Raw genomic sequence first — 114,937 nt, forward strand, 5'->3', positions numbered from 1 at the left:
AGGAACTTAAAGGGCTCAGTTTAATTTTGAAGGCTTGTTTGTAGGATTTCCTCCTTGTAAGAGACATGAGAGGCAACCCTTATGCTGAGAGATGCCCAGGGATGCCCTGCTTGGGAAATATGACATGCTCTGGGCATCTTGGCTCAAGGCCACAGAGTATCTTAGTGCTGCATGAAAGGAACTGCACTTGCAGGGCTCAGGGTGTCCCAACCAAAAGGCAGCTGCCCTTACACTTAGGACAGGCGTGCAACAGCTGTCTCCACAGGTGCAGGGCAGCACGCATGACAACCAGGTGGTACCCTGGAAAATCAGAGGAGGAGGAGGATGAAGGAAACATTTGGCCAGGTTTGATCTGTCTTCCGGGTGCCATGGGGAGGGGGTGATTTGAAGACAAATGGGGTCCCGATGGCTGGTGTCACCTCCCCTGTGAGAAATGCAGTCCACAGACAGCAAAGAGGCAAGACTCTAGTTGTGTTTATCTCGGTGGTGGGACCTCCCAGTGGTCAAAGCCAGGATGTGGGATCGGTAGACGTGTTAGCAAGTACCCTGGTTGACAAAGAGGGTGACAATGACAGATGAGAAACCAAAGCCAGAAAGACAAGTTTACCCAAGTCCATGGATGCTTGGGCTCCTGTGAGGTGGGTCAGGATGCTGTTCAGAGACTTCAGACCATTGCTCTTTACTCATATGAAGTCCACAACTGCACATGTATATATATACACTCACATGTGCAACTCACACATATACACTCAACATATGTGCACATTCACACATGTGCATGCTCACACACCTGTGCACACATATACACACATGGCCAATGAATGGGATATGCCTGAAACAACACATGCATTGTCACATTTATCACCCAAGTCACCAACATCAAATTAAGAAAATATTTTATTTAAACTTTAAAAAACAATTTTGTGTGTGTTCCAAGCAGGTTTCAGTATGAAGCCAAAGCTGTCCTTGGACTTGGATTTTTCTTGCCCCAGCCTTCTGACTGCCCCAACTGAACCATGTGCTACCATACCTGGCTCTACATCTATTTTGATAGTTACTAATACAGCTTAAGTGAGCCATTCACACAGGACAGGACAAACGTGTGGTGCTCAAGCACACGTGTGCACACACACACACATACACTCACGCACGCATGGCCTGTGGTCTAGAACTGGAATTGTCCATGGCACTGCCTTCTTTCTCACTTAACCTGCAGCACACATAGCTACAGGTCATCTGGGCGCGCTCTGACCATAGGCTCCCACTCTGTACCGAACAAAACAACCCATTTCTACTTCTGCTGTTTGTTCCTCTGGCCCCATGCATGGGTCCAGAGAAATGGAGGCGAGATGCAACCACCGGCGCATTGAAACACCTGAGTAACTGCTTTTCCTGTTTTAACTGGCAAGGTGATTTTGCTATTGCTTATTATTTGGAGTCAGGGTATCATTTTGTGCCGCCCAGGCTGAGCTCAAACACAAACTCCTGCTGCCTCAGCCTCCCCAGTGTTGGGATTACAGCCCCCATGCTATCACACAGGCCCCCTTGCTGGACTTGTTTCTTTATATTAAAGGCCTTTGTCTCTTAGCTCTGAACTCTCCCAGGCAATGACCTGGGCTGTACCTGTTCAGACTGCTGCTGAGGTTCAGCGGGGGGGGGGGGGGGGGGTGCAGGGGGGGGGGGGGGGGGGGGGGGGCGGGGCAGCGGGGAGTTGAAGAGTTGGTGGCACAGATGTAGCCACCCTGCTCACAGCATGGCGGCAAACCAAACCACCGCCCACCACTTCACATCTTTGAGAATGGACTGGAGAGGGGGTGCTGCAGACACATGACTGAGAGAAAACGGCAATGTTGGTACCCAGAGCTGCAGTCACACCAGGACAAACGACGACAGACACACCTCGCCTGGAAGGTGACACACTGGCAAGTGAGGCCTGCTGACAAAACAGGGAAGAAAACTGTCCCAGTAGCTAGTCTCTCTTTTGGCTTGTTTTCATTCTTCTTTTGCTCTCAGGACGCCTTCTTAAACGGAATGACTCCCCGAGGAGTCTACAGGGACAACCCCGCCCCTACACCTACGCCCCGACTCCACCAATTGGTCACAGACTTGCAGCTCACTCTGCAGACAAGTGTGGCCGCTGGGTGGCTGGTGAGCTCACTAAGCGCGCTGTGCACGGTGCCTTGAGGCAGGAATGTGCTGTTATGCCAGCCGTGTCCTGTGGGGCTCACGGCAGCATAATTTAATCAGCACTTCGGCATGGTATTTCTCCAGGGTGGGGAGATAATGAAGTCAGCGCTTAGTGCTGGGCGCTCTCCGCTGTTCAGCCTTGGGCATAGCCGTGACCTAGAGCTGGGCTCCGTTACCTCAGCGCTGCCAGCCTACGTGGTGGTCCTGTGGGCCGGGGAACAGCACTTTGGATTCCCACCCCATTAGGGACCAGTGGTACCTTTGCCATTACATCTGTGAGAATGTTACCTCCAGAGGCTTGCTGAATGTCCCCTTGAGGGCCAGGGTCTGGGGGAGGGGCTGCCCCGTGTTCCAAACCACTGCCCCGACTCTATTAGAAAGATAGGTTTGTAGAACGTGAGCTAATTGCTGGAGTGTTAATGAGAGAAAGTGAACCGAGAAGAGGCTCAGCTGAGGTTTAAACCCCCGGGGGGTTAAAGAGTGGGAGATGGAGAGTTTGAGGATCATCTGGGATATACAGAGAACCTCGAATCAAAGGCAAAAGAGAGAGGGCAAGCGAGAAAAGGAGAGCAGAGGAGATACAGAATTATTTCCAGCTTCATTCATTTCAGAATGTTCTGTAGTAATCAAGGGGAAGAGAAGAATAAACGGCCAATCAAGACCTGGAGTGGAGTTCAGCTCACCGTGAGTTATTACACACAAACTAACAGCAGTGTGTATAGCATCATTTAAGTCACAGGCACTGTCTTAGGACCAGCAACATGACTCTGCCTCCAAGACCAACCTGAGTTCCACGACAGACTCCACAAGGTGAAGAGAGAGCCAACTCCTGACAGTTGATACCTCATGCCCCCCCCTTGAATATTTACATTAAAAAATCCTCTTTGTAATCCAGACTGATTGTTCAGTATAAGCTGATACACGTTGGATTACGACTTTAAAAATAAGTACAGATTCGAACGGTGAACTCTTAAGAAGCTGCTTAAGACATGATTGGCACGCGGCAGAGGAATGGACCGACACCCCCTCCACTGGTGGAGAAGCAGCTGCAGGGCTGGAGACGGACAAGCCTGGGTAAGGAAGGGCACTTGCTCTGCAATAGCACACCATACCCGTGGAAGGGACCAGATCAGCGGGTCACTAACAGTGTCACACTGAGACCATTAAGGACATCACACAGGCCTGCAGATAACAAACCCACAGGTGGTGTTTCCAAGGGAGAAAGAAGCACGTCTTAGGTCGCCGGTTACTTGCTTTGACTGGAAAGTCACAGAGGCAGAGGAAAATAGCTGGTGCTTATCTCGAGGCTGTGTGATTTTTAGGTCATTATTTTATCACTATCAGGTCAAAAACAAAACAAAAACTCCACCACAAACCACTCAGGACAAACGGCTAATTACGGAGCCTAGTAGCACACTGAAGCACACATTGGCCCCCAGGCTTCCTCAACATGGCTGCTCTCTGTGGCTCTTCTCCCCACCCCCCACCCTGGTCACCAGCATCCCATTCCTATATAACCCTGCCATTTTGGCCTTGTACCTCTTGGCCCCTTCACTCTTGTCTTCCTCTCTTTTCTCTCATGGCTCATGTTCAGGCCACTGTTTTCTCTCCCTGCTCTGGACTGTTCCAGGTGCTTCTGGCTACACTCTCCCTCGCATCTACAATAAAAGCCTTCCCCTCAACCATACCTTGGAGTGGCTATGTCCTCACCATACAGTTAGACAGTCAGGAATTACATAATAAAAAAATACCTCATACCCTCATCTGTGCCTACAGCTCCCCAGGGGCTGCTGACCTTGGCCCATTAGGAGGCAGCAGTCTCTCACTCAAGAGGGTACCTCAGGGCAAACTCAAGACAGGTAAACACGTACGTGACCCCATTTTCCAAATGAAAGGCCCCAGACTCAAAGATCACACAGCTGAGAAGCAGTGGCCTCAGGGTGCAGGCTCACTCCCGGCCAGCTCATGATTTACCTGGGAAGAGCTTGGCCCAGAACCCCCCTGTGCCCACTCCAGTCAGCCTTCAGGGTAGGCAAAGGGTTCTGCCATTCCCTTAAAGGGCCTGGCTGAGAGCCACTCTCTCTTCCTGCACCTATGGTGTTTCTTTTCTCCACGTTTACATGCGTGGCATCCCAGCATCCCTAGCAAGAAGCCCAGTAAATGTGCATTCAGAAGGGAGGGCAGTGCTTGAGCCCCACCTGCCAGCAGCCGCTCACATTTAATGACATTCATATGTTTTCCTAGGCTGAGCATGTCCTCACTTCCTCTCTTCCCCCAAGGCCCCGGTATATATTCTGCGATTCGCTTGAGTCTTGTACACAAAACTGCAGCCTCTGATTCTAGGAACCCCATCAAGGGAGCTCAGAATCAGCTCTGCAAGCGAGGTGAGGTGAGGCCCTTCACTGGCCAGGGAGGGCCATACTTGTCTGAAGTACTGGGAATTTCTGAAGCGGTATGGTGTGTGAATCCCAGCACTCGGCAGGGGTTCAGGGGTTCAATGCTGGTGTCAAACACATATTGGGCTATGGAGACCCTGTCTGTCTTAAAAAAAATAAAAAAAATAAAAAGCTTTTCGCCAGGAGACAGATGGGACTATGGGCCTGGAAGGAAGATAAAGCAGAAGAGGATACCACTGGACAGACAGTGAGCGAAGGTGAAAAGACATCAAAGAACAAAGGCACGGCTGGACCTTGGACACACAGATCCACAGCTTTGGAAGACGAAGAAGCAACCGCAGCAGAGAAAAGACGCAGGCGCGAAACAGACTGCAGGAGCCTCAGGAACGCCACCCTGTGCCTTCTGAAGGACCAAGAAGCAGCTCTAGAGACGGAAGATGACCAGGATGAAGACAGTGACATTGATGATGAAGAAGGTGACAATGAATAGGGTGAAGAAAATCTCCCAGCAGACCTAAAAAGATCCAACCCTAGCTCAGTGGATTTCACCCTAACAAACAGAGATGACGACCGTGCACTCAGGGTGACTTCTTTATGGAGCCTTTCACTGGAGAATGATCTGCTGGGCTAGGTCAACCAGTTACTGAGCAGTGACCTCCCAGAACAGGAGAAAGGGGCCTCAGGGAGGATCTGGGTGAGGAATCAATACATCAGTACAGTACGGAGCAATCATCACCCGTTTTGAAAAGAAGCCATGATTGTTTGCTTAGAAAATCCCAAGAAACTGAAGAAAAACAAACAAAAAGCTTCTCTGACTGATGTCTGGCTTGTTTCAGATACTGTGAGGAAGCCCCTAACCAGACAACTTGTCATGGTGTGCTTTGTTCTTGAAGCAACAGGTTGGCACTGGTTCTGCATACTGGAACATTTTAGATGGTTGATTTCAAGTAAGAGATGTTCAACTTACACTATGCTAAGGTAATAGTGGAAAAATGATATTTTGAAATAATATTAAAATTTCTTATGATCAGCTTTATAATGTAGAACTACTTGGTATTAAGAGCTTTATGCTTAAATATTAAATACAGTATTTAGTCCAAATTTATACTCTTGGGGCTTTGGGTTTTTTGTAAATTTTAATGCTACTTACATAACAAAAGGTCTTAATCAGTGAAAAAACAAAACAAAAATAAATAAATACCCCAGTTACCAGAAAGAATGAGCATGACAGAAAGTGCCAGGACATTCCAATGTGTGTCAATTATTTCATGAAATTTGAGTCAACACACTGAGACGTCCAGAGTGGACAGAACAGAGTCAAGGGATTCAACCTTAAAAGCTGATGCCCCAGCCAGGGCCCGGGCTCAGTACCGAGAGTTTGCCAATCACACACCAAGTCCTGGGTTTGAGCCCAGCATGGCAAGACAAAACAAGAAAACAACTCCCCATCAGTCTGTCCTCTCTTCCGTTGAGGTGACAGAATACAATTGAAAGTTGAACAGGAGGAGGAGGCAAGAGGGAGCTGAAGGAAATTCTATCCAGAAGGCAAACACAGTTAGGAGACAAGGATCCATGAGGCGGCCGGCCCCAAGGAAGTCATGAGCCTCACACTGGTCCCAGGTCAACTGGAACCAAAACCGGTGAAGAGTCTGGGTAGGAAGTGTGTGTTAATGGGTGGCCTGAAAACAAGACGGGGGAGTTGAGGTGTCTTGAATTTAGGCTTAAAACCCCGTTTCAGTTGCTGGTGGCGACTGCCCACCCCTGCCTTCAGGATGGTCTCTACGCCATGGCTACCACATACAGCTCCACTGAGGGTGGATGTAAACTCTCTATAGGCTGGAATACAAGCTTAGTGTTTTCCTTATGAGGGACTGGGAAGACAAGTGTTTGCCTCTGGCACAAAGCAGTAAGGAATGAGTGAGTGAATGCTGCCAATGCACACATTCACCAGTCCCCACTGGCTTTTGTGACAAACAAGGGACAGGCTCCCCTGCCCAGAGGCTGAGGACTTTCAACTGGCACATTGTGACAGCAAACTCCACGGGACAGTCAGGCAGGGGTTCAGGTTTCTCACCACCATTTCAGGTATATGAACACATCACGGCAGCTCTACAACGGTTCAGTGGGGACCAGCACCGCCCTGAGGTGCTACACACTCCTGAACGGCTACAAAGGCCTGTTTGTCGGACGTCTAAAAGGAACAAAAAAGTAAGTTCTTATACGTGCATTCCTGCAGGCAAATTATCATCTGGTGCAAGAGTGATATCACTTGTGGCATCTCAAAAACCAAGAGCAACAGTCACCTCGTCAAGTGCACTCAGCTGGACAGGCAAAGGTGTCCTGCACAAAACACCTCACTGCCCGCAGCTCTGAACGCTCAATAAATAACTACAAAGTAGGATCAAAACAGAAGCAAGTGCCTGGCCCTTGACCAGTGGTCCCAGGGTACCGCAAGGTGCCAGTGCCTTGTCCAGCCTGCTCTCCAGAACAGCTCTGTCCCTCTGCTCCAGCTGGTGGTGAGGGGGCCAGAGGCACCAGCTGTCACTCGCCATGGTCAAGGCCAAGGATCCGGTGAGGCTTTCTCCTTCATTCTCTCGCAGGTCCAGCCTGGTCCTGGATATGTATCTCCGTCAGGCCTCACGCAGGGAACAGTTCAGGCGGGCTCTCTCCATAGCAGTACTTGGCTACGGGGTCACGGTACGTGTTCTCGTGCTGCACGCTCTGTTGGCGAGGGGAGACAGGAGCATGTTAGAGAGGGCCAGCTGCAGAGACAGCCACGCACTCCCCACCCACTCCTCCACCTCCTGGGTGCCTAGGGATTTAGAGGAGCTTTCTAGAATCGAGTAGGATTCTTAGTGCTGAATGTCACGAAGACAGACAGACATCACTGCACCATTTCTTCTTTTGTCTACCAGGGAGCTTTTGAGCAACCTGGCTCAGACTGGGCATTGTCAGATTACTTTTCAATCCATCCGAACTGGGGCCTGGGGATGTGGCACAGCTGGCTGAGTGCTTAATATGCATGAAGCCCAGCACCTCAGACAACTGGGCGGAGTGGTCACACGTGTGATCCCAGCATACCCACAGCAGCATAGTGAACTTGAGACAAGGGCAGGTGAGATGGCTCGGGGCTAACACGGCGCTTGCTTCCAAGCCTGAGGACCTCAGTTCTAGTCCCAGGACCCACATGTGGTGGCACACCCACACGCATACACAATAATAATACAAAAAGGACACAAACAAAGCTGAAACAGATGGAGATAAAGTTGGATCCGCACCTGAGGGAGCCAGTCCCTGGCGGGGTGACGCCACTTCAGACAGCAGCCATGCACAAAGGCTTGTGCCAAGCACCCTCCCTGAGAGCTCCTCTGGCTAGGCGCAACAAGTGAAGTTCAGCCCAACCCCCAATGGTGGACTTTCAGCAACTTCTTGTTATCTGATTATATTGAGTTTTTGGCTGGTTTACAGTTCATTAGTTAGCTATGCACCATATCAATACCACTTAACAGACCCATGCAGCCCTGTCTCTGGGCACACGAACCAAGAGGTCATTGAGAACTGTCTCTCCATGCAAGACAGGAAATAACTTCCAGCTGTCAGCTACAGGAAGCTGCCATGTCAGTTCCCCCTTCCCAGCGCTAGCAGCCAGGAAGAGCAAGTGAATCCTCAGACTTCCCTTTCCACCCACCCGTTCACCTGGGGCGCCCCCCAATCAGCACCAGCTGATCCAGGGTGTTCTTACAGTAAAGCAGAGATAGAAAGGGGGATCAAGAGACACAAATCCAAAGCCTACAGAGTGCCAGAGACGGACATGGGTCGGTTACCTGAGAGGAGTGTGCTTGTGTGAAGGACACATGTGGTCCGCAGCAGTGTCGAGTGCCCAGCCACAGAGGCAGCAGGGAACTTGGGCAGGTAAGATGGCTTAGCATGGAAAGGTGCTTGCTGCCAAGGCAGAGGATGACCTCAGGACCCACAAGGGGTAGGGACAGAACTGACATTCCCTGTTCTGACCTGTATCCGTGTACCTCCCTGAGCTCAGAATAAATGTAAGAGGGTCAATAAATAAAGGTGGGGGACAGAGGGCCCCCCACCAGGGCACTCCCTGCCTGGCAGGCGCATGCCAGGAGAGCAGAGCCCTCAAGGGTATAGTGTGTGTTCACCCTACAAGCCTCAGATGGGCTTAATACCCACCTGCTCTGCCCTCAGATCCTAAAGCAAACCATAACTATGCCCCAGGATGATCACTGGTATGGATCTGCATATCTCACCCCCAATACAGCAGAACACAGTGTCAATGAAGCCCCTTTCCACCCTGGCTCTGCCCAGAGCGATGGGCTAGTGCTCTCCAGTTCTGCCTCCCTCCTGCCTCCCCAGCATCACTTCTGACCTGAGACGAGGTCCTGCATTTAGCCAAACATAGTTCGAAGTGGTCTTCGACTGCCATGAAGAGGTTCTGGAAGGCCACAGCTGCCCGGTTGAGGAAGTGCTCCAGTAGAAGTTGCTATGGAAACAAGGAATTCAGCACTGGTAGTAACTGCTGGCCAAGCCAGCCCATGGGGAGGGCAAGAGGGAGGGAGTCCAGTCTCTCATTCACCAGATACTGGTTAGCAATAACATGATCCTCTCTGAAAAGGAACTGTGAATTGGAGACCAGCTCCTCTCTCAGGAGAGGCAGATGCACCCACGGTGCACCGCAAGAGGTGCCTAGCTTTCCCCCTAAAAGGCGAGAAGACAGGGATGGGGAGCTGGAGCCCGTACCTTGCTGGGCTGCAGACAGCAGGAAACACAGTGCTCATAGGCTTCGCAGCAGCCATTGGCCAGACACCCATCGCAACAGAACTGCTTTGTGCTGAGGGCACTGACGTCACAGCAGCCATTTGCCAGCAGGTCCTTCCTCTCACAGACATAGCCTGAAAACCAGAGATGAAGCTTAGCAGGAAACTAGCAGCCTGTGTGAAAAACCAACTGCATGGGAAGAAGCGGGGCAGGAGCCAGTGCATCCTGAGCACCAGGACTGGAAGTAGACGCAACATGCCCAGGGCTCCACCTGGGCAGAGGATGATGGGAAGCCGGACTCTTGACTCATCGATAGATCCACATTATCACTATGCTCAGCCACTTTCCAGTCTGCTGGGAAGTGTGAGCTTATCACCATGCCAACACCCATGTGGTTGGGGTGCTAACATAGGCAAGCAATCTTTCACCTGGGCCTCTTCAAAGTCCTGTCTAAGGCAGGAAACAGCAAGGCAATACCTAATTTGGTCCATAACTGAGAAACACCCATCACAAAGATGCACATCCAGTGTCAGCCAGTTCCCTGCACCCTTTCTTGGCAAGACAGAAAAATCTAAGTGTAAGCCCATGAGGGCCACTGCCCCACCCCAGATGCTGCCAGTGGCCATTTAGGCTCGAATGTATGTGTGTGGGCCCTCAAATGTGTGCAGGGACCCATGGGTGTGTGTGGCAGCACTCGGATGTATACAGGGGGCCTCAGGTATTTGTGTAGGCCCTCAGGTTGTGTGCAGAGGCTCTCTGGTGTGTGTGTGTATGTGTGTGCGCACGCCTGTGCCCTCAGGTGTGCATAAGGCCTTCAGTGTGTGCAGAGGCCCTCGTGTGTGTGTGTGTGTGTGTGTGTGTGTGTGTGTGTGTGTGTGTGTGTACCCTTAGGCATGCATGTGGGCCCTCAGGTGTGTGCAAGGGCCCACTGGTGTGTTTGTGTGTGGACCTTCAGGTATGTGTGTAGGCCCTCAGGTGTATGCAGGGGACCCTCAGGTGTGCAGCAGCTGGTCGCAATCAGCCCATCTGAGTACCCAAGCTCTGTCCTCAGAGAATGAGGCTGATGGAGGATAACTTGTTTTTAGAACTGCTCTGGAAAACAAGGTCTGTGTAGAAGCAGGCGGCGCTGGCAGAACACTGGCGACGATCAGGGACACTAGAGAGCCCTCACTCAATACTTGGGAGACCAGGAGAGAACCATGTCCACCACCTGGGAGCTGGCGGCTTCTGTTGTTTCTGCTTCTGCAGCTCCCGAGTGAAGAGAGAAGCATTCTGATGTCCTAGTGAATGCTTCCTTCCCAGCTGCCCGCACTCATGCTGTTGACAAGTATTCTAAATGGAATTCCCAGAGAGCCAGCACGTTCCCCAGGATTCTACTCACAGCACGGCAACTCTCTACCAAAGAGATGGGCAATCTCTAGCATCCCATATGCCCCTGCTGGTACCACCTCTCCTTTCCTTTGGGCAGCTCTAAGTTAGCCTCTCAGGCCTTTCCCTCGTCACTGCCAACTCGCAGCTCTCAGCTTTGAACTCTGGTGCTCACCTCTCCATGCCTAGGCCCAACTTCTGGGGAGAAGAGCTCACCCAGGCCTCTCACCGTGGATCATAAATCATGCACAAGTTACCGTTTCAATTATGTGTGCGTACCTGTGAGTGCAGATTCCTGCAGAGGCCGGAACAGGGCCTTGGATCCCAGGGGCTGAAGTTACAAGCCTTCCCTGGATGCTAGGAACAAACCCAGGACTCCTGCAAGAGCAGTCAGTGCTCTTGGCCACTCACCCATTTCTCCAGTCCCTCTATTTTTAGTTGATAAATAAAAACAAACAAACAAACAAAACAAGAAGCGGATGTAGGAATGGGGCATTATGATGTTTCAAGGTACATATACACCAGGCGGTGGTAGTGCACGCCTTAAATGCCAGTTCCTGGGATTCTGTAAGTTCCAGGCCAGCCTGGTCTACAGAGCAAGTTCCAGGCCAGCCAGGGCTGCGCAGGGAGACCCCGTGGTGCTTATCACCTCTGCGGATGTTATTTTCACCAAGTCCTGGGAGACCAGGGCTGGCAAATGTGTTGTTCTTGCCTGGGAAATTAACTTCCAGCCTTTGAAAGGTTTGTGACTCTAATTGGCTATCTTGTTTAACAGTGCTGTTACCCTAGCGACACAGTGGCACCTTGTTGCTGAATATCATCAACAGTTGCAAGTTTTCTTTATTAACCTGACCTAAATTAACCATTTGTCGCTTTCATAGAAGAATATGAAAAACTGCCACCTAATACTAAAACTCCCTGCTTTCTGAGTCTGTAGACATGTGCCTTGGACTCCAAGCCAGGCTCTGGTCAGTCTGTCAGCTAACTACTCTTGAGAAGCAACAGTCGTGTGCTCAGTTTCTTTTGTAATAAAAGGATTTTATAGGCCAGCAAGATGGTTTGGCCAGCGAAGGTGCTTCCCAACAAGCCTGACAACCTGAGTTCAATCCTGGGATCCACATGTGAAAGGAGAAAAACAACTATAAGTTGTCTTCTGACCCCCCCCCCCCACATACCCCAGACAGATAAACACACACTAAAAACAAAAACCAGAGAAACAAGATGAGGAAGCCCCATGTCTATGCCTGGTAGGAAGCGGCCTGGGACTGAGGCCAAGGCTGGATCTGTGGGCAGAGGGAACTGCTAGGAGTGTGGTCCTCAGCCAAGCTCCCCAGATGCTGCACAGTGCCTGGGATAGAGAGGAAGGTATGGAAGACAGACGTGGGCACCCCTGGAGACTAGCAAGAAGGGCAGAAGCATTGGGAGGCATGGCTATCAAACCTGGGCCCCGGGGCCCTGAGCGCAGGGAAGGGGGTCGTACCCAGCTCGTCCGTGATGAGGTGCTTCCCTTGGACAGAGTTCCGGCACTGGTTGCTGGGTCGGCTGCTGTTGCCTAGGTTAAACTGCACCTTCCACGGAATGGGCTGCTCACGGTCTTGAACCTGGAGGAGGCTCCGATCTCTCACTGCCCTCTCTTCCTGCAATGAGACCACAGCGGGGCAGAGAAAGGTTCAAGGTATTTTTCCTGCAATCTCACTGGCCCTAAAGGAACTTACACCCCTATCTCCTCACCCTCAGGCACAGGTGTGGCCTGAGCAAAGCCATGAGGAAATTGTGGCAATTTAAAGCTATCCTCCCCAAGTGCTGATGTGGAGGGCCCCAGAATCGGACAAAAGTCTACGGAATTCTGGGAAGAAAGACAAAAACAAACAAACAAACAAAAAAAACCTTAAATTTTTTTTTTTTTTTATCATTTACTCTCATGGTTGGTGTTTTAATTTTTTTTTTTTTTAGGTAATTTATTCAGATTATATCTCATTTGTTATCCCCTCACTTGTATCTTCCGTTCCCTCTCCCTCCCTCTTTCATCCTATTCCCCTCCCCTAGGTCTGAGACAGAAGGGGACCTCGTCACCCACTATAAGATCACAACGTATCAGGTCTCTTCCTGGTAGCCTGCTTACTCTTCTACTGAGTGTCACCAGGTCTCCCGACCAAGGGCAAGTGGTCTAATAGGGGCCAGCTAAGTTTTTAAACACTAAAACACACACACTATGGAACAGAACAAAGCCCCCAATACCTTCACAACCTGGAGGAAACTGTTATTCTGGTCACCTCAGACTGTTGCCTGACACTCTAGACCACAAGGCCTCAGCTGCATAAGTGACAAGTAGTACTCAGGTAGAAAAGTTGAGTGTGTATGGGCCGGTGGGCGGGGGAACGACAGGGAGTGACGAAGGTCCTTTGTGTGGGGGAAAAAAAAAAAGACGGGACAGTCATCCTTACAACTGCTTCAAGATGCCATTCACAACCCTCTGCCTAGCCAAGCCAGGAGAGGAGTGGCCCCAGGGGAGAGTCTGAATCCCTTCTTTCTCTCTTTCTCTTTCCCTCTCTCCCTTTCTCTCTCTCTCTATGGTTTTTCAAGACAGGGTTTCTCTGTGTAGCCTTGACTGTCCTGGACTCACTTTGTAGACCAGGCTGGCCTCGAACTCACAGTGATCCTCCTGCCTCTGCCTCCTGAGTGCTAGGATTAAAGGTGTGCGCCACCATGCCCTGCTGAATCCCTTCTCTTAGACAGGACCCACACCATTAACCCAGGAGGAAGGAGCCTAGCCGTGCTTCCAACTGCGAATGAATAACAAAAGAGCTGTAAGTGACCCTCTCCCAAGAGCTTGTTTTCCGCTTTTCATCCTGTAGTTAAGGCTTTGCCTGGAACTCACAGCACCCCTCCTGCCTCAGCCTCCTAAATGCTGGGATTATAGGTGTGAGGCACCATGACCTGTTGGCTTTGAAGGCTTTCAGGCAGCACCTCCCTCCTGCAGGGGCAGCCTGCCGGGTGCTGCCATTACAGGATTGTGGTGTGTGCCACCACGCCTACTGTGTCTTGATGGCTTACATTTAAGCATCACCAGAGTGGCTCTGTAACTAAGGAGACTCCTGTGTGTCTGACGGCAACACAGCTCAGAAAACCAGATCAGATCTTTGTAACTACTGCAGAAAAGCAATCCTAGAACTTAGCAAAACCTTGCTCTAGGAAACTTAGTGAGTGCCATCCTACAGAAACCACATGCTGAGCTTCCCCATAGCTCTGCTTCAGTGGCAGAAAACACACAGACACACACACACACACACACACACACACACACACACACACACACATGAACACACAGTACCATCAAACCTAGGTTCCATTGACACTGGTTCCATCAGAGCCGCCCTTCTGACGCTTCCTCCACGGGGACTCCTCTGTGCCCTACAAATGTTTACATGACCGTGGGCAGTCAGGAGTATAAGGCAGGTATATACAGCGCTGGAGAGAAGGCTCATCAGTTAAAAGCACTGGCTGTTCTTCTGGAGGACCTGAGTTTGGCTCCCAGACCCAGCGCTAGGTGGCTCACAGCTGCCTTCAACTCCAGCTCCAGGATCCTCTGCCCTCTGTGGGCATCTGCACTCATGTGCATATACCCCACACAGACACGAAAGCACACACAATTTACGATGTAAAAAGTTGTTTTAAAATAGTCCGTAATCATCCCTGGAATAATCTTCTTTTTCATTTTATATGAGAACACGGTGATTGTTAACAGTAGGAGGAACTAACTGATGTGGAGAAACTACACCATCCTTGCCGGCTTCCTGTTAAGATGTCCTTACTGGCCCCACAAAGAAAAGGTTTACTTAGGAAACAATGCATATCAACATGAAACTCAGAAACCCCAGCACTTACATACAAGTACATTTGTTTTCTGCATGCTCAACCCTGACCTCTGACCTAGTTTGCACTGGCGCCACCGTCAGTTGCTCCTGACACTAATTGGATAGTAAAACATTTCCAAGGACCCACATTATCTAGATAATCACATCTTCACGGATGCATAGTAATCCATCACGCTGATGGGCCATCACTGAGGAGGCACAGCCTCCACAGGCCAGCAACGGCCTCGGGAGGACACTGCAGTTCAGTGTGGAGCTCAAAGGCCTGTCAATCGCTTGCAGCAGTAAGTGCTGGACAGTGCCATACTCTTCCCCAAGGTCTGAAGAGCCATTTCAAGTGTCACCAGCACTTAGACAGACGACCTCTCCCCCACCACAAGCCCATCAGGACCGGACTCCTGCTTCTTTAGTGTGCTCAATGTAAAACAGTCTCTTCAAGAGGGCTTTCCCGTGCCCTGCCTCTCCTTTTTGTTTCTTTGAAAAGATACGGCTAGCAGGCACAGGGCAAGGCAGGTGACACAACTCAGTAGCCATAGTGCTCAGTTACAGAAAGGGGGAAGGGTGTGAGTGCAGGAACCCTGGGAAGCAGGGACTCCCTTGGGTGCACCCTGTGGCTCAGGAGCAGACTCTGAGCTGATGCCCAGTGCAGTGCATCCCAGAAGGATCTCCACCATAGGACTCCACTCCGGTAAACAGGAGGGCAGCTTCTCAGCCCCTGAACTTGCCACACAGGAATAGCCCAAACCTCCGCCAGGAGGACTATGTGGGTAAAGTATTGCTGTGGCTGTGCCCTGCAGAGCTTGCAGAAAGGGCAGGAGATGGGCGTCCATCCAGTGGGGTGTGGCTCTTCCCTGGAGAGTTCCCTCAGCTCTCCTGGGCTGTCTCACCTTCAACCTTTTCACCAAGTATGTGTGTTTTCTTCATTTAAGATCCACTCAAAGCTGAGTGTGGTGGCACACACTTGTAACCCAGTACTCAGGAGGCAGAGGCAGGTGAGTGACCATGGGTTCAAAGCCGGTATGGTCTGTCTACACAGAGAAACCTTGTTTCAAACAATAATTTTAAAAAAAAAATCCATTCAAAGGGGATTTTTACAAAGCGCCACACTTTAGTCTGTGCTCCAAGGGACTGCTGACAAGACAAAGGGTATGCATGTGACTCGGAGCCACCGAGCCCTAGAGATGTTCCGTGTCCACACAGACTCTGCAGGGCAAAGATGGCACCAGGAGTGAGCAGCAGCACAAGAGAATCTTCTTCATAAGTGTAAGCAGCTGCGGAGCCTGCACAGCTACTGCACACGGCCCCTCCGCACATGCTTCTAAAGGGCTAATTAGGAAGCGTGCTGTGTAGGGTTTTTTTTTTTTGGTAATTACAAGTCAAACGAGAGAAGTGTCCGGTGGAAGTGGTACAGCACTAGACTACATGGCACTGTTGACCTTAATCTACATAGAAGTCTCACCAAAGGAGGAGATACAGACAGAGGGCACCCCAGACAGCTGAAGCCTGACAACGGGGAATCACAGTGGCAAAGAATCATAAAGAACTTTTTTAAATGAGATTTATTTTTACTGCGTGTGTGTGTGTGTATGTGTGTGTGTGTGTGTGTGTATGTGTGTGTGTGTGTTGCACGCAGTAGCCAGAAGAAGGTGTTGAATCCCACAGAACTAGTGCTAGCAGGTGCTGGCTGAGAACAGAACCCAAGTCCTCTGCAAAAGAAGCAAGCATTGTTCACCACAGAACCATCTCTCTCCAGCCCCCAGAGAGTTTTTAAAGGCGGGGAAAAGCTTGTATGTTAAGTGAGGAGACAGTACACCTCAAGTGAGAGAAGCAAAAATATTCGGATAAAAGAGGAGGAAGAAACCACATAGGTATGTCGCAGTGCCCTTCTGCTGATGCGCTCTCTTGTGCCGTGTCCGTGCCAAGGCATAAGTCTTTGCTGGTAATCAGCCTGACCAGGGGCGAGGGCAGCTCTCTGCACTCACTACACAGCATATAATGCCTATGTGGTGGTTTGAATAAGAATAGTCCCCACAGGCTCAAGTATTTGGATGCATGTACTTAGTCCTAAATTGGTGGAACTGTTTGAGAAGGATTAGGAGGTGTGGCTTTGTTGGAGGAGGAGTATCACTGGGGGTGGTGCTTTGAGGGTTTAAAAGCCCAAGTTAGTGCTCTCTGCCTTGTGGTTGTGGATCAAGATGTGAGCTCTCAGCTAGTGCTCCTGCACTATGCCTGATTGCCTGTTGCCACGCTTCCAGCCATGACGGTCACGTACTCTAACTCTCTGAAACTGTAAGCTACAAACAAACAAACAAACAAACAAACTCTAAGTCGCCTTGGTCATGGTGTATAATCACAAAAATAAAAAAGTAATGCAGACAACCTACAACAATCTCCACAGGTAACCACTTTCCAGCAGAACCCACAAGCCTACCCTCCCTCCCACTCCCACAGCAGATGGCAGGAACCTTGGGAGTAGACTTCAGTGCCCGCTCTCCCTCCACCCCTGTGCAGTGCTGTGCCCAGGTCACCTGGCGCCACTCACCATCCCCAACCCTCTCCCCTGATGGCATCCTCTCCTCCACTCCCATCTCTAACAATTTAAATTATCCCCTAAAGCATTAATTAGGATGAAAACCAAAGAAAAGAGACATTCAAGGATCCAAGGCAACCAGGTCAGCACCTGTCTGGGCAGAGGTTGCTACACAAACTTGAAGGGATGCAGAGCCAAGGAACCCAGGGGACTTCTGTGTGCCACAGCCTCCTCTCCGTCTTCGTAAACACCTCCTCTTATCACCTCCACTTCAGATGAGAGCTGGATGCCAGGCCAGGTGAGACAAGCTAGGCACCAAGGAGCAAGGGTGCAGTCAGCCAAGCCAGAAACCAGTGGGACAAGACTGACTCACAAAGGCAGAACATGGAGGAAGGCCTGCGTGAGAATAGTCCAAGCCACCGAGGACCACAGTCAGAGCTCATGTCTACAAATGGAAGACTAAAACACGCTTCTGAAAATATCCACTTCAAGTATTTAGTCATTAATAAAAGGTAATGATGAACGTATGACATACTAGCAATTGGTTTTTTGTCTGTCTGGTTGGTTTTGGTTAAAGATGCTTTTAAAAAAGAATTACAAGCTGGATGATGGTCTATGTCTTTGATCTCAGCACTTGGGAGACAGAGGTAGGTGGATCTTGTGAATTTGAGGCCAGTTTGGTCTACTTAGTGAATTCCAGACCAGCCAGGGCTACATAGTGAGATCTCAACACACACACACACACACACACACACACACACACAGTGATGAGTCAGAGAGTTGCTCAGTACCATCTCAGGACAGCTTTATGCTCGCTCAGCTGCTGGTCACTATGGACTGGATTGGGTGGGAATCCCACCCTCTGAGGAGGCCGAGACAGCTCTACATATAACCATGGGTGACACTGCACCATACTTGGCACTAATTTCTATACCAAAACTTGACAAGTTTATCCCAGTGTGACCATTGGGGAAGCAGCCACGAGGAGCCTCAAAAAATTGGGCAGAGTACTCAACTTCTGGCCCAGCAGTTCATTCCCTAGGTGGCATCCATGAGTTATGAAAACACGTCCGCACAAAAACTCCTAAGTGGGTGTTCTTTGCCAAAAGATGAAACCCCAGTGCCCTCCAGAGACGAACACACTGCTGTTACATCTGCTTACAGGGGAACACTGGGGTCATGAAGATAACGCAGGTGGATCTAAAAGTGGCACAGCAGTTATAAAAGATCCCATGTTATAAGAGTCCATATAATATGGACTACTCAGGATGGGGACAGAAAAGATGGCTCAGGGGTTAAAGCGCTTGCCACGGAAGCTGGATGGCCGGTGTTTGACTCTTGGCGGGCCACTGAGATGGCTTAAGGAATGGAGGTGCTTGCCACCAAGCCTGACACCCTGAGTTCAACTCTTGGGGACCCACATGATGGGAAGGAAGAACTCACTCCCAAAAGCTGTCCTCTCTCCTGCCTTCCCCACAACACTACACAAACACACACAGTGAAAACAAATGCAATACTTTTGTTTGTTTGTTTGTTTTTAAACAGCAAGTAGATTGGAGATTGTTTAGGGCTGAGAGGGAGGGAAAGTCTATGAAAGTGCCCTAAATTGTGATTGCGGTTAACAGTTACCTCACTGTGACCTTACTAAAGCCACTGGCTGCACACTCAGGTGAGCCACGTCTCAATGGGCACACATGGACTCTGAGCACAGCCTAACCATCCCACAAGCACTGTCAGAGCAATGTCCTGCTGTGAACAGATCTGCCCAATGGCGACACACTTCTGTCACATTATTCCCCAGAACCCCGTTCACATCACAGCTGGTGGAAGTTAACAAGCTCAGGGCAGGAAACACGGTCTCCAAGGGTCTGATTTCCACTTGGAAGCTTGCGTTTTATCTGTCAGTGGAGAACATCAGCTGTCTTTTGAGGGAGCAGGCTATCTCCGTTCAAGCAAAAGTCTGATGATGAAACCATTTACTACACACTCCTCTAGGTGAAAAGAGGTGGCTAGTTTAGCTTGTAACTCAACTGGCCGGAGTTCAGCATGCAGGAGGCAGCACGGCCTGCCTAGCTCCCACCACAGCGCAGAGCAGACAGGAGTTTAAATTTAGTCCACTTTCCCTGCTTCCTTCTCAGTGAGCCGGCTTCCGTACTTGCAGACCACACTCCAGGAACTGGTCAGCTAGGTTACTCTGAGAAACTACGCTCCAGGAGCTTAGCATAAGATCAATTGTTTGTTTGTGCCATGAATGCCCCACAGTGAGCACCAGTGAGGGGGAGGGAGTTAAACTCATTTTCACGTGGGCTAGGCTCACCCTGGCCCTCTGAGGCCAGTGAGGCCGGAATGAGTGAGAACCCTGAAGGGAAGTGCAGGAGGCACAAAGTGAAGGACGGAAGTCATCAGACACCTTCTAGATGCCACCAGCCTGGCATGCAGACCTGTTTTCTCTAGCGAAGCCAAAAGAAAGGTATATGCTTGAAATCTTATGTGTTTTTACGACCATCCTCCACCCCTAGACACGCCTTTTTGGAACTCATAATGTAGTTTATGTCACTATATAGACTCACATAGATCTGCCTGCCTTGCCCTCCCAAGTGCACTACCGCTCCTGGGATGATCCCATTTTTAAAAACACTGCACACAGGATGTCACCCTGTCACAAATGAAGAACCTCAGTCTGAAAGTCTGGGTGGGTCTGTATCACATTCACCACCCAGGCCTCCTCAAAGAAGTCTTATTCCTAACCACGCCTAGGTCTTATAAAAAAGGTCACTCAGCAGAGAAGAAATATGGCCACAGGACCTGCGGATGAGGCAGATGGGCAACACCCAGCCTGCGGTGTTGAGGCCAAGCAACACAGGAAGAAAATAGTCTTAAACCAAAGAATGGAAGAGGTAGAAGATACTGATCAGTTTCAGGCAAAGTAATCCTGACAGCCTGCAAGAGAATGCTCCAAGAGCCTCGCAGAGAGTGCTCCAAGAGTCTCACAGAGAGTGCTCCAAGAGCCTCATAGAGAGTGCTCCAAGAGCCTCACAGGAGAGTGCTCCAAGGGCCTCACAGGAGAGTGTTCCAAGGGCCTCACAGGAGAGCGTTCCAAGAGCCAACAGGAGTGCTCCAAGAGCCAACAGGAGAATACTCCAAGAGCCAACAGGAGAATGCTCCAAGAGCCAACAGGAGAGTGCTCCAAGAGCCAACAGGAGTGCTCCAAGAGCCAACAAGAGAATACTCCAAGAGCCAACAGGAGAGTGCTCCAAGAGCCAACAGGAGAGTGCTCCAAGAGCCAACAGGAGAGTGCTCCAAGAGCCAACAGGAGAGTGCTCCAAGAGCCAACAGGAGAGTGCTCTAAGAATCAGAATTGAGACACAGGTAGAAGCTGTACTCCGTACCATAGGGCAAGAGCAGAGGCTGACAGCACAGGCTGGCTGGGGTATGCAGAAGCATGCCTCCATTCTTTTTGGGTACCATTTCACAACCTGACAGTACATCCTACCAGCCACTTCTAAGACCTGTATTTCAGATGAAACCCAGATGGGCAGCAAGCACATGACAGTCCCAGGGCCAACCGAGTTGTGTGTAGCTACCCACTTGGACCTGACTGTCCACCCCAAACCCAGATTCAATACTAACCCTTCACTCCCCAAGATGACATTAGCGGATAGTGACATCACAGATTGAGAAGTGGAATGTTTCCTAGGCAACCAGAATTCTGTGAGGTCATGGGGTGTAGTCCCCAGGAACGGACTGGTACACTGGAGAGGGGTTGCAGGGACCTTTGTGCATTCTCTACTCTCTGTGAGAATAAAGCCAGCCAGGAGTGCCCATCACACGCAGAATCTGTTGGCACCCTGATCTGGGACCTCCCAGGTATCAAGATGCATGTGTGCTGTTTAGGGCAGCAGAGCCCAAGGTGGTGTTTCAGTAGCCCACACTAAAAATACAAGTTCATCTCACCCTCATGGGACTTGATTCTCTCACAGGTTCTGCACATCTCCAGAGAGTTCAGTCATCTGTGGGCCAGAGACACCATCATGACAATTGGACAGCACAGGTTAGCAATGATTATCAGTGCCTCTGGCCTCAGAGGAAACAAAACAACAACAACAACAACAAAACCAGATCTAGGGGTTTCATAATGCACCCCGTATAGTCTTAAATCTCAAGTTAAAAAAGAAAAGAAAAAAGATGGGCAGTGGTGGCGCACACCTTTAATCCCAGCCCTCAGGAGGCAGAGGCAGGTGGACGTCTGAGTTTGAGGCCAGCCTGGTCTACAGAGCAAATTCTAGGACACGCAGGGCTACACAGAGAACCTCTGTTTTGAAGAAGAAATAGAAAAGATACCTACAATCCACCCTCACCCCCTGCCCACATACACACAAAGTAGTTAAAATGTGGCTCTAAGGAAGGTGGCCAGGTAGACAGCATCTTAACCAAGATTTTTTTCAAGAGGGAATAAACTGCCTGAGAAGAGACGTTGTCACCTCAACCAGGAAGACTCACTTGAATCAGTACCTGGTCCCCAGGAGTGCCTAGCCGTCCTAGGAGTGGGGGCGGAGATGAAGGCCAGAGTGTGTGAACAAGACACAGGGGTCTCTGTTCTCAGGAAAAGTGTGTTGAAAAAGAGGGCGAGGTGACACAGAAGCAAACACACAAACAAGAAATGCCAGTGTAGTATTTACCCTGAAGGTGAGTGGCCAGACGGTGGGCAAGGAGACTGCATGACATTGGGTCACCCGGCATGGCCTGAGTCACTAACTATGGTCACTTAGGGCTCAAAGTGACCGAAAGCAATTCAGTCATACAGAGAACTCGAACAAGCTCTCTTTGCTTGAACAAAGAGCTACACGTCTGGGAAGGCCTGTGGCGGAAACCTCGTCTAGACTATCTCCCCTGTCGCTGCACGGAGAATAGACTAAGAGACCAAAGGAAGAGGACCTGGTAGGCTACTCCATCAGTGCAGGCAATAGATGGGCATGTCCTGGCCCTGAGGGGAGAGCAGAGATCATTCAGGCAAGTGAATAAGTCCAGGGCATTGCAGAGTCAGAGCCAAGATATTGGGGACAGGAGTGACAGAAAGAAAAGAATAGCATAACTGTGTGAACAGTAATGTCACTTAGTGAGACGGTACAAAACCGGCAAGAGGAGCAGAAAGATTTCTGTTATGGGCGGGGGCAATGGAGACTAAGACCAGAGTCTGGGAAACAGAGACAGGAGGATTACAGGGTCAAATCTGGACAAGACAGTAAGACCCTCTGAGGGGGGTGGGGTGGGAGATGACGTAGACAAAGGGGAAGAATTTGAGGCCCTCTGGACTGGTACAGACTTGAGTAACATACTGAGATGTTATGAAATACAGAGGAACAACAGGGCTTGGTCCACCGGAGCAGATATAGAGAGGTAGCCTGGGGTCAGTCCCAGCACGTGCAGAGGTCTACTAGACAGAGGAAACAGCATGGGGTAGAGAAATGGGTCTGAAGACCAACTGCTCACGTGAATACACACATCCCTGCAACACTTGGCTTGTGCCTAAGCAGGTGGGATGCACTTTCTTTCCTCCTTTCATAGCTCTCCTGCCTCCCAAAAGCTTAGGCGACATTTACTTTTATTCACATATTATCCATCTATATTTAATGCATGAACTTGACCTCTGAGAACTCCATCAGGACAGTGGCCCCACTCAGTCCTTCCGGAGAAGTTGGGGAGAGAGCTGAGCAAACATTTCCTCAATGAGAGTTTAAGTAGCCCTTAAGCTCTGGGCCTCTAGCCATTAAGAAGTGGAAACAAGCCCAGCATGCCTTTAATCCCAGCACTTGGGAGGCAGAGGCGGGCGGATCGGCTGTGAGTTCGAGGCCAGTGTGGTCTACAAAGCGAGTCCAGGACAGCCAAGGCTACACAGAGAGACCCTGTCTTGAAAAAAGAAAAGAAAAGAAAAATAAAAGGAAACAAAATTGCAATGAGAAGGTACATTCCCCACCTGTGTTACAAGGCAGAAAAGAGAGACTACAGCAGGATACAAAGACTATAACATGTGATACATAACTGTGATACATAAAAATTGAGGATGAAATGCAAAAGTAAAGTAAAAAAGGATCAAAGGCTAGATGGTAGCCCTGAAAGGAAGAGGAGGCAGTTGACCCGCAGAATGTAACTCTGTCAAAGTTGGTTTCTAGGCAAATTTTGGGTACTGTTTCCTATTAAAGCCAGACTCACCAGGCAAGGTGGGGCAAGCCTGTAATCTCAGCATTTGGGAGGCAGAGGCAGGTGTATTGCTGTGAGTTCGAGGCCAGCATGGTCTACACAGAATGACTATGTCCTTATCTTAAAAAAAAAAAAAAAAAAAAAAAAAAAGCCGGAATTCTCACTCAGTACAAAAAAAGAAAAGAAAAGAGGTTGAGAAATGAGGGTAAAAATCCACCCAAGCAAGTTCTGCACAACACGGGGCACCTCCAGAAGCCTGTTGGGCCACCCAGGTGGACTTAGCACAAAGCCCTTGGCCACTTCCTGACCTAGACATCCTGCACACTTGTCCACCGAGAGGCTCGGGGCTGTGCGGAGACGGAAAGGTGCCAGGGAAGGGTGCACAGGTCTGAGTCCCCGCTGGGCCTGGCCCTACCAGCGGGGTCTAACATAGGCGGAAGGTACAGCGACATGGAGTGGATGGATGTTCGCCCTCTCTGACCTTCCATGAGGCAGGCCTTCGATGCACAGGAGGCTAGGAGGGAAAAGTCAAGAGGACAGGGGGGCCAGACAGTCAGACGGGGAGGAGGACTACAGGGGGAGGAGTCCTGGATGACCCAAGGACTGAAAGGAAGAGGATCGGAGGCTCAGAGGGAGGGAACTGAAAGGTTGCGTATCAGGAGGACTCCAGGAGGAGGAGCATCAGCGGAACAGAGGAGGATAGGGGATGATCGAGGGTCGGAGGAAGTGTGAGGACTTCAGATCAAGAAAGGAGGGTGGGAGGGAAGAGGGTTGGAGGGCAGAGGAGGACGAAGGACGGGAGGGAGGAAGGCTGGAGGAGGAAGAAGGGTCAGAGGGACAGAGGTCCCGAGCGCAGTCGCTTACCTGCTTGAAGGTACTGCTGAGGAAGTAAACCAGCGAGAGCCCGAAAACCAGGGCGAGCACCCAGCGCTTGCGCAGGAGCCGGCGCCACAGCAGCGCCGCAAGGTTCAGCATCCCGGCAGGGCGCAGGCGCAGAGACGACCCCGCGGCATGACCCCCTAGGTCGCTCTCAACACTGCCTAGAGTCCCCGCGGCAGGCCCGCCAGCCACGTGATCCACTTCACGCCCCCCCCGGCCCCGCCCAGTGACGCTGCAACCGGGCCCCTCCATGACTCTTCGCCATTGGTCCCTCCGAAGACACGGATTTCTATTGGCTCAATCAGGAGGCAGGGGCGGGCCATCGCAGAGGCAGGCCTTGCTGTGTCGGGGTCCTAGCGCCGACACTGCTCCCTCTGCCAAGCCGGCGGAAGTCACGTGTCGCCCGGGCCGGGCCAGGGATTGGCAGGGTTGTATTAACAGAGGCCGTGATTGCTGAAGTATCTGGCAGGTAAACTAAGGCGAGGCTCGCAGGACGCTACCCTATGGCCGTGAGAGCCAGGCCAGAGAAGCGCTTCCCTGCGGGCGCGGTGCAACTCGGGACCGGCCTGGGGATGTCGCTTTGGTCCGTCCTGTAGGGTCGGTGTGACCTCATAGGGAGGGCCAGGCTGTGGGGAACCAGGCGCTTCATTCATTCATTCCATTGCATCCTGAGTGCAAGATACGGTCCAAGATTTGATACGAGGATAGTTGTACCGCCTGCTTGCAGCAGAGTCTCGGGCATTTCATTTAGGACGTTGTGTCAAGCTTTATTTTCCCCGAGGAGGAGTTGTGGGGCCAGGGGGGAATATTAGGCCAGATTGCAAATTCTTGGGGCATGTTACATGATGACCTTTCTTTATGAAAATGGCGGGGTTGAGGGTGTAGCTCTCTGATGGAGTGCTTGCCTGTGTATGAAGATGATGCTAAGGAGTCATTCCCAGCTCATTTAACCTTCCAGAAAAAATAGACCCCTTAGCTGTACAGTGGCTTCCTAGGTGGATGGTCCTGAGAAAACTGTGCAGAATTCAGAAGCTCTGGCCTTGTCTAAGAGATAAGAGATGGGTCTCTGTAGGGAAAGTAATCTAGGAAGCTGAGCCTGTTCATGGGAGCGTATCCTTTATTTGTTTAAAAATTTTTATTTTAAAATTAAGTGTGAAGTGTGGATTTGTGCATGTGAGTGCAGGTGCCCTCGGAGACCAATAGAGGGAGCTAGAGCTGGCGGTGTGGGGAGTTGTGAGCTGTCCCTGTGGGCGCCGGGACCTGAACTGAGGTTCTCTGCGGGAGCAGTATGCGCACTGAGATGTTTTTGCGGGCCCCATGCTTTCTTTCTTGGTCTTATATTGGTGTGGGAGGTGGGACAGGGTGCACAGGTCAATAGCTGGGGAAACGCGAAGTGATTTCATCTTTGTACAAATTCCCGGTCACCTTCCACCTCAGCAACGCTGAGATGGAGGAACGAACCGGATGCAGGAGCTCTCAAGGGGAGTAGTAGTCAAACCTGCCTGATTAGTGCTGTAAAGAAAGCGGCCCAGGCCGGGCATGGTGGCGCACGCCTTTAATCCCAGCACTCGGGAAGCAGAGGCAGGCGGATCGCTGTGAGTTCGAGGCCAGCCTGGTCTACAAAGTGAGTCCAGGATGGCCAAGGCTACACAGAGAAACCCTGTCTCGAAAAAACCAAAAAAAAAAAAAAAAAAAAAAAAAAGAAAAAAGAAAAAAGAAAAAAAAAGAAAGCGGCCCAGACCCAACAGGAAACAGGAAGGCTTCTGGAAGGAGGAGGTACCGTTTACCTCAAAGGAAGTAGCTGAGCAACCCTCAGCTGGAAAACCGCTCCAGGGAAGGAACAGCCAGTACAAAGGCCTAAAGGCAGAGCCTCTAACTGTGCAGTGTCTGGAGCTAACTCACAGAACTGAGGTTAGTGGCCACGCTTCAGGCACAACCTGGAGGCAGGCTCCCATCAACCCTACTTTTTATTCTGGTTTTACTGAGAAGCCAGCGGAAGTTCTTCTAAAATTTTTTTTGTTTTGTTTAGTTGAGTTTTTTTGTTTTGGGTGTTCCTCAGTCAGGATTCATGATTTTCTTTCTGCCGTTGTGAGTGTGTGTGTGTGTGTGTGTGTGTGTATACATGTAGAGCTATATGGATGATCGTGTGTGGGATTACAGATGTGTGTAGAGGTCAGAGGTCAGCCTCAGGTATTGTTCCTCAGGAACTACTTTTTTTTTTTTTTTTTTTTTTGTCTTTTTTGTCATATGTCTGCCTTTATTGGAAACAGCAGGCAGACAAGTGTAGCAATGGTAAAAAAAAAAAAAAATTAATTTTACAAAAGCAGGGACTTGGTGAGCTTCCTGGTGGATACCCTTGGGGACTCATCCATAGATGCTGACTCAGAGCAGGAGGAACAGGACTGCAGAGCCCATGAAGAGTGAGGCCACCTAGGAGATGAGGAGCTCTTTGTAGATGCCACATGCGTCCATGGTGGAGGTGACCTCGGAAACAAAGAACCAGGCGGTAAAGAATATGCCGATGGCCAGAAGCACCACAGTCAGGGGTGGGAAGACAGCTGGGGTCACTGGGCTGGAACACCTACTCATGGCCTCGAGCTCCAGTTTGCCCCACACAGGCTCTCCCACTAGGACCTAGGGCTTGTCAGCTAGAAGGTCTGGGCCATGGAGTGCCAGGAACCCTCTAGTCTTTGCCTCCCCAATGCTGGCTGGTATCACAAGGGGCAACACCATGCCTGGCTACTTACAAGAGGTTCTGGGCAGGAAGCACAGGTTCTCATGCCCGCATGGCAAGCACTTCGTCAACAGAGCTGTCTCTTCAATCCCCAGGATTCATAGTTTGCCAATAGGACAAATCTCTTCAGGCTATAACCTGCCATAAGCACCTCAGAGGAGGAGATGGCTACAGGGCCACCAGAACTGTCGGGCAAATGGGACGCCCCCGCCCCACTGTAGTTTCCAGTCGCATCCTCCAACTTGTTATGTGTCACAAGTCACCCACGTGCTTTGTGCCACCCAAGGTCTAAATGTCTCTGATGAGCCTCCTGCCCTGTGCTCCACTCTGAGGAGGAAGACGAGGAGAAGGCCTGATCTCTCTCGGACCAGGGACCGCATCCGTCAGGAGCCCTGAATGTCCGCGGCACATTTCGTCAACATGGAGTTCTGAAGTCCATGTGGGTCCTCGCAGTGCACCAGGTGACGCGTCCCCACGGGAACTTACACCTTTGTTTAGGGAATGTGTGAGGTGGAAGGAACCTTTGGGTGTGGGCGTTGCATTCCCTCCTTCCTGGGGGACAGATGAGGAGTGGAAGGCCACCAAGAGGTTACTGACTTGTCTGAGGTCACACAACAAGTTAAGCACAGGGTCTGCTGCTGCTCACGGCACCCCATCTTGAACCTGTCTGCGGCCCCATTTGTTGCCTTCTCCTTTTGCACAGGAACCACCTCCAGCTGTGGCCCTCCCTGCCCCCCCCCCCCGGTATCCTCACTGTGAGATGGGGGTGATCACTCTCTCCCCTCTGAGATATAATACTCAACCGAGAATTGTGTGGCAGAAATTATAGAAATGTAGTTTGGAACTTGTCAGGGAGCCTTAGCCGTGTAATGTAGGAATGGTACTTACGTACAGTTACCATGGCAACAGGCAGAGGGGTGTGTCAGGGTCTGTGGCTCACACACGTGTTGGCTTTCAGGTCCTAAGGAAAATGCAGAGACGCCACAGCAGCAACACGGACAATATTCCACCTGAGAGGTAAGAGTCCCCTGTCCCAATTTCCTCCCACATGGCGACCCTAGGCGACCGCCTCTCAATGTCGGTTGTTGGAGGTAGAAAACAGACCCAACAGAGAATTGCCCCGCGGTGTATTTGCCAGCTTGGCGTTCCTATAAGGCCACACCCGTGGCAGCCGGCTTTATAAAGGGAAGAGGTTCATGTAGCTCACATTCTTGGAGGCCAAGAGAGCAAGGCTGGCTCAGTGGCCACAGTTTGACCTCATCACTTAGTGGCATGCATGGCGGCGGTGGCTGCATGTGTGGTGGGATGGATCTACTTCTCAAACATAGCAGAGAGGACCAGGTAGAAGCCTCAGGGGATAAGGTGCTTGCCAGGCAAGCCTGAGGACCAAACTTTAGATTCCTAGAACCCCATAAACACTGGGCAGGTTTAGCGGTCACCTGTCATACCAATACCTGGGAGGCAGAGACAGGGAGGCTTCTCTGGGCTCAGTGAGAGACCCTGCCTCAAGAGATACAGTGGAGAGCTATGCTCTACTCAGACTTTGCTCCTTCACATGCAATGCACACCCTCAAGGACCTAAGGACCGCCCACTAAGCTCCACCTCTTAAAGGCCCACAGCCCCTCCTAATAGCACATCTCACCATCCCTGCCTTTACTAAACTTGAGGGACATGCACCTTGCACCTAAACCACAGCCCCAAAGTGGATACTGACCCAGGGCAGCTGCTACGACAGTTCTCAAACCCTGTGAGATGCCTCCCCATGGATCCATGTGACTCAGAGCAGTGGTCCTTCCTTCCAGGTTGTCATTTATAGAGACGCCTGGTATCGTCCGCTGACTGACTCAGCACGCCCCACAGGGTCCAGCCCACCTCTCAAGCATCTGCCATTCACCAGAACGGGGTCTGGGAAGTCCAAGGCCAGGGAGCTGGCAGCTGTGTGCCTGCTGAGAGCTGCTTCCTGGTTCCTGGGTGGCTGTCTGCTTGCTATGTGAGCCAGTGAGCTTACTGGGGTCATTTTCAGAAGCATGAGGAATTCATAGACAGCTGTGCCACCAAGAAGCCAGCCCAGCAGGGGTAAGGCTCACCCTGAAGTCCACTCTTCAGGGAACCTTCCAACGCCGGCATACTCTAGCTCCTCCACATGCAGCTGTGGGGGCACAGGAGTCAGGGAAGGGGTTGAGGGTGTCTGATGGCCTCCCCCTTTCTCCCTCTGTGAGTCTCAACCTTGTGAGGAGTGTGTACAGCTGTTCTGATTTCAGGAAGGTAGCAGCCACGTCATTCCCAAAGGATGGTGTTGTATACCAGTATCCAGTCTCAGGCTTTTTGTCATAGTCACATATAGCAGGCAGATGTGCCCACTGCGGTGCCTTTGGCAGGAAGCAACACCTCCAGGTTTGTCTCTACAGCTGCAGAAAGGTGATACAGGTGATGTCAGAGATACTGATGGGTGAAGGGCTGTGTCTTTGTGAGCATGAAGCATCTTCTGAGCTGAAGACAGCTCTTCTCTGAAGTGAACCCGGACATCCTTGTGGCCAGAAACCATAGCAGAAAAAAAAAATACTATCCGCCATGCATGGAGGGCATACTCCATGCCTCCCTTAGAGCCACCTGCAGATGAGGGAATGAAATTCAGAGAGGGCAAGACCACTAACAAAGTCACACAGCTAGGAAGTGGCAGTGCCGAGATTTGACCTTTGGTCCATTTGTTTCAACCAAAATTTGCATTCTAATATTTTTAATTAATTTATTTATTCACTTTACATCCTGATCTTAGCCCCCTCCCTCCTCTCCTCTTGATCCCACCCTCCCTCTCTCTTCCCCCTATCTCACCTCCCCCATTCCTCAGAAAAGAGGAACCCCCCCAACCCACCCCAGTACAAGTCACATCAGAACTTAGCACATCCTCTTCCCCTGTGGCCAGGCAAGACAGCCCTGCCAGGAAGAAATGATCAAAAAGCAAGCAACAGAGTCCATGTCAGAGACAGCCCCTCTCCCCTTACTAGGAGACCCACAGGAAGCCCGAGCTGCCCATGCACTATAATTACTAGTTACATTATTTATTTGGGCAGGGTGCCTGTGTCTTGGCATGTGTGTAGGTCAGCTTGTGGGAGTCAGTTCTTTCTTTCCGCTGTGTGAGTCCCGAGTATCAAACTCAGCTTGTCAGTGTTGTCTGCAGACACCAATACCTGTGAATCCATCTCATTTGCCTTTCAGACGCCATATTTTGCCTTCTCAGATTTAAGTGGATCCGTTCCCCTGGGATGTGTGAGCTATTGCCCTGAAGTAGCTACGTTTGAGGTGTAGCCTCTGACTCCCCAAAGAATACTCTTCCTCATTTAGGCTACAGTCTCGGCTGGATACAGGAGAGGGCCTGAGAAGAGGGAGGCCAACTGGGGGAAAAAAAAAAGGTCCTTGGTGGGTTGAGCTTTCCCTGGTTGTGCTAAGTTCCCCGGAGCCTCAGGAACTCAAGTGAGCTCAGGCATCAGGGGAGGCTTTCCAGAGTCCCCGAGGATAGTAGGGTCATCCACACAGGCCTGGGCTCTGAGGGAGGCTTTCCAGAGTCCCCGAGGATGGCAGGGTCATCCATACAGGCCTGGGCTCCGAGGGAGGCTTTCCAGAGTCCCCGAGGATGGCAGGGTCATCCACACAGGCCTGGGCACCTGGCAGGATGTGTGCTTTCTGAGCCAAGATCTTGAAATGCAGAGAAAGCTCAATTCCTCTGAGACACATAGCCATGGTGTTTGTTGCTGTTGCCACTAATATCATCAGTATTTTTATCCAGAGCCCAAGGGAGGAGGCTACACAATTCCTGGGCTTTGGAGCCTCCAGGGATGGGGCCTAGTGGGGAGAGTGATGAGGCAGCCATCTTAGAGCTGTGCCAGGCTGAGGACAGTGTACCATGAAGTCCGGTTTGTGAAGGAAACAACTCTGACATTACCCAGACCAACCGGCCCCTTGCCCTGTGTCTCAGTGTCCTGTACAGCGTTAATAGGTCTTTCCACAGGAAAAACAATTCCACGATCAAATGAGCTTTGTAAATACCAGGATCGAACAAATGCTCTAAATAATTCCATTTATCTGTGTGTACTGGGCAACTTGCAGGAGTCAGTTCTTTCCTTTCACCGTGTAGGTCCCGGGATTTGAACCTAGGCTTTGCAGCAAGCTCTCCTACCCACTCATCCATCCAGCTGGCCCCTAAGATGTACTCAGTTAATTGCTGGTCATTTTGGAACCAGACTAATCCCTCATTCCTTCAAACAGCATTGATTGAGCATGCTCTTTGCGAGAGGCATTGTGCTTTCTGGAGAGGTACAGAAGGGAGCAAGCAGTCGTTTGTCCCTCTCACTGCATGCTAGAATCTCCGGGGAGGGTTGAGAAGTCGAGGTACAGGCCCCCTCAAGATTTTGGTGCACTTGGTCTTTGATGGGTCTAGACCACTTGCAGCTTTCCTGGGCTCCCCACAGTGATGACAGCACACACTAGGATTGAGGGTCTTGGGGCTCTAGAGAAAGGTGGGCTGTACACTGACCACTGAGATCAGTCCCCTGCAGGCAGGAGCTGGGATTAGTGAGAGGTGGCCACCCGTCTTTCCATCCAGGAGAGATGTGATAGCTGGCATCTGATGGAGAAATGCAGGTGACAGAAATGGGGTGAGGCAGAGCTAGGGACAGCCTTGTGCCCATGGTAGTCTGAGAGGAGAGGTGAGAAGTCTACTGTGAGATTGGAGTTTAGGGTGCAATCTGGAACCCCAGTTTCTATCTGAAAGATGAGAATGTCCTTGGAACCTGTTCCTAGAACTCAAGAGTCTCCTAGAAATATAGACTGGGAGCCCGTGTGTGTGTGTGTGTGTGTGTGTGTGTGTTAGGGCAGAAGGCAGTAAAGGCTGGATGGCACAAGGTCAAGTCCAAGAGCAGCTTTTATGGGGAGTGGAGTGCGTATGAAAGCCAGAGCCCAATGCTGGGGTGTGGTTCAGTGGGTATAGTGTTCGCCTTGCACTTAGAAAGCCCTGCGTTCAATCCCCAGTGCTGTATAAACCTTGTGGCACACACCCGTGATCTCACAACTTGGGAGTTGGAGGCAGGAGAATTGGGAGTTCAAGGCTAGTCTCAGCTACATAGTAAGTTTGAGGCCAGTCTAGGATAGACGCGCCTCCAAAATAAATAGTGTAGACTGTAGAGCTGGTCCACCTGGGGCCAAGTCCTTGCTTCGTATCCCTCACCAGCCACTCACCTGTGACCAACTGCTTGCATCTGTGTGTGCCTCTGTTGGTTTATCTGTGAAATGGGGATATTTTGTACACATAACAGGCTGGTAGGATTTCATGTGTCGATCAAAGTAACAGACAGGACCCCAAGCCTTCCTACTGAGCAACAACTCCCAGCTTCCTTCCCATTCTCTTATGACAGAGTCTCACTAAGTTTCCCAGCCTGACCTTGAAGTTAGGTCCCGCCTGTCTCAGCCTCCCAAGTGCTAGGGTGACAAGCCTGCTGGAGCTGGTGCCACTGTTGGCTTCACCCACAGACACTTGCCGTCTTGTGGTGCTGGATGCTGTAAGGTGCATTGTCCGCTGTCTGGAGTCTCTCTTCTTGACCTGCTCTCCCACAGGGACATCTGCCATGCTGGGTTGGGACCCACTATTTAAAGACCCTGCCCTTAAACAGGGTCATATTCTGAGGTTTGCGGACTTAAGACTACACCCAGCATTTTGAGGGGAGACGTAGTTAGGTCATCAACGTTGGTATTTTGTACCCACCATCCCACAAGGGTGCTAGTTTTCTGTCTCATATCTGTTAATCTGGTTTTTTTTCTGTTGCAAATACAGACCGCTACAGGCTGGGTGCAGTTATAAAGAAATGAGGTTTGTTTCACTTATAGTATCAGATGTTCATGATGCATCTGGTTGTGGGTTTTTCCTGGTTCACTCCCTCCTCCCACAAAGCTCCCAGGATTCAATCTTGGGGTCTATACTTGATGGCCTCAACCAGTTCTAATTGTACAGACCACCCACGCCACCCCCTAGCCACTGACCCCACTCCCACCCCCACCCCCGCCCTTCCCTCTAGATACCATGGAGTTAAATCTGCACGCTCCCAGCACAGGGATTGGTCTGTGGTGTGAGCTAGGTCTGATGTGAGCTTTGTCTGCCATCTTGTCCTACAGAAGCCGCAGCCAGGCGCTCAGCCCTGAGGCCAGCGTCGATGAGGGCGGTGTATTTGAGAGCCTGAAGGCAGAGACAGCCTCCCCTCCGGCACTCTTCTCAGGCCTGGCAGGTGGCCTGCCTGCCAACCCCTTCCCAGCAGGCCTGGTGCTGGGTTCCACAGCAAGTGGTGGGGACGTATTCATACCAATGCCAGCCACCAGGGATGAGGCCGGAAGCCGCAGCACTGAAGGAAGCACCTACCACCACCGCCAGGCCCACCACCACTTCCACCATGGTGCCCACCGCGGGGGCTCCCTACTGCAGCACGTGGGTGGTGACCACCGCGGCCACTCAGAGGAAGGAGTAGACGAGCAGCCAGGAACTCCAGCGCCCGCCCTGTCCGAGCTGAAAGCTGTGATCTGTTGGCTTCAGAAAGGACTGCCCTTTATCCTCATCCTGCTGGCCAAACTGTGCTTCCAGCACAAGCTGGGTGAGTCCCAGGGGGCCGTGCAGTGCCAGGGAAGGGTTGGGCGTTCACAGAGTGCACGGTGCCGAGTGCACTGTGCTCGAGTACACGGTGTTCTGAGTCAGACCTGGGTTCAAATACCAGCCTAATCAAATGATCTTGAACAAGTGACCTGGTATCTCTGACCCTCGGTTTTCTCCTCCATCCAGTGCAATTGAGATAGAGACTTCTTTCAGCAGGAAGGAGAGAGCAGAGCGTCAGGCTTCTGGAATCTGAAGCATAGTTCCTGCCTTCCATAGCTGTGTGACACTGGGCTGTTATTAGCTCTCTGCCTCAGTTCCTCTGTCTTCAGATAGGGGTTAAATATAGACAGCTGTTCCTCAGTCCACAATTCTGCATCTACAGATCCAGCCAGCTACACGTGGGACATTCAAGGGAGGGCTGGGGCAGCTCACGGGGGTAAAGTGCCTGCCCATAAGCACGGGGACTCGTGTTCAGTCTCTAGTACCAGTGTAAATCACTGTGTGAACGGCTGGGCGCACACCTGCCATCCCAGCACGGAAAGGCAGAGACAGAGGGTCTCTGTAGCTCCCTGGCCACGGTCAGTGAGAGACCCTGTCTCCCAAAATAAGGTGGAGTGTGATGGAGGAAGACACCTGATGCCCATGTGTGGCTTCCGGGTGCGTGTCCACACATGCGTGTACAGGTGATCACACAACAGTCGGGTGGAAGTGGGTGTCAGTATTGAGCTTGGCTGACCATCGCCCCATCCACGGCGCAGTATAAGGTGTTTCTGTCACGCTGTGCATTCAGAGGTGATTCACCCTAGAAAGGGTGCTTGTGGGCTCTCTGCAAATACTGTGCCATTCATTCCCTGTTCAAACTGAAGCAGCCACAGATTTGGATGTTCTAAGGGTTGTCAGGACACTCCCCACAGATGCCGAGGGGTGACGGTCCTTTACTGAATCATGGTGAGGTTCTATTTGAAGTCATGTCTATCATATAGAGAAGTGCTCTGCACGTGTGTGGCTGTATTTATGTCCTCTGCCTCCACACGTTCACATAACCAGAGCTGGCAAGATGGCTCAGCAGGGAAAGGCACTTGGGACCAACCCTGATGACCTGAGTTCAGTCCCCACGTAGTAGGAAAGAACCCACTCAAGTACCATCACACACGCACACACGCACACGCACATACACATGCACACGCGCCCACCAGACAGAGCCTGGCACAAAGCAGGTACTCAGTATGACAGAGTATCTGCCATGTAGTACTTAGCCAAGTACCTAGCACACACCCACCATTTCATGTTGGTCTCTGTAGTGTGGATGATGCCGCTCTGGCCAGCAGCACTTACAGACCATGCCTCAGTTACTTCTTCCATTACAAGACAATCTCAAGAGCCAGCAAGGTGGCTCAGTGCATAAAGGTGCTTGCCTTGCAAGCCTGATTTGCTGAGTTCCATCCCAGCACCCGTGGTTCTGGGGAAGAACTGCTGAAGGTTCTCCTGACCTACACACACACACACAGAGAGAGACACACGCACGTGCGCGCGCACACACACGCATGCACACGCGCACACACACACACACACACACACAGAGAGACACACACGCACGTGCGCGCACGCACACACACACACACACACACACACACACTGTAGCATATGGGGCCTCATGCTCAGAGACTCACACACAATAATAGTTAAAAAACAAACAACAAAAAAGAAACTCTCAAGATGAGGCCATCTCTTGATTTGTATTTTTCCCTCTCTGGGGAGTTCCAGCCAACTCTATTACCCCCTTCCTTGCTGGAGCCCCCAGTGTCACTCCCCTTCCTTCTGTTCCTAAGTGTGGGTGCCAGCATGTCCTCAAGTCTCACCATGAGTTCTGCCAAACTTATGTCTAAGGGTTTTTTGTTTTATTTATTTTTTAAGACAAGGTCTCCTCTGTAGCTTTGGCTGTCGGTATAACTGTGTCAGTTTGTAGCCGAGGCTCACCTTGACCTTGCAGCAATCCTCCTGCCTCCCCAGTTGTAGAATGACAGGCATGTGCCACCGTGCCCGGCCCTGGAGCTAAGTTATTCTTCCGTGTAGTCATTCTTTCTTTGATTCTTTATCACTTTGTTTGAGACAGTCTTCCTTTGCAGCTCAGCAGACATCAAACTTGGTGTCCTCCTGCCTCAGCGTCTTCTGTGCTGAGATCACAGGTGTGACAGGTGTGCACCGCTATGCCCAGCTTCGCTGTGCTGTGTGGTTGTTTTTAATTTACACTTGTTTATTTAGTGTATGTGTATGTGTACACAAACATGTACAATGGCACCTATGTGGAGGCCAGAGGACACTTTGGGAGTTCTTTCTGTCCTTCTATAGTGTGGGTCCCAGGAATCGAACTCAAGTTTTCAGGCTTGGCTGCAAGCCCCTTTACCAGCTGAGCCAGCTCACCAGCAAGGTTTACCATTCTGAAACATTTCTGTGCAGCCAATCTCTAAGAGTCCTAGTGTACAACAGTCCGATGCCAGCCACATTTCAGTCCTGTTTGAAGTAACAGCAGGACTGGAAGTCACTGCACTGGAGGAGCGAGCCCAGGCTGCAGCTTGTCAGAGGGCAGTGGTGGGATCCAGTTGGGCCGCATTCTCCCTACTGCCCGGTCCTCTCCCTGACAGCAGAGGTTTTCCTCTTCTCCCCCAGCATATTGTTCTGATTCCTCGTGGTCTCCTGTGTCCCTATTACAAATAACTCCAGGCTCATTTTAGAGTGGACAGGGCAATGCTCCCCAGAGTCGCAGCTGGGGCTTACAGCCTGTGTGCCCTGCCCCACTGTTAGCTAGGTGCTGTTAGCTGTCTGTCTGTCCATCACACTGGTGAGGGTACTGGGGCTCAGAGACGGACAGCAACTTGCCTGCACTCACACAGCAGAAATCACAGAGCTGGAATTTGAGCTCTGATCTGGCCACACCACACAGCCCTCTCTCTGACCCATGTAAACTCCGTCCAGATGTGAGTGGCCCTGCATCCTTGCTGATGTGCCTGGAGGTCTAATCCCCAGAAGTTGGTCTTTCTCCCTTCAGTTCATAGCTTGCAACTCCGGGAACATGGTGAATGTTATTTTCCAGCATAGCTTGGGGTCCTGTGCTGGGCTGGAGAGGTCTGAGTGCGTGGAATACAGCATGCCCCCCCTCCAGCCCCCTTAACCCCCCTACCCCCCTATCCCCCCACCCCCATCACCCTGCTCTGCTCTTCCCACAGGCATTGCTGTGTGCATCGGGATGGCCAGCACCTTTGCCTACGCAAACTCCACCCTCCGGGAGCAGGTGTCCTTGAAGGTGAGTCACCTGTGGCTGCGAGAGTGGTTGACTTGAGACCGGACACGGGTCTGTTTAGGCCAAAGTGAGAATAGCAAACAGATTGGAAGGTGAGGACCTACAGCCTGCGCTGTCCTTTGACCTCCACATACACACTGTGGCATATGCACACGTGCAGTTATGAATTCACATACCTTTCTCACACATAGACACAATATTTAAAAAATCTACTCACTTTCGGGCTCACAGTAGGTGCCTTGGAGCTGTTACCCACAGGCTTTCCTGTAGAAATGGGATTCCATTGCTCCCTGATTTAGGAGACCTTGGGTTACGCTATCTCACCTTTATGACAGTGACAAACCACACACTCATCTGACGCTGACTGGAGCTGGATTCAGTGGCTGCACCTTTAGTCCCAGGACTTAGGAGGATGAACAGGAAAGTAATATCTGAGGGCCAGGAGTTCCAGCCCCGCCTCCCTCAGCCTAGAGGGGTGGCAGCCAACATATGCTGCATGCTGGGCTACTCAGCAAGGCTGCTCAGCTGACTGGCTGTGTTCAGGGTATGATCACTGATTATCCTCAGCTTGCAGGGGCTTCATCAGAACACCACCCGTCCTAAGAAGGCACTCTACCAGTTCAGACCCATCCAGGTGATCCAATGAAATGAAGCACAGAAGGGGCTGAACGTGGTAGCCTGGCCTGACAGGAAAGGCTGACCTGAGCTGTTTTGCAAAACTGGTTTCTGCAGAGCAGGTGGCCCTGTTGCGTAGCCCTCATCTTCTACCCAAAGCTCGCTTGCATCCCAGGTCCCCTTTGCATGTGAGATCCAGGCCGGAGGTGACCCAGATGTTCTTCTTGACCCTCTTTCTCATCTTCTTCATGAAACCTTTTCTTCTGATAACTACAGAGTGACTTACCCCCATAGTGGGGCACTTTCGGGGCTGGGCCGGCGCCAATGCCGTGTCATCACCATGGCTTAGGTGGTAGGGGCCGGGAGGATGCCTGGATTCGTGGACGAGCCTCCTGGACGCTCAAGCTATAGGAATATACAGATGGCACTTTGTCTACACAGGCATATCTTGTTTTGAAGCGGGGTGTGGAGGAGACACAGTCTCTGTGCATAGCTCAGGCTGACTTGAACCTGCAACCCTCCTTCCTCAGCCTGAGCGATTCCACGTAGTACAGGTGTGGTTTTTGTTCTGTGAGCAGGGCCTCCATGAGCAGCCTTAAGCCTAGGAATCTGGCTTCTTACACATCTCCTTGTCCTTCACCTCCTACCTTTGTGGGGGAACTTCCTGATCCCACTCTGACAGGGACGGAGAACTGGGGGGCAGCTGTCATTTACTAGGGGGAGGGGGCTGCTCAGTGGGTAAATCTCAGTGATAAGAGTTGTTGGTTGGGTGGAGGTGGCTGCTATGTATGCGTGTACGTGTGCATCCATATGCACGTGTGTGTGGAGGCCAGAGATCAGCTTTGTGCACTGCCTTTCTCCATTGCCATCCATCTTATCTCTGGAGACAGCATCTCCCGCTGAGGTAGGCAGCCAGTGAGTGCCACAGATGGCTCTGTCTCTGCTTCCTCAATGCGGCTACACGTGACACCACACCTAGCTTCTTCCATGGGTGCTGGGCAATCAAACTCACGCTGGTACAGCAAGTATTTGACTGAGCCATCTCCTGGCGCCTGGAGGCGCTTTCTCAGTCCTTAACCATGACTCCTGGAATGATGGGAGGGTTGGGATGGATCTGTCTGGCTCCTTCTCTGGAAATGTACATTGCAGCAGAAGCTCAGGATTCCAGGTCAGATCTGAGACGGTGTGTGTGGAGCATTTGGGTGAGTGGGAGAGCCCTGAGCTGCTGTTCCAGCAGAGTGGCCACCCTGGGCCAGGAGGAGACTGCCTTTGGAGTGTAGAAAGAATAGCTCACGTATTGGATGGACATACACCTGCCAATAATAAACCTGATGGCCTATAGCTTAGGTAGGAAATAGGAGGTGACATATCCAATAGGCAGAGAGGATTCTGGGAGAGAGCCAGGCATGGGAGATTCAGCTGGCAAGATGTGAGGACAGAACACATCACACCTGAGCACAGGTAACCAGCCACATGGCAAAATGTAGATTAGTAAATGGGTTACTTTAAGTTATGAGCCAGTCAGAGAAGAGCCTAGCTGTATGGCCTAGGTATTTGTTTAAAATATATATGTATGTATGTATGTATGTATGTATGTATGTATGTATGTATGTATGTATGTATATTTAATGAGTCTTTATTCTGGAAGCTTGGGGCCAGGAGGAAAAAATGCCCCTGCAACATTGAAGGGCCAATGGCACAGGGACCTCCCAGATCCCTGTGTGTGTGTGTGTGTGTGTGTGTGTGTGTGTGTGTGTGTGTGTGAGAGAGAGAGAGAGAGAGAGAGAGAGAGAGAGAGAGAGAGAGAAAGCGGGGGTGGGGAGGGGAATGGCCTCAAACTCACAGAGATCTGCCTGCCTGCCTCCCCAGTGCTGGGATTAGAGGCGTGGCTGCCACTGCCCGGCTTTCACACCCAACCCCAGCTTCATCTCAGAGTGAGGACAGCAGTGCCTTTGAACAAGTCACAGAACTGCTTTGTTGTCTGTTTGGTTTGTTTTAACTTTTACCGCATTTTTTTGTTTGTTTTTGTTTGTTTATTGGGGGTGGGGGCACATGTCCTAGTCCACTGTGTTAGGCCTGGGGATCGAACTCCATTCCCCAGGCCACAGCAGGCTCCTGTACCTGCAAAGCCATCTCACTGGCCCTGTTTTGCTAGTCCTGAGACAGAGTCTCACATAGCCCAGGGCGGCCTCAGACTTGCTATGTCACAGAGGATGATCTTAGACTTCTGATCCTCCTTTGAGTGCTAGGATTGTAGGTGTGTGCCATCATGCCCAGTTTATGCCCAGTTCTTAACAGCAATTATAAATGGACACTCGTGCCAGGCATTCTAAATGTACACATAAATACTCAGGACCCTGGGGGTAGCTGTTGCTGTGGATCTGTATGTAGTGAGAGTCCTGGAATGTTGGTTTCTTAAAAAAAAAAAAACAAACCAGAAGTATTAGAAGAATGTATTTTCATTTTAATCCCAGGTGTAGGGCTATGGGGCAGCTTCGCAGCAGCTGGCTATGATTAGCCTCGTGCTCGAGCAGAGGCATGGTTTTGACAGCTGCAGATAGTTTCTGCAATTGTGTGACATTTGCAATTCTGGGAATTTTTCAGAGGGTACATAAATGCTAGAGTCCCAGTGGGGGTGGGGGTGGCTGGTGGTTATTCAGGGGGGTTGTTTGTGTTCTGTTAGTAGCTATGCTCAAAGAAGAAACAAACAAGAAGAAAGGAATTAGATTCAGGGATCTCTCTCTCCTCTCTATCCTTACTTCTCTTCTATCTAGTGATAGGAGGTGAAATGGAGTGGGGAGGTGGGGGAATAAAGTATGGTAAAACAAGAACTCACAACGCAGCAAAGACCAGCTACACCCATTTAGGTAGCTTGTTCAGAATTGGGCTCTCTCTAGCCGGGATGGAGTCAATGGGTGTGTGTCAAATGCAAGCAAATACAGCCCTTCCCCTCACCATCAGCTCTGCTTCCTTCGAAACTTTGAGACAGTGAAGTTTCCACTCACTGAGGGACATTCTAGAATGTTCCACCACAAGCCCTTTTGGCTTCACCGCATCCCCACTTTGACTTTATCTGCAGGAGAAGAGATCAGTTCTGGTCATCTTGTGGATTCTGGTCTTCCTGGCAGGGAACACTCTGTATGTCCTTTACACCTTCAGCTCGCAGCAGCTCTACAGCAGGTGAGTGGGGGTCGGGGGTGAGGGTGGGGGAGGTGTAGGGGGTTGGCTGGGGCTTGGAGTGCACAGCTGAATGCCATAGTGAACAACAGTGCCAGCCTCGGGCCCTGATGAAGGTCAGATTCCACCTGTTGTAACACACACATTTCGTGCACACACACTCGCATGCACATGCACACATACAAGCACTCACTCACCCATACACTCAGGACACCAGTGGATATGCAACTTTACATATTCCAGCTGTCACATGAAAAAGAATAATAGGACTATGTGGAATTAATTTAAGTAATAATGTTATTGAACCATCAGCCTCCCGTAGCTGTGGGTTCCCGCAGATACAACCGCAGATACAAAGTGCTCAGGAAACAGTTAAGTCTGGCCTGATCCATGCGGGCTCTGTCCTGGCTGCTAATCCGGAACTACACAGCAGTATTACTATTTACATGACATTTACATAGCATTTGCTATTAAGAGTCCTCTTAAACCTGGCTGGTGAGGATGTGTGAGGTTATTTGCAAATCATAGGTCACAGTCCTTGTAGTCAGACATCTTTGGGACACCCTGGGACAAATCCTTCATGGGTGCCAAGGGATGACTGTGTGTCCAAAATACTGAGGCAGGAGGATTTCAAGTTGGAAGCTAGTATGGACCACATAGTGAAACCTTGTCTCAAAGAAGGGAGGGGAGAGGGAGTGGAATGGTGGTTGGCAGGACTGGGGGAGGGGAAAGTGCCATGAGAATGGTTTATTGTTTAATGGGCCCTGGGGTTTTGTGAGAGGAGACATGGACGGTAGTGAGAACTGGCCACAGTGTGAACGTGCTTATGTTCAATTACACGTGGGGAGATTTTCCATTGCTCGTGCTTTTCCACAACTGGAAAAGAATGCACATGCCCCAGCATCTCTTCCCGAGTCGGGGATCTTTTAACTGCAACACTTTGTTAAGGATAAAGCGCGGTACTGTGGGTGGGATGACTATGCCTCCATCTTAGAAAAAGTGTTTGGGAATTAACCGAAGGGTTAAGAGAACCTCACCAGAATGTTCTCACTGTGTGGTGGTGCTCAGATGGGTCTCTGTGGGGGAAGAGGAGGGTCCGACTCTGGACAGGATGGACACTCAAGGTGGGCACTTGGGTTTTGGACCACAACCCCACCCCCACCCCACTGTGAAAATGGGCCTATGGCCTGGGGTGGCGTGGGGCCTTCAGTGCAGTCTTGGGAGCCCATCAAAGCATCAGTATGGTGTCATCCTCTGCCCTCGTCCTGTGGTCCAGATGCTAAGCGTGGAGGAGGTGAGGGTTCCCAGAATTGGGGGGGGGGGTTCCCCACTCATGCTGTCTTCTAGGCACCGTCATGTTCCTGGACTCAGACTCAGTGCCTCTTCAGTCCATGGTTGAGTCAAACTGGCAGCACAGAGCAACAGAGAGGCCACGGGGTCGAGACCCTGTCCTTCCTGACGCCACCAGTCTCCAGTTGTATGTGGGTGGTTCCAACAGCCAATCTTATATTTGGCTTTTGGCTGTGAGGAAGCACTTTTGCATTGACACACTACAAAGAAAAGCCACGGAGATGGAGGCACATGCCTGTCATCCTGGGAAACCTTAGCCGAGGGCAGACGGGTGTGGGAGGGAGGCTGAAGCCAAAGAGTGAGATGGTGAGTTCAAGGCCAGCCTGAGCCACATAGGAAGGCCATGCCTCAGCAGGATGTTCTGCCTGAGGTGGAGGTCAGCCAGTGAGCTTGGGGTCCCCAGGAAAGGGTGAGAGCCCAGCCCAGGCATGAGGTCAGTGTCTCAGACTTGTCCCTGGAGGCCAGGAATGGCCACTGAAGCTGTTGGAGTACAGGCCCTCCCCCCCACACCTCTGTGCCCTGTTAGGTTTCCAGGGCATTTAGAAACTAGCTCTCCATGTGTGCTGTGAGTTCCCCTGTGATGGAGGAAGCAGGTAGGAGCTGTGCTGGCCATGGCCCAGATTCTCCAGCCCAGCAAGAAGAGAGGAAAGAAGCCAGCACTCCAGCCAGGCTCCAATCCTAGCGCCATACTCTAGCTGAGGCAGCGTGAGCCGGTGACTCCACCTCTCTGTGCCATGGTGTCCTCAGCTTGGAACAGAATAATCCTCGTACCTGCTTCATCCTTCATAGACCCTTTGGGAAGATGCAATGAGTTGAGATGAACGAAGTAAATACAGCAGGCTTGGGATGACAGAGGGAGACAGGATGTTTTTTACTGCTGTTAAAGTTATGAATGGGATGCTGGGGAGCAGAGCCAAAGTGTGGGCTGTGGACCAGTTTAGAAACTGCCTGCTGTCTGCCCGAAGTGCAAGAAGTACAGCAACTGAGCCTGAAACTCGAAATGCGGTCCTAGGTAGTGCATCATGTTTGCAGCGTTATATGGACAGGTGAGGCGGGTTTGTGACCTGCCCAGTCCTGTGCAGGAAAAGTGGGTTTGCACCTTAGAAGTGTAACCTGGCTGGCACAGACACATGCAATGGGCCTATGTCGTGTCTGGTCACGCCCAGGTGCCACAGGGCGGCACACTGAGTTGGTCCAGTGTGCAGCATGGAGTGATTGACAGCAACCCTTGCAGCCAGGATGCCCAGCTGCACACCTGCCTCTGTCCCTTGCCAGTTGTGTGACTTGACCTTGTTTCTTTACTTTCCTGTGTCTCTGTTTCCTTATCTGTAAAATGGGAATAGATGACAGTGCAGGCCTCAGAGTTTCTGTTGCCGCTGTCACCAGTGAGTGACAGGGTCTGTGATCTCATCCAAGCCTGTCAGTTAAGCTAGGAGGGAGGGAGGGCATAAGCCCTGATTTGTTGGTGATACTGAGCTAACTCAGCCAGCCTAGGTGTGAATTCAAGTCTGTCTGGTCCTGATGCCCTTGTATGGCTGCCTTGTGACCTTGAGCTTCATCTCTGAAGCAGAACTCAGCCATGCTCACTGCAGAGCCCCTTAGGTGGGAGAGTTAATAAGATCCACAAAGTAAGGACCTTGGCACAGGGCACAGGGCTTCCCCCTCCACACAGCCTCTCTTCCCTCCATTCTATGAAAACTGTTTTGGATACATGAAGCTGAAGGGGAGGGTGGCAGGATGGGGAGGCACTCTATACATAAAATTCAGGAACTTAGGTTTGATGTCCAGAACCCTAGCACTGAGGAGGTGGAGGCAGGGCCATCCCTGGGCTTGCTAGCCAGCTAGCCCAGCCTGATTGCCGAGTTCCAGGTCAGTGAATGATCCCGCATCTATAAGAAGGGTGGATGGCTTCTGAGGAATGCCTGAAGTTGACCCCTGACCTCTACCTACATGTGCAGGCTCATCTGTACACACATGTACACCTGCACACACATGAATACATATAAACTTGATTGGTGGGCACCTTTACGATGCTGCAGCCCGATGTTGCCATTTAACCCTCAAGGGAACTAAGGCTCAGTGAGATTGAGAATCCCGTCTAAGGTCACACAACAGGTCAGTAGCAGATGGAGAAGCAGGCCACAGGGGTGTGACGCCAATGTTGGTGTGCTTCCTGTTGGTGACATTTGCATGAGGGAAAGCTGCCAAGGTCCAGTCTAAGTGAGTGACTTGGTCCTCTGAACGTCCCCAGCCTCATATTCCTGAAGCCCAACCTGGAGACGCTGGATTTCTTTGACCTGCTGTGGATCGTGGGGATCGCCGACTTTCTGCTGAAGTATATCACCATCGCCCTCAAGTGCCTCATCGTGGCCCTGCCCAAGATCATCCTGGCCGTCAAGTCCAAGGTAAGAGATGGCTGCTGCCATCCATGGCCCCTGTCACTGCGCATACATGGGACTCCTGTCACCTCCCAAAGGAAGAAAAAACTTGGGTAGAGCTGATGCAAGGCCCACCGCCCACCATGATGTCCCTGCATCTGCTCCCCTCTGTACATTTTCTTCAAAGCTTGCTTTCCTAGAGTTTCATAGAGGGAAACTAAGCCTGTGCACATACCTGGGTCCTGCATCTCTCAGATAAGGATGAGATGAAGGAGAGAGAAACATGTTTTTTGTTTAGATCACAAGTGGGGGATAAGAAAAAGACTTGTGAGAGAGCAGGTGATGTTTATCCCTTTAGAATTCGAACTACTGTGTGGGAAGGATTGGTTGTTAACCAGCTGAAAAACATCCTTGAACAAATTCTGAGCAGAGGTATAAATGTGAGCCAAAAACAAGAGGTGTGGCCTTTGGAGACTTGGGATAGTTTTGTCTTTGAGATGCTCCTAGAGAGAACAGCTTGAGGGAAGGCTTCGGGGCTCCTAGCTCCAGCTAAGGTTCTGGGTTCTGGTTGCTCCAGGTTCCAACAGAAGAAATCCTGCTGATTACGCCAGGAGAATCGCTCCTCTGAACTGATAGCTTTAGGGTTTCATTATTGTATTCTTTAATCTTCTTTCCCTCTTGTTTAGGTTAGTCGGGTTATAAGTGAGATACTCCCAGCTAATAAGCTCATAATAAAATATATTTGCTAAGAAAATTGAGCCTACAGTGAGACTGACAGTTTGTGACTCTGTACATTTCAGGAACTCTTTTTGTAAAGGTGATGAGCTCAGAGGGGAAGGGCTCTGTGATCAATTAGTAATGCCTGCCATGGGCCAAGGAGGGGAGGTGGGAGCAGTGATGCTTTGCAATGGCAGCAGGGAAATGCCTTGGGATGAAGAGTTCTTAAGGCATGGTCTTTAGAACCCAGAGGACTGAGCCACTATCATTCACTCCAAGGACAACAGGTTGAATTGGTCATCAGTCTTGAGTGACAGCTGACCCAATCCACTAGGGGTTAATCTTTGAGTAGGTTCCTTCTTCTCCCCACCATGTGCTGACTTGGGTGTGCCCAAACCCTGAGATGTTGAGGTTTTCTTGGATGAGGCCATATTATCTGTTCCCTAGCACATCTCTGTGTTCCTCTGGAGAGGAACCACTGGGCATAAAGGAGCCCTGAGCTACCTCCCCAGATGTGCCCAGCCCATAATAACCATGACCATGGTTCATGCTATGTTTCTATAGGCACCATGAACCTGACTCCAAAAAGTAGCATGGCCAGTGGTTAGGCACAAGGACTTCAGTGTCAGGCACATTTGTGTCTGGTCCCAACTGGATTCCTCTCTACCCATGTGCTGTTGGGCAGATGGCAAACTCCTCTGAGCTCCTCACCTGCCTGCTGTTGGAAATCATGCTAACCTGTAGGAACAGTTGCTTTTGGGAAAGAGAAAGTGCTGTGGATCAGCCGGGTGCATAGGAAACTGCACACGGAGCGCTTCATGGCACAAGCTCATGGTCTTGCATCCAACATGCTTGGATTACAGCTTTTTCAGTTCTTAGACTATCTGCATATTCATAATGCTGGGATCTGTGCATGCACACAGCCTTCACCCGTGTCTCACCCCCATGGCGAGAAGGTGGCATCAGATGATGTGGGCACACTTGCTTTCCATTGCAGTGTGTCATGGGAGGCAGGGTAGAGTTTTCCACTTGTGCGTGTCTTCATGTGAGCAAACAGTTGCAGGTTTTCAGGCATTTGGGCTCCTTAGTTTTTGGTTGGGTTGCTCCACCTACACCAATATGACTTAATCTTGATGGCACTCTAATCCAGGGACTTTTTCTGATGTTTGATGTTGCAGAGTCCTGGCCAGGTGCCTGTGTGTACAGTATGTACAGGTGCACTGTATGGTAGCTTTGTATTCCAGGACTGGGAGGCCCAGGCTTCCCTGTCTTCTCCAAGCTCTTTTGGTCCAATGAATGAAAATTCAAGAGCTGTACAGCACAACTCCTGGAGGCCAAGTGCCTTGACCAGGAATAGCCTGCAGCCATCAGCTGCTTGGACAATGTAGGCTACTTCCTACAGGAACACAGGCCTCAACCAGCCACCTACAGGTACAGGGTATTTCACCTATGTGAACCTCCTCTTGTCTTCATCCATAGCCAAGCATGGAGCACAGCAGTGCAGGCTGGGGAGGAGCCCAAGCATGGAGCACAGTAGTGCAGGCTAGGGAGGAGCCTGAGTATGGAACACAGCACTGCAGGCTGGGGAGGAGCCTGAGTATGGAGCATAGCAGTACAGGCTGGGGAGGAGACTGAGTATGGAGCACAGCAGTGCAGGCTGGGGAGGAGACTGAGTATGGAGCACAGCAGTGCAGGCTGGGGAGGAGACTGAGTATGGAGCACAGCAGTGCAGGCTGGGGAGGAGCCCAAGCATGGAGTACAGCAGTGCAGGCTGGGGAGGAGCCTGAGTATGGAGCACAGCACTGCAGGCTGGGGAGGAGACTGAGTATGGAGCACAGCAGTGCAGGCTGGGGAGGAGACTGAGTATGGAGCACAGCAGTGCAGGCTTGGGAGGAGCCCAAGCATGGAGCACAGCAGTTCAGACTGGGGAGGAGCTGGAGCATGGAGCACAGCACTGCAGGCTGGGGAGGAGCTGGAGCTGAAGTTAGCAGATATAGTGCCCCTCCCTTTACTCACTTCAGCACCTGATGGAGTCTCCTGGCTCTGCACAGTCTTCAGGGTCAGCCTGGGAGGCAAAGTCCCTACCAGAGCTTGTGGTTGGTGCTAAATGACTTCTGAGAACAGATGGCCAACAGAGGTCATTTCTCCCACCTACTCTGGCTACTAACAGGAGCAGCTATTAAGCTATTGACCACCTGTAGGGCACTTGGCATTTCCTGGTCATATACTCGGTCTTGCCATGAGTATCACTTCCTTCTCACATATGTGGAGGTGATGGCACAGGTGGTTCAGTGACTTGCCCAGGCCTACAGTCAGAAAGAAGCTAAAGAACAGTCAGGACTCACCCTGTAGTCTGAGCCCAGTGGCTCTCTGCTGAGGGCGGACAGAGGCACTGTGCGTACCTGCTTCACACAGAAGGCTGACAGCACAGAGTGACACCAGAGGCAGGAATTGCCTTCCAGAGGCTCATGGTCCATCATTTGTGGTGTCCACTGTCATGTGCCTTGTCTTCTTGGAATTCTCCTGTTCTTGTGTCTGGGAGAGGGATCTGGTCACCAAGTTTTCCTTCTGTAGCTTAGGGGATAGCCAATGAGTGAGTTTCATGCTAGGTACCTCCCCCCCCCCCCATTCAGCGCCAGCAAGGGAATTCTGGACTATGGTCACCTGATCAAAGCTCTCCCAGGATGGCTGTGGCTGAGACAAACAATAGGCTGGTTTCCAGGTGTGGGCCGGGGACCTCCTTCAAGCCTGTTGACTGGGCATCTTCTAGCTGTTCTGGATGTTGGAGCATGGCTGTCCACGAGCTCAGAGCTTATGTTCACAACCTAGAAATGATCCTGAACAAGTTTTCCTGCTTCCTCCTGGAAACCATCTACTTCTGCCCACTTTGTAATCGTACGTGACTCTGAAGTTGAGCATCCTACAGTTTCACTGCTATACGCGGGACTTTGCTGCCATGAAACCGAGTGGCCTTTCTCAGTCTCTCCTCTCTGACCCCCTTGTTCTGTTCCTGCCTTTTCAGACAACTAATGTGATGGTTCATCTCACCACTTTTCTCACCTCCTTACAGCTAAACCCTGTAAGGGAATGAGTGCAGCTAGCTTATTTGGTGTTGGACCACAGCCTCTCTGTGCATTCAGAAACACATGGTGCGTGCATGTATGTGTGTGTGTGCGTGTGTGCGTGTCTGTGTGTGCGTGTGTGCGTGTGTGCGTGTGTGTGCGTGTGTGCGCGTGTGTGTGTGTGCGTGTGTGTGCGCGCGTGTGCGTGTGTGTGCGTGTATGTGTGCGTGCGCGCGCGCGCACGCGCGCGCGTGTGTGTGCGTGTGTGTGTGCGCGCGTGTGTGTGTGCGTGTGTGTGTGCGCGCGCGCGCGTGTGTGTGTGCGTGTGTGCGTGTCTGTGTGTGTGTGTGTGCGTGTGTGTGCGTGTGTGTGTGTGTGTGTGTGTTTGAATGGGGAGATGGATACATACATAAACATACATGGATGCATGAAGCAGATGAGTGGGAGGAAGAGGTGGGTGGATCGCACATGGTTGGTGAGTATATGAATGAGGTCAGGGGAAGATGGGGGAATGGATAGATGAGTGAATGGATTAATGAATGGACAGATGGATGAAGGGGAAGATGAGAAGATGGGTAGGAGGATGGACAGAAAGACAGATGGACAGCTGAGTAGATGAATGGAAGGAAGGGTGAATGAGCTGGATGGATGGACAGGTGGATGAGAAGAGGGACAGAAGGAAGGAAGGATGCATAGGTGGGAGGGTGGATGAGTGTCCAGATGGACGGATGAATGGAGGATCTAGTCAGCTGTCTTCTCACTTCCTCCACTTTCGACAGCAAGAGCTAGGGTTCCCCCTCAGCTCAGCTTTCTTACGTTGTGCAGATGTCTAAGCAAGGCAGTCCTGAAAACAGAAGTGCACAAAGTAACATTCTCTTCTGTGCTGTGAAAACCATAGGAACTCAGAGAGCACTCATGGTGGCCGAGCATCGCAGGCCATCACCAGGAGCCAGGCAGTGGAGCCAGCAGGTGGTTGGTTCAGGAACTCTACAGAGAGAGTACCAGGGCTGGGCTGTGTGGTAACGTTCAGGGTATCTCTCCAGCAAAAAGCAGACAGCGCCCTAACGTGAAACTGTCTTCTTCAGTCCCATCAGAGGGGCGATGCTTTGACCGCTCTTCACAGAGAGCTAAGGAGCTTGGCGAAGACTGCAGAGCTCCTGGTGACCGCAGGCCAGCCCGGGGAGAGGGGGCATGTCTCAGCGCTTCGTGAGCAGGGCTCTTCTTCTCTCATCAGTTCCTGCACGTAGAGGTCTCCTAAGGCAAGGGCAGTTATCTTAGACTTTTAAAATATTTTATTTGAGGTAAAAGTCACATAAAGTTAACCAGTAATCATTTAAAAGGGTGTCATTCTGTGACATTTTGTACAGTGACAGTGCAACCAGAACCCCTGTGAAGTTCTAGAACGTTCCCACCACCCCTGAGGGAAGCCTATGTTCATTAAACAGCCACTCCAGGCTCTTCCTTCCAGCCCCAAGAAACCACTAATCCGCCTTTGTCTGTGGATTTGCCCCCTCTGTGCAGTTCCTACCCAGAGAATCACATCATAGCTTTTCACCAAGTTCATCTGCATTGTGCATGGGCCAGCACAGTTGCACACACCTACAATCCTAGTGCTCAAGAGACAGAGGCAGGAGGATCAGAAGCTCTGGGCCAGCCCGGTAACACGGTAAGACCTTACTCAAAAGAAAAAACAAAGCAAACAAAAACCCCCAGGGATTGGAGGATGCTCAGTGGTTAGAGAGAGCACTTGTCTGCAGACAGGGGCTTCTGACTTCAAACCCCAATACCACAGGACAGCCAAGCATGGCTGCAGGTGCCTGTGACCTCAGCATTGCAGAGAGCAGACAGGCAGATCCCAAAACAGCGAGTTTCCCGGTCAGTGAGAGACCCTGTCACAAGGCAGTAAAGGGGAAAGCAATAGAAGATAACTCCAAGCTCCTTCTCTGTTCTCTCTGGCAGAGTGCCCACACTCATATGCATGTACCACACACACACACACACACACACACACACACGTACACACGTACACACGTACACTCTGACTGGCATGCACTCACCTCGCTGCAGCGTGGCTCTTGCTCCATTCCTTTCCGTGACTAGTGCCCACCTCTCAATGTGGACACTCCATTCATTTAGCCAGTTGTCCTTTGAGGGACTTTAGGGTGCTTTGCACACCTCTGGGCTGGTGTGAGTAGTGCCATAGGAACCTTTGTGCATAGGAATGCAGACACGGTCTGTTTAGTTTCTTAGATTTGTTCAGTGAGCTCTTCTGAACTCGTGAAGAGTCAGGTCCGTGGATACAGAATCCCTGCCCCTCCACCCCAGGCTAGGCCGGAGTATCTTGTCTTCCCTCTCCTGCACAGGACACCGCGCTGGACCAGGGGGTGGACGTGGGCCCTGACACCCCTTTCCCACACCTCTGAGGTGTGGGTGACAGTTATTAATGCCTCCTTGGCAACTGTCCAGCTACTTCCTTGATGATTATTATTTTATTCGGAGAGATTAATGTGCCAGGTCAGAGCGTAATCCAGCCTATAACAAGTGATGTGAATGGCCCTCCCAAGATAAATTGCAGGCTGGGAAAAGGTCCGCAGCCTCTCCTTGCCTGTCTGAGAGCTCTTGAGAATCCTCATCAATCCTTGTCTAGGAGAAAGAAAGCCACGGGTGTTCCTCTGCAGCTGGGGTGGGGCGAGTGGCGGGGAGACACATCTGTCAGGGACCCCTAATGGCCCTCAGCACAGATGCTCCTGTGCAGGCCTCCATGCCATCCGCTGAGAGAGTGGGCTGGCTGAATATTGCAATTATGATATTGGAGGCCTCTGGTATTTGGCCCCGCTTGATGGCCTGACGGGTGGCTGAGTGAGCCACCTTGCCTGGGGACTTGGGGGGTGTTTTCATTCTCTTCTTCTTCTTAATCATCCCTTTGCTGTGACCAATTCCCCAATCCCTCATGCTCCCAGCATGAGGGGGTCTGTCAGGAACTCTCACAGAGTAGCCCTCAGTGAGTCAGGGTCCTTGGGTTAAAGATGGCAGCCACTAATCCTCAACCTCAACTCCAAATGGTCACCATGGCCCAGCATCCTGAGCTGCCATTTGCTTTTGTTCATTTCTTAGAAAGAGTTTGACTGTGGTTCCTGGGCAATTTCTAATCCTCCTGCCTCAGTCTCTTGAGTGCTGGGGTTCTGGGTATAAGCCACCACATCTGGCCCTGAGCTGAGCTGCCGTTTTTTCATGATAAGCCAACATAATAGATTGGGGGTGTGACATGGTAAAGCACTTGCCTGCTTCAAATTAATTAATTAACTTTGTATGATATATACAACTCGTGTATCTTGGGCCTGCCAGATCTGGCTTCTACCCCAACTCTCTGCCTCTACGTGGCCCAGCTTCCTTGAGGACTTTGCATTCTGTTTCTCAGGCCCTTCATAGTTCCTGTCCCCTCTGCTTGTGGCGGTGTCACCCTGCTGTTGCCACAACTGTGGCCTTCCCATGGTTCCTCTCTTGGCCTCCCCGACTGCCCCATGCTGGCACCATGGACTCATCTTCCTCAGATAGTTTGTCCACATCTATTGTCTGCCACCCCACCCCACCCTGCATCGCCTCCACTGGAGTGTGAGCTCCGGTACCCCTGGACCTCACGTCTGAGGAGTGTCTGTCCTAAGCAGTGTAGTTGCTATGAGTTGAAAATAAAACCTCACCCTAATCACTTATCAGGGTTAAATCCTGGCCCACCTCCCCTTCCTCACAGTCCTGTTCACTGGCGGCCCTGTGGCCTTTTGGCTAGAAGGGCCGTGTAGACTGAATAAAACCAAGACACCTTCCCAGCTGTGGTCCGCTCACTCACTCCTCTGCCAGCACACCTGTTATGCCGTTCTGCAGTTTCTTTTTGTTTATTTGATTTGTTTTGTTCTAATTTTGTGTTGTATTTATTTACGGGGGAGGGGGGCGGGGCAGTACACTTGGAGGTCAGAAGACAGCTTGCAGGGGTCACTTTTCTCTCTAGCAGGAAGCACTTTTACCCACTGAGCCATCGAGCAGCCCTTGTTTCTGGCCTCTTGAGACAGGGTCCCACTATGTAGTTAGTCTAGGCTAGTCTGGAGCTCTCCATCCTCCTGCCTCAGCTTTCTGAGTTCTGGGAGCACAGGTATCAGCCCTCACATCCACGCCCACCTGTCCTTAATGAAGAGGCTGGTGCTCACCTAGATTCACATGACACCATCCATCCCAACCCCTGCTGCTCTCAGCAACTGCCTGGTCCATGCTGCCCTTCTTTGTATTGAAATGAAAGCCTCTTGGCCCTGGATTCTCGAGCTGTGCTGGCCCCCAGCTGTGCTCCGTACATATGTATGTACTTATGGGCGAAGTAACTGAATTCTGCTGCCCCCAACACACCACTCTTAAGCTACCATCTTCCACCCCTTGTCCCCATAGGCTCATGGCTATCTCCAAATGAAAAGTGCATTTGCCATATTAGTGGGATGCTCTAAATGATAACACCCTACAGAGCTTTTGGCAATGGTGGTGGGGTAGGCTCAGACTATCACACACCCTGGACCAACTCTCTGCCACTGAGGTCCAGCCTTGGCCCTGGAGACATTGTATCTGTGTTGACTACACAGCTAAGAGCTGCATGTGGCTCCTGAGCCAATGTGGCTGGTGCAGGAGAGGAGAGAGGTGGCTCCCTTGTTTAGTACTGAGGACACTGGCCACTCACCCATAGCTCCCTTGTTTAGCACTGGGGACTTTGGCCAATGCTCACCCAATGCTCACGTGCTCTTCTCAGCCCATCATGTTTATCCCATTATACATCGAAGACAGAGAGCCAGGCCTCTATCCTGCTGCTTCAAGACAGCAGAGCAGGATGAGCCAGAGCAGGCGAGGAAGGGCTCTGCCAATCGACTGCTCCCAGGGACCCATCATTAGGCTGGAAAGCCAGTGCCAGCATCTGCCCAGCCCCCCGTAGCCATGCTGCTAATGCTGTGTTTTCTTACGTCCTCAGGTCAGCTCCTAAAGTAACAGCCTGAAATGTGTCCCTGAGAGCTTATATATTGAGGTCCTAACCCATACTGCCTCAGCATGAGGCTGTATTTGCATTTTTAGTTTTTAAGATATATTTATTTATTTAGTCCGTGTATGTGCATGTGCCACAGCACATATAGTGGTTAAAGAGTAACTTGCAGGTGTCTCTTTTCTTCATCTTATGTGGTCCTGGGGTTTGAACTCAGAGCTTCAGACTTGACAGCAAGTGCCTTTACACTCTGAGCCATCTTGCTACCCCAGGGATAGTCTTTCAAGCTAAAAGGAGGTGTGTCTGTTACTTTTCTTATTGTAATGACAGAACACCTGACAGAAACAACCTATTCTGGCTTGTGGGCCAGGGTGTAGAGTCCATGGTGGAGAGGGCGTGGTGGCAGGAGCTGCTGCTTCCTGTGGTGGGAGCTTGAGGTGACTGAGTACACAATGTAGGCAGTAAAGAAGCAAGAGAGGGGTGGATAGGCCGGTCGACACCCTCAAGCCCCATCCCACATTCCAGCCCTTGCCCAAGACGGCACCATCCGATGGGAACCAAGTGTTTAAATCCACAGCTGCAAGGCGAGTATTTTGAGTTCAGATATTGCAGGAGATCACAAAGAAGGCCCGGACTCTGTGTGGCCATTAGTGTCTTACATAGAGACTCAGAGGCAGCCCTACAAGGAGCCAACCCTCCAGACACCATGGCCTTCCAGCTGCCTGCACTGTGATGAACCAATTTCTGCTATTGAATGGGGCATTGTGGTACATGCCTCTGATCTGCGTGCTCAGGAGACAGAGGCAGAGGAGCTGTGAGTTTGAGGACGGCCTAGTCTATATAAGTCAGTTCCCCGCGAACCCAGACTACATAGTAAATGCCAGGGCTGCATACTTACTACCCTCTATACTACTTTCTAAAAAGAGAGTAATTTCTGGTCTTGAAGCCAGCCACTCTGATACGTTGTCACAGTAACCCTGACAGAAGCATGTCCCAAAGACCAGCCTTCCTAGAGCCCTTTGTCCTTCAAGAATATATACATTTTTAATCTATCTGGATATCTGCCTTCTACTACCATATAATTATTTTGTTAATAAATAATAGAATCACAGTTCAAAGGTCAAAGCACCACAAACAGTGTATCTATTTATGCACATACACACATACATAACAGGGAAGACACCCAACATGGACCTCAGGCCTCTACATGCACACATATCCGCACACCCACAGTGCAAACATACACACACTCCCACACACACACGTGATCTTAACTCTGCTGGCAACCAGTAGGCATACACATTCTCAGGCTGCCCCCCACGGAGTCAGAAGCTGCAGGGGTGTGCACCTCAGTCTGGGCCACAGCAAGTGCTCTGGGTGATCAGAACATATTCCTTTCCGGTGTTGCGTGATATCCCCAATATAGTGACGGTTACACTGTCTCTTCATCTTCTGTCAACAAGACAAATACAACGCCCGACACCCCGGCAAGCACACACGGGGTTTCTCTAGCACGGCCATCCAGGATGGAGTTGGTGGAATGAGTATCTCCCAACCAAGCCATCTCCCTGGTCGGCCCTACAAACAACAAAGAACCTTTCAGGAAAAAAAGTATCACAAGGTAGTAATGTACATGTTCATTCCACTATGGGTGGGGGTGGGGTTGCTGAGGCAGGAGGATGGCCATGAGTTTAAGACAAGCCTAGGCTACTTAATGAGACCCTATCTCAAAAAAACTAACCAGAGAGAGAAAGAGAGAGAGAGCGAGAACAAAGAAAGTCCCCAGTCCAATTATCAGTATTGAATTTGATTTTTTTTTTAAAGCGTCTCATTCTTTTGTCACTGGATCTATGGCTGGGAAGCACTGCATCATGGGATCATATGATTTCCTATTATTGATCCCACATTCCCAGAGAGAGAAAGAGAGAGAGGGCACTTGTCTTTTTTCTTATTATTATTGTTACATTCATTCTGTGTGGGCAGACATGTGCTTGTCATGGCCTTTGTGTGGAAGTCAGAGGACAGCATGAGGGCATCAGTGCGCGCGCGCTGTCTCCCCCTCCCCCCCACCCACCATGTGGTTCTCAGGAATGAAGTGCAGGTCACTGGGCTCAGTTGCAAGCACCTTTCCTCATGAGCCATCTCACTGGCTGATGGTCCAGCCTTAGGGGTTTTGCATTTGTGTCCCTATATATTCCTCTCTCCAAAACTTCTCCCTAAATCCCACTGGCTTCTGCTCAGTCGTGCAAACAGGCCAGTGGGCTGCCCTGCCAGGCAAGAGTCTTGTGGTAGGCAGGTGCTGTTGAACCTAAGGCCATGCGGAGAGTCTTCTGCTGAAAGAAGGTCACAGGGGACATGAGGAGACACTAGTCTCTGCTCCAAGGCCCTTATACTTCATTGCAGATGAGCCACCCAAGCCAGGTTTATTAATTTATCTAGGGTCACACAGTATCCTGTGACAACAACAGTGTGAGGCACAGGGCCTCTCAGGTGGTGGGGACATTCCCTTGGGGGCCCATGATATTAATAAAATAATAAATGTCACAATGTAATCCAGTATAGACATGAGAAATAGCTAGTATGTCTGCTCCCATCCTAGAGGCTTCATCTGTGGAAGCTCATCTCATGCTGTTTTGCCATGAGGAGACACCACGGCCAAGGCACCTCTTATAAAGGAAAGTATTTAGTTGGTGGCTGGTGTCTGGCTTACAGTTTTCCAGGGTCTGTCCTTGATCATCATGGCTGAAAGCAGACAGGCACAGTGCTAGAGCAGTGGCCAAGAGCTTTACATCTTGATCTGCAGGCAGCAGGCAGAGAGAGAGAGAGAGAGAGAAAAACACATACAGTGGGCTTGTTGTAGACTTTTGAAACCTCAAAGTCACCCCCAGTGGCATGCTTTCTCCAACAAGGCCACACCTGCTAATCCTTACCAAGCAGTTCCACTAACTGAGGACCAAGCATTCAAACATACGAGCCCATGGAGGCCATTTTCACTCAAACCACCCACTGCACAAGCCCATAACACCTTGTGAGGGAGATAATCTTAGATCTTACTCTTGGGCAGACATGGAAACTGAGGCACAGCGAAGGTAATTGGCTTGCTGAGGGTTAGTGAGTGGTGGGGCAGACACTTGAATTCTATTTGTTTAGTTTCAGAACTCAGTTTTTCAACATGCTGTGACACACACACACACACACACACACACACACACACACATCCAGGTCCACACTTCTGCCAACCTATCACAGGGCAATGGCAGCCACTGCCACTCTGCAGTGGGGGGCAGTCATAACAGCTGCTCCTGTCAACCCAGGCCCCACACTCTTATCCCAGCCTCTCAGACTTAGCCCTCAGCTACCCTGTGCCCCCTCTCCTGTCTCAAGGGTTAGGGTTATTTGTTTTGTTTTGTCCCTTCCTGCCTCTTTACTCTGTTCCTTGGGAGACTCTCAAAGGCTACAGTCAGCCACCAAGGGAGACTCTCAAAGGCTACAGTCAGCCACCAAGGGAGACAGCAGGGACAGGGCCCAGTGGACACCTGGGAGTTCTCACACCTCAGCTTACACTAGTGTGTGGGGGAGGGGGATTACATTATTTATTTATTTATTTATTTATTTACTCAGCCCTGCCCTGCTCCACACCCCTCAAGCTGTTATTCCCCACTGGGAAAGATGAAAAACAGCCTCAGACAACAGCAGACAAGGCAGACCACATGGCCCCCACAGTTTAATTTCCTTTAATTCATTTTATATTGAACCAAATGATACTGTTTGTTTTTAATGGCAAACACTCAGCACGGGGGAGGGGCTGCCGGGATCCTAGGGGAAAATGAGGAACACAGCTGCTGTTGGAATCCGGGCTCCTCCCGGCCCCCAGCCCCACTTCGCCATTGCCATCTCCTTTAGAACTAGGTTTCCAGGTTGAAAGATGACACCCTTTGCAGCTCGGACAGTGACTGTCAAGGGGGGAGGCCTGGCTGTGCCCCACCTGTGTCACCCATCCTAGGGTGGTCCCAATGGAGAAATGACTAGTGACTCAGACCTGAGTACTGTGGCTATTCTCAGTGCTCCATCTTGCTTATCACTGGCAAGCAGGATTCCACCCCCCCTCCCCTATCCCCACGTCCCCCGGTGTCTTGTCCAAGAGAATGGGCAGGACACATGGAGCTGGGCACAACCCAAGTGAATGCCTTGAGTGTAGAGCCTGAGGCTACATCATAAGGGGTGCACAGTAGCTCCCATGCTCCTCAAGAAACGAAAGCAGGGGCAGGGAAGACCCTCCTTCAACATCCTGGCCAACTATCTGGGGTACCCTCCTGTGGCCTAGTGCCTCTTTGGAGCCTTCTGTGACCCTAACTCTTTAAGATTCCCCCCTCCCTCAGGTGGGCCTTAGCTGATAGCTGTTCTTACTGAGGAGAACTCAGACTCTGCAGCCCTTGGGCAAGGAGGCAGAGACCTTTGGCCAAACCAAGATGTTAGATGCCACAAGAGGTTGTCCTGAAGGCCTACCCATGCTGCAGAGGTAGTGCTGCACCTGCCGTCTTGTCCACACTTCTAGATTCAGACAGGCCTCTGTTCCGCTGGTCAGATCACGCTGGTCGCTGGTCACATCATGATTCATCCCCAGACATGATCTTCCTTCTAAGATTGGAGTCTACCCTCTAGCCAGCTAGGTGCTAAGTTGGAGGAGTCCTCAGAACCAGGGGTTCCCAGCTCAAAGCTCCCAGTGGAAAGCAGGCATCCGTAAACAGCCACCCACAAGGCTGCCCTAGTCTCACTCAGTAGCCAAGGTTGGCCTTGGACCCGTGGCAGGCCTTCTGCCTCAGCTTCGCAACGCTGGGATTACAGGTGTGTGCCACCATATGAGAAATGAGTGGGCAGGAGCTGGGCAGCTTGAAGCTGGGCAGCTGGAAGAGCCTTCCAGAAGAACAAACAGCCATAGCACTGAGGTGATTTTTCAGATTATGGTAGAAAGTCTTATTCCTAACGGTGACATCTGCCAATCTCTCACCAAGAGCAGGTATGGCCACCATATCCACAGGCCAGGAAAGCTGCTAGTAAATCTATACTTGGCGCAAGATGAGGAGGCTGAGTGCTGGGTTCCCAGAATCAGCTGTATCCTACCATGCCACCTACACCTGTGGGTCCAGGGTGGCACATTCCCAGATGTGGCCCTCTGAGAGGATCCACGTGTCCTCAGCTCAATGGTAGCGGCTTGCATCCAGAGCATGGCCCTGCTCCCGTTTCCCCTAGCAACCCTCCTTCCCTGGGTGAAAGAAAGGGAGTCAGAGCTAAGACTGGCCCGGAGCCCCCTGCTGTGAGCCTCCACTTGCTCGCCTGTTCACAAAGGCTCCGAGGGGTGTAGGAGAGAGCTGGGCTCTAAGCCAGGTGTGGTGGCACGTGCCTTTGATCCATCACTCAAGAAGTAGAGACAGGAAAAAAAAAAATAAGTAGAGACAGGTGGATCTCAGTTCAAGGCCAGTGTCTACATAGTAAGGTCCAGGTCAGCTAGGGCTACATAGTAAAACTGTTGAGAGAGGAAGGGAGGAAGGAAGGAAGGAAGGAAGGAAGGAAGGAAGGAAGGAAAAGAAAAGTAAAGTTACAGAAATGTATATAGATTTTAAAGAAAATCTTTAAACCCATGCCTTGGAAACCGCTATGAAACCCGCTGGGAGAATCTCTGTTCCATTGTCCGAAGGAAACCATTCCCACGTCTGTCTAATGTACATTTTCTGTCTCCGTTCCTGCCAAACTATTGGTCATGGACTGAGCAAACATGGAATATCCTCAATTTTACCCCCCAGCTACACTTGAGTTTGGATATTAACACTATCCAAGCCAACAAATGTTTGCATTCACCTCCAAACTATGCATCACACACAGTGGGGCTGCAGGGACAGTATAAAAGGCTCCTGTTGAGACAGGTCCTGCCCATTTGTCAGGTAATCCTCACTAAGCATAAGACATCAGACCACAATCAGCACTACCCAGGCTTGAAAACAAATCACTGGGGACTGGAGAGATGGCCCAGCAGTTAAGAGCACTGGCTGTTCTTGCAGAGGACCTCGATTTGGCTCCTCGCACCTTCAGGGTGGCTTACAACCGTTTCTAACTCCAGTTCCAGGGCACCTGATACCCTCTTCTGGCACCAACTACACACATGGTATATATACATAATGTAGACACACATGTATGCATGCATACATGCATACAAAAAAGCCACATCCTGGAGACCTGGCTTGGGTCTGAATGGGAAGGGCTCTGAGCTGTGACTACAATGACAGGTTTCTCTGCAGTGGGGTTGGCCCCCTGGGGTACCGGGGTATTAAGTGCAGGGTCGGGGCTGCTGAGGGGCCAGAGCCCCTGCAAGTCTGTCAGTCACGCCAAGAGCTCAGCACTTTTCGCGCCTGGAGGCTTCACGGTGCTGGAGTGACGTCATCGACCAGCGCCGCCCCAGGAGCCTTGGATGCTCTAGGCGCTGGCGCTGGCGCTGGCGCTGGCGGAGAGCTTATTGTAGGGAGCTCGGGAGGCCACGGTGATCTCATCCACCCGGGAGAAGCTGGGCCGCCGCTGACATCATTGCATCGCCCGTTGCCAGGCAACGCGGAGTCGCTGGCCCCACCTCATCTTCCCGAGGTTCTGGGTTGCTCTCCCCTTCCCTGTTCGCCTGCCAGTCTTCCCTTTTTCCTCTTTTACTCTTCCTCTTCCCTCTGTCTATTCTTACCCTCTCCCCACATCTCATCATATTTCCTAGGTTATTGTTTCCTGTCGTCCTCACGATGTCTTGAAGCACCCCACAGCGTTCAAGTCCTTGCCCCTTGCCCTGTCCCATCACAGCCTGTTTCCTCACCTGCTAATGGTTCTTTTAAGAACAGCATGGCGACCTCTGATTAGCCACGGGGACAGCCTCTCCTCCCCTCCCCCCGACAGGCAGCCAGTCTCCTTTTCTGTCCCTTCCCTCTCTGCTCAGATGATCCTCTCAGTGCCTTAGCCCAGTGTCATCTCATCTCAGACTTGGAATGGGTCATAACCACCTCCCTCTCAGAGGGGCTCTGGCTGTGCAGTTCCTGACTGGGATGTGCTAAAGGGGATTATAAATCAGTCCTGGTGGGGTACCTGTGATCCCAGCACTAGGAGACTGCAGCAGGAGGATCGCCAGTTTGAGGACCTTAAGCTCCAGGCCAACATGTTCAGCCACTCCCAGTGGTCTTTTCCAGCAGGCTTGAGTCACTTCTCTGCTGACTCTGGCCCAGGCTGTTGTACCTGCTTTGGTCCTCTTTGCATCGTTTTTCTGTGTTCCACTTTGCAGCCTTTTCAGGTTCTTCTGCCAGAGCCCAGGGGTCAGCTAGGAACCTCCTTTCTTGAGAAAGTCTAGCTGGGCCCCTCCGGTCATGGCTCTGCCCTTCAGATGGCTGCCAGAGCCGTGTTGTCCTGAGGGGGCTGGCAGCTGAGGCCCCAAACATCCCAGCAGACTGGCAGGTCATTTTCCTGGAAAAGCAAGCCTTTATTTTTCAGCCCTCTCTGTCAGCTTGGAAGACAAAGCAAATGGACTGGGGCTGAGGGGCTCCCTCTGCCCTCAAGGCTGCAGCATTTTCAGTTCATTCCCCCTCACACTAAAGGAGGCTTTGGGGTGCAGCCAGGCTGTGGCCTCAGACAACGGAGCTGTTTCCCTGTCTTCGCCGGACCCTAGGCTCACCAGGGGAACCCACTTGGCTCTCTTAGCAGTTCTGACAGAACTGTCATGGGGGTCCTTCCATTCAGAGGGCCTAGCCATTCAGAGAGGCAGGTGACCAAGTTCAGCCTCGGCCCTCTGTTCCCAGAAGAAGACAGCTTGATTCCAACAGGACCCTGCCAATACTCGCTTGCCTACTTTGGTGCCCGGCCTCAAGAAAAACACAAAAATCTGCCCTTTCTGTAGGAATCCAAGCTGTCAAAACTGTCACTACTGGCTTCCATCGGGATCTGTTAGGTCCAGCATTTTCCTAGCTGTGTGACTTGAAGCAGGTTCCTTTACTAATCTGTGCCCCCATCACCTATTCTGTACCCTAAGAGTGTCAGCAGCACCCACTTCTCGGGTGCTGTGTGCAGTGTCGGCCAGCACATAACCTTCTAAGCACTACGTCACTGGAGAGGAGCAGAGATGGCCACAGCTGGCAAATGGAGATGTGAGTGAGGTAGAACCATAGTGTTGGATTCTGGACTCCACGTTTGAGTTCCTGGATCTGCCTGTACCTGAAGCTGTAGCCATTTTACATCCAGGGTTTTGAGATACCAAGATATCCCCTTATTTCTCCAAGCTACTCTGTTAACTTTCTGACCATCTCGATCCCGAAAAATACTAGTACATGAATTAACAGTGATTAGAGGCCCAGAAGGTCAGAGGTAGGTTAGTACCCTGGTGTACAGAGCAGAACACTGAGGTATAGAGAGCGAAACTCAAGATACCAGAACCATGAAAGATGCTCACTGGGCTCTCGGACTCAAAATTGCACACATTTCACACCGAGCTCACGTTGGCCATTGCCAATATGGGAAAGCCATTTCTTTCTCCCTCTGTCACCCAGTCGAGAAGGCTTGGTGCATTCACCACAGAGCACTCTATGATTGGCAGACTACCCATGGGGCCACAGCTGCCCCTCATCAATTCTTCAGTGTATCTAGATGAACCCCACACTGCTCAGGTCTTAGCTCACGGCCTCCATCCGTCCTAAGAGGGGGCTCCCATTGGCCCCGCATTACCAGTGTCAACAGGGGCTTCCCTTGTTGACATTCGCCAGGAGAACCCCAGCAAGAGAGCATTAGAACTTCTCAGAGGCCAGGAGGCACAGTCGGGTCCCACCTCCACCCGACTCCTGGCTTGCATCTTTCTTCACTGTGTCCTTTTGTGTCCATTTCAGCGGTGGCCACCAAATTGTCTTCCTCAGGGGCTACATTGCAAAGTCATGTTTGGGCACAAGGACGATCCGCCTGTAACATCTGTCACTCCACTAATCACCGGGGGCGATATGAATGGGCTGGCTGGCCAGGTGGATGGTCCCTCTCTCCCTCACCACTCCTTGTGTGTCCCTCGAAAAGCTGTGGGCTCGTTCAGTGGAAGAAGACACCCTTTCCTGAAATGAGGAGGGCTGGTCTTCCATCAGGGTTAAGAGTAGCTGCCTCGGCTACTGAGAACGGTGGTTCTTATCCTTCCCAGTGCTGTGACCCTCTAATGCAGTTCCTCATGTTGTGGTGACCTTAGCCGTAAAACTATTTTCACTGCTACTCCATAACTGTAATTTTGCTACCGTTATGAATCATGATGTAAATATCCGATGTGTGGGATAGCTGATATTTGAACCCCATGAACCGGTTGTCCAACCCCCAAAGGGTTCGAGACCCACAGGTTGAGAACCACTGTGCCAGAACCTCCGAACAAGCTCTCACAGTCTTTAAAGCTCCTTATACGCAGAGACTCTCCGTCAGCAGCATCCTCATTGTCAGGGTACGACTATGGCCATGGGAGTCTGGCCAGCTGTTGTAACCATAGCATCACCCAGGCTGTCCAACAAGACTCAAGGACAGTGAGGGAGCCAGCTTGGCAGGGAGTAAGGGCTCCAGGGGGATGGGGGGATGCAAAGGACCCAGGTTCCACTATGCCTACTCACAGGGATGCAGGCACATGCCGCACTGCTCACAGGGATGCAGGCACATGCTGCTCTGTGCGGCAGATGGACAGCATGGTAAGCGCTTCGGACACCTCTCTGCGTGGCAGAAGACACTGGTCAGAACAGAGTCTGGTACAGTTTTGGGCCCAAGACTGACCTTGTGTTCTGGAAACTTGTTTTGGCCACCTTTTGAGGAATTTGCTGCATAGACCAGGACTGTTAGGGAGCTCTTTGCAACAGGACTGCTACTGAATATTGCTTATGAGGTCCAGGGACACCAAGGGCATACAAGGAGTTTGGTTACAGAAAGGAGGTGTGCCCAGCTGGGAAAGGGTAGGGTTAGGATTTGAACCCTGCCAATAGGAACAAACATAGGCCCAACCTTGAACCACGGGGTCCACTACTGGCTAGCCGCAGTCATCTGTTTAGGTTGTTATGACAACCACCCTGAAACTGGTGGTTTCAGTTTCCCCCAGCCCTGAAGGCTGCAGAATCCAAGATCAAACCCTTGAATGATTGGGCTCCTTCCCAGCGAGACCCCCTCATCCTGCCTTTCGAGCACCCATCTCCTCTCTGTGTAGGACAGGATGGCCTCGAACTCTCAGCAATCTTCCAGTCTCAGCCTCTCAACCCTAATGTGGATGAGGTTGGTGTTACAGGGCTGAACCTGGCAACTTATTTACAAGGGTTTATTATTTTTATGTGTGTGCCTGAGTGTATCTGGGTACTTGGAGAACCGTGTCAGGTCTCCAGGTGTTTGTGAGCCTTCTGATGTGGGTGCCAGAAACCAAACCCTAGTCGGCTCTACAAGGGCTCTTAACTGCTAAGCTACCTTTCCAGCCCATAGCGTCTCTTATAATGGCACCAATCCTGCCACAAGGTGCCACCCTCACGGCCACATCACCTCCCAAGGGCCACACGTCCCAGTGCAGCTGGCTGTGTCTCCAGGTTCCACACTGGCCATTTAGACCCACTGCGGCTCCACATTACTCAGGGGGGTTGCAGCTATACTGAAGTGGGCAGACTTTTTGTCATGGTTTCCTAAGCAACGGAGTCTATTTACATAGTGTTTACCTTGTATCCACATCAGAAGTTACTGTTGGCTACAGGGCGGGGCTTCTAGGCAAATGACCATGCTTTGTGTGGAGGATTCAGGAGCCGCTTTCCCCTCTGGTTACTGAGGGATGGGGATTAGGGCTTTGGTGCGTGAATTTGAGGAGATCCTTGCCTGAATGCTGCTGCTCTCTCCTCCTGGTCTTCCTCTTCCTGCCCCTTCTCTTCTTCCTTCTGTCCTTGGCTTAACACCACATCATTTAACTCTCCCTGTTCCATGATTCCAAGTTCATTTGGTGTATACTGGGGACGGCTCATCTCTCTGTTCATTTGGTGTATACCGGGGACAGCTCATCTCTCTGTTCATTTGGTGTATACCAGGGACAGCTCATCTCTCTGTTCATTTGGTGTATACCGGGGACGGCTCATCTCTCTGTTCATTTGGTGTATACCGGGGACGGCTCATCTCTCTGTTCATTTGGTGTATCCGGGGACGGCTCATCTCTCTGCTATATGCTGTCCTCCAGGCCTGGTCAGCCTATTCAGGCCTTGTCTCTTGAGTCTGCTACCTCAGCTGAAGAAGTGGCTGGCCCAGACTCCACACACGGCCTCTTCTCTTGCTCCTTCCACCAGACAGCAAGAGCAGCGAAGGAAAAACTGCCCCATCGCTTCAGGTCTGGGCTTGGGCAGTCCAGACACCTCTCTGCCTCAGTTCTAAGCTGTGTTCTTTCCTTCCTCCCACGCTGTGATGTTAGGGGTGGATCCTAGAGTTTCATATACCAAGCCACACTGTACCACTGAGTCCCCCACCTTTATTTCCTTTGAACCTGACCATCCCGTGTCTCTTTTCTGATGTGGCACGGATATGTAATACTCCCAGGCCAGGATCAGCATGAAGCGAGCATTGGCCATGTCCACGTCCTGCACCTTTCGTGACTGTGAACCTGTATTTTAGACCTTTTAGTCTCTTGGATCTACATGGCATCTGTGGTATGGGGGATCCAGGTCACCTGGGCTCTTGAGAGTGGGAGGTTGAACTTTTAGGAAGTTTGCAGTAGACCTTACGGGAGTATTTACACCACTGAAATTCACAAGTCAGGGACTGTTTACTCCCCGGGACCTGGTAGCCAGAACACCACTGTGTGCAGTTGTGAGCATGTGAGTTTACGTGATGGTGGTGGTGGTGTGTGAGTGTGAATGCATGAGTGTGTGTGAGAGCATATGAGTGTATGTGTATAGTAAGTATCTGTGTGAGTGTGGGGTGTCGGTGTTAGTGAACGCGTGAGTGCAGGTAGGTAGGTATGGGAGTGTGTGTGTGTGTGTGTGTGTGTGTGTGTGTGTGTGTGTGTGTGTGTGTATCTTTGTACACAGATGAGGGAAGTGAGGCTCAGGGAAGTTGTGTTATTGTCCAGAGTCACCCCATTTAGTGAGTAGCAGACCTGACCATGGCAAGTCTCCTACCTTGAGCTCTGAGCTGTCCTGTCCTGATATTCAGGGACACGTGAGTAACCAACCCTTCTTCTCTGGGTCTCTAATGGTGTCATGGATGGTTCTCTCCTCCACCCTCCCACTCTTCAGATCAGCTGGAAGTGCCCTCTGTTCTCCTTCCTCAGTGTCCGGCTCTCCTCATCAGCCCCAGGTAGTCTCCAAGCTTTTGTTGTTTTCTTGTTTTCCTGTCTGTGTCCCAGCCCATCCTGACAGTGAGGAAAGGAGAGACTGCAGCCCGACTGGTACCCAGCCCCCCAACACCCCAGTCACAATTCCAGCCCAGAACCCTCCCCATCACCTTCCCACCCCTCATACCACAGTCTTACAAAAGTCTCCATGTGCCTCTTTCCTGGTGACAGGGAGAAGAGGTGCCCGCATTCTGTCACCTCTCTCACTGTTGGCCATGCCATGGAAACCCCGCCTTCTGTGTGGTGGTCGTCAGAAGTAACATGCAAGAAACCTGGAATTAGGAAATGCGTAATTAGAGGATGGGTGCTCTCCATGGATATGCACAGTTCCCGGCAGCCACCCCACCCCACAGCTAATTGCTACTTTTAAGATGGTTCCGCTAGGCTCTTCACGCCCTTGATTTTATTTTCTGTGGCACAAAGGCTTGCTGATAAAATGTGAGGTTCTTTCCCATTTTCCAACTCCGATCTGCTGTTGGCAAAGTGTAAAAAGGGGCCAGGAGTAATGAGGGTAGAGCGAAGGCCTCAGAGATCTCTGCCCTACTGTGTGCAAGGATATGCCCTATGTAGAGGTGGAGGGTAGATGCCCCAAGCCCAGAGATCTCCTCTGGGGGCCTCAAAACCCAGCAGGAGACATAGGGCTGAGCTTTGGAGAACTGCTATGAAGGGAGAGAGGAGAGGAGAGAGAGGAGAAGGTGGATATAAATAAAGGAACCATGCCTGGATAGATGGATGGATGGATGGATGGGTCTGTGGATGGGAAGGAAGGAAAGGAAAAAAAATAAACAATTAAGGGGCATGGAAAGAAGGCTCAGTTTAGAGAGCACTTGACCCACAAGCATGAGGACCTGACGTCAGATCCCCAACAGCCACAAGAAGGCAGGTAGGTCTGGAGCCCTTTAGCCTCAGCACTAGGGAGGTAGAGACAGGTGATGCCATGGGCACACTGACTGACTACATAAGCTCTGGTCAGCAAGAGACCCTGCCTCTGTTATGAAGTGGGGAGAGACTGCAGAAGACACATGATGTCAGCCTCTGTCTTCCACATGCATACATATTAACACACACGCAACTCTACAGATACCACAACAGATACTCACTTTTTTTTTTTTTGGTAAAAAGGAAATGGGGATTGAGGTCCATGGGGGAGAAGGGAGGAAAGTTCTCTGAGGTAAGCTGACTTCAGGTACAAGGGGGAAAGCACGTTACTGTTGGAAGCTGAGAGAGACTGGAGATAGACATGGAACATGCTAGAGTTAATTGTTATCCTGACTGGATCAGGAAACGTGGGCAGCGGAAGTGGCTCAGTTGCTAAACTGCCTGCCATGCACACATGAGCATTTGCATCCAGTCTGTAGCATCCACATTCAAGTAAATAAGCATGTCAAGGCAGTCGATGCAGCTGTGATTCAGCATCGGTTGATGAAGGCAAGGAGGTGCTGAGCCAGCATAGCAGGTGAACCCCAGATTAGTGAGAGACACAAAACAGGGTGGAACGTGGGTAAGGAAGGCACCCACCCAACTCCAGTCTCTGGCCTCCACGCATGCATGAATACACACATGTGCGTATGTACCCACAGACATCCACACATACGCACACTGTACATACGCACATGAAGTGTGAGGCTGTGGCACACCAGGCATGTCTCTAAGGATGTCTCCAGGGAAAAATCCTGAGGGCTCTACAGGATGGATGGATGCATGGATGGATGGATGGATGGATGGAAGGATGGACGGACGGATGGATGGACGGACGGATGGACAGACGGACAGATGGGTGGGTGGATGGATGGGTGGGTGGACAGATGGATGGATCCATTTCTTCATGGATGCATAATTGGGTGGCATTATTGGAAGGTGGTGAAACGTATGGGTGTGGCCTTGCTAGGAGAAGCAGGTCCCTGGGTCCTGTCTCTGGAAGACACATGTTACTTTGGTCCCTTTTTTCTATTTCCTGTCTGCCATAAAGAAGCTGTTTTTCCACGCACTCCGGTTGCCATGGTATTCTTCCTCATAGTAGACCTAGAAACACAAGGCCATTGCCCATGTACAGAGCCCTCTGCTGCCAAAATACTTCCTACCTCTCGTTGTTCCTGTCAGGGCTCAACATGTGGCTTATGACTCCTTTGGAGGTCGCATATCAGATATCCTGCATAGCAGATGTGAAAGAAGCATGGAACAGCTGAGCTTGGGAAGGCAGGAAAGCAGTGGGACCCTACAGAGCCTGGGACCTGCTGTTGGGTGTAGCAGGGTGGAGCCTCTCTTGCCATCCATGGGTGTGTACCATGGCCACATACCAGCCATCTCTTGCCTTCCACAAGTTCCCAAAGGAACAGATTTGCCTCCAGGTGATACTTCTGGGACAAGGGGCTGTACGGAAGGAGTATTGAAGGGAAAGGAAGGCCCTTCAGGAAACAGGGACCACCACCCCCTACCCCTGACCCCCACTGCCAGGGACTCAGCCAAACATTCTCAGTGGGAGTGGATGGCTGGATGACCATTCTTGGTCCTTCTGAGTATCTGCTTCAAGGGGCCTCCTGGATGCCTTGTGCCTGGCATCATAACAGATGAAGAGGTGGGTAGAAAGTCTCCGTGTGGCTGGTGAGATGGCTTCACTCATAAAGGGGCTTGCTGCCAAGCCTGATGACCTGAGTTTGACCCCTGGAGCCTGCATGGTGGAAGGAGAGAACTGACTCCTGCCAGCTGTCCTCAGACCTCCACACACAAGCTGTGGCTCACACAAGCACTCATACACTAAGTAAATAATAGATGATAATTTTTTAAAGAATTCAGTCTTGCATATCACACTGACTTATCATTTCTCCTTGGCCTTCTTCTGTCACTGAGTCCTTGATCTTTGCTTTGGATGGTGCTGCGTGGTTATTCTGCAGTCTCAACCATTTGAATTTGTCTTTTGTTTTCTTATGGTCCCGTTGAGGACCACAGAACTGACACTGTCCTGCCCTGTGTGTTGTATCCTAGGGTTTGTGGTATTAAGGTGACTTATTACCGGGGTTCTGACCTTGGTTGTAATCTCGTGTGTGGCTAACCACAAAGTTGCTGTTTCACAGGATAATCTTTCACAGCTGTGTGGCATTCCATCAAAGATCTCTAGCAGTCGGGCCCTACCACTTGTGTACTTCCTTTGTGACTTTTTTGCTGTCACAAAGATGATCCCAGCAACACTCTTTCTTGGCACATCTTTGTGCAAAGCCCTGATTACTATTAGGTGAGTCCCAAGTACAGCACTCACTGACATTTTTAAGGCTGTGGACACCCGAGGAAGGCCTGTTGGCTCATGTATGTGTGTACTCCTCAGTCTGATTCAAGTGTGATTTACATATAACGAAGTACACAGTTTTGCCGCACAGTTTCTGTGAGCTGGGGCAGGTGACCACACCCACACACGTGCCATTACAACCAATGAAGAACCTTCTGCCACTTCCCATAATTCCCTGTTGTCACTTAGAGTCCCATCCCCAGCCTGGACAGCCAAGTTCTGGTTTTATCACTCTAGCTTAATGTTACCTATTCTGAGACTTTATGTAAACAAGAATTGTCATGTAGAGTCTGTGTGTGTGTGTGTGTGTGTGTGTGTGTGTGTATGCATCTGAAGGCCCCAAATTGATGTCCAGTGTCTTCCTCAATAACTCTCTACTTTATATACTGAGGCAGGACTTTTCATTGACCCTGAAGCTGACTGATCCAGCCACTCTAGCTGGCCAGCTTTCCTGGGAGCCCTTGTCCCTGCTTCCTAAACGCTGGGACTATACCACACCTGCATGGCTTCTGTGTGGGTGGTAGGGATCTGAACTCTGGTCCTCATGTTTGTTTGGCCAACACCATCCACTAAGCCTTTCCCCAGCCCAACTTGGTGTCTTTATGACTATCTTCGAAGCCTCACACTGCCTGTGAACGCCATCCATGTTGATAGGCATATCAGTCACCGATTAGTTATACTAACCGGGCTGTCTCCTATTTTACAAGGAGTGCCTGAGTTTGTGCTATGTGTTTAGCTATGCGTTAGGGCAGTTTCTGGTCAGTGGGTCTTGTGATGACGGCTGCTGAGAACATTTCCTACAAGGGAGCCCATTTCCATTTCTCTCAGGGAACCTCCTTGGAGAGGTGTCAAGAGGCCCCTGTCACGTTAGCATTTGCATGCATTGAATTCCATGGAGAAGTGGTTTATTTCTCTCCCTTTCCAATCACAGGCTTCCCTCAGGGGACTTGTTCAAGGTCAAAGGGCAGAAGGAGCCCTGACCCTGTGGCCGGGCACTGAACTAAGTCCTCTTCCCGCTCATGGTATTTAATCCTCAGAGCAACCCCATGGGGTGAAAAAATGGGAGCCTCATTCTGAGAGTCAACCCCAGAGTGAGGCCCCTCTGGAGGCCATAATAGGGAGACTGCAGAAGGAGGGGCTGCTCTTGCCTCCTAGCCTGGCCCCCCTCACTCCTGTCCTCTGGGTAGTTTGCAGGAGGCAGCAGGTTCCCATCCACACTGCTGGAAGCTAGACAGTGACCACGCCCATGCCCTATCCAAAGTGTTCTCTTTCTCCACCCCTGACACCAGATCCTGGTGTTTTGATCTTGTGGGCAGTGGACAGTGGGCGGTGGCCAAGGACTTCAGACAGGAGCCGTGTCTCCCTGGCCAGATCCACTGGTGCCCCATTAGAGCCAGCTTGAGTACTTTCCAAAGCTGATTAATGGCCTGCCAGTGACCTGGACTGTCATTACGACCGTGCCTGGGCCCCAGCTCTGTCCTTTGGGTCTTTGCTGCTAAGGCTAATTGACGCTTTTTGTGCGGCTGTAGGGCAAGTTTTATCTGCTCATCGAGGAGCTGAGCCAGCTGTTCAGGTCACTTGTTCCCATCCAGCTGTGGTACAAATACATCATGGGGGATGAGTCCTCCAACAGCTACTTCCTCGGAGGGGTCCTGATTATTCTCTACAGTCTGTGCAAGGTAAGCTGGCCCCAAGGCATGCTGGGACGGGCTTGGGAGCTGCTGGGGAGCTTAGGACCAGCCACTAGTGTCTTCTAGTTTTAAAACAAAATGTATTTCATGTAACATCGGATTAACCATCAATAAGTCTGTCTCTTCTCTTCTCTCTTTCTCTCTCTGGTGCTGGGAACTGAACCCAGAGCTTGGCTCATGGTAGGCAAGCACTCTGCCATTACACTTTTATAACACTGACATAGGGTTTCATCAAGTTCCCAAGTTATCCTTCAACTCCCAATCCTCCTGCCTCAGCCTCTGGAGACGATTACAGGCCTACATCACCAGGCCTGGCTGCTGCTAACTGTATGCCATGTGCAGTTAGTGGCATCGGCTGTCAACAGTGTGGTGCAACCGCCGCCTCTATGTGGTTCCAAAGCAAGTTCTCATTCCACAAAGAAGCCCAGCGCCCAGCTTTGCCGCGTGGCAGCTGTTCTCCATCCCCCTGCTTCCCAGCCTCCGGCAGACACTAATCTACATCATGTCTCGGTGCCAGGGATTCGCATCGCTGGGATGTGCAAGGACCTTTTGGATGCGGCTTATTTGATATACCGTTATATCTTTGAGATTCACATGCGTCGTAGCATTTATCAACACTTTTTAAATTTTTATTTAGTGTTGGAGGTGGGGCAGGCAACAGTGTACATGTGAAAGTCAGAGTACCACCTGTGGGAGTCAGGCCTCTCTTTCCCCAACATGGCTTCTAGGGATTTGAACTCAGGAGGTCAGGCTTGATAGCAAGAGCCTCTACCCACTGAACCATCTTATTGGCCCCTAAAAGTAAACTCTCACTCTCTCTGTTGCCTCTCTCCTCTCTCCCTTCTCTGTTTCTGGCTTTAAAGGGCCTGGGGACTATAAATGTGTACACTCTGCTTCCTTCCTGCAGGAGAAGCCACAGGGCCTTATCTTGCTCACTGTGATCAGCTGGCAGTGGCTGGCTATAGTATTGGAAGAATGCCATGATTGATTAGTAATGCCTGCCCTGGGCTTGGGAGGGGAAAAACCAATATATATGTTATTTATTTATCTAATTAGGGTAACAGGGGAGACTATTGATACCAGGTGTTAGGACAGAAATCAGTCAAAGCTAATAGAAATGGAAAGAAGTTTCTTGAAAATGATCATTGAAAAGTGGGGCTACTGGGAGTTTGTCCTCAGCCTTTGCTCTACTCTCCTTTCAGTCGCTCGACATCTGCGGTCGTGTGGGTGGACTCAGGAAAGCACTGAAGCTCCTTTGCACCTCCCAGGTGAGTGAGCCTCAGGCCCCAGGAACCAGACTCTGCAGCCTGCGGCAGCTCTTCCTCACCCCGCAGATACTGCCTTCCTCAGGAGCTCACAGCTGATTGTCTCCCCCCTGTCCTTTTTTCTCAAACAGAATTACGGGGTCCGAGCCACAGGGCAGCAGTGCACAGAGGCGGGCGCCATCTGCGCCATCTGCCAAGCTGAGTTCCGAGACCCTATGATTCTCCTGTGCCAGGTGAGCAGGCAGCGTCCAGTGGCACTCCACTCCAGGAAAAGCCTGTCCTGCGACACATCTCAAAGCTCTTGCTTGGTCTTGGGGGGCAACCTGGTCAAGACTGGAAGCGGCTAGATCAGGGTTCAAATCTCAGCCCTGCCTCTTTCTAGCCGGGTCGCCAAGGTCAGGGCTGCTTTTCTCTCTGAGCCTCAGTGTTGTTGGTCACTGTAGAACTTGCCTGTCTGGGTATGGTGTGACATCAGACGGTCCCAAGTGCAAATCCCAGCCACATTCTTTCTTTGAAAGTGGATCTAACTCAGGGCCTGCTCGAGCCGAGTGTGCCTTCTCCCATGGCATACCTCTAGCCCCCAGCAGTAGTTGATGGGTTTTGCTGTTGTTTTGAGACAGGGTCTCACTTTGTAGCTCAGGAATCCTTGAACATGGGATTCTCCCACTTCTGGCTTCTGGAAGTATTCTTGATCCCTGGTGCAACAGGGGTGGGGTGTTGTTCTGTCTCCCCGTGACAAGTGTACAGTGATGCTGGATGCTAAGTGTGTGTCTGGCTACAGTTACAGGAGCACAAGAGTGCCTAGTGCATCAGCCCTGTGTGGCTGACCGCATCTACACAAGACCATCTGTGCAGAGCTAGCCCTGTGTGGCTGACCTCAGCAGTCGCCAGCATTGTCTTTATCGTTTTCAGCATAGTTGTCATTGTCCTTTGTTTTTCTTATTTACCCAGGATCCCTAGGCCACAGTGGCAAGTGCCTTGGCTCTCTAACAGGCCCCATGCCCTCTTCCTGACATTAGGGGCCAGGTGTCAGCTCAGTAAGTGTGAGGTGGGTCAGAGGAGAGGTGGAGGATGCACAGAGCCGGGCCCTCCTTGGGACGCTTGCAGGGCTCCTTAGGGATTCAGACACATATTCATAAATAACTATGAAACAAGGCAGGCAGTGATAAGAGCTGTGTAAGAGAGATTCATGTAGAGTCCCCAGGGACCAGAGCAGAGAGCTGTGTGCTCCAGTCTGTGGAGGCTTTCTGCACAAGCCTGGGTTCCAGAAGGAATGAGAAGAAAGGCAGATGGCCTCCCTAACACCCTTGGAAGATGGGGTAGGAGGTGGGGCCCTCTTTTCGCATTAGCAGGAAAAAAAATTGTTATTGCTGCTTGAGAGAGACTTTAGAGTTTGTTTTTAATGCTCTTTCTTTCTTTTTTTTTGTTTTGTTGTTGTTTTTTCTTTGGGGACTGGCTCTTATGTAGCCCAGACTAGTCTCAGACTCATTTTGTAGCGAAGGATGACTGAACTTGGTCCTTCTACCATGTACTGGGGTGGTAAGTGTGAGCTGCCACACCCAGGGCCTTGTGTGTGCTACACAAACACTCTATAAGCTGAGGTACTGCCCTCTCTGTGTTATTTGTATTTAAATTGACAGTATGGCCAGGTGTGGGGTGTACATCCTGAATCCCAGCACTTGAGAGGCAGAGAGAGATCTCCCTCCACAAGTTCAAGGCCAGCCTGGGCTCCATGGCAAGCCCCTGTTCAAACTGCCCAAGTTAAAACTCAGAAAGGAGACATGACAACAAAATCCAATTTGCAGCTAGCTTTGGATCTCAGGACAGAGAGAAGAGGATAAAACAGCTGTGTTTTGATGAAATTTAAATCAAGCCTAGAGTCCATCATTAGTGACATGTGAACCCCATTCTCTGCTTTACAAATGCCTTTTTTGGTCATGTGAAAGCAAGCTGGGCCCGAGTGAAGGCCATGTTTGTATCACTGAACTTTTCATAACTTTAAGCTTATTCCAGAACAAAAGGGTGTTTTGGTTTTTTTGAATATATACAAAGGCGGGAGCCAGCCAAGTTAGCAAGGTGTCTCAGCAGGTGAAGACGCTTGCTGCGTAGCCTGGTGGCCTGAATTCAGTCCCTGGAACCCACATGGTGGAAGGAGAAGACCATCTCCCACACATTCTCCTCCATCATGGTGCCTGCACACACACAAAATATACACACATACATACGTACACACATACGTATATACATACATATGTACATACATACGTACATACTTTCATGCAAAGACTACTGCCCCTGTCTGGTCTCTGTCCCCTACCAACTTCACAAGCAATGCAGTTGCCTCCTTCTGTTATCACCTGCTAAAGATATGTTATAGAATTCACAGTCATGCCTGGTGGCAGCAGCAGCGGTGCACGCCTTTAATCCCAGCACTTGGGAGGCAGAGGCAGGTGGATCGCTGTGAGTTCAAGGCCGGTCTGGTCTACAAAGCAAGTCCAGGACAGCCAAGGCTACACAGAGAGACCCTGTCTCAAAAAACAAAAAACAAAACAAAACAAAAAGAAAAAAGAAAAGAATTCACAATCATGGCAAACATAGCATGTGCGTGTGTTTAGTGTGCACATGTATCTGTATACATGCGCACAAACATATACACACCCAAAAACATCTTTTAGAACAAAGTGAACTTGTAGCATAGTCTCCATGAGCTGCATGTTGCTCTGTGTGCCTTTGTAGCCCATGGCTGGTGCTCAGAGGTCATTCCTTATTCCTGACACTCTGGACAGACTACCATTTGTCTGGCTGTTTCCTGAGAGGAACAGACTCTTACCGTCTCTTGTTACTGCACAGACGGCTGTCACAAAGGTGACTGAAATAGATGGCTTGTGCCTGCCTGAGCCCACGGTGATGGTTAAATGAGTTCGCATAGAGCCTTAGAAGTCCACGGGCTCAGCACATGGTAGCTGTTCCCGGCAGACACCCTGTCTGGGACGTGGGCGGGCTCTTGGTAGCAGGAATTCCTAGTGGTAGAATTACCAGGTCAGAGGTCCTCCATTTTGACGGGTCTTGCTAAATTGCCCTTTTTGGAGGGACTGCCTACCTCTTCTCCATGAAGTGTGACCCCGCCCCTTGCTCCTACCCTTGCTTGCAGTAGCATTACCAACGCCTCGGCTTTGCCAGACTGACAGGTGACAGTGCTGTCTCGGCTCTGCCTTCATTTGCATCCCCCTAATTATGAGCATGGCTGGGCATCTCCGCTCGAGCTTTGGAGCCATCTGTATTTCCTTCTCCGCGACGGGGATTATCTGAACATGATGGTGAGGTGAACGTCGTTCTCCTGGCAGTCTCTCCTGGCAGTCAATCTGTCCGTCTCCCCTATTCTCCTCCCACCATATCTTTCTAAAGGTGGATGAGGACCTGATAGGAGGGGGCGGACAAGACACCATTGCCCTAGACCTAGGAGTGACAGCCACATACAGGGGATGAAGACCCACAGGCACCGCCAGACTGGGCTCACATCTCCACCTTGCTCTGCTGCTGTGGGGGGGCAGAGGTGACCCGGCAGGTGAAAGGGCCTTACTGTCATTGCGTGAATGAATGAGCATGCCACTTAAGAAAGCTTTCCCCATTTGTGCTCACCCATTGTGCTCGCTGTGGTTTAATTCAAGTCTGGACATGGCCAGCCTGATTTGTGACTGAAGAGGATCTAAGATTGATTGGCTGATTGACTGACTCTGTGTGTTGTTGTTGTTGTTGTTGTTGTACAATAGCCGCATTTTCAGCAGTGGTTTTACAGGATCAGTTGTTTCTGACCTTATGTCCCAGACCCTCCCAGTGTGCACACTAGATACAATAGCACATAACAGGTGCTGATTTTGCTACAGAGTCAGGCGCTGTGTATCAGCTACCAATGCTGCATAACAAATTGTTCCAAAACCTGGTAGCAACATTACATCTGTGATTTCATAGTTCCCAGGGGCCAGGAATCCAAGCACTGATTAGCCATGCCCTCTGCTTTGAGGTAACTCACAAGGTAACATCGAGGGTCCCCTTGCTCACCTGAGGGAGTAGTCTCTATTCAAGCTTTAGGATATGGTTGTGAGCTGGATTCAGTTCCTTGTGGCCTGGAGGACTTAAGGTCCTTGATGGCTCTTGTGGCCAGAAACCACCCTGGCTTCCTTGCCAAGCTGGTGCTGTTGCAGCAAGCCCATGAGGGCCGCAGAGAGCATAAACAAGGCGGAAGTCATGGCTTCTGTAATGTAATCTGGAGGTGACGTCCCTTACTGTGTTGTCCTTGTTACAAGCAATGCCCCAGGGTCAGTGGTCCCCAAAGAGGTAGGCCCGAGAAGGAAAGGCCACCACAGGCCACATGCAGCTGCCTCCCACACTTCTGAGTCCCACTGCCTAGCTGCTGTGTGTCCTTTGGCCTGTGTCCTCCCCACTCTGAGTCTCTGACCCATCTCTTTGCTGGGCTGTGATCACATGAGTAGAGTTCATTAGCAGTGGAGGGACTGCTTCTATCTGTCACCTGCTAGACCCACCCGTGTTTGTCCACTTGCTCCCGGCTCCTCCACGCTCAGCTCACACAGGAGTCCTGGGACAAGAGACACCCTTCTCCCCTCACAGCCTCCTCCTCCGTGCAGGGCTTGTGTCTGTGGTCTTGTGCTGCCTGCCCTAGGCACAGTGTAGGGGTTGTAGATGAGACTCAGATACCCAGCATGTGAACACAGTCTAGGGCTCCTCTCCCAAGTTGATGGGAGCAGAGAACCCCACCCCCTAGCCCCCCCCCCACCCCTGCCACCTCCCACCGCATCCCAGCACCAGCTGCACTCCTGCCCTGCTGACTCAGTTGGGAAGGTGCCCCAGCCCCTCCTTCATGTGCCTCCTCCCTCTGCAGAGGAAGTCTGAGGTAGGCCGGGTCAGGCAGAGGCTCTAGTCAGACATGGTTCCTTGAGCCCTTCCCTTCACCTCAGACTCTGTCGTTCTATGCTGAGGAGGCAGACACGGGCCTTCCTCACTCTAGTGTCTTTGAGTCTCTGTCCTGAGACATTCATTTCTTAGACATAATGACAGAGCTACTTGGGGATGGACAGTTGTCACTGCCCTCGTGTATATAGACATCTAACTGACATCCCATCCAGAAGCCAATGACAAACATCAGAATAAAAGCCAGGCCTCATGCCTGCCATGCCAGCATCTACATGCTGAGGCAGAAAGATCAACCAGGAGTTCAAGGCCAGCTTTGGCTTCACAGAGAGTGCCACACAGAGTGAGACCGTGTCTGAGGAAGGATGATGCCCCGCCAAAAAAGATAAATGTCCAAATCCTCAAATGGCTCACAGGGTCCTATGTAGTCTGTGCAGCCATTGTCTCTTGTCTGTCTGTCTGCCTGTCTGTCTGTCTCAGCATCCCCTTGCCCCTCTGATTGGGCAACACATCCTAGCCTCAGAGCCTTTCCACACTCTTTCTTCTACCAGGTGTGCCCCCCTCCCCCAGCCCACTCCACCTTCCTACAAAAGGCGCTCTTTCTCAGAACTGCTTCCCCAGGCCCCACCTCTGCCTTCGAGCCAGAGCACCAACTACTTACATTTCTGTCTGTCTGTCTGCCTGCCTGCCTGCCTGTCTATTTATATCTCTATGATGTCTCCCCTCCTGGAGCACATGGATGACGTGGTTAGTTTGCTGCTGTCCCCGAGCTCCCGGATCACACTTATTCCTGCTGCTGTCCCCACAGCATGTGTTCTGCGAGGAGTGCCTCTGCCTATGGCTGGACCGGGAGCGCACCTGCCCACTCTGCCGCTCTGTTGCCGTGGATACCTTGCGCTGCTGGAAAGATGGGGCCACGTCCGCACACTTGCAGGTGTACTAAGCTGAGCACAAGTGTCTGGCAGACACCAGAGGGCCTGACACTGCTGAGACCAGCCCTGAGGGTTCCTGGGAAACAACCTCCAGCACTTTTTTCTGCCTTCACCACCTCTACCTGATGCCCCAGGCTCTCCCCACCAACACATCCCTCATCACCTTGCCCCACCAGAAAGGGGAGCCCTCCTCACTCAGGCTTGGCTTCCCACAGGTAGGTGGTCTCTAAGTGGAGGGATTACCCCGTACACAATTTCCCCTTATTTAACCTGCTTCCAACCGCTCAAACTGGCATGTGTTGAGAGAGTACAGCCTGTCTCATGTCTGCAAATGAGAGCCCCTGGGAGAATGTCTAACATGTGAACACCAAGTCTCACCCACCGATATGACCTTAAAAATGGCAGGAAGCACCAAGCGCCCTCCTCACTCAGCCTCCTGCCGTGTCCACATCACACCCTTGTGCAGGTGAGGAAACTAAAGTTAGAAGCGTGGCATGGTCACGCAGCTAGTGAGGGCCAGTGAGTCCCCAGCACTGCTTTGTGCTTCTGCTGCGAATGCAGAGGCCAGTATAGCCAGCTTGTCAAAAGCACAGAGGCCATTCTCACATCCCTCGCTGCCTGAGCATCCCTGACCTGGGCATACAGCACATCAGGGGCACATGACGCCAAGCACGCAGGCAGTGAATGGTGGCCCCTGAGGTCAAATGGCAGGAGCCAAGGGAAGACTTGACCTTCTGCATTCCTTTGTTCCTGGGCTCTGCCTGGGACAGTCAGTCTAGAAGGGTCAGCTCAGGTCCAGAAGTGCGTGCCACCTGGCCTCTGTCATTCCTTCTCTCCTCATTCTCTTCTGTGCCGTCCCTCACTGACAGCTCAGGCCTGTGCAAAGCTCCAGTGGACATGGCTGCCTCCCCTGGGAGCCTTCAATCTATGTCATAGATGGCACATGGCTCAGGAGCAATCCATTTTCTCCTCCCTCTCTCTAGTGAGGTAATTAGCTCAGAGAAACAACAGTCCTCCCAGAGTCTCTGAAAAGACGGCTTTCTGTCTATAACCAAACGCCTGAGAGGGACCGCAGAGAATGCTGGGAGCAGCATGCAGGTGTACTTCATGTTCTTGAGTCTCTAGGACACAGCTGCTTCTCCCCTGGGAAACACTCTGCCTGGAGACCTGGGATGAGATAGCACAGGTGACCACACAGAAGTCTCTGGAATCCTGCCTGCCTTTACCTTCTCCCAACTCTGTTCTCTTATGGTCAACATCTGCACAGCAGGCTGGCCCAGCCACATTTGAGGAAACTGTGTACAGCTGGTGGGCAGCGTAGCATACATGTCATGGGGGGTGGCGGAAGATGCCTTCTCCCTCCCCCCAGTAAATGCAGGACTCGTGCCCCTGGGCACCCCCACCTTGGCTTCTTCCTTTGCTCCGGCTCCCTGGCACTTTCCTGGTACCAGCAACACACCCTTTCCGGAGGACCATGGCATCCTTCAAGCTCTGTTACTATGGCAATGGCCATGATGTTAAGCAATACCACTGTCTGGATGCTCTAAGAGGAAAGGGAGGGTGGGTCCCTCTGCTCTCTCTGGCTTGAGGGCATTCCTACGGAGAGCACTGGGACAGAGCACAGAGAGATGGCTTTGCCTGAAGATGCTGTCAGCATTGTGGAGGGATTGGAAGTGTGGTGTGGGATGGAGCAGAGGCAACCATTGGGAGACAAACTCTGCATGACTTTGTGATGTCCCTGTACCCTGTATCTCTTGGTGGGGCTGTAAAACCTACCGTGTTACTTGCTGAGACTGAGAAAACTAACAACAGGGCTTCAAACGTAGCTCAATGGGTAGAGCGCTTGCCTAGCATGCAGGAAGCCCTGAGTTCCACGGCCAGCACCACCTAAACCGTGCAGCAGTGTATGAGTGCAATGCTGGCTCTGGGTGGTAGAGGCAGGAGGATCAGAAGTTCAAGGCCATTCCTTGGCTACATAGCAAGTTCCAGGGCAGCATGGGCTACGTGAGACTCTATTTTAAAAGGAGAAAAAGGTAAACAGTGGGGGTTACTGGTGAATGCACACACCCCCATTACCTTTCTAACATGTAAATATAAACTATTCCTTTGCTATATAAAGAGTGTCACAGGAGGGGGCATCCCTTGGGGACAGTAAGATGATGTAGCCTATGATCTTATTTGTTCATTTCCCACCCTTCAAGGGAACATCTTATCAGGAGTTTTCTTCCAGGTTAGAGGGCTTGGCTTCTGTCCTAGCTAAGGCAGAGTTTCCCAAACACTAGGCTCTGGAAAAGCGTCCCCTGGAGAACACTGTCCCACTCTTCACCTGCAGTGGGTGAGGTGGACGAGAGCCCTCTGTACTGAGCGGGCGGGTGAGTGGAGCAGCAGACCTCTGCAGCAGGTTCTCAGTGCATTGTGGGTCACAGACTCAAATTCCACTGAGTCCTCAGATCTCATCTGAACATAAGAATGTGAGAACAGTGGGGAGGAGTCTGGAGAGAGAGTAAAGCTGTTCAGAGCACTTGCCTTGTGTTCCTAAGAGGACCCAGGTACAATTCCTAGCACTCATCAGGTGGCTCACAACAGCTGTTAGTCCAGCCCCAGGGAACTGGACACTCTTCTGGCCTCAACAGGCACCTACACGTAGGTGGCGTGCATGTGCGCATGTGCATAATTCACAACAACGACAACAACAAAGAAGTGTGTGGTAAGAAGAAAGGTCTGCTTTGCACCTGAGCCTAGCAACGCCAGCATCTTTCAGAAGGAATGACTCACAGGTATGGAGCCTTGAGAACACTCCGCTGCTAAGGAGGAAGTGGGCACAGTCTGAGGTCTGTGGTGCTTTTGCTTTGGGACATGTGGCTGTTGTTAGTGTCTCTGAGGACCTACTGCCAATAAACCTCCCCTGTGGATGCAACTTGTGTATGTGGGCGGGTCAATGTGCCTCCTGAAGCCAGACAGACCTGTTTTGAGAAGCGGCAAGTGGCACACTAATGTGTACACACAAAAGAGTAGAGGCGACAGGGAGCTGTGCTGTGTGGTGACTTCTGGGGAGGTTGTCTCCAGTGACATCCCAGGAGAGACTCTGAGCTTAGGTTGTGTCTAAGGCTACCCAACTCTGGCTTTGGTACTCACAAAAGCACACCAGGGGGTCCTTGACTCTGAATTGATGGTTGATCTTCGGGGCACTTAAGCCTGTGCACCCTGGAGGCCCCACATCTCACTGGTGTCTGGGTACCAGCAAAGCGCACCCGGCTGCAGGATCGGGATATGGAATTGGTGGTGATCAGGAAGGGTCTGCCTGGCTTAGATTCTGCCAGTGAGGACAGGCACACGTCTCCGTGGGAGTGTGCTCAAGGCTGCGGGTTCTGTCGCCAGCACTAGTAGGCAGAGGAGAGAGTTGCTGGTTCGTGAGAGGTGTCAGGGTTCACAACTATAATCGGAGTGAGAGGAGAACTGAGAGGTCAAGGCAGACCCCAGCTGGATAGTGAGCGCTAGCTCAAAAACCAAAGTAATTCTAAGAAATAAATATAGACCTTGCGTAATTCTAAGAAATAAATATAGACCTTGCCCGGGAGCCAGACAGGGGTGAAAGTCTTCAGTGCAAATTAGTAGCATCAGGTGACATTCTACCCCTAAGGGGCTTGCTAACTGCCTCAGAGAGCTAAGGCACAGTGTAGAGACCCACTTACAAAAGGCAAGGTGGAGTTGAGTGTATTGGCACATACTTTTCATCCCAGCACTCAGGCAAGCCTAGCCAGGCTACACCGAGATCCTGTCTAGAAAAACTGAAAAAGAAAAAAAAGGTGGCTGGCTCCTGAGGATGACCCCTGACCTTCATATGCAAGCGCATGCATGAATACATACACAGAATCTGAGGGGTAAGCATGTGGCCTCATGGTCTGCACGGTTGCCGTGGTTATCTCATAGTCTCTGAGGACCCACCTTCCCAGAGAAAATGAACACACAAAAGCCTTCATTAGAGGTGCACAATCAATTTTTTAATAAAAGTGTAACAAATATGTACAAAGCATCCAGGTAGGAAACTCCCCTTACAAAAGAGCACAAGGCAACAACAGAGCGTCCCGTAGTACTGCCTCTCCCCAAGGCTCCAAATGCCCTCACAGCTACCTCTGCCATGCATACGGGCCCCTTGACCCTGCCTAGTGCAAAGGCCTTAGGGGTCCAGGCTTGGGGAAAGAAGATAAATAGGAGAGAGGTAAGAAGCTTCCTATGGCCGAGGAAGTGAGCCGAGGGGCAGGCCGTTTGCACAGTAGACACCCCTTCCCCCGGAGTTTACTGACAGTGGGGACGGCCCCCTGAAACCATTCAGCCTGCTCTCAAGTGGCCCCAGCAAGGGATTCTTTTCCTTGAGCTAAAGTAGATGCTCCGCTGGGTCACAAAAGCGTCCCTGCCCTTGAGCTGGCAACGTCTCCCCTCAAGCTAGAATACCATGCCTTCAACTACAACTGCCTGCTTTAAAATGAGCCACAGCAGAGCCCTTGACTTAGTACAGCAAAGCAGGCACCTCAATTGGCTGGGGGGAGGGGGGCAGCTCACCCAGACTTGAATACAAACCTCGGTTCATCCAGTTTGTCATCTGAGTGCCCTCGGCTTCCTCACCTATAAAATGGGATCAGTGGCATGACCAAAGGTGGGGAACACTCAGGGGAGGCCTTGGGGAGCACCTCGTACAGCGCCCATCCACGTGCTCTCTGTGAGGGGGTCTTTGATTATTGTACAAAGGGACCAATCCTCCCGCTGAGAAGGAGACGTGGAGCAGGCTGTTTAATTGCATTCAGCCCAGAACATAGCATGCGGAAAATACTATATAGCAGTCTGCCAGCGAGGCTTTGGGTCACAATGGTGACCTGGCAGATCTGTTAGAAATTATGAGCCAGACTGGAAAGGGACATTTCACGGCATCTGGTCTCCAAAAGGACTGTTACTGTACTGTAACTAAGTCAGTTTGTTCTAACGTGGAGGCCTTCAGCTGGCACACTGTAGATGCTCAGTAAATAGGTGTCAAGTGAGTACATTAAAATGTTAAGATAAACGTTTGACTAAAGCTTTCTAAAGACGCCGTGATGTCTGCTTTCCGCCTTGGTGGGGCTTCTGACCAGCTTCTGTGGGAATAGCGTGCTGCCCCTCTCCCCAAGTCCTCAGCAGCTTCTGATTCCCCGCCCCCAATTTCCCCAAGCTGACTTTAGGCCCAGAGAAGAAAATAGTATAAACACAGAAGAGAACCTGGGTTCTAGTCACTGCAGTTTATGGATCACTATGGATGTTCAAAAACTCCAGGGCATAAGCCAGGTGTACAGCAATGCCTGTAATCGGGAGGTGGAGACAGGAGGATTGGGCATTCAAGGCTATCCTCTACTGTACAGTGAGTTCAAGGCCACCTGGCTCCATGTCTTAAAAAAAAAAAAAAAAAAAAAAAAAGTAACAATAGTGACCCAGTGTCTCCCAAAGATAGTCATGTAGAGTGTGCCAGGACATGCGCTCTCGCTCTCTCTCTCTCTCTCTCTCTCTCTCTCTCATGCACACACACACACACCGTCAGTTCTTAGTGAGAAAGAACGACATTCTGTCAATTTTAGAAACATGACGGCACAGTCAGAGGCACATAGACATGAGCTCAGATCTATAAAGCGTCCTAGGGACATTCATGGCCTCGATATCCTGTGACAGTATGGTTTAGTCACCATCAAGGTAGGAAACAGAACAAGGCCACTAACAGAGGTGAGACAGAAGTCTCCTGTATGACTGTGAATGGGGGGAGGGGTGGGGGATGAGGGCATGCCCTCTTGGCCCAGGACCACGAACAGTGGACAGTGTCCTCACTGGGCTGTCCAAAAGAACTCTCGCTCACACTCCATCTAGACAAAGGGAAATGGAGCCACAAATGTGAACAGAGCTCTTGCTTGTGGAGAATGAGGTGAAGGAGAGAAGCTTCCAGAAAAGAGTGGACCTACCCTGAAAGGCTTCAGACCCAGCGACTCTAGGACACTCACCCTCAGAGAGCAGCCTGGCAGCTTTTGGACCCAGGTGGCAGATAGCGCCTCTTCTCATCACACAGCCAATGATCTCAGAGGCCTCCCAGGCATTGCACAGACACACACACACACACACACACACACACACACACACACTGCTGTCTGCTGAAACCCAGTATGAGGCCCTTTTAAAATTTATTTCAAAGCCTCTTTCCCTGTCTTTCCTTCTTCGCAGACTACATAGAAGCGAATCAAAATCAATGCTCCTTGGCTGCCAAAGGGAAGCAGGGATAAAGGGAAAGAGAATTGCCAGTGCTTCACACACTGTGAAAGTTGTGAGTTTTTTTTTTTTTTCTTTTTGCAATAACACCACCAACAGAAAGCCCATCTCCCTGTCTCATGCAGTCCAAGTCACAGCACAGCAGAGACAGTGGAGACAGTAGAGACACAGCTAGCATGCTTTAGTATCCTAATACAAATATCCATCTGGAAGTCAAAACTCATATAAAAACAGGCATTTAAAAACAAGCCCATCAAATTTGGGGCGATGGAGAAGCACACTCAAATGAACTGCGTGCAAGCCAAGGCCCAGATTCGATAAATAATGTGGTTTCCACTACTATGGGAGAGTATTTACAGAGGGCTTAGCTGACACGTTCCTTCGGGAAGTCACGCACCCAGCTCTCTCAGCAACATGGCTTCATTGAAATGAAAGCCACCGGAGATGCCAACCCCTGTGTTTGGAGTTCAAATCCTCCAGGGAGGTATCATAAGCTAATAGGCAGAGTCAGGCTCAAAAACAAAACACAAAAAAGGGAGGTTTTCTCTGACCTCTCACCCTCATGCTGGGTCTCTCTGGGTCAGTGTGTCCCCACTGCGTTCTTGACAATATCTCTTTGAAGAAGCTAACACCTCTGAGTCCCACCATGGTACACGTCTTCCCTGGAAATGCGACGCTCTGCAGCAACTCTTTTTCCTTGCTAGGAAAGGGACTAAATTCAAGCAGAGAGAGCCTTCCAGATCATTCTGGAACCCTCTGTGTCGTTCTGGCTTGACGAGGGCACGGCCTGCTGCCTGCTGTTACCCTGCCAAACAAGCACTTTATTTTATTTTTTTTATTTTTTCCCCTTCTTTGCTGAATTCAGTTCTGGCAGTTAAAAGAGGGAGGCTTCAGCATTGAGTTCTCACTGGCATTTTTCTTTAGTGGGTTATTTAGAGAACTCTAAGGAGAAAATGGCTGGTTGATGGCAAACTGAGAGAGTGCACTCTGGGACCAAGCCAGGTGCAGCAAAGTGGGCCGAGGGGCAAGTTCCCTTGTAGCCCTGTGTACCCTACCAAGCAATGCTTCCCAGAAGACCTCCTGATCCCCAGGGAATCAGGCACCAGGCAAGTCACCTGCAAATCCAGCTGGGAGAAAATGACTCCCAAATGTGGGGTGCCAGAGCAGGATGTCAGCCTGGACTCCAGGGAAACCTTGTCTCCAAAATTAAAAAGGGGGGAAGATAAAAAAAAAAAAAAAATAAGAGTAACGGTCTCACTGAGCCCACAGCAGGCTCCCACAAAGACCACTATGGGGCAATGTAGTATCCATGCAGAGAAATAATACCTGTTTCTTTTGGAGTCTTTTTTTTTTTTTTTTTTTAATGAAAGCAAAAATTAACCACTCCTGAAGCAGTGAGCCTTTGCAGGCAAGTGTCAGTCTAGCACACAGCTTCATTATGTGTGTGTGTGTGTGTGTGTGTGTGTGTATATATATATATATATATATTTATATAGTTATGTTAGCCCTTCTAGAAACTTCTAAAAACAGTAGCTTATTCTGTGTGTGTGTGTTTGGGGGAGGAGGAGATTCAGACATTTCATTTAAACGGTCCGCCCCTTCCCCCAACATCCCCTGCTTATAAATCATGCTCCATCAGAACCATCTCTTGGCTCTTTAATCTATAAAATGTAAGCCCTGAATCCTCTCAGGAAGTAGGCAGAGGCCACAGCCACCTCCCAGGGTACTGTTGCAGAGGGAGGAGGGACTGCCATCTCCTGAGCAGCTCCTGGCCTGCCCCTCCCATCTTCTAGCCCCACTCCCAGGAGGCGGGTTGCTCCTAAGCTCCTGCAAGTACATCCCCCCCCCCCCCCCCCCCCATAGAGAGACTCTCCAGTGTCACTTTTGTCACTTGGCCCTTTTTTTTAAAAAAAAAGAGAGTATATCAAAAAAGCAAAATAGAACCCTTTTATCCCCTGTACTTCCGGGTCTATCTGCAAGACCCTGGCCGTATCAAGGACACATTTAGCACCAAGAAGATTTGAAGCACCAGACACACTAGATAGCTAGGAAAAGAAAATGACATCCCATTTCTCTGGCTGTGACCATGAGATCTTAGAGAACTGTCTAGACAGGGTCAGAGAGAAGCTAGGACACGTCAAGAAACGGAGGGACCCCAGGTTGCCCCCATGTCCCCTCTGTCTTTGTCCATCTCTCCTTCGGCCAAGTTCCCTCTACTCCACGCCAGCATCTGTGCTGGGCAGTTGGTCCACGCTGAGGCTGATCCCACTGGTCCATGTAAGTTTCCTGTGCACACAGCAGCAAGCATCTTTCTCTCTTCCCCCGCTGCCCTAGACATTACAAAGTCTGAGTTCACATCGTGAGGTGGGGAAAGGAAAGGGACCGTGTCCCCTGCAGGCATGCACAGATAGGGAATTTTGTATTTTCTCTCTTTTGTGTGTGTGTGTGTGTGTGTATATATATATATAGCTATATGTAAATAGCATTGGGGTGGCTAGCTCTGCAGCTGGACTTCCCGAGGGCTTCCTCAGTCCGTGTTTCCACCGTCAGCTCTGGGTGGGTCTTTACACTCCGCTTCCCTTCCAAGCTCCGAGCTCCAGGCTCCCCCCTCAGGAAAACGGAACCAGCTTCTTCCAAGGACACAGGGTTTCGCCAACCTGTGGGAATAAAGATTTGTTTTCTGTCAGTACAATCAGCTTCCAGGGTGATGTCAGTGCAGAAGGGAAGGGGAGGAAGGGACACAAAGCTCTGACTGGGGAGGGAAGGGCTCCCCAAAGCTCCTCACAGTCCCAGAGGGCTCTGCCCATGTGGCAGTAACCGTCTTTCTTCCCTGAGCTCACAACACACACACACACACACACACACACACACACACACACACACACACACACATCCGCTTTCAGACCTGTACATTTACATGTGCTTTGTCTATAATTAAAAACAGATTTCGAGCCAGGTTTGGTGGCATGCACCTTTGATCCCAGCACTCCAGAGGCAGAGGCAGGTGGATGGCTGTGAGTTCAGGGCCAGCCCTGTCTACACAGTGAGTTCCAAGATACCTAGGGTTTCCTCTCTGTAGCCTAACATGCAAGAAACCTCTGGTTCCACCGGCAGCACTGCTGTAAACATATTCTTTCATGCCTGTGAACCAAGCACTTGGGAAATGGAGGCAGAAAGATCGAGAGTACAGGGTTATCTTTGGCCAGTTTCAGAAACTACAAAGTTCCAGGCTAGTCTGTGGAACATAAGACCCTGTCTGGGGGCGGGAAGGTGGGATGAATTGAATTTTGACCCTAAATGTAGGTACCATTCTTTGTACCAAAATTAAATAAGTTTATTAGTAGCAATAGGTATATGGCAGGTAGATGACTAATAGATAAATAATATATAAATGGGCTGGGCGTGGTGGCGCACGCCTTTAATCTCAGTACTCAGGAGGCAGAGGCAGGTGGATCCCTGTGAGTTCAAGGCCAGCCTGGTCTACAAAGTGAGTCCAGGATAGCCAAGGCTACACAGAGAAACCCTGTCTCGAAAACCCAAAATAATAATAATAATAATAAATGATGGGTGTATGGCAGGTAGGTAGATGCATGGATTGATGAAGGTCTTTCTGCTTTGTTTTCTTTTATGTGTATGTAATGTTTTGTCTGCACATGTGTCTGTGCACAGTGCTGTGAAAGCCAGAAGTCAGTTCCTCTACAATTGGAGTTACAGATAGTTGTGAGCTGCTGCCCTGTGGGTGAGGGGAATTGAACCTGGGTCCTCCGTAAGAGCAGCCAACACTCTTAACCACTAAGCCATCTCCCCAGCCTGGATTGATGACAATCTAAAGATGAATTACCCTTTCCTATTTAGGGACACGTCCTTCATCTATTCTTCTCATGCTTCCATCTGCCCATAGTCCAGACAAGAGTTGTGGACCGTCTAGTTTTGCCACTCATTCATTCATGCACATGTACCCCACTGCCATGTGCTATGAGCCACTCCTATGCTCCTTGACCATGGGAAGTTCCAGAGTCACTAGAAGCAGAGGGAAAGAAGTTCTTTCTGTTTGTTTGCTTGTTTGTTTTTTGAGACAGGGTTTCCCTGTGTAGCCTTGGCTGTCCTGGACTCGCTTTGTAGACTAGGCTGGCCTCGAACTCACAGCAATCCACCAGCCTCTGCTTCCTGAGTGCTGGGATTAAAGGCGTGGCCACCACGCCCGGTTGGGAAAGAAGTTCTTAACATTACTCTCCTAAAGAGCAGGTGCGGTCTGGGGAAAACATGGGATATGGCAGCCCCAGGAGAGGCAGCACGTAGGCACAGAGAGATTCCTACTGAGAATTGGATTCCAAAGAACTAGCCAGGCTACCCTGAGGCTCTCAGGTCTGGGTATGGGAGAACACAGAGCTAGGAAGGGAGTGAGCATGCACCCGAAACACCAAAAGCTAGCGCATAGTAAACAACACTGGCAGCAGTGAGAAGATTCTCTGATGGATGGAGGCGGTGCTGACTCAGTGGTATAAACACGAACGTTTAGAAGGCAATTTGATAACATGGCGATTTAGCAAGACAGCAGTAGTAGGTGCTCTCTTGGGCTGTGGTTTCCCTAGAAAAGAGTCCTTGATCAGGTTTACAGAACCAGGCAAGCGTTCCTTCCTGTGGGCAGGCCCTCCATTCCAAGTGCAGAGCGGTTGGTTGCTGCCACAGCATTCATGCCACTGTGGCATGCTCAGCCCCAATGGGGATGGATATCACAACCCCTCAAAGTCCCAGGGGATATCATCATGAGGGGGGCAGAAAAAACGAATGTAAGAGCTGAGGATGGGGAAATGTGTAACAAAAATATGTCTTCTGGACATGACGGGGCTGTGGAACTCCTGGCAAGATTGGACCGGCCAACATTTCCTCAGGAGCAGGGAAGGGACTCATGGGTTCCCATTCCTCCCACTGGTGTAGCCACAGATGATGTGTCCTGGCTCCACTGACTAATTTTTTACCCACACTCAGACTGGTAACTCTAAACTCAGTGGGCCAGAACAGAAAGAAGACATGGAAACTGGAGGAGGCCCCACCAGTGGGAGAGAGGAGAATTGAGGGTGAAAATTACTTTCTATTTTTTTTGTTTTGTTTTGTTTTTCGAGACAGGGTCTCTCTGTGTAGCCTTGGCTGTCCTGAACTCACTTTGTAGACCAGGCTGGCCTCGAACTCACAGTGATCCACTTGCCTCTGCCTCCCAAGCGCTGAGATTAAAGGCGTGCGCCACCACGCCCAGCTGACTTTCATTTTCATTACATAAATATATGAAACTATCAATAAAAAAAAAATAGGGAAAATCTGTACACAGACATTCATAGCAACACGATTCAAAATCAGTAGGTGGAATGGATCGAGCACAGTGTGGCACGCTCAGGCTGTGGAATCTTACTTGGCTGCAAAAAGGGAATGAATTTCTACTGATTCTTAACACAAGTTGGATCAAACTTGGGCATCTTATGCTAAAGGAGAAGAAACCAGGGAGGAAATGAGAAACACGGATTGTGCATTTACGTTAACGATCAACCACAGAAGGCAAGTGTTTGGACATGGAAAGCAGAGTGATACTTGCTCAGGACTATGAGGATGGCGAAGTCCTAGGACATGATGGCTCAGGGACATTTTCTTTTCCGTTTGCTGTTTGTTGAGACAGGATCTACCTCTGCAGCCCAGGCAGACCTGCAACTCACAATTTTCTTGTCTCCACCTCCCCAGTGCTGGGATCTGAGGGTAAACACTGCACTACCCCCACCTGACCGACCTCAGAAGCAAAGGTGACACAGGTTCTCAGAGGAGACACAGACATGAAGAACACACACCATGGCTTGAGAGAAAGCCCATAGATCTTTATTTCCTGGTTAGAAAAAAAATAAATACAGAATTTTGACTGTATTAGTGGGTGTCTGTGGTGTCTGGCTTTCTGTTGAGTGTGTCCAGAAAGGGACACAGAGACATTAGACCCTGGAGACTTACTCTTCAAGGGACTTCCCACTGGTCACAGACCAGGCAGCCCGAGCCCATTTTGCCCTGTTCTGCAGAGTGGTGACAGCCTCCTCATTGCCAACCTTGGGGCACCACTATATCCTAAGCCTTTCTCATGTCTCTGTGTTGGACCCTTGCCAACTTCTTCTCTGATGACTCAGGTTCGGGCTAGCCTCTGCTTCTGTCTCTTGCCTGGACACAGGCATGCTTATCTGACTTCATGATTTGAGTCCAGTACACATTCCTACGGTCCACATCAGTGAGTCACAAGGATCCAAACTGGTGACTACAAACCATAGACTTGCTTAGGCATTGGTAGAAGATTCTGCAGCCACCCACCCATCCATTAACTCCCTTCTCCACAAGGAGACCGTGGCACACTGGGGTCTGTTGGCTCAATTTTCTTAATCAATGTATTTTATTACAACTTATTAACCGAGCATACATCACTTATAACCCGACTAACCAAAACAATAGGAAATGAGGATTAAGGAACACAACAACAAAACCATAAGGATATCAGTTCCAAGGAACGATTCTCCTGGTGTAATCAGCAGGATTTCTTCTGCTGGAACCTGGAATAACCAGAACCCAGAACCTCAGCAGGAGACGAAGCCCCGAAGCCTTCCCTCAAGTGGTTCTCTCTAGGAGCATTTTGAAGTGGAGCAATGAACAGCCAAAACTATCCAAAGTCTCTAAAAGCCCCGCCTCCAGTTCTGGGCTCATTTATATATCTCCTCCCAGAGTCTGTTCATGGGATCTTTTCAGCTGGCAACAATCAAGCTCCTGTATGAGGTGGTTGATCTTCTAATGGATTAAAATCACTTGTTCTCTCCCAATCCCACACTTGGAATCCTACAAAACAGGTTTATCTCTCCTTCAGGGGTCAGTTTCTACCTTGAAAGAATCCAGAACTGGAGCCGGCAGTCCACTTAACCGATACACACACCTGACTAAGTTTATGAAAACTAGCTTTGATGACTCCTCAAAATATCATGTAGTTGGTACCTGACCACAAGGCTCTGGGGGTAAAAAAACAAAACAAACAAATAAACAAACAAACAAAAAACCAAAACAGCAGGGCCCACATCTGTAACCAAGACAGAGGGTGGGAGTTCTGCAGCAGACATGAGATCCCAGCACTCAGGAGATGGACACAGGAGAATAGAGCAATGGAGGGAGCAGAAGGAATATTTACTGAGCACATTCTGTGTACTATACCATGCCTACAGGAGGGCAGGACCCTTCTGATTTATACTGGGACCCGAGACTCTTCCTCTTTTTTGCTCCCTGGTCACCATGAGGAAAGCAGCTGTGCTGTATCCCACTTCCCAGCCCCAAAGCAATGAAGTGGAATCAGTGAGCCAGAGTAAGCCTTCTCTCTTGATAAGTTGATTATCTTGGTTATTTCATTACAGTGCATTATAATCATCATCAACAACATCAATGTTAATTATTATTATAATTGATTTGTCTTCCAATCTCATTGGGGAAGGCATGACAGGTCAGAGGTCATTGCTTGGGGTGATTTGAATGAGAAACGTCCCCCATAGGCTCATTTGTTTGATGACTTGTCCCCAGTTGGTGTTTACAGCCTAGAAACCAGGATGGAGCTCAGCACTGGTTAGCTCTTGTCAATATAACACAAACTAGAGTCACCTGAAGGAGGGAAGGAACTTCAGTTAGGAAATTGTCTCTGTCTGATTGGCCGGTAGCAAGCCTGTGATGTGTTTTCTTGATTGATGGGGGAGGGGCCCAGCCCATTGTGGGAGGTGCCATCCCCGGGCAGGTGGTCCTAGGTTGTATAAGAAAACTGGCTGAGCGCTGGGTGTGGTGCCACATGCCTTTAATCCCAGCAGAGGCAGGCAGATCGCTGTGAGTTCGAGGTCAGCCCAGTCTACAAAGAGAGTCCAGGACAGCCAAGGCTACACAGAGAAACCCTGTCTCAAAAAACAAAACAACAACAACAAAAAGAAAACAGGCTGAGCAAGCCAAGGCAAACAAGCCAGTAAGCAGCATTCGTCCACAGCCTTTGCTTTAGTTCCTGCCTCCGGGTTTCTGCCTCCAGGTTCCTGCCTCCAGCTTCCTTTCATGCTGTACTACAGGATGAAATAAACCCTCCCCTCCTCAAGTTGCTTTTTGTTCAGTGATTTATCACAGTAACAGAGAAGCAGCCTGGGGCAGGCTCTACTCACCAAGGCAGCCTCCGAGAAGACCAAGGATGTGAACTGGACCTCGAGACACAAGCATGGTCTTTCCATATATAGGAGGGATCATAAAGTGACCTGGGGCAATCACAGGACTCGAAAGGGGGTGGAGGTGGGTGGGGTTGCACCAGGAAGCAGTACGAACTGGGGTTGTGCCAGATGTTAGTCGATTGCAGCTAGTGAAAGGAAGATGATGACCATGGCTTCTCGTTAGAAGAAAGGCTAGTTTCAAAACTGTCATCCCCCATGATACCAAAGGGAACAATTTTCTTTCTAGGTAGCCAGGGACAGAGCTGGCTTACCCTGCCTGTAAATCATTGAGCGTGTAAGGAATTTCAGAGTTGCCTGGGCTTGTCAGTCAGCTTGCCATTACTGTAACAAAATGCCCGAGATAATGAATTTATCAAGAGAGAAGGTTTACTCTGGCCCACTGACTTGACTTTATTGCTTTGGGGCTGGGATGTGGGACACAGCAGAGCTGCTTTCCTTACAGTGACCAGGAAGCGAGAGAGAGGAGGAGTCTGGGGCCCCAATGTCCTCTTCAGGGGTACACCTCTGATGACTGGAAGACTTTTCATCAAGTCCCAACACTAAAAGGTTCTACTGCCTGCAAGAAGCACACCAGAGTAAAACACACCTTCAAACGCTCAGTTTTGAGGCTATAGTGAAGCCACAGTCCTGCAGCTGCCAAAGAGCCTGACTTGGAGGCCATCTAAGCACGGTTTACTGAGTGGTGTTCACAGCGACATGAGCTCATGTGTGGGACAGGCCTGGGCATGCCTTTTTTTTTTTTTTGAGGGTTGCCGGTCTCACTCGCAGAAGAAGTCCCACAAACATGCCCAAGGTCCCACTTCCAGATTGACCTGTAACCATAGCAGCCATTTGAAAGGACTCAAGAGCTCCCCAACAAAAAAGTTGCATTGCCAAAGCAAACTGTGTGTGGATAAAAAGATATAAACCTAGGTGGGGTGGGGTAGCACTAAGGAGGCAGAGACAGGCGGTCCCTGTGGCTTCCAGGGCAGCCAAATCTTGTCTCAAAAACAAAAACAAAAAACGAAGGAAAGGAAAGAAACACGCTATAGCGTCTGTGTGGAAACACACAGAATACCTTTTTTTTTTTTTTTTTTTCCGAGACAGGGTTTCTCTGTGTAGCCTTGACTGTCCTGGACTCACTTTGTAGACCAGGCTGGCCTCGAACTCACAAAGATCCGCCTGCCTCTGCCTCCCACAGAATACTCTTTTATCTGAAACACTTGGTATCAAAGTGGTTTTGGACAGTGTGGGAGACAGATGCCACTGTGGTTAAGAGTACCGTTGCTCTGCCAGAGAACCTGTGCTCAATTCTCAGCTCCCACATGGCAGCTCACAACCATCTTGAGGTCCACTTCCAGGGGCACCTCACACCCTCTTCTGTCTTCTATAGGTACTGCACACACATGGTGCATAGACATACATTCAAGCAAAAACCCTTCCAAGTCAAAAGCATAGTTCTCAGAGGTGACATTGTCAGGTCAAAACATGCCCATATTGTAACATGTGGCACATATTGGTCCAATCTTCCTTATATCAGCCAGTCGGCTTTGTAAAGGGACTGCCTAGGTTGGGCTTGGTGACACACAGCTGTAGTCTGTACTAAATAATAAGTAAAAATGATAATAAATAAGGGGCTGGAGAGATGGCTCAGAGGTTAAGAGCACTGGCTGCTCATCTAGAGGTCCTGAGTTCAATTCCCAGCAACTGCACGGTGGCTCACAACCATCTATAATGGAATCTGATTCTCTCTTCTGGTGTACATGAAAACAGAGCACTCGTATACATTAAATAAATAAATCACTCTTTACTTTTTAAATTAAAAAGCTAGGTGAGTGTGGAAATCCATCTGTAATTCCTGTGCTGAGGAAGCAGAGACAGGGCATCCCCAAAGGAAGCTGGCCAACCAGTGAGCTGTGGCTTCAACTGCGACCAAGCATCAATACACAAGGTGGAGAGAGATGGAGGAAGCCACCGAGCATTAACCTTGAGCCACCGATATGCACACAGGTGAACTTACACACACACACACACACACACACACACACACACATTTTGGAGTTTATATTTCAGATAGCTGAAACTGTCCAGCTAGACTTAATGGAGATAGAGACAACTAGGTGACAAGTATGATCTAACACATGTGTGTATAATTTGGCAAAAAGGCAAGATGATATAAGTTTTGCGTTTCCCTTGTCCAGAGCAAGATTCAGGCTACTTCAGCCTGGATGTTCTCTGTACATTTAGCAAAACTGTTTCCTTCCTGCCTTCCTCCCTTCCTTCCTTTTTTTCTTTCTTGTTTTTCTTTGTCTTCTGAAACAGGGTTTCTCTGTGCAGCCCTGGCTGTCCTCCCAGACTCACTTTGTAGACCAGGCTGGCCTCGAGCTCACAGAGATCCACCTGCCTCTGCCTCCCGAGTGCTAGGACTAAAGGTGTGTGCCACCACTGTCCAGCCTTTTGTTTCTTTCTAATCTGCTGCTTCCAAAAAATGAGCATCCACTGCCTGCTGCCCGCCAGTGAACTTGGGCATGTCGGCTCCCAGCTCTGTGGGGCAGCACCCTTGAAGATGGAAGGTGGGTTCTCGCTTCAGTCTCCACCTGACTTTTTCATGCTGGAGGCTGAGGGGAGCTAATAAACCTCTGGGAATGGTGCCTGCTGCCCTTGGCCTGAGCCCTGCCAGCCATCACTAGGAGCCAACACAACCTTTGTGAGGAGACTAAAGCACTATGGCTTCCGCCATTGTCAAGCCCAACTACTGACTTTCAGGAGGACTAGCTCAACCTAGAACCAAGCGTAATAAACCGAGCTTTCCTTTCACCTTTTGAGACACGGGCTTCCTCTGCTGCCTAGGCTAACCTTAGACTTCTGTCTCAAGCAATCCTCCTGCCTCCCACTCCTAAGCATAGACTACAGCTGTGTGTCACCAATCCCAACCTGGACAGACCCTCCGTAAAGCAGATTGCCCACTACAAGGACGATCATGCCCATATGTGCTACATTTTATAATATGGACATGCTTTGACGCCACAGTGTCAACTCTGAGAACTATGCCTTTGTCTTGGAAGGTATCCAAACCAAAAAAAAAAAAAAAAAAAAAAAATCAAATCACTACGAGCTGGTGGTTTCCAGGGTTACAAAGTGGGAAAGGATGGATGTCCATGGAGGAGGTGACCAGATAAGTAAGCGGTGACTCGTGCAAACAAAGGGATGGCTTGCAGCCATTAAAAGGGTGATGCCTGCCTTCCAGCTCACAGCAGAAGATCGCAAAGGATGAGCTCAGGCACTTAAAGTAGGATCTACACAGGTGTGCGTGGGCCTGGAGGGAGGACTGCTGGGGAGGGGGAACTTCCAGGTGGAGGGAGGACTGCCAGGGAGGAACTTGCAGGTGGAAGGAGGACTGCCGGGGAGGCCCCCACAGGTATGCACTGAGCCCCCCCTAGTGAGCCAGGATGAACTGTGGTATTGATGGGTCGGTAACCCACATACAGGGGGGCTCCTAGTGCCATGTGAGCATAGGTACTCAGTGTTGCTAGGACTTTCCTTATTTTCAAGAAAAATCAGAAATACAGGCTTCCATAGCATCTGCTTTGTTAGTGTTGCAGGAAAATCCTAAATCAAACAGGGCTGAGGCTGCAGTCCACTCAGAGGCCACCCCTAGATAACCCATGCTCTTAGGAACAGCTAGCTGGCTTTTAAACCTACCACATTTTACCACTAGGGGCTTCCTCTGGGCTTTGGTTTCCCCATCAGCGAGGTACATGGGGGATGGGTTGAATGGTATTCCGTGTCCTAACATCAGGTCTGGAGGTTTTGAGAAAGTTGGTGTTTGGGTGGGTCACAGATCTTTTGAGAACAACGGCTCTTCTCCCAAGTAGACATGAACACATTAGTATGACATCAGCCAGGTTTACTGTGTCATTTCTGGGGACTTGCCGACTCTCCTGCATCCGTTCTCTGTTCTGCACATAGGGTCAGGGCTGGGATACAGCCAGACACCAATGCACACGGTCACTTGCTCCAGTGTGAGGACTTCAAGGCCAGCATAGCCAGTCTGGAAGCATGACCCCAGGGTCTCAGCCTAGACCTGGTGACTTCGGGAAGGCTGCTGAGTCACAGATGGGGGAGAGGACAGCACAGGCAGCGGCTTTAAAGTGAGCTTCGGCCAAGCCCTCAGAGTCCCTCCCCTGACACCATGAATGTGGGCTCCACAAGCTGACCCCACTGCAAAGAAAAGCAACACACAAACTGTCCCCCTCCAAGGCTCATCCACGGCCGGCCATGCAGAGCAGATAGGTCAGCCTGTCTCTTTGACACCAGACACGCAGGGGGTGGGTTCTCACAGTGTGGGGGGTGTGAGGCCAGGCCCATGTGTGCACGTGTCATTGGGATTCCAGTTCACAGAGGAGCACCAAGGGGCCTTGAAGATAAACAGATGTGCTTAAGGTCACACAGCTGGTAACTGGCAGCCGCGGGAAGGGTGTGGGGGGGGGGGTGAGATGAGGGGGGAGCTTCATGTGAAGTCAGCCCAACTCCCTGATTCATGTTACCCAGCTGTTGTCCCACAAACATGGAATATGGCTCAATATTTATTCTTTTTTGTTTTTTGAGACAGGGTTTCCCTGCATAGCCTTGGCTGTCCTGGAACTTGATCTATAGACCCAGCTGGCCTCGAACCCAGAGATCTGCCTGCCTCTGCCTCCCAAGTGCTGGGATTAAAGGTGTACACCACTACTGCCCACCTGGCTGGGTGAATATTATTAATGGTGACGTCAGAATGGCTAAGTAAGTCCCACAGTCTGTCAAGTGGTTCATTTGTTTGTTGTGTGTTCTTGTGCGGTTTGTATGCTTGTGAGGGGTCACTGTCGGGTGTCTTCAGTTCCTCTCCACCTTCGTTCTGGAGACAGGGTTTCACAGAACCTCACAGGGCTGCAGGGTGACCAGTGACCCTCAGCGAACTGTCTGTCTCCACCTCCCCAGCTCTGGGATTCCAGGCATTTGAGCAAAGCCTTGCCTTGATAATCGATCTCAGGATTCAAGCCCAGGTCCACATGCTGTGTGACAAACCTCATATTCACCGAGCTGTAACCCCAGCCCCTGTAGGCTGTATTTTACTTATTTTTTTTTCTTTTTCTTTTTGAGACAGGGTTTCTCTGTGTAGCCTTAGCTATCCTGGACTTGCTTTGTAGACCAGGCTGGCCTCGAACTCACAGTGATCCACCTGCCTCTGCCTCCCGAGTGCTGGGATTAAAGGCGTGCGCCACCACGCTCGGCTCGGCTGTATTTTAAATCTGGGCTGGCCTTCGAAATGGCAGGTCTTCCGGAATCCATTTCATTGGGATCAGCATGTCCCTGTTATCAGAAGCCATTTCCCCATTGCTCGCATCCTATGTGGTTCACCAAGTCCCCAGTGCTACAGTCAAGATTGTGTGAAGTCTGGCCTAGGGCCCAGGTAGCCTGGAAAACTCTCCAAGCCTTTAGGGATATCACCTTGATCTGGAGTTATGTGCACTCTCCCACTGGCTAGAGACATACACCACGAAGAACTGCCCAGAGACAGGCGTGCACTAGGAGGCGCTTGAGGCTAGCATGGTCTATATGGAGAGTTCCAGACCTGCCAGGGCTACCCAGTAAGGCCCTAATTCAAAAAAAGGAAAGAAAGACACAAACAGAAAGAAAGGTTCCAGTAAGGACGGGAACAGCTGGCAGGTACATATTGTCCCCAGGCCAGTGATAGGAATAAGAGTCGGGTAGGGGGTGGGGAGAGACACAAGAGTGAATGGCAGGGTGAGGCCAGATTCTAGACAGAGTCTAGTCTGTGTAGACCAGGGCCACAGGGTGTTTCTCACCACAGTGCAAACACCTAGACAGCCAGCAGTGTGGACGGGGGATGCAAGTGATCAAAGAGAGCCACAGGATGCGGCACTAACCAAACCTGGAGTGTCCCAAGGGTGGGACAGTGGCTCAATGGACGAAAGCTCTTGCCACCAAGCTTGAGGTCCTGAGTTTAATCCTCAGGAGCTGCGTCGTTAAAGGAGAAAACTGACCCAGCAGGGTGGTCTCTGATCTCTACACCTGGGCTGTGGACACACATATACACAAACAAATGCACACACATATACACACATATTCACAGGCACACACATATACACATAGGCGTGTGCACACACACACTTATATACATACAGACACAGACACACACTCACATGCAAATAAAAATATATAGTTAATTTTTAGTTTTGAGTTCTTGAGACAGGGTTTCTCTGTGTAGCCCTGGCTGTCCTAGAACTCACTCTGTAGACCAGGCTGGCCTCGAACTCACAGAGATCCACTTTCTTCTGCTTCCTGAGTGCTAGGATTAAAGGTGTGCACCACCACGCCCAGCATTTTTTGTTTTTGTTTGCTTTGCTTTTTGGAAAAAAAATATTTTAAAGAAAAGACAGATATTCTAAATGTGAAAAAATCTATCTTTTATTCTGCAGCTTCCCCACTGGCAGCTTCATCCACCAGGACAGTGGGGATACCCAGGGGGAAAAAAAAAAGACATCAGAATTGAACATGGACAGACATTTTTGTCATGTTTTCGTAAACAACACCATGAGCAACTGTCCAACCAGAGTGCCTTGCACCAGAAAGCTCTAAACAGCCTCTTGATGACTCAAAGCAAGCTCTGTAGCTAGTGTGTGAGCACCAGACTGTTCCACACAAGGGTCTTAAGCCTCCTTGCCTATTGATAGCCCAGGGATCCTGAAACAGACCCCTGCAGATGCGGAGGGACAAGTGCATTTTATGGGGCTGGGGTGTAGCTCAGCTGGCAGAGTGCTTGCCTAACATGCACAAACACCTGGGTTTCACCCTCAGCACCCATAAAACAGTTATGGTGTCCTATGCTGTATGAAGTGGAGGCAGGAGAATCAGAAGCTAAGGTCATCCTTCAGATAAGGTGTTCGAGGTCACCTGGGCCTCTAGGAGGCTCTGGCAAAAAGGGATGTGTGTAAAAATAATTGTTTTGTTTCGTGCAGAAGATTGAGCCCACGGACCTGCACAGGCTAAGCACATGCACACCACGGAGCCAGCCCAATGTGTTGTTAAAAGCAAAAGGCAGGTGCTAGAGCTGTCTCACATGTTGAGAACACTGGCTGTTCTTGCAGGGGACCTGGGTTCAGTTCCCAGCACCCACACAGCGGCTCCTAACCATCTGCAGGTCCAGTTCCAGAGGGCTCTGGTGCTCTCTTCTGGTCTCTGCAGGTACTGATGCAGACATACACGCAGGCAAACACTGACACACATAAAATAAATTAAAAATTTAAAGCACACTGCCTGCAGGAGCTGCCCTTTCACAGGACATAGTCACATTGTCTACACTATGCCATCTGACTGATAAAATACACATTATCTGTGTCACGTAGAACTCAGCCATCTCTGCTTAGAGACAGCTGCAGGGGACGCGGTTTATTTGGACTTTTGGTAAAACCAGCGCTGGGTTGGGACTATTCCTAACTCAAGCGACTCTCAGAGCTGGGTCAGAAAGCCCAAGTAGCTCCCACCTAGCTCCCTGCTCACCTCACCAGGATCCCATCCTAAGGCGGCCATGTTGTGAGGGAGCCACAGGCTTCAATAGAGCTGTGTGATTGAGTTCGGATCCTCAGCGCCTATCTAAAAAGTGGGGTACCAGGGTGTCAGAGAGCCTGAAGTGGGGGGCTGGAGAGATGGCTCAGATGTTAAGAGCACTGGCTGTTCTTCCAAAGTCCTGAGTTCAATTCCCAGCAACCACATGGTGGCTCACAAGCATCTATAATGCGATCTGGTGCCCTCTTCTGGCATGCAGGAGAGTACATGCAGGCAAAAACACTATATACATAATAAATAAATATTTTTTAAAAAGATTTATTTATTTATTTATTATTGTGTATACAGTGTTCTGCCTGCCTGTACACCTGCAGGCTGGAAGAGGGAATCACCTCATGCTACAGATGGTTGTGAGCCACCATGTGGTTGCTGGGAATTGAACTCAGGACCTTTGGAAGAGCAGGTGGCGCTCTTAACCACTGAGCCATCTCTCCAGCCCATAAATATTTTTTAAAATAATGAAGTGGGGGGGGGGGAATGATTGAGTAGGACACATGATGTTGACTTGTATCCTCCATACCTGCACTTGTCTATGCGCGCACATGCACGCACAGACACACACACACACACACACACACACACACACACACACAAGTTCAGGGATGGGGTTAAACAGTTGCCTGGCCACACCCCAAAATGCTACTGACAGAGGTAGAAGAGAAAGTGGCTGTGTATGGGTGGTAAAAAAAACAACCAGTTTGCTTAGTTCCTGATGGGTTTGTTTCCCCCAGGGTATAGCTGTGCAGCAGGGACCAGCAAGTCACCAGGGGCTGGGTCACACAAACATCAGTGATGAACAGAGGGCAACAGAAGCTGGATCCCCTCCTGCCTCCAAGATTGGTTGGCTTTTCAAAACCTAGAGATGGGGCGGCTGAATCCACCTGGTGGCGTCTGGGGCATATGGGGCATATTTAATTCTCCAGTGATGCAGTCTCCAAGCTTCCAAGCTTAAGTCTGGCCCTTGAGCGCTTGTGGCCTCTCATGCTACACAGGGACCATGTGGCCTCCTGCACATCCCAGGCTCCTTCTGGAGAATTCCTCCTTAACCGCTGTCCTCCTGCATCGACTGTCTCCCTCCCCAGCCAAGCAGTGTGCTGAACACTAATCTGGGAGGGCCGACTGCAGGATGCACCTTCGGATTTAACCACGTAATCCCCAAAGTACCCTATTTAGCCGGCCAGCCCGACATTAGTTCGTGAAGTAACCCCATTATCGTCCTTGTCACTGACCACTTCTGGGACCCACAGGGTCCTCCTTTCTCCTCCACTCCTAGTCCAAAGCCAGGAGTCTGCTGCCTTCCCATGGGTTCCCCTCTCAAAGACAGATTCCAGGGCCCCATTCTGTCTCCCTCCCCTCCCCCTCTTGAAGCAGGCAGCTTCGCCCCTCCCCCCCACTGCCTCCCCACTCACCACTCAGTCTCTTTTGTTTCTCTCCTGTGTCTTTGAGTAGTGACTGGGTTACCCCACACCCATCCTCCCCGCCTGGCCTCACCAGTCTCCGAGGTGCGGAATGTGCCGCGCACCCTCTCTTTCCCACCCCATTACCTCATCGGGCATACCCCCCTTTCACTGCAAGGGGGTTGCCAGCCCCTCAAAGCTTCGGCTCCACTTGGCGCTTTGCTGACTCAGATAGATGCTGCCTGCCTTGGTTTCCCCTTTTTGACGTGATGAGAACGAATTGAGCGAAGTAAGATGAGTGAATCAAAGGCCAGGCCCAGCACTTTTAAAGAGCTGCTGTCTTAGTACCCCCACCCACACCCACACCCCCATCAGCCCTAAAAGAGGATGGCTGTCCTTTACAGCCAGGCTGACTGTGGCTAGGGATGGAACTCAGGAGCGCCTGTGTGGTGAGCAAACCCTTTAGCACTGAGCCGCATTCCCAGCCCGTTGGGTCCCCAAACCTACCTCTAATGTATGCAAACTCAGATAAATGTACCCGTGTGTGCACATGCAGAGGTCAGGTGTCTGTATTGTTTTCCACCTTTTTTTCCCCCCAGAGTCATCTCCAGTCTCCCCTCCCCCACATCATTTTAGCTCAGCTGTCTAGCCACAGAGTCCCAGGATCACCCATCTCTGCCTTCCACCCCTCCCTCTAGAGCTGGGATTACAGCCCCATCCCCCTCCACAGGGCTTGGACACAGACATAGAGGGTTCAAACTCAGGTCTTCATGCCTGCACAGCAAGCAGTTTACCCACTGTGCCACATCCCAGCCTCCACTGCCTTGTCTGTTATATATCACCCTACCCCTACCGAGTCATGAGCTGACTTCCCAAGAGGGCAAGGAAAACTGGCTGGGGGTAGGCAAGGTGGCTCGGTTTGATCTCTCAGGACATACTCAAAAGTAGAGAATCGACCCATGCAAGTTGTCCCCTGACCTCTGCACTTGTGCCATGGTACTTATGTGCCCACACACAGTAAACAAATATAATAAAAGTAATCTTTCCCACTTCACCAGCAATGACCATGGCCCACGTTGGAAAGAGGGTCGGTGGTTAAATGCTCAGTAATAGTCAGGGTAGCTCCCTGAGCAACTGCGTAGTATTAATTTTACTATTAGTGTTGTGCTCTGCTGTCCCTCACTGAGCCTCACAGCAACCCCAACCCTTACAGGCACCCCAGAAGCAGCAAGCACTGTTCATTCCATAAGTCCGGGCTTTATTTCTTTTGTTCTTTTATTTTTATTTTATGCATATGAATGCTCTGTTTTCATGCCCGCCAGAAGGAATCCGATTCCGTTACAGATAGATAGTTTTGAGGCACTATGTGGTTGCTGGGAATTGAATTCAGTACCTCTGGGGCGCCGAACCACCTCTCCAATACCTCTTTTGTTCTGTTCTGTTCTGTTCTGTTTTGGTTTTGGTTTTTTGAGGCAGGGTTTCTCTATGTAGCCTTGGCTGTCCTGGACTCGCTTTGTAGACCAGGCTGGCCTTGAACTCACAGTGATCCGCCTGCCTCTGCCTCCTGAGTGCTGGGATTACAGGACACCACCGGCTCCTCTTTTGTTCTTTTTATTGGTAGTTTTGAGGAATGTTACTTGCTCACAGCTGGGGCTCAAAACAAGTTTCTTGGGCTCACTGACCCTGGTTAAAGCTAAGCCCTAAAAGATTGGAAGTGGTGTCCCCACCCCCAGCATCCTCCCAGAGATATACAAAGTAGATAAGACCTTCCCACCCCACCCCCATGCTGGGGAGAGTGGAGAGGACCCCACACCCAGTACACAGAGCTCAACCCATCACCCTCTCAGCTGGCCCACCTTGCTTTAGCCTACTTGGGCAGACTGGGAAATGGTGGGCTTGGTCATCTTGTCATGGAAATGAGGTAGAGAGCCCAAGCCAGTGTGAGAGGACCCCTGACAGGAGCCTCAAGGTGTGCAAGGGACCAGCTGGAGAAAAGCATGGTACCTCCAGGGATCAGGAGGGGCAGAGAAGTGATGGGTGTGGCAGTTGGGGGATGTAGTAAGCAGGAGAATCCTGGAAGGCACCCGCAGGGATTGGGGAAGGGGGTGAGGGGTCGAGGTGCCCCTGAGTCTGGACACAGCGCTACCTCGGGGACAGAAACAGAGCTAGGGCAGAAAGGAAGTCAATTCTAAGGCGAAACTTACCTGCTGTCTCCCCTACACCCCCACATCCATACCCCACCAAGAAAATCTCTGCCACCATCACCCGGCCATCCGCGCTCCTCTTTCCCAACTTCTCACCCTCTTCAGGGCACAGAGTGGAGCACCAGTCAGCCTAGATCGCAGCCTCTTTTTCCGGGGCTCCTGATCACCTCAACCCCCAACATGCATGCACAACTGTACAGGCTCTGGCCCTGGTCCCTGGGTAAAACAGTCTTGGCCTCCTGGGTGGACCATTAACTTCTGCAATGGCTCCTGGTCCCCAAGACCCCAGAATCAACGTCCCAGCACGTCCCCTCCCCCCCCTTCTATTAGAGTTCCTTCCCTTCCTTTTGACTTTCACACCTGCCATTTCTTCTTCTCCACCCCACCCCTAACTAGGCAACCTGCTTTTCTTTCCCCAGTTCATCGCCTGTTTTCCCTTTTCCTCTCTCGCCCGCCTTCATTCTGCTTCCTCCAAAATTCCACAGTTTGGGCGTCTAATCTGTGGCACCCTCCAAAATATTGGTCCCACCCCCGGAATTCCTCAGCAGCGGTACTTTTGAAAGGAGGGACAGAGGGGAGGAGCGTGTGGGACCTCCAGAGCTAGGGAGCCCGGCGCAGGGCGCCCCTAAGCGACAGTACTCTTCGCCAGCGCCCGGGCTGCGCGGGCCCACGCGACATCTGTCGCCCGCGCTCCCGGCTCACACCCGCTCACCCCCGCAGCTTCCCGGGCGCTGCCACCCCCACGCTCCGGCTGCCGCCTCTCCTTGTGGCGCCTCGACAGCCTCCCAAGGTGTTTGCGCACCGCGGGGCTGGGCTGGGATCAGGGCGACATCTCAGGATCTCTGGCTACCTCACCTGTGATCTTCACCTCTCCAATCTCGGAGGTCAACCTAGTCCGTCTCCCCCGACCCTACTCTCATTCTCTGAAGCCTCTAACTTTAAGAACCTAGGAAGGCGACCCAGACACTTCTGCTCCCCCAAAACGCCTAGCACGGAGCCTGGCACACCGCTAGTGCTCACAGGTCGCCTTACCAAGGACCCACACCTACAACCAACCGACACCAAATGTTAGCCGTTCAGCACCCTGTGACAGTCCGGAACACACAGCAGGCTCCCACACAAGACATAGTAGCTAGAGAGGTGACTGGAGGCCAAGCTCTAAACCACTACACCTCGTGGGAAAAGATGCAACAAAGTTACCGGGGAGACGGGACGCTGAAGTGCGCCCGCCTTCCGGAAGAGGACCACGACCTAGCTAGTAAGAAACTTCCATGGGGGGGGGGGACGGTGTCACAGAGAATAGGGACTCACAAACTGCAGGTGTGACACTTGGGGAGAAAGGAGTTGAAAGCGAAGATATGGAGACCTGGCCAAGTCTGGAATGGCAAGTGGATTGGAGACGGCTGGGGACTCTAGAAACCACGGTGCATAATTAGGGGGAGGCTTTTAGCTTCCTCCAGTGTGATTCTGCTTCGTGTGTTTAATGAGGCTGGTGGCGTTTGTGGTGGCTAAAGCCCCCGTGCTGCGGAGGAGGGGAGGGGGAGAGAGAGAGAAAAGTGAGGGAAGAGAAAGGAGAGAGTGAAGGCAGGAGAGAGAGTGAAGGCAGGAGAGAAGGGAAAAGATAGAGTGGAAAGAAAAGGGAGGTGTAGACAAGGAAGAGAGAGAAGCCAGAGTGACAGAGTGACAAGCCAGAGACAGAGCGACGAGAGGGAGAACTTAGGAGAAAGAAGAGAGGAGGAGCGGGAGAGAGTGGGAAGTAAAGAGTGAAAACAGAATAGAAACAGAGGAGCGGGAGGGAAGGGGAGAGAGAGAGAGAGGAGAGAAGAGAGAAAGGGAGAGGAGAGAGAGGAGAGAAGAGAAGGGGGGAGGCGGCGGAGCAAATGCTCAGGGTCTGGGCAGAGAGGGACAGAGGGCAAATGGGGAAGAGGAGGTCTGTTACTCCCCAGCGAGGCGCCCTGGCTCCCGCTGTCAACGCTCGCTCTCCCGCCCTCCCCGCGTACCTGTTGCTCGGTCCGGGCTGGGTCTCGGCTCCGGTCCCCCCCCCACCAAGAAGGCCCCGCGCGCGCCGCCTACGCGCTCCGCCTGCCGAGCAGCCAGGCCGCCAGCGCCGCCACCTGCGCGGCCGCGCACAGCCAAGGCCAGCCGGCGCGGAGCGCGGGCAGCAGCGCGGGCAGCGGGTCCCGGGGCCGCGCGCGGCGCCGCATGGCGCGTCGGTGCAGCTCGTCGCCCAGCGCCTGCAGCCTCAGCGCGGTCACCTGCGCCGCCGCCCAGCGAAGCCCGGGACGAGCGTCGCCACAAACCGCACACGGCCGGAGGCCCGCGGCCGCGATGCCGGGGACACGGGCACATGTCGTGCGGAAGAGCCTCCCCGGACCCCAAGTTTCGCCCTGCGCCGCGCGTTTGTTGTGCTGACGGCGCTATTATTAATTAAAGTGTCACATGGTGGAGGGGGCGGGGAGGGCGCGGGGAGGGGGTTACATCATCCGGCCCGGGGGGGGGGGGGGAGTGTGTGCAGGAGAAGAAGCAGAGAGGTAACTTTTAACCCTCACGACGCCGGCAGGGCGGGGACTGGCGGGGACTCGTGGCTTGGGGAGGCTGGCCCCGGGCGTCACCGCCTTGCTTCCTAGGCTAAGGGAGGCTCCCGCTTGGACCTAGCCTCAGAAGCCAGAACAGTGCACACTGGAGATGGAGCCTGGGCGAAATCGGTCGTTATGAGAAAAGATCCCCAGGCTGTTGTGTGGCTTGAGAGGTGGGAGGCAGGGGGATTCGAGCCGACTTGCTGGGTTTTGGGGCTGACTTGGCACCTGTCAGCTTTCGGGTTGGGCACACCCTCATGACCCCCTTCTGGTAACTTGACTTAAGCGCACCCCGGGTGAGAGCCTGAACCCTGGAATCGAGGCCCAGGACTCCGGGGGTCAGACTCCAACTTAGGGTTGGGTGAGTAGCCTTTGCACTCAAAACAACCCCCCCAGACACACACACACACACACACACACACACACACACACACACACACACACACACACACACACACACACACACACCAAGGACCTTTCTAGAGAGACGCTCCTGTTGCCTGCTTGCTTTGTGAGGAATCTTTCCTAACAGGGTTATGGTTTATAGCGGACCCTGTAAGCCTTTGGCTTGGTGCCCAGTGAGGTGACCTAACCCAAAGAAAGACCAATCCCGTTCCGCCCTAGCCTGGGAAGTCGGCTGGAGAGGGTGCCGACCAGCAAGGAGGCTCCTGGGACTCCTGAGGGTGCATGGGAGACCCGCCCCAGAAGACCCACTAGGATTTGGGCAGCTTTGGGTTCAGACTTGGAGAAGCAGGAAGGTGGCCTAAGAGAAAGTTTCTATCTCCTGCTTCTGTATTGTCAAGACCTGGCAAGACTTCTGGTCCCTTGGGAAAGATTCTTCATGGCCATGAACTTGTTGGAGCAGACCGGAGTAGTGATCCTCTAGACTCAGCATTACAGAAGCAGAGGCAGGGGGCGAGATCACAAGTTCAAAGCCAACCTGGTCCACGTAGTGGTTCCAGGCCAGTCAGGTCTACAGAGGGAGAACCTTTAGAACCTTGTATTTAAAATCTCCAAAGAGTCAGGGCACTTTGCAGCCCAGCCTGGTGACTTAATTTCAGTCCTGCGAATCTGTGTGATCCAAGGATAGAACTGATTGATGCCCACAGGTCATCCTCTGACCCCCATATGCATACTATGCTACGTGTATGCACATTAAACAAGTAAATAATAAAGTGTTAAGAAAGAAAACAAAAACAAACCCAAAAAGATAGAACGCTGTGGAGTCACCTTTTTGTGTTTTGCTGTTGCTGTTGTCGTTCCTGTTGCTTTCGTTTTGTTTCAGAAAGTCCTGCTATGTAGCCCAGGCTGGCCTTTAACTGCAAACTCCCCTGCCTCATCCTCCTGAGTGCTGGGATGACAGGTGGCATCTCCATGGGCGGTTTGGTGAAGTGACAGTCAGAGCTTAGCACAGCCGGGGCTGTGTTGTGCTCTTGGTGGCCTTTGCCTTCACCCAGTCTCAGTGACTTTCTCTTCCCAGCAGCCGCACGCTGCTGAGTACTTACCATGCCAGCTGCCTGCTAAGGTCCTGGCACGTGCTACTGCAGAGACTCTACTGCTGCTCTGTTTTCAAGAAGAGGAGGCCAAGGCCCCGGTCCACGAGGCCTCTTGCCCAAGACAGGGGGTTAGTGCAAAGCAAAGCCTGGCCCTGATCTAGGACACCCAATAGCAGGCACAAAGCTCTAGTTGTGGTTTTACATTGGCCCCTGTATCCTGAGACTGATAGTACCTCCCTCCCAGGACTGGGGCCCAGACTAAATGAAAGAACCTTGTGCCAAGCGCCTGGCATGCACTGGGCCCAAATAAACCTTGGTCCCCTCTGCTTCTGGCCAGAAAGCCTTTCCTATCTCCTGGGACTCCCCCTCCCTAATCCCAGCCATCCTTACGGAGGGCAGCTGAACCACTGCCCGAGTGTAGTGGTCCAAGATTGAAGATACAGTGTCTATTTAAAAAGCCTTTTGGATTTAAATTGAACAATCCCCCCCCCCTTTTAATCTCCACGCTTTTAACGGCCCACTTCATGGACATTAATTTTAATGGGACGATTATTACCCTGTTTGGAAGCTTGCCCCTCGAAACGCTGGGCTCACAAGGTGCCACTGGGTTGGCTTCCAGCAGCTTGGATGTTTTCGAAGTAGAGAGAGTACAGCTTTGGCCTTGGGGGATGAGAGGAGAGGAAAGGGGGGTTATGAGGAAACAGAGTCAAGGGAAGACCTCTGTCTCCCCAACACTACACCACTACATTGCACTACATCGGAGTTTAAAGTGGCCTTGAGATGTGGCCTTTTAAAAAAGGTTTATTTATTCTCTCTCTCTCTCTCTCTCTCTCTCTCTCTCTCTCTCTCTCTCTCTCTCTCTCTGTGTGTGTGTGTGTGTGTGTGTGTGTGTGTGTGTGTGTGTTTGCACACATGTACCCACACACTCAAGGGTGCGAGAGACATGCAGTGCACGTGGAGGTCAGAGGACAATTTGCAGGAGTGAGTTCTCTCCTCCCACCATGTGTGTCTCAGGTTAAACTTCAGTTATCAGGATTGGTGGCAGTCACCTTTATCCGCCAAGCCCTAAGATGGGCCCTTTTAAGTACCCGTTTCTCTAAGTATGAAGTAGAGACGGTGATGGTATCTGTATCTACCTCACAAGCTTAGGACTCTTACAAGCCACCCCCACCTCCACTAGTCTGGAGCCTCACATACTGTGAGCTTTTAATAAAGGATGGCAAAAGCCCGTAGTCCCAGTGACTCAGGAGGCTGAGATGGGAGCCTTGCCAGGACCTTTCTGGGCTACAGAGTGAATTCAAGACTAACCTGGGCAACTTAGTGAGACCCTGTTTCAAAGTGAAACTTTATCCAAGGGAAAATGGTGATAGAGCACTTGCCTCAAATGCAAAGATGGTAAACACAATTGACAGTTTAAAATGAAAAAATAAATAAATAAATAAATAAAAAGACTTCAGAGTTGATCACGTGGCTGTAATACAGGATCCCTTGAAGGATGCTGGGCATGTGCAGTCACATATATGCATTGCTCTCATCAGTCCCTGGGGTCTACTGTTGCCCAGAGAAGCTAACTCTTTCCTTTTGGCCAAGAGCGCAGTGCTTTCCTAATGCTTTGGTCAAAATTAAATCTTGCTGCACCATACACATACACACACAAAGCAAGTATGAAGTGGCCTGGGCAACATAGCAAAAAGGGAGGGAGGGAGGGAAGGAAGCTTTAAGAAGTAAAGGTGTGGTGGCGCACACCTTTAATCCCAGCACTTGGGAGGCAGAGGCAGGCGGATCGCTGTGAGTTCGAGGTTAACCTAATCTACAAAGTGAGTCCAGGATAGCTAAGGCTGTCTCAAAAAACAAAAACAAACAAACAAACAAAAAAATGTAGCACAGGCCTTTATTATTATTTTTAAAATTTATTTATTACATATACACACTAGAAGAGGGCACCAGATCCCATTATAGATGGTTGTGAGCCACCATGTGGTTACTGGGAATTGAACTCAGGACCTCTGGAAGAGCAGTCAGTGCTCTTAACTTGTGTGCCATCTCTCCAGCCCACAGGCCTTTAATCCCAGCACTCAGGAGGCAGAGGCAGGTGGATCTCTGGATGTCCAGGCCAGTCTGGTCTGCAGAGCTAGTTCCAGGACAGCCGGGGCCACACAGAGAGATCCTGTCTTGAAAAACAATAATAACAGAAGTTATTAAAAAAAACAGTTCATAAAATTTCAAATAAAAGTTTGTTCAGAGAAAACTTTCCTATGGGTTGCAAGGGAGGGTGAGCTGCCTCACACGGAGGAAGAGGTGAGGCAGACTCTCCAGTCCGAGAAGATTTCTCAGCCGTCAAGCTGGGTATGTGGCTGGTAAAGAGCTGTTGGGACAAAGACTGACTAGTTGAATGAATGAATCACTGAGCAGTTGAATGAATGGCCATCTGACTAGCTGGCTGACTGAATAAATAAATGGCTGACTGACTGGAAGACTGGCTGAATGTCTGACTGAGTAATTTGAACGGATGAAGAAATGAATGAATGAGTGAATGAGAAATTGTATTGCTCTCATTTTCTTTTAACATACAGTGCAGGGGTTGGGGAACCAGCTCAGAGTTTACGCATATTTGCTGCTCCTGCAGAAGACCAAGGTTCAGTTCCCAGCACCCACTTCTGGCAGCTTACCATCACCTGTAACTCCAGGTCCAGGGGATCCAATGTCTTCTGGCCTTTGTGGACACCTGCACACATGTGGCATATACTTACATACATGCTCACACACATAGGCACAAATACACACATACATGTATACATACACACACACATACACACACACACATACTACACACATACACACACATACTACACACATACACATGCATACACACATACACAACACTACACACATATGCATATACACATAAACTCACACATACACACTACACACACATACACACTACACATATACATATATATATACATGCTACACACATGTACATACACTACACACACATATATACACACACATCCTACACACACACACATGCATACACACATACATATACGCTTAATCTTAAAAGTCTACAAAATCCAATGATGCACATGGAAATGCTATAAAAATGACATATAAAATGTTTGTGTGTGTGCATGCATGTGTGTTTGGCCCAGATCATTATCTATCTCCAACAGAAATCAGCACTATTTGGGGCTTGAAAAAGTTACGTAGTTTTTTTCTTTCTTTTCTTTCTTTCTTTCTCTCTCTCTTTTTTTTTTTTTTTCAAGACAGGGTTTCTCTGTGTAACCCTGGCTGTCCTGGACTCGCTTTGTAGACCAGGCTGGCCTTAAGCTCACAGCGATCCACCTGCCTCTGCCTCCCGGAGTGCTGCGATCACAGGTGTGCAACCGGTATATAGTTCTTTTGTTTGATTAAAACTCACTCTGGTGTCTGACAGGCATGGAGCCTTTTCCTCAAGTGTTTGCATGTGTGTGGCTGTGTACAGTGGTAGATGAAGGGACAGCTGTTGTCTCCTTCAAACAGTTGTGTTTCCAGATATCTGTCAATGCCAAGTCCAGATCAGATGCCAGGAGCCAGCTCACAGTACTGTGTGGTCTCCGCTAGAAGCTGGGATAGCAGGGTGATAGGTTTAAATGTGAGAGACAGACAGACCTGAGCTATGGCTGCACTAAGTGCCGACTGGGAACCCTGGCAGGTCTCTCCTCTCCCTGGGTCTTGGGTTTCCCATCTACAGACTGGGAACAAAAACCCTCCCGTCGGGATGGCTGTGAATACTAACGCGGAAGATTTATGGGGGAGCTGATGACATGATTGACACCGAAAATAACTTGTGGTCTTTGTGATTGTCTTGGGATTAGTAAATATCCACTTCAGAAACAGAGTAGGGACTGTGAGCCAACCCCACTGAGAACACAAGGCGAGTCAGTCAGTTCTCAGGGAGCCCAGAATCTGTGTCGCACATGTGTTCCCAGGAATGCCTCTTCATCCAACAGACCAGGAGCAGAATGGCTCTTGTCCTTCACGGGTGTCCTGAGAAGATAGGGTAACCCTTCTCAGGGGGCTTCCTAATGATGCCGTTGGTGCCTTCCCCTAAGGGCCTTGTGGTTGGAAGTAAAGAGCAGGTGAGCAGCCACAGCAGGGAAGAAACAAAATTAACCATCCCATAATTATAGTCTCACGAATACAGTTGAAGAAGGGTACAGCATGCTTGCATAAAGCCTAATTCCTTGATTAGGAGTCAGGAGACTCGGGGGTTGATTCAGCTTGTGCCCCTGCTGTGAAAATTACGCCCTATCGCCCCACCCCCTCCCTTCGTGCAGATGATAATCATCTTCCTGAAGCGGGACAGATGAGCTGATAAAGATGGAGATGAAGGTGAAATCCCATTCTGGATACTCAGTCTAGACTGGTGGAGACAGGTGTCCCCGGGGCAAGTTGTCATCCCCAGAACTGAAGGGCTCCTTGGTATTTAGAGGGACAGTGGCCAAAGCATTGCTGAACACCCTACCCTGACAGAGAACGAACTGTCTGGCCCCGAATGTCAATACGCCTTCATTCAAGAACCTTCCAGGAGACAGGTTGCTTAGCGCGTATTTGTTACTAGAAGCAGGAGCACCATCCACCTTCAATCAGACCGCATTTTATTATTCATTTGACACCTCCGGAGGAGGGACTTGGCCATTTACAACCTGTGTGCCTATCTGGCCTTTGCCTGCTTTTATAAAAGTTTTATTGCTCTGAGGCCATCCTTATTCATTTCTGTGTAGTAGCTCAGTGTCTTGGTATCACAGTGGTGGCGGCAGATTTGAATCATTTTGTTATAATGTATAGCACGTGAAGCTGTTTGTTATCTGGCTCCTTCAAAAAATAAAGTGTCAACTCCTGGCTAAACGGAAGGGTGAGATTTCACCAAGGGGTCATGTCATACTGGTGCTGCTGCTCTGGCACCCTCTGTGAGTCTGTTTTAATCCTGATGACCCCATCGGACTAAGATGGCCGTCAAGGGAGGGAGAGTTGTGAGCCGATTGAAGAAGGTACACAGCAACGCTGGCGTCAGGGCTCTCAGGTGGGAGCGGTGACAGATGGAGAGGAAAGACTCGGGTTCCTACTGGAAGCACCTGGCTGGTGTCATTGCTCGCTCTGAGACAGGGAACAAAAAAAAAAAAGCTGGACAAAGTTCCAGAGAATTCTGTTGGCAAGGAGGGTTTGTATGAAACAATGAAAAGTTGGAGTGACTTGGAATTAAAAAAAAAAAAAAGAAAGTAAGTCACGTTGGGGATCTTGTTTCATAGGGGTCCGAGTCAACGTCACGGTGAGAAGAGTGTCTTGGGGCTGGGAGGTGACTCACAGCAAGGGCATTTGCTGCCTAAGTTCGAGCCTCTAGCACTCATTTAAAGAGCTGGGCGTTGAGACTGGAGAGATGGCTCTGCTTTTTCAGAAGACCAGACTTCAGTTCCCTGTGCCCTCGTCAAGAGGCTTACAACTGCATTAGTAAGCATAGCTCCAAGGGATCTGACAGCCTCTTCTGGATCCCTTGGGTACCTACATGCACACGCGCATGCTCCCACAGAGACACACATACACATATGTCAGTAGAAATAAAACTTAAAAATAACAACTCTAGCAACTTTAGCTGGGTTGTGGTGGCGCACACCTTTAATCCCAGCACTCAGAAGGCAGAGGCATGTGGATCACTGTGAGTTCGAGGCCTGCCTGGTCTACAAAGTTAGTCCAGGACAGCCAAGGCTACGCAGAGAAACACTGTCTCGGAAAACAAAACAAAACAAAAACCAACAGCAACTTTATGGCTGCACACATCTGCAAGGCCAGTGCTTTGTGGGAGCACAGGAGGAGGGCTGAGCCCTCACATCTGAGCGATACCTGCCCCTGGAGAGAAAGGCTCTTGTGTCTCTTCCGTCCAATGTGTCACTGGTCTGAGGCTAGGAGGTCAGAGGACCCTCAGGGCAGGATGGTGGCCTTATGGAAGTCATCACACTGGGGCAGCAGCAGAAATGGAGCTTGTGTCTCCAGGAGAACACACCAGTGTCAACAGTGGGCACAGAAGAGCATGCTGACACGAGAGATGCTACCACTCTATTCCCAGAGTCCCCTCTGTGTCTCTCAGGGTTCTCTCCAGGGTCACCAAACTCACAGGATACGAGTGTCTGTTTTAAAGAAGAGTGGTTGGTTGGCTTGCGGAGTAGGGCTGGGAAGTTTAACAGTGGCTGACATCTCAGTCTGAGATGCTGGACACCCCAGCAGGTTCAACCCAGTGCTGAAGGTCAAGGAGGTCCCTGGAGAGTCCAGTATGGAAGGCGGAAGAAACTGGAGTCTGAGCAGGGAATGGCACGAACCACACAGGCTCATAACATCAGAGGACTTGCTTATATGTGCACCCGCTGCCGCCTTCTGTTGTCCAGCCCACTGGGAGGGCGTGCTCCCATTTATGGCACGTCCCCTCTACCCCAGCCACTGTCTCCCATGTCAGTTCTATCTGGAAGCATCCCCCACAGACACCAGGCTAAAGGACAACTTGAATGGACTTTGTAGAGATGGCTCCTGGCTTTCTGTGATGACAGCTGTGGGCCAGACCTGGGTACTGACGTTAAGAGGCTCTCTCTGCCTGATTTTCTTAGCTGTCTTTCAAGTTCCGCTCTTCTTTAAGGCAGAACGCCTTTTAGTCTGGTGTTCGTAAATGAAAGACTAGGCTACTAAGGAGCATGCTCAGTAAGGAAGAAGGTGGCCCACCTAGCAGGCATCCACAGAGCCCATGGTCGGCGATGTCTGTCTGCCAAGACTTATGCATAAGAGCCCTTCCTTCCTTCCTTTCTTCCTTCCTTCCTTCCTTCCTTCCTTCCTTCCTCCCTCTCTCTCTCCCTCCTTCCCTCTTTTCCTTCCACTTTTATCCCTTCTTTCTCTCTCTCCCTCGTCTCTTCCCCACTCCCTCTTTTCGGGGGAGGGGGGTTCAAGACAGGGTTTCTCTGTGTAACAGCCCTGGCTGTCCTGGACTCATTTTTCTAGACCAGGCTGGCCTCGAACTCAGAGATCCGCCTGCCTCTGCCTCCCGAGTGCTAGGATCAAAGGTGTGCGCCACCACGCCCGGCTCCCACTCCCTCTTTTTCCTTCTGTTCTTCTCCCTCTACTCTTCTTTCCATTCCATAGATACCAGGCTGGGTTCAAACTTGTAATTCCCCTGTCTCAGACCCCTGAACATGACAGGTGACTGGCAAGCCCTCACACCTGCCTTCTTTTTATTCATATTACATTGCTGGCTGCATACCAGCAGCCACAGTCCTGTGCCTCCAAGTAAGTGGCTGTGGAACCCGGCAAAGACCACAAAGTGACCAGAGACCTACACAAGCCAAAGCGTAGTAGCCTCTGTGACAATTGCTAAGTGGGACACGCAGGGCTCACTTGGGATGTCTTCGGAAAGGGTGTGGCCTTGCTTTTTCCAGGTGGCACGCCCTGGAGCTATTCAGGGTCTCCAA

At 50.8% G+C, this 114,937-nt stretch overlaps 3 protein-coding genes and 1 pseudogene across 3 annotated transcripts; 1 reads left to right on the top strand and 3 right to left on the bottom strand.

The window, feature by feature from the left end:
• Positions 1 to 7,196: 7,196 nt before the first annotated feature.
• On the bottom strand, positions 7,197 to 24,380 carry Spring1 (SREBF pathway regulator in golgi 1). The gene is made up of 5 exons (XM_051161621.1): positions 24,192 to 24,380; positions 12,208 to 12,364; positions 9,342 to 9,493; positions 8,971 to 9,084; positions 7,197 to 7,304 (listed from the first exon to the last, which is right to left on the bottom strand). Exons 1-5 carry the CDS (start codon positions 24,300 to 24,302, stop codon positions 7,221 to 7,223), a joined length of 618 nt encoding a protein of 205 aa, XP_051017578.1. The 5' UTR covers positions 24,303 to 24,380; the 3' UTR covers positions 7,197 to 7,220.
• A 236-nt stretch (positions 24,381 to 24,616) lies between these two features.
• Rnft2 (ring finger protein, transmembrane 2) lies at positions 24,617 to 77,870 on the top strand. Its single transcript, XM_051161622.1, has 11 exons — positions 24,617 to 24,675; positions 27,227 to 27,401; positions 27,899 to 27,957; positions 33,104 to 33,573; positions 36,797 to 36,873; positions 40,565 to 40,665; positions 44,264 to 44,417; positions 70,357 to 70,506; positions 71,721 to 71,786; positions 71,915 to 72,016; positions 77,518 to 77,870. Exons 2-11 carry the CDS (start codon positions 27,378 to 27,380, stop codon positions 77,650 to 77,652), a joined length of 1,338 nt encoding a protein of 445 aa, XP_051017579.1. The 5' UTR covers positions 24,617 to 24,675; positions 27,227 to 27,377; the 3' UTR covers positions 77,653 to 77,870.
• On the bottom strand, positions 26,571 to 26,804 carry LOC127203388 (transmembrane protein 258-like; annotated as a pseudogene).
• An 8,014-nt stretch (positions 77,871 to 85,884) lies between the features above and the next one.
• On the bottom strand, positions 85,885 to 105,727 carry Hrk (harakiri, BCL2 interacting protein). The gene is given in 3 exon segments (XM_051161959.1): positions 85,885 to 86,574; positions 105,379 to 105,675; positions 105,677 to 105,727. Coding segments are annotated over 2 exon segments (279 nt in total). The 3' UTR covers positions 85,885 to 86,574; positions 105,379 to 105,447.
• Between the last annotated feature and the right edge of the window lie 9,210 nt (positions 105,728 to 114,937).

The sequence above is a fragment of the Acomys russatus genome, chromosome 19 (genome assembly GCF_903995435.1).
Source record: "Acomys russatus chromosome 19, mAcoRus1.1, whole genome shotgun sequence".
Lineage (NCBI taxonomy): Eukaryota > Metazoa > Chordata > Mammalia > Rodentia > Muridae > Acomys > Acomys russatus.

Excerpts from the sequence above, each read along its gene's own strand:
- Spring1 (XM_051161621.1), bottom strand. The coding sequence starts at position 24,302 with ATGCTGAACCTTGCGGCGCTGCTGTGGCGCCGGCTCCTGCGCAAGCGC. Across the intron at positions 9,494-12,207 it reads CCTCATCACGGACGAGCTGG|GCTATGTCTGTGAGAGGAAG; the intron begins GTACGACCCCCT and ends TCTGGTTTTCAG. Across the intron at positions 7,305-8,970 it reads AATGCAGGACCTCGTCTCAG|AGCGTGCAGCACGAGAACAC; the intron begins GTCAGAAGTGAT and ends CCTCGCCAACAG.
- Rnft2 (XM_051161622.1), top strand. The coding sequence starts at position 27,378 with ATGTGGGTCCTCGCAGTGCACCAG. Across the intron at positions 27,958-33,103 it reads GACAATATTCCACCTGAGAG|AAGCCGCAGCCAGGCGCTCA; the intron begins GTAAGAGTCCCC and ends CTTGTCCTACAG. Across the intron at positions 40,666-44,263 it reads TCGCAGCAGCTCTACAGCAG|CCTCATATTCCTGAAGCCCA; the intron begins GTGAGTGGGGGT and ends GAACGTCCCCAG.